General features: G+C 42.1%; 3 protein-coding genes across 13 annotated transcripts in view; 2 read left to right on the forward strand and 1 right to left on the reverse strand.

Annotated features, from left to right (window-relative positions):
• rgs12b (regulator of G protein signaling 12b) overlaps positions 1 to 12,236 on the forward strand; it is a 53,922-nt gene extending 41,686 nt beyond the window's left edge. For 2 of the 9 annotated variants that reach the window (XM_085759477.1, XM_085759554.1), the window contains exons 10-19: positions 808 to 990; positions 1,150 to 1,300; positions 1,562 to 1,656; positions 1,824 to 2,036; positions 3,212 to 3,285; positions 3,375 to 3,501; positions 4,148 to 4,244; positions 4,349 to 4,419; positions 5,918 to 6,089; positions 6,469 to 8,414. In XM_085759477.1, the coding sequence (XP_085615603.1) occupies positions 808 to 990; positions 1,150 to 1,300; positions 1,562 to 1,656; positions 1,824 to 2,036; positions 3,212 to 3,285; positions 3,375 to 3,501; positions 4,148 to 4,244; positions 4,349 to 4,419; positions 5,918 to 6,089; positions 6,469 to 7,079 (1,794 nt within the window). In that variant the 3' untranslated portion in view covers positions 7,080 to 8,414. Of the gene's footprint in view, positions 1 to 807; positions 991 to 1,149; positions 1,301 to 1,561; positions 1,657 to 1,823; positions 2,037 to 3,211; positions 3,286 to 3,374; positions 3,502 to 4,147; positions 4,245 to 4,348; positions 4,420 to 5,917; positions 6,090 to 6,468; positions 8,415 to 11,766 lie in introns of those variants that run through there. The other 7 variants (XM_085759633.1, XM_085759716.1, XM_085759885.1 and 4 more) reach the window with 5 other exon arrangements.
• Positions 12,237 to 14,244: 2,008 nt separating this feature from the next.
• On the forward strand, positions 14,245 to 48,372 carry LOC146991334 (protein Dok-7-like). Of its 3 annotated transcripts, XM_085760413.1 has the most exons (14): positions 14,245 to 14,400; positions 14,517 to 14,562; positions 15,449 to 15,537; positions 16,849 to 16,999; positions 19,717 to 19,917; positions 26,961 to 27,080; positions 32,451 to 32,561; positions 33,163 to 33,658; positions 33,734 to 34,118; positions 39,746 to 39,817; positions 40,915 to 40,963; positions 41,656 to 41,808; positions 44,798 to 45,022; positions 46,468 to 48,372. In XM_085760413.1, exons 1-14 carry the CDS (start codon positions 14,347 to 14,349, stop codon positions 46,602 to 46,604), a joined length of 2,289 nt encoding a protein of 762 aa, XP_085616539.1. In that variant the 5' UTR covers positions 14,245 to 14,346; the 3' UTR covers positions 46,605 to 48,372. The 3 variants fall into 3 exon arrangements, with proteins under 3 accessions (XP_085616539.1, XP_085616389.1, XP_085616469.1); XM_085760263.1 differs by having other exon boundaries at positions 33,163 to 34,118; XM_085760343.1 differs by having other exon boundaries at positions 14,246 to 14,400; positions 33,163 to 34,118; positions 44,798 to 44,995.
• lrpap1 (low density lipoprotein receptor-related protein associated protein 1) lies at positions 46,037 to 68,581 on the reverse strand. The gene is made up of 8 exons (XM_085760510.1): positions 68,289 to 68,581; positions 67,132 to 67,276; positions 56,651 to 56,781; positions 55,161 to 55,281; positions 52,396 to 52,551; positions 51,473 to 51,555; positions 50,243 to 50,419; positions 46,037 to 48,658 (listed from the first exon to the last, which is right to left on the reverse strand). The coding sequence occupies exons 1-8, from the start codon at positions 68,448 to 68,450 to the stop codon at positions 48,590 to 48,592; spliced, it is 1,044 nt and encodes a 347-aa protein (XP_085616636.1). The 5' UTR covers positions 68,451 to 68,581; the 3' UTR covers positions 46,037 to 48,589.
• Between the last annotated feature and the right edge of the window lie 75,598 nt (positions 68,582 to 144,179).

A 144,179-nucleotide genomic window follows, 5' to 3' on the forward strand; every position in this document is an offset into this window, starting at 1 on the left:
TGACAGACGGTTTTCTCCACCACAGTAAATCTGCCCAGTCAGGGACATGTGGAGGATGTACTGTAGTGGTGTCAGGAGTAGAGAGGAGTAGAGCCATGAGAGGTGGAGGAGCGTGAGAGAGAGTGAGGGCAGCTGGAGCGGCGTCAGCAGCAGGGCTGTAGGGAAGATGTAACACAGGTTCATAACCTACTCACACTCACAATAACTACTTCTTCATCCTCCCATGTTGGACTGAGGACAGACTGGACGCTGCAGTGACTCGCTATCGCCTCTTCAGGTACAAACTGGTATCATCATGACCCAGGATGGGCCAGGACCAGCTGGTTACTATGCTCACCATCTCTGCAACACAATACAGAGATTTTTTTTTTTTTTTTTTTTTGACATAGTGATGTAATCACCAGTAGGCCAGTAGACGCCCAAGAATACAAACAGCTTTAAGGAGCTGCTAGTGTGATTTTAGATCTGTAAAAGTCTTTTTGATCTTCACTATTTTTTAGTCCCCCCCCCCCCCACCCCTGTTGCTTTTTAGTTTTCTCTCTTAGTTTTTCTTCTTTTATTCGTCTATCCATCTGCTCTTTTCTTCGATCTTTTTGAACTCCCTACTTTTTAAATTTGTTGTTTGCCCTTCCTTTCTTTAATCCTTTTTCCAGTGGTTATATTTGCCTCCCCTCTACCAGTCTCAATCACTTTGTTTTTTTCTGTTTCCCCATTCAACCCTCTCTTTTTTTTGTTCCTGTGTGCATTCCTTCTTACATTCTCTGTTGCCCTCTGATCATTCCTTTTCCCTCTCTTTCACCCCTTTAGATCTTCAACCTGATGAAGTTTGACAGCTATACACGGTTCCTGAAGTCTCTGCTGTACCAGGAGTGCATGCTGGCGGAGGTGGAGGGCCGGCCCCTGCCAGACCCCTACCACATCCCCAGCAGCCCCACCTCCAAACACAGCACCACCGGCTCCGACCGCTCCAACCTGTCCACGCCCAAGAAGGTTAACATGGCACACGTGATATGTGATATTGAACAGTTTCTTAGGAAATTCATTTTTGGGATTGTCAGTGTGCACATGTGTGTGTGTGTGTGTGTGTGTGCCCTTAAACAGGTCTGTATAGTTGTCTGTACCCTAATTCATTTTGGTTGTGTGCTATAGGAGGACAAAAAGAGTAAATCTGGTCGATCTTTGAACGAGGACAGCAGGGATGACTCAGGAGACCGGAGGAAAGGCATGTTCTTCTCATGGTCCCGCAACAGGAGCTTTGGCAAAGGACCCAAGAAGCGAGAGCTGGCCGACTTCAACTACAGTCAGTAGCTTTTCCTGTTTCTTCTAGACACAGATCACAGAGAGAAGTGATTCTGCTTTAAGTGATTTTCCTTCAGAGTTCTCCTGGAAACTATTCTGGAATCCAACGTAAACAAGGAATATTTTTTTAAAAATTGTTTTTGAAAAGTACAGCATCAAACTGAATGGTTAGCCCTGCAGTTGGTATTTGATGAAGAGACATAGAATGAATTCCCTGGTTGTCTTTCTCCCAGACACCACTGATGAGTATATTGTCTTTCAGATTTCTCTGGTAGTAATGGTCGCCGGGAATCCCAGGGTTCACTGTCATCAGGAGCCAGTCTGGAGCTGGGGACGTCAGGGTCGGGAAGGAATGAGGTCAGACACTCTATGTACAGTACAGTACAGTTATGGGCATGGTAGTATTAATGCAGCCTTATCACCACCCTCTTTTGTTTTCATTCTGCTCTGCTTCCTTTGCCACAAACTGTTGTATTGTTGGTAACCCTCCTCTCTCTGGATCTGTCTCTGTTGTGTTGATCCAGGGTGATGTTTCCCGTGGGGCAGTATCAGTGTCTACAGAGCGTGGAGTGGGCAGTGCCCCCATGAGGCAGTGTAACATAAGCCTGCCGGACGGCTCATGTTGCCCTGTGCCACTAAGAGCCGGAGTGTCTATCAGGGACCTGCTGCTGGGCCTCTGTGAGAAGCTCTGCATCAACCTGGCAGCTATAGACCTCTTCCTGGTTGGAGGGGAGAAGGTATTCCAAATTATGATAATACAGGTGCATCTCAATAAATTAGAATATCAAGTAAAAGTTAGTTTATTTCAGTAGTAATTCAAGTAGTGAAACCCATATATTATATAGATTCATTACACACAGACTGGACTATTTCATGTCTTTATTTCTTTTAATTGTAACGATTATTGCTTACATTTAATGAAAACTCAAAATTCAGTAAATCAAAAACCTAATGAAGTCTCACTCTGATCAGCTAATGAACTCCAAACACCTGCTCCTGAGCCTTTAAATGGTCTCTTAGTCTGGTTCAGGAGCTACTCTATCATGGAGAAGACTGCTGACCTGACAGTTGTGTTCTAATTTATTCAGATGCACCTGTATATTACTGACTTTTAAAGCCGGAAATAGCTCTGGACTTATCAATACGGTATGTGCCCAATGGACACCTGAGATGTGTGGATGCAGGTCTGCTGGTCACCCAGAGGTCTAGGCCTGTGATAAAGGGTGACAGTTTGCTGTTAGAGGCCCAGTTCTCTGAAACTCTCTCCCATCCAGATCCGATCAGACACTGTAACTCACTGTCTGCTTTTATGTCTCTTTAAATTAGTTTCTTGGTCTCAGCCTTTGGAAATGTGTTTATTGGTGTTTTTATCGCTACGCTTTATCTTTTAGTTTCAGCCCCGTTATTATCTCTACATGTTCTCTTGTTGACCGAACCTTTTACTCAGTGCTGATTGAAATGTTTTTTTTTTTATGTCCTACACTTTCATGATACGGACAAGAATTTGAAGTTTTCTTTTCTCTTACCATTTCATTTTACTTACTGTAAATCTGTTTTAAAAAAGTGCTATATAAAAATTATTAATTTATTATTAATTATTATGAATGTATATCATTTATAAGTAGTTTTGTTTATCTAATCAGTATTTTTACATGGACAATGAATCAAGTTGAAAACCAGCATCTGTATCAACATCATGCTTATAAATAGTATCGGTATAAATGATTAATGTGGCTTTTAAATGATTATTACAGCAACCATCAGACACATTTCATCAGTCCAGGGGTCTGAGAGAATGAGTTATCAGTGTTTCATCTATTTCATCTTCTCCTGTTCCATTTAACTCAAAAGAAAAGAACACTTACAGGTAGTCAACTTGTTTCATGATCGGTTTGTTCTGTTTCTCTTTCAGCCACTTGTTTTGGACCAAGACTGTATGACGTTGTGCTCTCGGGACCTCCGACTAGAAAAACGCACTCTCTTCAGGTACAGGAACTTACTGTATTCTAATATAGAGATAAAATCACCATAAACTTAGTGGAAGAAAACTTAATTTTTCTTCTTCTCTTCTTTAGACTTGATTTAGTCCCTATCAACCGGTCGGTGGGCCTGAAAGCCAAACCCACCAAGCCAGTGACTGAAGTGCTCAGGCCTGTGGTGGCCAAATACGGCCTCCACCTCTCTGACTTGGTGGCACGCATTGTAAGTCCCTAAACCTGCTGTCTGTCTGTAGATAGACTGACCACTGTCTGTAATGACCTTAAAGGGATAGTTCAACATTTTGGCAAATTGGCCCATTGCCATAATCCCTATAGTTTTAGGAGTAGGTTTGTTACCTTTAATTGTCGGTTTTTGGATCACCGGAGCAGAGTCGCGAGCTGCCCAGAGCTACGCTACGGAGGCTCATGGAATTTCTTGGTTTCCCTCATCAAACTCATCAAATACACAATCCGACCAACGACTCCAAAACGCTCTGGTGGACAAGTTGTGACCTGCACATTCACCACGCTATGAGATAATAACGGAACGTTAGGATACAGAGTTGTTTTCGAGGCAAATGCAGAGACTATCCTCGAAAACAACTCTGTCTCGTAATGTTCCGTTATTCTAGTCGTTGGACTGTGTATTTGAGTTTGATGAGGGAAACCAAGAAATCCCATTAGCCTCTAGCATAGCTCTGAGCAGCCTGCGCCTCTGCTCCTCCGTTCTAAAAATAGCTTGCACCGACAATTAAAGGTAACAAACCTACTCCTAAAACTATAGGGATTATGGCAATGGGCCAGTTTGCCAAAATGTTTAACTGTCCCTTTAAGCTCATATCGTGTGTGTGTGTGTGTGTGTGATGCAGAGCGGAGAGTCAGAGCCTTTAGATCTGGGTCTTCCTATCTCCAACCTGGACGGGCTGCGGGTGGTGTTAGATATAGCAGAAAACACTCCTGACAAAGGTGAGAAACACATGCAGTTTCTCTAGAAGACGACATATAGCACATAGAAACTGTCTCACCTATCACCCTTGCATCAGAATCTTTAAATCCTGCCTTTGATCCAGCAGACAAACAGAAAGTAGCTCCCTCTAAGAGCCACGTACCGGCCTCTACCAGCAGAAACCCATCGGCAACAGTAAGACCTCCTCTAACTTTTTTATTTCCATTTTCTTCTTGCTCTGGAATGTTCCGTAACCCACAAAATGTCTCTACTTCCTGGTTGACGATGTCACGCTACTAAGTGTCTCTCTTTGCCGTCCTCAATCACCCATGTCTGTTTGCAACGTGTCCCAGATGTGCGCAGATGTACAATGTGTGTCTCTGGCAGTGTTGGGGGCTGTGTGTGACTGTTGTTATGTGCACTGTTGCCGTGGGGCAGAGACTCTCGTCACATCCTCAGGGTTCCTCGTGTCCCGTTAGTGTGGTTTGTCTGTGGCTGAATGCATCATCAACTTTGCTCTCTGGTTTCCTGGGTCTCTTTCTTCCATAACAAGCCCACTGGCCAGGTGGTTCACACCCGGCCTCGCAGAGCATTTTCTGGGGCTTCTAGCTCCTCAGAGCCCCCTCTGGGGAGGTGGCACTTTGGATTAGTGTTGAGATTTTCTTCCTCTCTGGGATTTTCCTGATTAATGACCGATCTGAATTGGTCATTTACTGGTTTCTTGGTTGATTCTAGATGAATCCCACCTCAGGGACAGTAGTGGCTTTTAGCAGTAGATAGTTGGTCCCTCTGGTGTTGTTGTGCGTGCTGTTAGCCTTCATGTTGGTGATGCTTTGTGCACACGGCGCATAGATTTTTGTGGTTGTCTGAATGAAACACGCCACCTGTCTTTTAGTTAGAGCTGATCAAATAGATAGCTTTGTTAGAATTAGTTAAAGGGGTAGTTCAACATTTTGCCAAATTAGCCCATTGCCATAATCCCTATAGTTTTAGGAGTAGGTTTGTTACCTTAAATTGTCGGTGCAAGCTGTTTTTAGAACGGCGGAGCAAAGCCGCGAGCTGCTCAGAGCTACGCTACGGAGGCTAATGGGATTTCTTGGTTTCCCTCATGAAACTCATCAAATACACAATCCAACAACTCCACAACGCTCTGGTGGACAAGTTGTGACCTGCACATTCACCACGCTATGAGATAATAATGGAACGTTATGAGACAGAGTTGTTTTCGAGGCAAATTTATGCAAAACCGTTGATGCGCGTTTCTGTCGGGGGGCAGTTTTTCAGCAAGCAGTCTCTGCATTTGCCTCAAAAACAACCCCGTCTCATAACATTCATTAATACCTCAGCTCGCGGCTCTGGTCCACCGTTATAAAAACAGCTTGCACCGACAATTAAAGGTAACCAACCAACTCCTAAAACTATAGGGATTGTGGCAATGGGCCAAAATGTTGAACTATCCCTTTAACATTTCACTTTTGTTATTATTTTCATACCATTTAATTTAATTGTCCCTCTCAAAAACAGTGTCCCCTCCCCCCCATCAAATTATTCGTATTTTAAAATTTGTATTTGTCCCCATCCTAACCACCAGTAGCACTAGTCGCCATCTGTTGTCATTACTTGTGCCCATACTTGCACCACCATGACTCATCAGGGCTCTAATGCCCCGCTCCGCTCTCCTTGTGGCATCCAGGGGGAGGACAGGCCGTCAGGGAAAGCCGGTTCAGCCCACCCCCATGGGGAAAATGGCAAGGCTGTGCACAGCCCTGACACAAGAGGCCAAGCCTTACCCAACCACTCTGTCTCTCTCCATAAGGCTCCGGAGAAAAGAAAGCAGAAAAAGATTAATATAGACGAAGCTGAAGGTAAAGACTGAACAACCTCTCTCTCTCTCTCTCTTGTTTCTGTAGCTGTGTTGCTGTGATCACACTAACCCTTTTGCCTGTCTGCAGTATTGCAGAAGCAGCACCAAATGCTTTCAAAGCTAGCTAGCTACATGTAGCACAGTCTCCTCTGCTCACACTTGAATGTAGCTTTGACTTGTCTAACTGATTAATACAAACCCTCTGCTGCATGTTTTCTGAATTACAGACGATGTGTTGTACATTTCTTCAAGATGTTGTTTTGGGCGATTATTCATTTGTGTTTGTGTGTGTGTGTGTGTGTGTGTGTGTTTTGCACATGCACAACCATGTGCATGTGGGTATGCACTCTCTCTTGTGTGTGCGTGCGTTGTGCCCGCAGAGTTCTTCGACCTCATATCCAAAGCTCAGAGCAACCGAGCAGACGACCAGCGAGGCCTGCTAAACAAAAGCGACCTGCAGCTCCCGGATTTTCTGCGCCTGTCGCCCGCGGCAACCAACCAAGCTGTGCCTCCTCCCTATGACCCTGAGCCCAGTTGCTCCACCCCTAATTCCCGTAACCCCAACAACGGCAGCTTCCCTAGCAGCGGTCGCCGGGGCAATAAGGCGAACGGCAACGACAGGGGAGGAGGAGGAGGTGGCAACCACTTGCTCAATGTGAGCCATCAGTCCCAGAGCTTGGACTCTGCACTGGGCACTGAGAGTGGAGGGGGGAGGAAGGCCAGACCCCCCCCTCCATTTCCTGGCACCATCTCCCCCATCCACCCGTCCCAGGGCGCCCAGCGCGGCCTCCTCCTTGACTCTGGCAGGGGAGAATCGGTCCAGATGCTGGAGGAGGACACCCTGTCCGATTTGACTCTAGTGGGAGAGGGGGACATCAACAGCCCCAGCCTCAACTACGTCACTCCCTCAGCCCTGCCATGCAAACCCCGACCCCGACCCCAACAACAAGCACAGGACGGTCGGCCTAGCTCAGGTACTTCCCCCGTGTGAACTCTTGAAAACTTCTGAACTTTCGCTGAGCTCGAACTGACCCACCACGGTCGGTTTGAAGCTCCTCCTATAAGCCACTTCTTTGGTCGGCCCCAGAATGCATCCAGATCTCCTCCCGTCCCTCCTTCACCTCACTGCTAGAACTTCTTTCAATCTGCATCACTTTCTACAGTCTACTGCTATTGACAGAAACATTTCGATGCAGATTTTTCAGTGTAAATATACAAGCAACTAATGTAAAAAGTACAATACATACAATAGAGATGAATGTCCCTGTAGTTAAACCATGGAGTGAGTCAGTGAGTTTATATAGTGATGTATGCACTACTTTCAGGCCAGCGTCTACTGTAAGTCAACAGCAGCCTTAAGATAAAACAGATGGGGCACATTAGGAGAGGAAAAATGGATGCATTAAGTTTGGACACAACCTGCCTTGTGATTTTCCTGTGTGATTTGTATCTGTGTGAACTTTGGAGTGGACTTGCTGTGCTGATTTTTCTTTGGAGACGTGAGCTCAAGGACGGGCTCAGGATGAATTGGTGGTGACCAGTGCCAAATTCCCTCCTCCGGCTCCCCGCTCCCTCCCTCCCTCCCTTCCCGTCCTCCCCTCCTCCCCCTCTCCCCAGTGTACAGAATCTTAACAATGCACTTTAACCGACTACAATCAAGACTTTACACATCTCTACACATTCTTAAGATCTAACCTTTCACCTTCCGTACCGATGCGGCGGGCCCTGAGCCCCATAAACACAAACATATTATTCTCCGGCACCGTGGACGTACTCATTTAGCTCAGCTGTTAAAGCGTCGTCTCGGAGACAGTGCTCTCTGTGTCTCCACCGCACTCGCTCACCTCAGGCATTTCTCGTGTCACCCATGAAAACCTAAAAGACTACAGCGTTCCATCCAGAACCTTCTGCAGCGACTCTACATGAGCAGTTTTCTGTTTTTCATCTCCTTTTTTTTTTTTTTTTTCTTGGCTACATCACACAGCAGCATGTGTTTCTTTTTCCTCTCTCCACAGTGATTTTAGCTCCATCTCTTCTGTAGGATTTAAGCTGGAAAACTTGGACTAACAAGTCGAACCGTTTCACTTTTTAAAGGTTTTACTGTTACTATATCCTCAACAAAATATTAATTTATCCCACGTCCTTTTCATTTTTACTATTAAGTATTAATTTGTACATAGTATCCTTTGTGAAACCACTGTATTGCTGTAGTCATGGTTAAATTGCAATGCAGCCATGCTGTTGTGTCACAATAGAAATAAATTCTCCTCTGTTCAGTTGACTGTACTGTCTGTAAATAGATCAAATAAATGTTTTAGAGGTTGAACTTGCTCTGCAGAGCCTCATGTGAGCGGCCTCCTTTCTCTTCTTAGACTCTCAGTATTTCCCAATATGTTGTCTTCTCCTCACTTTATACATCTGTTAGGAGTATGAATGTCAGATCTGTCCACATTTGTTCAGCAGGAGTGTTTATCTACATGCTCACAGCTTGATTCTTCATGTGAAACAAAACACCATCACCAAGCCCCTTACCATTACATTTGTTACACATCATTAAGCATCTGATTTTAGAAAAACTAATTTACCAGTCTTTACTAAGAAAAAAAACAACAAAACTCATCAATCTGGAGAAATGTCCTAAAAGACTCTAAGACAGATATGCTGCATGAAATCTAAGGTCCTTTTTCACAAATTAGACTTATTTTTCTTCAACTAGACGTAGATCATAACTGCAAATGTCAGATGAACCAAATATCACTGGAAGCTGTCTGGTTCTTATGTTTATTTCATCTCTGGCCTCCAGGATTAGTAAATATTTGAGCAGTGGCTTATCATTTTCTTCATCATGCAGTAGATTGGAATATTTATCTGTTGAAATGAGCCGTTAGTGACTGTCAGTAATGAGAAAATAATAATGTAATGAATAACACTGAGAGACATTTATCTATTGTGTACTGTTGCTGCTTTAATCAACTAATCGCTTCATCACTGGGAGGATCTACCCTAGCTATTATTGATATTAATTCATCTTATTAGACAGTTTTTTTTAATTCTTTATTTGACCACCCAGCTTGAAATGCTTTTTCAGCAGCAGCTAAGAGTTGTGTTTGGTTCCTCACTTTACTTTTTCTCTTGTTTTTGACCTTTGCCCACCTCATTCCATCTGTACAACCACTCTCCTATTTGTCTTACTTGATATTCCTCTCCTCTCTCTATTGCCTCTTCTCTGTGTGTGTTTGTGTGTGTGTGTTTGTCTGCAGGACAGGGCTTTTGTTTCGGGGCATAAAGGCTTTTTGGGGGACTGGGCTATTAGCAATGCATGGGTTCCCCTCTGCTCAATGCCTTATTAGGCAAGCTTTGTCATGCTGGGTTCTTTGGTAGCCCACGAACAAAACTAGGTTCTGTTTGGTCCACATCCACGCACACATGTGCACACGCACACACACAAACTCGCTCATACATGCTGAGGTTTATAGTCAAACACAGTGCGACTACATGCGTGTGTGTACTGTATGTGTGTTTTTTACATCACATGGTGATCTTGTGTGTCCTCCAGGACCGACATGTGACAAGAGCAGAAACAGATTTTTTTTTAACTGCTCTATATAATGAGACACAAGTAAATCTGTACAAAAACAGTCAGAGAAATGTAAAGTATCCTTCTCTCTTACATTCACAGACACCACAAAAATTCCCCAAATTTCCACTTTGACAAAAAAAAAAACAGAGATCTGTAATTAGGATTTCTCCTGTAAATGAATTAGATCAGGATCTTTATTTATTTGGTTCAACATAATCTTGTAAAATCCCGCTGAAAATGACAATTGAAATAAGAGAAATGCTAAGATTTCTTCACATGAATCCAGTCTGTCCAGGATCCACTGGGTTGTCTCCTGTCTGCTGTAACTGTACAGGACAACACTGCTCACAGAGGCTGCTCCACGACTACACTTCTCTGTGTTTCAGTTCACCAGCTCTTGATGGGACCGTTGCCCTCTTCTTCAGGCCAACATAATAATTCCCTCCTGCTGCTTCCGTCTAATGCTTGTCATCTCAGATGGCTCCATCTGCTGGTGAGAAGAGGAAGTAAAGACACGGTGCACCGAGGTTGACGGGGAGAGAGCATTGCTCTATTTCAGTTGAGGACTAACTAACATCATATTAAACTAACCACAAGTCCTTTAGTCACTGGTTTCACCTCTGGACTATTTCATGCACAAAAATCAGGAAATAAGTGAAAACACTGTGTAGATGAATCAAGGGGGTGGAAGGCCTTAACGGGGCAACTCTGATTGTCCTCATTAGTCTGTTTTGTTGGCCCAAAAATGACGCTAGTATACATAAATGGATGAATGAATAAATAATTACCTGGCAAACAAATCCAAATGAAATTCATCTTGAAAATGGAAAATGTTTTTTCTGTTTTCATTTATTTCTTCATTTCTGTGTCTGTATGCTGATGAGGTACAAACTCCGGGGGTGTGGAGTTGGACAGAAGTGATTTGACCACTCCTCTGTCCCCCACTCCCAGGCTCTGTGTGAGACTAGAGGCTAGAGGAGACATCAGCAACACACCTGACTCCCTCACCTGCAAATAATCACGGCTGAGGTGCATTGTGGGTAATGCAGGTGACAAAAAGAGAGGGCTCTCCAGAGGGCACTCCAAAAAAAAGACAACAACAACAGTTTCTAATGCCCCCAAATGTGATGGTTCCACTGTGATTGCCACTCTGTCTCTTTATAACTCTCATGAAGCTCAGAAAAATAGTGGTTGAGTTGGATTAGTCTCCAGCACTCAGCAGCTCAGTGGTCTGGACACACTGCAGTATGCATCCTGGCACTACACACCTTTTTATTGTGTGTTGTTGTCGTTTCAACACTCACAGTCACAACAGCAGAGGTTGTAGCTACTAAGGCACAAGGTACTCTGAGCTAACATTAGTTTAGGGGTGCTACTGTGCTTACTTGTTGGTTAATACACAATAATAGGTGCAGCTGATGGAAATGCCATTAGATTTACAGGCACTAAGTCATATTTTGACTTGATTTTAATGATTAGAAAAAAAATGTAATGGTGTTGATGTGATTGTTTGAGGTCATTTAGGAAGGAGAGCTAATCACCACACCAATCACTGACGTCTCTTTCCCTCTGAGCCAGTAGATGGCAGCAGTCTGTATCGAGATGAAGGCAGGAATCTCTTTCCACACACACACACACACACACACACATTTGAGCACTACCTAACCTTCTTTCCCATGATGTTACGGGAAAGAACCATGGGAATATCTGTCACATCCACTTAGTTCCTGCTGCCTCCAAGCTCTCTCTCTCTCTCTCTCTCTCTCTCTCTCTCTCTCTCTCTCTCTCTCTCTCTCTGTGCTGTTGGAACAATTGGCTGCATGGTGGTCTTGGCTGTCAGGGTGTGACATTTTACTGAATCTGACAGAATGTAAATATTCTGATGAATTTCTCACTCTCCTCTTCACACACTAAAACATAACCAGGAGTGAAGCTAGATGTTGTTTCTGCCTCTCGCTGCAGAACATTCCCTCTGTATATTGTGTTATCAGTGAGTCTCCCCTGCATGTGGACTGTTTGCTGTGCTGCTGAGTGGTGTTCCTTTTTTGTGTGTGTCTTCTCCATTTGTCTCTTTTTAAAGCGACCTCTTCTTCCTCAGGTAAAGACAGAGACAGATGGAGAGGGAGGGAAAGAGGAGGGGGAGGTTTTAAAACACCCAGCAGAACATCATCCAACCCCATCACTCCCTCTCTATCACCTCCTCCTCCTCCTCCTCCTCCTCCACGGCCTGTTCGCTCACGGCGCAAGTCCAAGTCACCCTCATCCCGCTCCAACCACACCACCACAAAACGTTTTCTGGATTTGGATAAAATCGGGACCAGCTCTGACGCAGAAGACGCCAGGCCAACCCGCAGAGGGTCCAGAGACCTGCGGGGGGCCCAGGGCACAGAGCTGGACAGGAAGTGGGAAGGCGTGGCCATGGAACTGCGTTACCGTGGCGGCAGGATGAGGTCGACGGTGTACCAGACTTCAGACTTGCCGTCTATGGTCAAAGCCAAGAGACAGTTGGAGCAGAGTGAGGGCAAAGGTCACGCAGACCGCAGCAAATTGAAGGCGACGTTTGTCTGACTCACAGAGCGACGTGCTGCTTCTCTGCTGCTCTCACCGATCCGGCTCTGCAGCAGCTGAAACACTGTGGAGGTTTTAAAGCCGAGGTAAATGGCTCTGTGTTGACAACAGTGCAGCTGCTCCCAGACTCCCCACTGAGGACTGCTATTTGAAGACTGCAGGCTGAGATTAATCAGATGCTGTGTCCCAATTTCACACTACAAGTTCATTCTTAGTACAATAACTACTACCTCACTCTACTGCACTTACTTCACACTTCTAATCAATCATCTATGTTTCAGTTGGACATACTTTTTACTCTACCTACTCGAGACTGTATCTGACATTTGTTTCCTGGTGATGCATTTTTAAATAAAACCTAAAATAAAGCACTGTTTTATACCAACTGCAGTGTAATACCTCAAATTTACAAATTAATGATCATATAATAGGAATACAGTATTGACCTGACCTCTTCGGGATAATGAGTACAGAGAGTATATTGTGCTGATTATACTTTTTTTAAGTAAATAAACTTATGCTGGAATAAATAGTAGTTTTGCTTCCGTTGCTTAGGTACATGGTCTGAGTAGCTCCTCCTCCCACTACTGTGTGTTCGTATTAAAAACAAAGCTTGACTTTTGATTGATGTACAAAATGCAGGTGATCACAAAGGATTTGGAAAAAGTGCTCATGTGTAACTTGTGGTTGGTGAGTGAGACACCTCAGAGAACACAACAAACAAACCTAAACAAATGTTATCAAGTCCATGTCTATCCATTTAATTAACAGTGGTTTTCCAAGACAAAAGCTTGTAGCAGCTCATGATGGAATCATCATGAAGTATTTTTGATTTCTTGTCCTCTAATCACAAAAACAGTATTCACAACAGTTTGCATGAACCAGCATCACAGGTGTCATACCTGTCAGTGTCATCCTACACTACTTACTGTAGGCTAATCATGCAGGACACCATGTGATGCAAATCTGATCTGAAAGATAAGATAAGATAAGATAATCATTTATTGGCCCCACAGTGGGGAAATCTACAGGGTTGCAGCAGCAGACAACAGCAAAGAAATGCATAGGACAGATCATAAATAGCAGATTAAAAAGAAAGCAGTATTTGTAATAGAGTAGAATTAAGATTATGATTAAGATCGATTAGCCTACCCCAAAAATAATAAATAAGAAGAAATATAAAACAACATAAAACTAATGACAACTGTAGAGGTTTTCTTGAGACAATGGTGATGCAAGAACTGTTTTTAACAACATTAAGTTTTGTTGTTTTTTCCCTGGCGCTAAATCGAATCATCTGGTTAATGAAATTCACCTGCACTTCCATGAACAGCCGGTCCTTGCCTCTGGATTTGTGGAGGCTGTGGAAGTAAATACCAGCCCCACTGCACCGAAACCACAGGTCAAGGAAACTGTCAGGAGGATTTAGTCTGTATTTCACTGGACTGTGTTGCTGTGAGACCACAATGCACCAGCACCAGTGTAAACCCCTGCATCCCTCCTCTGCCCTCAGGGTTGTAGGCCTGTTCAATGAACAAGTACATAAACACTTCATAGAAATAAAATAGTTTATTTGATAGCAATAATGTAGCCTATAATCATTAATGTTATTGTTGTGGATCTGAGGTTAATTAGCTCATTTGGCATCTGAACCTGGGATTACTGCTCAGACAGCGTTTCCAGATGAACTGGCTTTCCACAGACAGAACCGAGGCTCCGCTGATGAAGCATTAAGGCGACCTGAATCCCTGTCTAACACCCGGCCGGGTGCCACACTCACCAGTTAAGTGAAAGGTGCGCGAGTTATGCGCTTTTAATCGAATTAGCTCCATTGTAAACAATAAGCACTTGACACGGGATGACAACTGTACTAACTCGCTCCGCGGGGGGGGGGTCTGATGGCCGGGGGGAGAGACAGCAGTCTGCCGGGGGGCCTGCGCTGTGGAGGCTATTTTGAAAAGTGACCCCTCTCTCTCTCTCTCTCGTTGCGGGCTGGGGGAGGCGACACACACACACACACACACACACACACACACACACACACACACACACACACACACACACACACACACACACACACACACACAGCTGCTCGGAACCATGACAGAAGATGACGGATACAGTTGTCGCGGAGGGACAAGTCAAGTTCAGAGATGGAAAAAAGGTCAGTTCCAACTATTTTCTTCACATTTCAGGCCGTGTAAACGTGTCCACTCTGCCCGGCACGAGCGCAGGGATCCACGCGGTGACTTATTGACTCTTTGCTTCACTCCTCCACAGTGGAAGACTCGGTGGGTCGTGCTTCGGAAGCCCTCTCCGGTCGCAGGTAGGCTATGTGCGCCGTGGCTTCTATTTTTATGTCCTGCTCCTTATATTCGCTGTCCGGGGGTTTTAACGCATTTTCTCAGAGACCAGCACCGTTCAGCATTAATCCCATCCAATTTTCTGCTGTTTAACTAATCACAACTTGTCAATTAGACTGCTGGCCGCGCGCCAATGCCTTGGCCGCGCGCCACATTTACGCAATACATCAGCTGATCTGTTGGTTTCATATAAATGACCAAAATCACCTTAACGTTGCGCAGCCAAAACCCGAGTCCTGCCAGGATCCTTCAAATTAAGAGTCCGGATATCAACTCCTGAGGGGGTTTAAGTGCCGTTTGGATTTGAAGTTAATTATTTGAAAGCCTGACAGACATAGAGATCAAATGTGACACTGTCAGAGTCACAACAGAGGTTCCTCTTTGCAAGTTGGGCAGAATATCAAAGCTGCATGTGTTAAAGTCTCACTGGAGTTTCACTTAAGATGAAATCACAATACAACCATATGGATATGGAACTGGAATGCCTTTGTAGAAACTGGCAAGAGTGGTGGGAATAATGTAGGCTTACTCTCTCTCTCTCTCTCTCTGGCTGTGTGTGTGTGTGTGTGTGTGTGTGTGTGTGTGTGTGTGTGTGTGGAGTATATTTGTGGCTTCACTTTCATCATCAGCTGTGCTAGTGGATCAGTTCATTGTTTTAGGATGTGTTATGACAGCTGTGCCATAAACACAGGCTGGCACACAGAAGGATTACAGAAAACAAAGTGACACTGATGTTGTTTCACATTCTGCTATTAATCATAAAATGGAGTTTTAAGCCTGTCAGTTTTTTTTAATATATATATATAAAGCTCCGTGCTCTGTGCCTGTGTGTCCTGTTGTCTGTCTCAGACTGTCTGTCTCTGCTGGTGTATAAGGAGAGGAAGAAGGGGAAGGAGAGGAGCAGCGGCCACAAGGAGAGGCTCAATGTGACACTGGAGGTGCGTTCAGCTGCTGCATGGGTGGCAGGTTTTTTTCATTTATAGCTCTGTGGTTGTGTTGCATCATGTACTGTACTACACCTCAGGCTTTCTGCTGCTGTCATGAGACTGCTGGCCCCAGCACCTGGGCTTGACTAGATGATGTAAATACCGTATGGAGAATGACCTCAGCTGGGTCATATTGGGATGAGTGGCAAGTTGCCACAGTATAAATTAGGTTTTTGAAACCAGCAATTTCATTGATTTCAAATTGTTTTTTATTGAGTTTTCAAAAAAAACAGTAGTGAGAAAAACAAAGCAATTGAAAGAGCCAAAAGACACAATTGCATGAATAGAATGCCATACATGGATACAATCTCCTGTGTGCGTCGGAGATATACATACTTCATTTTTCTGCTTCAATTTGTTACATTTTCAATAGTCAACCCATGTACAGATAGATGCAAAACAAACAAACACAAAGTTGAAACCAAGGCAGATGTTGTCAAGCCTTCCACTGGAAAGAATAACTTACATACTGAAGGCTAAACAGCACATTTTTGAATGTAGGCCTGTATGGAGGCCCTTCATTGAATATGACAAGGACTCAGACTTAATAGACAATAAAATCAATGCTGTGGATATAGCAGTTTCCAAGATTGTGATTATTAATATCTTTTATTTGTATTATTGTCCTTTTTCTTTTCTGTTTTTTTTCCCAGACACCCATAGTTTTTCATTGTATCATTCGATAGGACTCCATTAAGTGGCATATATCATCTGTTTAAATAACAAGAGAAGCATGTTGTTTTGTGTTCTCTGTGTGATTTTTTGTTTATGTTGTGTTCTGATCATAATAAAGCAGCTAACATATGTTGTATGGCATGAATACCAAAGACTATTTCTTTTTGCTATGCTGCTTTAAATTCAAAGATATTGTGGGGAAAAAAAGTTGAAACCAGCACTTTCAGTGATGTGATGGTTCTGGGCTCATAAAGGGCTCATAAAGTGAAAATTATCAACAAGGATAAATTAGTAGTAAGTATCAAATGATCTAATGTAAAGTGCATCAGACCAAAGACACCAGTTGCAGGACCTGCTGAAACATCCATCAGTCCAGCTGTCATTGGACAGACAGCTCACTCTGTGATATTTGTGATACTGTTGTGTTTCAGTTTCAGTTTGCCACTTCCTGTGGCTGCAAAAGTATTCACACCTGATATCTGAATTTAATTGACTGAAATCCATGTGACCTCAATCAGTAGAGAAGGAGCTCTTTTGAGTCAGGCTGATGAGGTGTTTTTTTAATGAATTTTTCCCCTGCACCCTCAGGGCATCTGTGGTGTAGAGCCAGGTCCAGGGTATGATGGCGTATCCTACACCCTCACCATACTCTGCCTCGCGCACATGCTGGTCCTTGGCTTCAACAGCCGAGAGGCTCTGCTGGCCTGGGATGCCCGTGTCCGCTACAGCCTGGGAGAAGGTCAGTGGTTTGATCCTGTGTGTGGATGTGGCAGAGCCCAGCAGCTGCTCAAGGATGTGATCTATAAAGGGGTAATAATCTGAAGGGGAGAGCTGGTTGATGAAGCTGCAGCTGAATATGACACATCAAAAATTAGCTTTTGAAATTGGAATTTTAATTTAAGTGAATTTAATTCAATCAGTTCTTTGCAGTGTCAACAGAAATGTGTTGGTGGGGTCAGCAGTGCTCAGAAGGAACCATGTCATTGGTTGAATCAGATTGAATATTTGAAATATTGTCTAATCAAGTCTTTTCATCAAATATGACTTGATCTTCAACAGAAGCTTCAGCAACACCAGTCCCCTTATTTAAGATGGTCTGTAATTAGAGCGTTTCAATTCCAACCAGGCCTTATCAAGTTTGTTTACACCACTGAGCAGTTGTAGATGTGAATAGGAAACAGACTGTGATTGGACTCTTAGTGTCATACATACAGTTCATTGGTTCTGAATTAAAGTGAAAGCAGAGGATGAGTCTGGAGGGACACGGATCACAGCAGCTGCTGCAGGCCAGTTTGACCCCTGCTCCTTGGTTTTGTTATAGTAAAAATATGATTACCTGGCCTGTTATGTACATTCAAACCATAATTTTGTCAGTTCTTCATTGGCTGACAGTTAAATACCTAACAAGATCACCACATATAAATGACCCTGCCCTCTGATTGGCGGGATTTGCAGCAGTGAAGCTCAGCCCACAGTCACTGGTAAAGGTTGAGGAGAAGCCGGTGGAGGTCACCTACTGGTGAGGATCAGAGGAATGACAGGGGGAATTACACACACGGATACAATCTGTCTTTCATCTCTCTGCTGCCTCGACTTCACACACTTCTTTTCAGTGAAAAGTGGTTCTCTGAGGCAAAGGGGAGAGAGGGTTGGGTAAGACCCACGTGTGCCAGCAGAAACTCAATCCCACTTTATATTGTTGAATTGTAGAGTTGCTCCTACAATTAGAAGCTATGAGACTCTCTTACGTCCTGTGCCTAATTTACATTGATTTACCAACACAAGACCCAAACTGTCACGGGGAAGACTTATTTATGTCTCTTTTTAAACAGCATTTTCAAATAGATTTAAAAATTCTAGTATTTATTTATTTATGATTACATTCATGTATTTTTTAGATGGCGCACTCATTGCTGCTTTAATGAAACCATTTTTAGTTTGAATTATCTAGCCTATCATATTCTTATCATGATTGCACATTTTCTGGTGTGCAATCAGTTATAAATTAATTAAGTGCTCTTTTACATACTGTTTCAGTTAAGAATTGTATTGTTAAAAATGTGGCTATTACTCTTCAGTTAGAGGTTTGCAGCAGTTAAAAACTGAAACTTGTGAAATAACTTTTTACCTGTTCTGATTTCTTTTATCAGTCTTATTGATAAATGCCCTTTCAGCCTTCATGAATTTTAATAACATATTTAAATAAGCCCTGACTGATTTCTAACTGCACTTCACACCCGGGCTGTGAGTTACTGTGGGCAGACCCAGTACTGTCAGAACTCATATTTCAAAACAAGTAATTCTTCCTCTTGCTCTCAAAGTGTCACCTGCAGGACAGTTTGGTGGCTCCATCCCTTAATCACAGTATCCACAAATATTCCATCCCTTTGTCACTGTGAATCTCTCACAGTTTTATCTCAGCCCAGAAATAATGAGCTACACTGAGTTATGAAGTTTTCTATGGAGAGCTGATGTTGGAGAACATTTAATAACAATAGCTTTGTTGTTTTTGGTCCATTCCACTCCTCACGGGATACCTATATTCAGTTATATTTATTATGTAAAAAGCCACCAACTGTTAAGGATCCTATTCCCACTTTAAGTATTGAACCACAAGTTTTATAGTTATGGTTACTGAAGCAGAAAATAGTTTTAAATGATTGCTCTATCACTGTTAGCTAAATGAGAATCAGTCATTCAGACAGTTCTTTCCTCTTGCTGATCACTGCAGCTTTATTTACCAAACAAAAGTCTTCATTCCTCTGGTTTGGCTACAGCATTGCTGCATGGCCTCTTCACCCCAAATGTAAAAAACTGTTGCACGCCAATTACAGATAGCATATTCTGCATTTTCTCTTAACGTTTTTCAAAGCACCCATTTCCTGCCTGCAAGAGTTGGTTTTCTCATTATTCTATGACTTGACTTTCTTACTATATTTTTCATATTTTCTCCCTGCACTTCATGATAATCACATCATGTCGTGCATCTTAACTATAATGTCACTACATCTTACATCTTACATACTGTGTAGACACTGACTTACACCATATATGACACTGTACAGTGTGTGTGACTGTGAGAGAGTGAGGCAGACCTGGCACTGAGTAACCACCATCTGCACAAACTGAGTGATGACAAAGTGCAGCCAGCAGAGCTTAAAGAACTGCTTAATCATCATTATCACAGCCATCATTTACATTCTGCAGCCATGTGTGTGTGTGTGTGTGTGTGTGTTGCACCTCATCTGTTGTGTGATGAATGTGTTTTATGATAAATTAATCTTCAATTTTCTTGAAGGCATTCTGGTGAAGTCTGTGAAACTATCTATCTATCTATCTATCTATCTATCTATCTATCTATCTATCTATCTATCTATCTATCTATCTATCTATCTATCTATCTATCTATCTATCTATCTATCTATCTTCTCATCTATCTGTCTCTATGTGCTTCAGTTCATAGGTTCAGTGTCCATGTGGAACCGGGCACCAAGCTGGAAAGCGGCGCGGCGTCTCTCCACCTGTGCAACAACCTGTTGGTCCTCACTAGAGGTCTCCCCCCTGTCGTCATTGGCCACTGGAAGTTGTCGGCGTTGCGTCGATATGGTGCTGTGCCAAATGGCTTCGTGTTTGAGGGGGGGACTCGCTGTGGATACTGTAAGTAACTGATGGACTTTTTGGACAGATTCTTTTAGTCTTGCCCTGTGAAGTTACACAAACAGCCTGCAGACATGAACAACATCGATTTAGCATTACCAGTCGAAAAGCGGCTGTAGTTGATGAGCTACGCTCACATTCCTGACTGTGTTGTGTTGTTGTTTTGCGCTTGAAAATGATGCAAGATCAGAGAAACCGGGGACTTCAGTGATGCACCACTTTATATGTTCTCAGTATTCAACAAACAGGAAGAAATCTGTCACGGCTAACACTGTTGCTTTCTTCACATGTGTAAACATATGTTTTGCAAGTAAAGATGTCTGACAGAGGAATATACTGGTTTCAGAGTGGGGAAAAATATTTTCTCACTTAGTGAATGTCCAGATATTAGATGCCCGTTTTCCCGTATAAATTGGAGTCAGGGCTGAAGTTTAGGTTCAGTGTAGTGAGCAGCAGGTCTAGGTGCTGTTCTTCTGTCTTTGATCATATCACATGATATTCGAGAATCATGGTTCAAGATGTGATCTGATGAAAAGCTGCAGGTGACTAAATGGAGACTGTTTCCTGCCACATGATTACAAGTTGTATATAAATGCTGTGTATTTATGAAGTGATTTTAAAGGCATTAAGTACAGGACATTGGTAAAAGAAAAACATTAAAGGAATAGTTCAACATATTGGAAAATTGGCCCATTGCCATAATGGGCCAGTTTGTTACCTTTAATTGTCAGTGCAAGCTGTTTTTAGAACGGCGGAGCAGAGCCGCAAGCTGCTCAGAGCTACGCTACGGAGGCTAATGGGATTTCTTTGGTTTCCCTCATCAAACTCATCAAATACACAATCCAACAACTCCACAACGCTCTGGTGGACAAGTTGTGACCTGCACATTCACCACGCTATGAGATAATAATGGAACGTTACGAGAAAGAGTTGTTTTAGAGGTAAATTCATGCAAAAAAAAAAATCCCTTTAATTTAATTTTTGTCATGGGCATATGTGAGACCGATAACATTGTCCATACTGCACAGTCACTGTAGCTCACTAAAATGAAAATCTGTGATGTATTGCAGGTGTTTATAGAGTAACTCTATCCCTGATAGAAATGACTTTCTATGTATGAACCAACCACACTGTACAGTACGCCTGCCTACCAAATAATGCTGTGTGTGTGTGTGTGTGTGTGTGTGTGTGTGGCTGCCAGGGTTGAGGTATCCTCTGAATGTCCAGCTGATGTGGACATGAATGTGAAGAATGAGAGGAGTGAGTGTTTTAGGGTGGGGAGGTGTGTGTGGCACAGAGACACAGGGTAACACTTTACAATAAGGGTCCCTTAATTAACGTTAGTTAGTACATTATTAAGCATTAATATATAAACGAATATGTAGTGCTGAGTAATGCATACATAATGATAACTCATTACATTATTCAACTTTTAAATTTATTAACTAACTTTGAGTAGTAAACATTAATTAACTGCTTACTAATAGGCTACATTCATTCATGTGTTTCCTTATCCTAAGTACAGTAATAACATAATAATGATTGTATATATCTGTAAACAGTTCATTAATGCTTAATAATATACTAACGTTCATTAAGGGGCCCTTATTGTAAAATGTTACACAGAGACAGAGACACAGAGTCATTGACAGCAAAAAAAGTGTTGAATGGGACACTGTTGTAATTTACATTATGTCGGATTTAATGACTAACGTGCAAACAGCTGCTGTTTTCATGATTGTATGTATGTAAACGGCCGATGCGCTTTTTGTCAGTTCTGCTACATAGTGCAAACTCTGTTCACAGAGTTTTTTTGTTTTGAAGTTGGTGTTTTTGAGTTGCCATATGCAATTATGGTACATTTACCTTCGTGTGTGTGTGTGTGTGTGTGTGTGTGTGTGTGTGCAAACAGACTCATGGCCCCTACAGGAATAACCATGAGGTCCAGAGGCTCTGATTTCATGCTTCTCATGAGCCACATCTATAAATACCTGCCTTCCCTGACATGCTCACACACCAATCATAAAATTGCTGTTGCCTGTACAGCCAATCACAGACTTCTCTCTTACCTCATCTGCATATTATTACCCAGCAGCCACAGGGGCAGCAGAGAGAGGCCATCTTGGCATGGCTGCAGAAACAGAGTGTGACACAGAGAGAGATGTGAGAGTCCAATCGGCAAGTGACATTCCTGGCATGAGTGTGAGGTAAAACAGGGTGTTAGTTTACATTTTACTTGTTTATTTGTATTTGGTGACACATCACAGTGTTGTCTGGTTTCACTCAGCACAGAGTTTCTATTTGGCATTTACAAACCAATTTCTCTACTTAAAGTCACATTTCATCCATTACCATTACACCAAAAAGTACACTCCCAGTCACACACACTCTCTCTGATTTTCTTTTTTCTTCATCACAAACACAGCACCCTGTTTTCTCAATCACCAGCCGTCTGTCCCGGTGTTTACAGAAACTGTCAGAAAAAACCAACAACCAAAACATTTTCAGAGTCAAAATTATTCAGGCTTTTACCTCTCCACAGTTTTACTGCTTCTCGTCATGTCAGTCTATTTAAAATGTGACTTTTCTCACAGACCCGGCAGGAAGGCTCCTGTATTATGCATCTGGACTCGCTGTCCCACCTTAACTAAACTCAACAGGCTTGTTATTCATGTCATTAGATCCTCTGGTGCTTTTCCAGCCATCACCAGTCCACACGCCTGTTGTGCCCAGAGAGGTGCTGCTGATTAATTCCTGTTGTGGTCATGCCTACCTGTGTTAAATAATGCAGCACAACTTTTCTATTAACCACCTGCAGATAAATCAGCAAAACTGCACACAAAGCTAATAGATGCTAATTTATACAATACTTTAAATCCTGATTATATTAAGGGGCTGCAACAAGGAGCAGATGTCCAAAACCTAGAGATATTTGGATTACTGTGACAATGAACCTATGAAATGATTAATCAATTACCGTATGATTAACATGTTTCTGATTGTTATTTTTATTTCTTTAATTTCATTTAAAATCAGCTAATCAGTTCAACTCAATCATATATTTTTCGATATGTGATCACAAATCTGCATGTCTCCTAATGAAGCTGCTGCTGGCGTCTTGAAGCTGAGAGGGCCGAGATGATTAAAGGGACAACGAGGAGTTTCTATTTGGTTATAAAAAAGTCTCATATTAATGTGGATGAATCTACGTTACCACTTGTTAATGGCTCCATTTTCTATTAATATATCGTTTTGTCTCTATCGTTATTTTGTTATTTTAATTAATGGTGGAAATGCTGGGCGAGCCGACCAGCGTTCGCGGACGCTCATGAGAATAACGCCGCCGTATTGCCGTTTATGGTCGGGACTACGACGGTAACTGAACCTCTTCCAACCTCTGACTTTAATTCTTGATGAATGAAAACATGAGTCTGTCTTGCGCGGAGGCTCATAAATGTAGGCTAGTGTGAAAACGCTTCGCTTTTCCAAAACTCCTCGTTGTCCCTTTAATGCAAAAAGATGAGAATACATAGAACCACATACTGATGTGCTTCTACATGACAAACCCCTGCAAAGACACACTGTTGTTGACAGGACACATTCTTTAATTACACTCATGTTTTACATAGCCTACTTGAAAAGAAGGAAAGTGGCAGAGCATGTGTACAACGGACGGCCCGGCCATGACCACCGTTAAAGCTGAGATGTGTAAATGCACGGTGCAGAATAATTACAGAAGAAGTGCTTTGAACCAATGTTTTATAAAGTAACTCTTTTACCCTCTCAGCTCTGTAATTTCCCTGGAGGCCTTTTTGCTGGAGCAAATCGGTAAGTGGGCCTCTCGGTCATCTAATGCTGCTGTATAAAAATATTTTACCGTTGACTGCTGCAGTGCTCTCTGCTGCAGCTGCGCTTCAGACGATACAGTTTCTAGCTGCAGAGTTGAGGATGTTCACCACAGTGACACGACAAGCCTTTTAACTGCCATGGACACACACACACACACACACACACACACACACACACACACACACACACACACACACATTCCCTAACAGACAACCAGTTGGTCCTCTGGGACGGTGGTGGGTCGTCCTGTTGTGCAGACCCTTCTACCAGGCAGTGATCAGTTGAGCTGGAGGATACATGGATGTGTGTTAGAGCGGGTGCTGTTGGTTGTAGCATCACACACACACACACACACACACACACACACACACACACACACACACTTCACAGCAGTGAATCAGTATAAAGTCATATCAGTGCTCCGTGAGATCTGATAATGAGGTCACCATGTTCTGTAATGGATGATGTTTGGAGCAGAGCCTGTGTCTTAGCTGGACAGATATTTATTTTCTTGCTTATCATCCTCACGTGTTCATGGTAACCCTGCAGCAACGCACACACACACACACACACACACACACACACACACACACACACACACACACACACACACACACACATCTCAGGGTGTACATGCAGACACAGTAATAGATGATCCTCTGTGGGGTTTGGATGGCTGTCAGAGCTTGTGATCTAGATAAAAACAATTTTAAGCTGACAGGCTATGTCAGCGATCTTTCCATATCCCACAGTGGACATAAAGACATACACAGTCACACATTTCATGTCGTAGTGCAATAGTATGCAACTGCAGCACGTGTGGGGTTGTTTGTTCTTTGTGTTTTCTTTGACACTACCACACATTATGTCGTGCAGCGTTTTATTGGTCCTGATCCCTGAGTCTCTACAAGTGTAAAGTAAAAGACAAACTCAGCAACTTTGTGTGACATTTAGGTGTGAATAACACACAGAGGTTAAAGTGTCTCTGACTCTCCACCTGTTGTCAGACACACAGCATTGAATCGTCTTGGTTACGGGGTGTAACATCTTGAAGATCAAGATCCAGCTGCCTTCGATCTATTACAGATTGCCTGTGTGAAGCAGTTGGATGAATGTCAGTCCCCAACTGTCGGACGTTTTGTTTTTCGCGGTGTAATCTGACAGAAAAGCTGCTTCTTCTCCATACACTGCAAAAACTCTAAATCTTTCCAAGAATATTTGTCTTTTTTCTTGTCAAAATGTCTCATTTCTAGTCAAAACTAATGACTTTCCACTTAAAATAAGACTCTTCACCTAAAAATTAACTACATATTTTCACATGAAATAAGTAGAAAAATCTGCCAACTTTTTGTGCTTGTAATAAGGAAGAAAAACTTGCTCCACTATCAGATTTTTCTATTTCAAGTGAAAACATTTTTGAAATAAGTAAAAAGTGTCCAAAAACAAGTTACTTTTTCTTATTTTTAAGTATAATGAGATTTGTTTTGACTAGATATAAGACAAATATTCTTGGTAAGATTTGTTTTTGCGGTGTATTTAATACAATTCACCGCTACTTTGACAGTACAATAAGAAAATAGGATCTGTCTCCTTTAAGACACGCAGCCGAACCCTCCATATCTGTGAGGAATAAATGAGGTCCAGTTCCACCAGGCCCCTTGGTGTTCATAACAAATCAAAAATAAGGTATGACTGCCAAAAAGTGCCTTCTGAGAAAATTACAGCAAATTGAGAAATGCAGCTTATTTCATCCCAACAGATCCTCGCATTATTTTTATAATGCTGGAAGATGACATTGCCCCATAAAGGCTAAAAATGTTCCAAAATTGAAGGAAAAAGCCTCTCAAGGCCTCTGGTAATGTTTTTTTCTTCACACCAGATAAAAAGGAAAGAGCAGAACGAGCTGCAGTTCTCATTTCACTTCTCTGTGTACAAATGTTTCTACGTTCAATCTGTTAGCAGCAAATTGAACATAAGCATCTCTGTGCAAAGTGTAGGATACATTAGGGAGTTATACAGTCAATGTAATGAACCAATGGTCATTTGGAGGCTGAAGTGAGAGGCTGCTTACCATCAGTGTAGTGATGTAAATGGTGAGGATAAAATATAAGACCCCATTACACTCTCTGGTGTGAAATCCATAGAAATATCCACACAGCTAAATGTGAAGAAAATGGGAAATAAGCAGATCATTCAGGCCACAGTCGAGTAATCACCTCAGGCTATGGGATGTGCATTCATAGAAAATCATCTTTATTGAAGTGCTACTGTCAAAGACAACACTTTGTAAAGGATCTCTATTATTTTATCCAATCCCTGGAAATGTGTGACTGAGCTGAGTTCAGAGACTGGAAACCACTGATACTCTGTCCATGTCTTTGTCTCCGTCTCAAAAGTCTCTTAAGTCTTTTTGGTTCAGGCCAGTCGTCTTCTTTCAGTCATGTTTTATAGCGTTGGTGTAAAATATTCACTGTATAAACTCCTCGTTTTCAGTTAATGGCTTTGCACCATTATTATCTGTTATTTTCATACTTTGCTCAATGTGAAACTGACTGGGCTGATGAGTCAATAAGTAGTTCAAGCCTTTCCACCGACTCAAAAAAATACTATAAAATACATGAAGGCTAATGAGGCTAATAGGCCTCAATTAGATTTAATGTGCAGTGATGAATCAGGCCATAAAAAGAACAGTTTTTCAGCTTGAGGAGCTAAATAATGCTCCACTTTAAATGTAGTTGATGGGCACTTAATAAAATAAAGTAAAAATGTTAAGTTTAGTAGTGCAATGTTGTGCGAACAAAGATGATTTTTTTTGTTTTGAACTGAGTAAGAGCTGTCGTTGCAGTATCTCCACTATCTTTTGATGTTTCTTTCTTTCTTTTTTTTGTTAGCTTGTCTCATGTTTTTGCAGACTCCCACCTTTGTGTGGGCTTGATAGGAGAGAGGCGGATGAATTGATAGACCTTTTATGTAACCTTTAGAAGAAAAGGTTGTGGCTGGCTCAAAGAACAGCCGTGGCTCTACAGCAGCCTTCTCAACCTCGCCCAATATTGTTTGGCCTTCCTCAAAATGTAGTTTTTACTCAGTATTAGACATTTTATTTTGCCACTCGACTTACCGTTTTCTTAATTTTGCTACTTTACTGTATATCTGATGACATATGCTGTTTCCTTCTTCCCCATCTTTTCTTCCAGGGGCTGGTGTTTTCTTCCTGTCCTGCTCAGAAGGAGAGCAGATCAGTTTCCTGTTCGACTGCATCGTCAGGGGCATCAATCCCAGCAGGGCCCCACATGGCCTGCGACCTTCCCTGCCAGGTGAACACACTCACAAAACTTCAAACAGAATCAGGAGTTCACGAAAGAATCAAAGTGCAATGTATTCAGAAATTGTGGTATTCTACCTGGGATGTATCCACCGTAGTATTTGCGAAGGACATCCATTGTTGTGATCTGAAGTGATCAGCCGTGTTGGTATGTGGCTCTGTGACTTCCAAGAGAAAGGTTTACTGCCTGTTTAGTGTGCATGTTTAGCATTTGTGCCGGTGTCATGCTAACGGAAACAGCACATGCTTAAAACCCTGAGGGTCACCACGTGGATTTAGGGGTCACGCCTTTGTGTGTGACTTGTGTGCCGTTGTAACACACTGCTAATTTCACAGGCATTTCTAAGACCATGAATGTGGAGACAGACGGGTTCATGACAGTCAGAAAGAGTTGAACATGACACATGCAGAGGATGTGACAACTCTATGATACCTTTGAGGAGACATGGAGATAAACACTCTCCGCTGTGGGAATGTGCTCATACTGTGCACGCTCACATGCCTCAGGGTCTGTTTTTGGGTTTTGACATATGCACTTAAGTGAAACTGCTAAACATAAAGGTGGATGCCAACATGGAGGGAAACCTACACCTTCCCCCAGCTTGTATATGTTTTAATACTTCAACAGCTGACTATAGGAGAGAGACGTTTCAGCATCACTTACTGCCAGTGCTGAGTTACACCTCACACTTTCCCATAGTCTGTTATCTCTTGAATATAACAGTATCTGACGATTTTGACCTGCGCCTAGTTTTCCCCTCCATTAGATTTTGACTTTCCTGTCAAGTCAAATGTCTATAACATTATTTATTTATTGCTTCTCAGGGAGTTCTCTGGTGCAGAGGGACTCCAGAAACCCATCTCAAATGCCTGTCTTCTTAAACACACTGTGGGCTCGCTGCGTGTATCTAAACAGCGTGTGTGTAGTTGTGCAGTAGAACTCAAGCCCTTAACCTCAAGGTGACCTGTGGAGTTTTCCAAAGTCACATTAAAGCAGAAGTAAGCGATCCGGTCGTTTTGGCTAATGCTGCGTTCCAGGTAGGCTTTTGAAACCGTAAATTACAGCTTCAAGTCACGACTTACGACTTTGTAGCGTTCCAGACAACCCACTCGTGTTTTTCCGACCTGTTTTACCTGTGAAAGTCACTATAACGGCCACTCGTAACTTCTGACCGGTGAACTCGTACCAGATTGAACTGGTATGACTTCACAGGTCGGAAAAACACGAGTTACGAGTTTCCTTGAACGCACCATAACAGTCCTCGTCCCTACGTCACCACATTCACGGCGTCCCTTGGCTGCACACACAGCCCTGCATGCCGTTCTCTCTCCTCATTGGATAAAAACTGTAGGATACGATAAATGTTTTCTCCTCGGCTTACAGCAGAGCAGAGTGACTGACAGACCCGTGTTTCAGACCAAACACTCTATAGAAGTGATTGCTGTCGGAAGATACAACTATTTAAGACTTATATTAACACAAATATATCACTTACTTCTGCTTTAACTTTCACACTCGTGCACCTTGTGTAGATTGAAGAAAAGTGCTAAATGCTCTGGCAACATTGATTTATTTGAACATTTTTTGGTAACACTTTACTTGACGCCTATCTCTATAACACATTATAACCATACTTATAATGAGTTATAATGCAGTTATAGCACTGTATAACTATAGTTATTAGTCATAATGCTTCATAACAATAATCATAACACACTATAAAGAATTTTATCATGACTTATATGGTCAGGTATTATAATAGGTAATAATTGTTAGTAACTCGCTGACATTACCCACATCGATAATGCATTATAAATATAGTTATAATGTGATATAATTGGCTTATAAACGTGTATAACTATCATTATAAACACTCATAAATTATCATAAGGCTTTATAACAATAAGAATAACACATTATAGAGCATTATAACTCTATTATAATACTTGACCTTATAAGCCATTATAAAATGCTCTATGATGTGTTGATGCTTATTGTTATAAAGCCTTATGATCATTTTTGAGTGTTTATAACTACAGTGCTATACTGTAACTGCATTATTATTGTTATAGAGATAGGTGTCAAGTAAAGTGTTACCCATTTTTTATATTCCTTCTTTATCAACTCTTTTTCACATTTGTGTTTACCAGCCCGCTGGCTTCCCTGACATGTTGCTGTATTTCGTAGTGCATTACAGCCATACCATTGGCGGGAATGTATGTTGTGTCACCAGCATGCATCCTTGTACACCTGCAAACAAAATGGGCACCCAATCAGAAATAAAAAGCTCCACAGTGCCATTTCATGTCAAAAACTCCACAGGTGCACTGTGGGGTTTTCTTTTTTATGTGCTGTATATTTCACTGAAACACACTGTGTGTTTCCTTGACGTCCAACAAACATGCAACATTTCCTTCCATATAAAACATCTGAAATCCAATATTTTTCACATTTTGAAAAGTTGTTTTTCTGTTTTTGTGCCAGTGCTCTTCTCCTCCTTTGTGCTCCGTGCTGTTGCATGTAAAACCATTAAGAGGCATGTGTGTCTGTGCTTGCGTCCTTGTGCGATTGCACGAGACAAACACAACAGGTTTGACTCAGAGAAATGTCGCTCGCAGTAAGGTCAAAAAGTCCACAAGCGAACCTGAGCACTGAAGTTTTTCCTTTTTCCTGCTACATGTACAAAAAACATAATTGTGCTTTTTACTCCACCACACAGCTATAGGTTCTACTTTAAAGGGATAATTCAACATTTTGGCAAATTGGCCTATTGCCATAATCCCTATAGTCTTAAACCTAGTTTATGCTTCTGCGTAGCGTCGATGGCGTAGCTACTGTACGGCGTAGCTACTGTACAGCGTAGACCCTGTACGGCGTAGACCCTGTACGGCGTAGACCCAACGCTGTCGTTGAGCATTTGAAGTTCTGCGTCGAGGGAACGCGTTGCTTCCGGTCACAGTAAGCAATGGCAACTGAAAAACAAATGCTTTTATTCCAGATGTTGAAGCGCAGGCAACGAAGAAGACGTTTGCAGAGGTGATCCGTCCGACCAGTCGAGGCTGAACGGGTGAATTTACCACACTGACGTTCTGAGCGGACCAATCACAGTCCTTGCGGTTTGCGTCGTAGTCAGGATTTTTTGGAGGTGCGCGTCAGGCTACGGCTTAGGGTCTGCGTAGGGGTCCGCGGCTACGGCGTCGCCGCGACGCAGAAGCATAAACCAGGCTTTAGGAGTAGGTTTGTTACCTTTAATTGTCGGTGCAAGCTATTTTTAGAACGGCGGAGCAGAGCCGCGAGCTGCTCAGAGCTACACTACGGAGGCTAATGGGATTTCTTGGTTTCTCTCGTCAAACTCATCAAATACACAATCCAACAACTCCACAACGCTCTGGTGGACAAGTTGTGAGCTGCACATTCACCACGCTATGAGATAATAACGGAACGTTACAAGACTGAGTTATTTTCGAGGTAAATGCAGAGACTGCTTGCCGAAAAACTGCTCCCGATGGGAACACGCATCAGCGGTTTTGCATGAATTTCCCTCTAAAACAACTCTGTGTGGTAACGTTGTGTTATTATCTCATAGCGTGGTGAATGTGCAGCTCACAACTTGTCCACCAGAGCGTTTTGGAGTTGTTGGATTGTGTATTTGATGAGTTTGATGAGGGAAACCAAGAAATCCTATTAGCCTCCGTAGCGTAGCTCTGAGCAGCTCGCGGCTCTGCTCCGCCGTTCTAAAAATAGCTTACACCAACAATTAAAGGTAACGAACCTACTGCTATGACTATAGGGATTATGGCAATGGGCCAATTTTCCAAAATGTTGAACTATCCCTTTAATGTCATTAGTATTTACTATCAACCTATAGCTATGTATAGTGTTTAATTGACTTCATCTCAACCATCTTGTATAAAAATGCTTTGTATTTGTTCATACAATGCAATGGTTGAATATATGTTAAAATATAACAAAAACAACATAGCAGTGTATGGTTTATGTCTTGTATGTTGCAGCATTAATATGTAAAGGGGCCATTGGGCTGAATTAGACAGAGAACAACATGGCCAAACACTTGTGTGGGTGAGGAGAGTTGGTGGGAAAAAAAGCAGCATATGGGTTAAAAAATGATCAGAGTTGATTCCACTGTGAGCCAACTCATGTCAGCCCGCTCTGGGGCCCACTGTAACCCCGCGACATTCTGTGCTGTGAAGCACCTATAATTAGTGCAGACTAGCAACGTTAGCAAATGTTACCTGACACTTCACATAGCGTAGTGAAGAAACTTGGCATCTGCACATTAGCATTAGCTGCTGCAGTCCAGAGGCAGTGATCCAAGGGTTAGGTTGTTGACACCTATACACACAAACACCCTGACCCACTGCAGTGTGTGCACACCGGCAAATGCAAACCGTCAGACCTATACACTCAACCGCCTCTACAGCATGTATATATAGCAGGCATTAAGTGTGTAATTGGCAGGATTTTACAGTAAATTGATGTTTCAACAGACAGTGCAGGCGCCTATAACCTCCTTTGGGAGATGTTACATTTACAAGCTGCTCTGCCAGTTGGAAACACATATGTCAGACAGATGATGCATATAGTAGCACTGTTAAATCTTCTGCTTTGATGTTTGAACACAGACGCAGTTTCCTGGCTTGGTTTTGTGAGATGTGTATTTCTAAATGACATTGTAGTATACCAAAGTATGTGCTCTTTTCACCATATCTGCAGGGGATTCATTCAAATTTTAAAGACCATTTCAGATTATTGTAGTGCAATATTTTTTTATTTAGTTAATAACTTTAAAGTTTGTAGTGTATACAGTATTATTGATGATGGGATGGCCTGCTTTTCTTAGACTGCCTTCTACAGTAATCAATAGGTCAGGGGTTAATCCCCATCTCCTCCAGTCTGCATGTTAAGGCATCCCGTTCATGTGTGAGTGGGTAAATGTGGAAAGTATAGTGAAACTGAGAGGAGACTGGAAACGTGCTATTTAAGTGCAATCCAGTTCCCATAATTCCCCCATTTCATAGATTTTATAAACAACTTCCACAGAATTCAACAGCTGTGTTAAACAGCCCCCAGGAAAAACTATGTATTATCTCAAATGGGGATTTTGGTATTTGCTACTGTAATGCTTAAACTTATTACATCTATTCTTCAGCATATGAATCATGTATTAAACACATGTCCAGGGGACAGTGTGGTGTGAAATGTTGATATTAAACAGTAACAGTACGTACGTTAACCTTCAGAGCTTTTAGTATTAAACTCTGCCTACAGTGTAACAACTCAAGGAGGATCATTTCTACTGTGTGTGTAATGTCTCTGTATGTGTGTCATGTGTGTACACAGCGGATCCCAGCGCTGACCCCGTGTCAGCAGAGGAACGAATCAGTCAGGAGGCGTCAGAGCTGGAGAAAAGGCTGAGCATGTTGTCTCACTGCAGCCTGGCGAGCAGCACAGGTAGATGATTCTGTACACCTCACCTCTGGGTACACATGAGTATGTATGAGCAAGCAGCTCATGAGCACTCTGTAATGTATCTGAGCCAGGGAACGCTTTATCTCAGGGCCCCTCAGCACTTTGCTGTAAATGATGAATTTCTGACTCATCATTACGCTCATCTGTATGCTCGGCCTGGTGGACATTCTGTCCGCGTAAAGGCTTAATCACTGCTCTGTGTTTATGAAGACATTCAGGGCAAGTTTTTGTCACTTATTTTCTATTATGTGAATATATTATTCAGAGGTGTGAAACTCAGTGTAGTCAGAGGGTCATGATTCACTGTTAGCTGATTAACTCTAAAGCTCAGAGAGAGTGAGGGAAAGTAAAAAACTTAATTTCAGTCCTCACTTTATAGAAACACCTGTGGGCGACCAGAAATGAGAACAGTCGACTGGAAACTGGTTCCATAGGGTCATGGAGTTTTGTACCCAGAGCCAAATTAAAAACATGATTTATTCATAATAAATTAAACGTTCTGAAATGACAGTTGAACTTTCTGGTTGGTGTTAAAGGATGAATACATTTAAAATGTTTGAAGCTCTGTTTCTTTCTTCTTTAGCCTCCACTTACAGCTGCAGCACGTCTGTTGCTGGGGACGACCGCAGCAGCATCTCCAGCTCTTCCTCCAGCCAATCGGACACGAGCTACGGGAGCAGACTCACGTTTAGGATGGAGCCGCTAGCGAGACCGCACCTCTCCAACGAGACGGCGTCCAGCTCCTCCACGCTGAAGGCCCTGACCGGCTCGGATGACCGGCTCTACGCTGCCGTGATGGGAGGCCCCGGGCCCCGACCCTCCTCCGCCCAGCCCCATCACCGCGGTCTCCATGACAGCGGGCGGCAGAGCTCCTTAGACAGCGGGATCGGGATAGCGGCGGGCAGCCAGTCGTCTTACTCCGGGAGCTGCTCCTCGTGTACGGGAAGTCTGGACACGGCCAGCCAGGGAGGAGGAGAAGAGTTTGGCTCTGTGGCTAGCCTCCCTGCTCCTCCTCCTTCTTCACCTCCCTCTGCTCTCCCCCCCTCCTCTCCTCCTCCTCCTCCTCCTTCTTCACCTCCCTCTGCTCTTCTCCCCTCCTCTCCTCCTCCTCCTCCCCCTCCTGCTTCTCCTTCTCCTTCTCCTTTTCCGTCCACACCTACCCCAGAGTACACTTCTGCTGCCTCCTCTGGCTCGTGTGCCTCCAGGTCGAGCTCTAGTGCATCTCATCACGGGCACGGTGAGGAGTACCAGATGCCCAGCCTGCTCAGACTGTGGTACGACACCCCCAGAAGTCTCCTCCAGACCCTGTCTTTTAGGAGAACATCGGCCCAGGTAGCTCCCCCCGAGCCGGGCCGAGGCAGCAGGAGCAGCGTGGACGGGGGGAGCAGCAGCCCCACGCTGCCCCGGCCTCAGCGCCAGGCCATGATGCAGCGGGCGCATTCCTGGGGCAGTGAGAGGGCGCCCTCTGTGGACAGCGAGGGGAGGTCCACGCCCAGACCCCTGATGGTACCTGAAGGCCTGCTTTGTGAGGAAACACAGGTACTGACACTGCTCACACCATATTCTGTGAGAGCAAAAACCAAGACACATTCCTATCAACTTGATTCTACTTGTTGACATGGCAATAAACTTTTTTTGAATCTTGAATCTTTTGAATCCACCTTTTTCCGAACGTCAAAAAAGTAAGCCTTTAATTTTCTTCTTTAGACATTTCTTAAGATCTTTCTTAAGAACATATTGGTGAATCCGGCCCCAGGTTTGCTCTTCCGGTGGAGTTGAATGTTTACGTTTCCATGGTTTCAGTAGTTTTTTTTTTTTTCATTGAAAATCTGTGAAACGCATGGATCATCACGCCAGCTTTTAACAATGGGTATCACACAAATGGACATCCATTGTTAAAAGCCAGCATTAATAGATCCATGCGTTACCGCAACTACTGTATGACAGCTAGTGAAGCCATGGAAACGTAAACATACAATTCCACCAGAAGAGCAAAACCGACTTCCATTTTTGACGTTTGGAAACTTGCGGATAAGAAATCAATAAACTGGCCAACCAGCCAATGAGAGTGTAGCACATCAGAGAGACATTGTCATGTTTTCTGACTCACCTGGATCACAGAGGTTATACTTACGCTACTCACAAAAAGTTACAGTAGGGATGTTTGGATTTGGATTACATTTCAGAATGCACCTAAAATGCACTATAACCTTTACAGGTGAACTTAATTTAACCTTCTCTAAACTTTGGAATGCACATGTGCAATTGTTCAATGTTTCAGTACTAATTGAATAACACGCTGTTCTCTAACAAGGTGATTAAAGGTGTACAGAACTGGCCGTTTGTCCGGTTTGTTGCGCCGAGTTGTCACGAGCTGCAACACGAGTTTACCTGAGTAAGGAAAACGAATTTGATTGGTCGTTATCGAGCAGGCGGGATATTCAAAGCTTGGGGCGAGACCGAGCTCTCTGTGTGTGTGTGTGTGTGTGTCTCAGACGTTTGAATGACGGATGACGGATCCAATATCAGTGGCTGGTGAATCGTGTAGAGGCTGACGTATAATCTGTGTGCCTGCATTATCCAATGCGAAAAAAAATACCACACTTTCATCCCGGATTTACTCAAAAATAGAATTTTGCACAGAGTTTGGCCTACATCGTCTGATAGATGAGTTATTACACTAATTTTATGACCCAGAGTGGGCTCAAATTCAATTTTCTTTTCTGTACACCTTTAACCACAAAAATCACAAGCACCGTCTGATTTAGTGGTTCAGTTGTCATTGAACCACTAAGTGTTCTGGTTCAATGACAGTTTGTATAGAGTCCTCTTCTCTCTCAATCTCCTCTCCACCATGTTCACATTTTGACATCATGAGACCAAGACACAACACTTTGACCAAACTGATCAAGTTACTGAGACATTGAGATTTTTGTTGTGCTACAGCACTATGGTGTTAGCTTTTATTTGAGATAAAGACATGACCATTGCATCCTTCTACTTAAAAGGCTTTCATGATAGAATAACACTGTAACATGAACTTTTTATAGGGATATTCTTGTCAAATATCCCTAACTTTTTGTGAGCACTGTATTTCCCTTGGCCTCTATTAAAAGGAGCAGAGAAAATCTTCTTCTAGTATTTATAATTCTGCAGTCTAATTGCCCTGAGGAGACTTGGTTAATTACATTATATTACAGTAAAATCCAAGAAAATATAAACAGTGATTATGTCATCGAAGCTCAACACTATAGAGAAATCTTCAAGTTCTCTAGGACTTTTGTTTTCATACCAACATTTGCATTGAGTAATGAAATGAAACAAAATGTTTGCAGATGATTATGCTAATCACTTATTCAAACTCTTGGGTTTGCTCCCACAGATGCTAATCTCTCTTTAATGCGTCTGTTGGAATCTATTAAGCCCACGGTCGTATTTTTTTCATTCTTGTGCTAATAAAAAGGGGGATTTTATGTAACGATCCCTTGTGCTCATAACAAGGACGAACTCCTTGGTGGAGCTGTGGTTTGGTTATGAGGGATGAGAAAAAGAGCCAGAGCTGCTAGTGATATCGCTGATGTTACTGAGTTAGAGCCTGCTGTCACAGACGCTTTGCTGAATTAGAGTCAAGAGACCACAGTCAGACATTTACATTTACATTTGTCTGACGAGTCACAAATGAAGGACTTCAGTGAAATGTCAGCGCAGTCGGAATTCTAGTGTAACTGAGGACGACAAAAGCAAGGAGACTGTACAAGAAGTGTACCAAAAGTGCATTTAAGTGCAGTTTAGGCATGTTAGGGGTTTAGGAAAGGGGTTGCTCTTGGAAGAGTGGGGCTCCAGCTCTGATAGGACAAGGTAGTAAAGCACAGACCAGAACAACCTGGACTGAGATGGTCCTGTGTGCAGAGATGGGAACATGGCAGAACCATTAGCTCAGAGCTACGCTACGGAGGCTAATGGGATTTCTTGGTTTCCCTCATCAAACTCATCAAATACACAATCAACTCCAAAACGCTCTTGTGGATAAATTGTGACCTGCACATTCACCACGCTATGAGATAATAACGGAACGTTACGAGATGGAGTTGTTTTTGAGGTAAATTCATGCAAAACCGCTGATGCACGATGAGTTCGATGAGGGAAACCAAGAAATTCCATGAGCCTCCGTAGCGTAGCTTTGAGCAGCTCGCGGCTCTGCTTCGCTGTTCTAAAAACAGCTTGCACCGACAATTAAAGGTAACGAACCTACTCCTAAAACTATAGGGATTATGGGAATGGGTCAATTTGCCAAAATTTTGAACTATCCCTTTAAGTTTCTATGCAGTAAAGAACAAAGCAGCACGATGGAGAGACAGATGCACTGTTGTCGTCGGAGGAGAGCTGGTCATTAAACATGACACCCAGGTTCCTTTGACCTTTGTTGGGGTCAGAGATAAAGCAATGAAGACTGACTGACTGGGCTGGCAGGGAGTTCAGTCTGAGAGGTTGAGCTGAAGGTGGCGTTCTTTTATACATGTGGACATATCAGAGAGATCCACTCACACCCACTCACAGACAGTGGGGTCATCTGGTGAGAAACCATAGCTAGCGAGGTGTGTCTGCATCGCAGTGACATGAGATAAGTGGTGTTTATGGCAAAGAGCAGAAGTCCCAGAACTGATCCTTGAGGAGGACTTTGTTAGTTTTACACCATTTGACTTTTATCAAGGAAAATGTTTGATTAAAAGAAATCTCAACGTTTATAATGATACTGAATAGAGCACTCAGACAGCACTTCACATGCTCTTCACAGTAGTCACAAGGCCCACGTTCAAAGGGGGCAGAACATAGAAACAGGGGATGAGTGTATACTGAGCAGCTGAGAACCTGCTGCAGCTCAGTGTCTCAGTATAAACACAATGACAGGAACATAATCGCTCTGCAAATGTTGGTTCAGTGAAGCTTGTTTGTTTTTTGTCGCTAATGCCAGAGATGTGGGTTTACCTTGGTGGTAGTTTGTGTCTGTGGGCCAGAGTGTAAATTGTACTACATTTGCGTGGTGTGTTTAAAGTCATACTTTTCTAATGCACTTTTCTTCTGTTTGCCCTTTGAAGTCATTTTAACTTTTGCCCTCTTTGTACAATTCTGCAGTGTTTGCTACTGATGCACCAGTAGTTCAAGCAGCAATTATCTGCCCTTTTCACACACGCACACACACATACACACACTGCTACTTGCTATTCAGCCTAATGAGTCACTTGGGTGGCTAGCTTTGTAATTGTGATTTACAGTAGTCGATGCCTTAAAGGCTCATGTAAAGGATGATAACACTGCAAAATGCTGAGCAGGGCTCAGCACAGGGGCAGAACAGCAGCAATGTTATAATTTCTCTATAAAACAGACTGTGACTCAAACCAGCGATCATCAGCATTGTACATCATTACAAGTACACCATAATAGTTTCATGAGAAAAACCTTTTTTTTTTTTTTTTTGGCAATTTACTCAATTACACAGACACTAAACTTTTATATATTAAAACTTAACCAATCTGCTCATTTCCTAAACAATGGGCTTTATGCACAGCTCCACTACTTCCTGAAATAAAGGAGTTGGCTTATTTCAGGAAGTAGTGCATAAAGCCCATTGATAGATGATTATCACACATCATTCACAAATTGTATTTGAATGGAAGAATTTAAATGTTACAATTTGCCACAACCCCACTGGGACAGTTGCACCATATTAAAAATACATTAAATTTTACAAATCATCTTTGTCAGAGTTGGTGACAATTTATTACTGTACATGATCTAATTAGTCAAATGTCACAAATTATTGGAATTTTCTTTTTTTTAACCAAGAAATCTGGAAATTAGGGTCTGGAAAAAGTATGGAACAAAAGAAGAGATGTTGAAACACACTGTTGTGTGGTCTGTTGAGTTGTGTAGCTCTGTATGAGCCATGACAGAGCATCATGAAAGTAACTGAGCCTGTGCAGCGCGAGCCACTGCAGCATGTTTTGGATTTGTTGCAACTGTCCCCTACTGCGTTAGCATGGCATGATGTGATGATGGCATCACAGCATGCCTCCACAGTCAGACCGGTTTAGTCTCTGGTCCAAGTGACTTTGGACGTCTTTGGTTTGAAACCCAGAGGGCGTGGAGACACAGCAAGATAAGATTCAAACACACACGTTGAATCAAGGCCAGGTTTTTCTGAGTGTGAGGTGACAGAGCCCCCCGCTGAGTGCCCTTAACCACAAATATAGGAAAACAGCAATTGTAAAAAAAAAAAAAAATTAAATAAAAAAATAAAGCAGTTGTGGGTTTCCATCAGAAACCTGTCTGGAGCCGGTGTTGTTTTCCCTTTGATACTTTGGTCTGAAAAGCTCTCAGAGGAGACTGCTCCACATTGTGTCTAATTAATTTTCTGATGGGTTGTGAAAAGTGCTTCCCCCTTGTAGCGGGGAGAGTATCATCAGAGCTGGAGAGGGAGCAGCATGTCTTGTGATTTCTGACAGCTTGTGTAGGAGTGTGTGCGTGTGTGTGTGCGCATGTGCGAACTCATTATATGTGTGCGCTGGCAAGAGGGAGAGCAAAAGGGGACAGAGAAAGTTAACGAGTAGTGATGAAACCCACAGAAACCCTGCGAGGGGAGAATCCTGTGGTATGTAGCACAAATGAGATTCCTTTATTCATCATTCCTCAGCTGTGAAGTGTCAGCAGTTCACTGTGGCAAAGGAGACGTACCTTTCACGTTGGATAATGAGACGCCGTCCGATATCACACGTTGTATTATGTCCACTGAAACAGACAGCGTGACGGATAATGTTCCTGTCATGGTAATAGCTGCTGTGGGCAGGAGAAAATGTAAAACTGGGACACATCAGAGATTTGTCATGTCTGCGCCGGCCGCCCCTTTGTCTCCTGTCTGCCACCTCTTAAGACGCCAGCTCTGTCCTCTCGGCTCTTCATCACCCTGTTTTCTCTCTCTCATGCCCTCGCCCACTGCCCTTTCTTTCTCTTATCAGACCTCTCTGCCCACCGCTGCTCCGGATTTCTTCCTCTTCCACCAGTCTGAAAAGTTGCTGTTTTCACTCTTAACCTGTAATAATCCCTGAATGTTGCAGTGAAAACCAATTAACCCTACCCCGACAGTAACCTCTCCTGTCTCCCCACCCAAGCGCAATCATGGTTCAGACAACTACATCACACCAGAGCAGTGGCGGTCAGCGAGGAACAGATGCTTCACTCAGGTGAGATTTTTATCAGCCTGTTTTACGACCAGGGACACCAGAGAGGAGACAGAGCACACTCTTCCTCCTGCAAATGAAAACCTGAACTCATAAGAAATAGATCAAGTGATGTACAAACACACTGTTTAAAACTAAAAGTAAAAGAGTCCTGTACAAGACGCATTAAAGATGCAATAAACAGTCCATTCACCAACTAAATCACAACTTCCAAACCCTCCAAATACTACTTATTCATGGCAACCCACATTCCAAGATGCAGATCTAATACACCTGACTATGTGCAGTATGGGGATAAATGCTGTATAATCAAATTGAATTAAGACTGTCCATGCAAAATTGATGCCATGTTGTGCACATCAGGTATGTGTTAAAGGGATAGTTCCACATTTTGGCAAATGTGCCCATTGCCATAATCCCTATGGTTTTAGGAATAGGTTTGTTACCTTTATTGTCGGTGCAAGCTATTTTTAGAACGGCGGAGCAGAGCCGCAAGCTGCTCAGAGCTACGCTACGGAGGCTCATGGGATTTCTTGGCTTCCTTCATCAAACTCATCAAATACACAATCCAACAACTCCAAAACGCTCTGGTGGACAAGTTGTGACCTGCACATTCACCACGCTATGAGATAATAATGGAACGTTACAAGACGGAGTTGTTTTCGAGGTAAATTCATGCAAAACTGCTGATGCATCTTGTAACATACTATCTCATAGTGTGGTGAATGTGCAGGTCACAACTTGTCCACAAAAGCATTTTGGAGTCGTTGGATTGTGTATTTGATGAGTTTGATTAGGGAAACCAAGAAATTCCATTAGTCTCCATAGCGTAGCTCTGAGCAGCTCGCGGCTCTGCTCCGCCGTTCTAAAAATAGCTTGCACCGACAATTAAAGGTATGAACCTACTGCTAAAACTATAGGAATTATGGCAATGGGCCAATTTGCCGAAATGTTGAACTATCCCTTTAAAATATGAAGTGTTGCCATGTCAGCTACATTGCAGGTTTTGGAATAAAACACCTACATAATTTTAGTAAACTGTACTTAAGTGTTTCAATATAAAATCTTTGAAATAATGTAGCTGTGCTTCACTTCCCTAGGTTGTCAACTCACCACCAGCCGGCCTTTCACCTTCTGCTGATACACAAGGTGTGTTTGTGAATGCAACGTTGTGCTTATATGATTAGTCCAACTGTGACATACCCGGTACCTGAACATTTCTCCTTCATGCTACTTTATAGCATCCGCTGCATTTATTTGGCAGCTGTAGGTAATTTAAAAGTAGAATTGAATAAAATGATGCAGTGTTAAAGATGAAACCGTCAGATGACATAAAAGACAGTTGGATCTGTGCTGCGTACGTGTTTATGTATGAGTAACTGTCAAATAACGTCAAACACTGACAAGGGCCATTATGCTTCATGATGAGTCATTTATTTCTGAGATTCAAAATTTACATTTAGCTAATAATGAACCAGGAGAACTAAATGTCCCAGGCTTTGTTCTAGTCTCCAGTTTTCTTGGTTTTTCAATGGTCTTTTACTTAAACCCACTGTCGGCTTTCTGTGATGTAACCGTCGCTGTGGTTTGCTGATGACGGGTTTTAAGAAAAGCTGAAAGCTCGAGACTGGAACAAAGCCTCTAACCTCACTCCTCCTTGCTCTGAATATTTACATATTGTTTTGTTTTTTTAACTCAAGTGCAATTTATAATGAAGAACTTTCTTGCTTTGCAGTGTTCACACATTGTTGAGTCACTACTCTGAAGTCAAGCCGTTGCTGGTCTTTTGCTGTGCGACTGAGTTTGAAGTGAAACGTGTCTGAACCTCCTGTGCTTCTCAGATTCTCCTCTGAGCGTGAGGGAGGAACACGAGGACTGTGTGGACGGTGGCACCAAGCTGGCAGGTCTGAAGAAGTCCTCGCCCTCTCGGCCTCCATCTGCCCCTCCTCCTCCACCCACCACACTCAGCATGTACAGGCCAGCGTCAGCCGCTGGTACGATGATTAATAATTCACTTCTGATCAATTATTACCAATGGTTTACAGGTGTTTTTTTTTCTTTTTACAGTTATTCTAAATTGCTAAAACATTGAAATCGCATTCAAATACAAAGCCCCTGCTGACTGGAATAATCTCCCTGGTTCAATTAGGTCCATATCCTCTTTTCATCTTTTTAAAGCATCATTGCTTACCTACCTTCAGACACCTTGCTCCTGTCTGTGATGTAAGGTCCCTTTGACATGAAGTGTAACTAATCAAATCAACTACTGTATTTATTTTTATTTTTACTAGTGTTGTATGGGGGGAGTCAGGATCGATAGAGCATTGTAGTGTATGAGTGTGTGTGAATGGGCGTCTGTGTCTCTATATTGTATCATGTGTTTGTTCTTTTTTTGTTTGTTTGTTTGTTGTTTTTGTTTTTTTGTCTGTTTGTTTGTTCTGCTTACTTTCTTTGTATGTTACAATGTACTATGTATGTTTGTATTTCCGTTGATAATATGGACCCCCTCGAAAATGAGATGGCACATCTCAAGGGGCTATCCTGTAAAATAAAGTCAAAAGTCAAAAATAAAAAGTCAAAATCTATTGTCTGAACAAAATCCTCAGTGACCTGAACCTATTGAATGTATAAATCACTCTGACTAAAACAGTTTTCATTTCACAGAACTCATTTAGTTTAAACAAAATTGCACTGAAACACACTGAGCTCTGATACACTCCTGGTGCATAATGGTGATGAGCACATTGCAGAAGTTTGACGCAGTTGCAACTGTTCACTACTGCTAATGTGATGATGACACCAGGTTGATGAAGGCTGAAGTTTGAAAGAAACAATGGAGGAAAGATAATCTGAGAAATGGAAGAGGGGGAGGAACCAGAGGAGGAACTGTCATTTCAGACCAACTGTTTGAGACCATGTGTTTTTCTTGATGAAAAGACAGTGAGGGATGACAGCGCTGTGTGGTAACCAGAGAGCAGAACTGCTGTACATATGCATAGGCAGTGGCAGGCAAAGGTTTGGGAACCCCTGGTCAAATGTTCTGTTAATGTGAACAGTTCAGCAGGTGGAAGATGAAATGATCTCCAAAAGTTGCAGAAGACACATTCCCTTTACATTTTAAACATTTAATTATACTTTTTATTTTCATCTTTTACATTTTTAAAATGACAGAAAATGAAAAGGGCCCACAGCAAAGGTTTGGCCACCTTGCATAGTTAATACCTAGTAGTAGTCCAGTCATTTTATGAGAAAAGGTTAAACAAATTGCAACAGAAGCAAACTCATCTGATTTTGTATCCTCAGCATGTCCTGAGTGAGGGAAAAAAAGCCCCGAAGAATCCCATTAGGGGAAAGTTTAGAAAAACACCCAAACATATCCCATTCATACGTATATAAAAAAAAATGTTCACGTGAATAGGGTAAAATTTTTAACCTTTAGATATCTCCATGAAAATTACTGAGTTGATTACTTATATTAAGACAAACAAAAAATGTATTACAAGTTTTTTGAAATTCTTTGTTAACATGAGCAAATTTGCATAAATTTGCATAAATTCCACCGTTTTGACGGCACATGTATATATGAAGTTGCTGTGGTGGTACCGGCATGAAAATTGGAATGAGTTGACTCCATCGGTCAACCGACAAGTTGACCACTTTAAATTTCAAGATGACTGCAATTTTTCAAGACATCCCTTAACCCTTAGTAGAGCAGGTATGACATGCTCCGTCTCTATTAATGCTCATGGGTAGCCTAAATTGGTTCCATTCCTTTTTTAACTGTAATATCATATTACAGTTAAAAAATGTCTTGTTCAATCTTGTTAACATATTATATGTTAACAAGATTGAACAAGACATTTGAACAAGACATTTTCACCTGCTCTACTCAATGTTTAGATCAGGTGCTGTATGTGTGCAAATTAGCCATACGTAATTGGATTATGCACTGTTTGCTCATGTCATACCTGCTCTACTAAGGATGTGGCTGTCTGCAGTTATCTTGAAATTTAAAGTGGTCAACTTGTCGGTTGACCGATGGAGTCAACTCATTCCAATTTTCATGCCGGTACCACCACAGCAACTTCATATATATACATGTGCCGTCAAAACGTTGGAATTTATGCAAATTTATACACATTTATGCAAATTTGCTCATGTTAACAAAGAATTTCAAAAAACTTGTTATACATTTTTTGTTTGTCTTAATATAAGTAATCAACTCAGTAATTTTCATGGAGATATCTAAAGGTTAAAAATGTTACCCTATTCACGTGAAAACATTTTTTTATATGCGTATGAATGGGATATGTTTGGGTGTTTTTCTAAACTTTCCCCTAATGGGATTCTTCGGGGCTTTTTTTCCCTCACTCAGGACATGCTGAGGATACAAAATCAGTTGAGTTTGCTTCTGTTGCAATTTGTTTACCGTTGACCCCTTTTTTGGCCTAAAATTACTGGACTATAGTCCCCCCCCCCCCCCTTTGGAAACTGTAGTGTGTTAATAGTAAATATCTTGTCTGACAAAGTTATCTGAGAGCTCAACTCTCCTGGGTTTCCCATTCTTTTGCAGGCTGCTGCTTTGTTTCCCTTTTTCACTCTAAAATTGTAGAAAACAAACTTAATACACTGATATTGCTTAAACTATTGAAAAAGAGTAACTTTATGCCTATCAGCCTTATGGAGATCATTTGCTGAACTGTTCACATTAACAGACATTTTGACTAGGGGTGCCCAAACTTTTGCATTTTACATATATACCCGTATGTGAGTATATCGTCTATATACACCAGTAGGCCTACTGTTTTTAACTTTGATTGGCTGTATGTATGATCTGAAAACATTTTGAAAACATTTAGATTTTCAGGTGTGGTTGAGTATCTGTGAGAAACTGTGATCAGCGGTGACTTTCTGATGACATATTGACACTTCATTGCTCTGTGCAGCCTCTTTAATGCCTCTGCTTTTGGTTTTTCCCCTCAGGTGCGATCCAGTCTCCCCATGACGCCTCTCTGTCTGTGTTCCTGGAAGCTGGGCTCCACAGTGACAGCACTATTAATTATGTCAACATCCCCATTAGCCCCCTGCTGGCTAAAACCAACAAGGAGCTCCTGTACACGGAGCTGGAGCTGCAGGAGCCTGGCTCAGCCCCGGCCTCCAGTCCACACGGTGCTGTCAGAGGTAACACTTTGCAACTCTGCAGACTCAGTAAGAACACCAAGCTGTAAACGGCCATCTTGGATCTCTGTCTGTCTTTTTCCTGGCACTTTCTTCCATCTATGACCTCTCTGATAACTGCTTAATGTCAGCGTTCTCATCCCTTCTTTCTACCACACATAGGCTTAATGCATTATCAGCAGATTTAATGATTATCAGTATCTCTATGTGTGGTAGAAGTCAGGAGACACTGCACATTAATGGAAGTTATTAAACAGAGACACCTCAAAGTTAAAAGAATGTTTTCTGATGCTTTGCCAGCAAGGTATGTTTTAACATTTTGGCAAATTCGCCAATTGCCATAATCCCTACAATCATAGGGGTAGGTTCATTACCTTTAATTGTTGGTGCAAGCTGTTTTTACATCCGCAGGGCAGACGTGAGCTCTGCACGGCATGCGGTATTTCTTTGTTTCCCTCATCAAACTCATCAAATACACAATCCAACAACTACAAAACGCTCTGACCTGCACATTCACCACGCTATGAAAAAATAATGGAACATTACGAAACAGAGTTGTTTTCGAGATAAATACGTAACCGGCAGCTCGGCAGAGTGACTTCAGAAGCGAAAGTAGTTCCAAGTATTTGCTACATTATTATTTCGTAGCGTGGCGAATGTGCAGGTCACAACTTGTCCATGAGAGTGTTTTGGAGTTGTTGGATTGTGTGTATTTAGTTTGATGAAATACCATGATTCTCCATTGCGTTAGCTGAGCAGCTCACGTCTCTGCCCTGCTGATCTAAAAACAGCTTGCACCAACAATTAAAGGTAATGAACCTACTGCTAAGACTATAAGGATTATGGCAATAAGCGAATTTGCCAAAATGTTGAAATATCCCTTTAAACAGCATCTGTCTGCATCTGTTCTGCACTTGCTGCTCACTGGCAGGGTGTATTTATTCTACCAGTACTGATTCTTACCTGCATCTGTCTCTATCAACGTAAAAGGAAAAAAAAAGATGAAAATGTGTTTTTGCAGCAGCTAGGTTCCAGTACAGACAATTTATTCATGACAAACACACATGAATTTCATTTTTATGGCTACTCGAGAGCCTAATTTATGGGGCATAATCACATATTTCTGCATGGTGAAAATGAAGCAATTATACAGTGACACAAAGTAATTACAAACCGTTTAAATGTATTCAAATTATCAGGCTTGAATTGGCAAATTAAAAGGTAAAAGTAATTTCATGGGTTTTTAAATCACAGACAAAATGAGACGCTTTACAGATAAATCAACAGCCCCATCACTTAGTGTGTTATCCTTTAGAAAATGGTGTAAGGTTGAATTACTAAAGGGTCAAAGACACTGAATATTTCTTTACACAGCATGTTTCCTGTATGTGACAACTTAAAGTAAATGTGTCAAACTCTAGAAACATTAACGTTCTCCCTCTTCTTCCCCCTTTCCCACTGATTCCTTAAACCAGAAGAGGACTCCGTCAGGTACGCCCACCTCGACATCAGTGCCATGGAAACGGCTCACAGAGTGGGGGCGGAGCACGTTGAGGGCAGGGAGGACAGACTGAGTCAGCTGGAGAACAGGCGGCGAGAGCCACCGACCTGACTCTGCAACGCTCAACACCGATGACACTGTAGGATAGTTCTCACTCTCTCCATCTCTCTGAATAAGCTAAAATGCTCAGATGCAGTTGATCATCACACTTAAAAAACACACAAACACACACAGTTGTGCCAGTGTACAGAAATTCCCGCCAACAATCCATTCCACTGAGAAGAAGAAAACAGAAAATGTCTGGGAAGTCTCTTATGCAGCTGCCATCATGGATGTTTATGGATATTTTGTTTCTATGTTGTAATTTTGCATATACTTAGATGTAGTGTTGCGCTTTTACTCTAGAAATGTTGTTGTTTTTGTTGCATGGCACTTCAGTACGCAAAGCCAACTGTTGATGGAGGAACTTTTTTTCTATGTGCCTCTTCAGATTCTATTGAATATTGGTATTAAATGTCCTGAAATATGAAGGAACGGCACCAAAATGACTGATTTTTACAGATGAGAGACAGATAAACAGCAGCTGTCCCTTCAGACTGTTTGGGTATGGCTCTGTTTGTTGTTACCTCTGAGATTTCAACTGCCATTGTTTAAATTACTATTATTTATCACAGGTATGGTTCATAGTATGATCACATAATGAGATAAAGCTCTTCTCATCGCACTGTCACCTTACAATCAACTGCTAAGAGTCCCAGCTTGCTTGGCAATCATTCCACATAAGAGCTTAAAAGCATTCGACTGAAATAAGCAGCTTAGAGATATATCTCGGGTGCAAATTACATTAATCTAGGCCCATGTGGCCCAAGCAGGACATGACTGAGTAATCAGCCAGACTAACATTATTCATCACAGCAATCAATGTCTCTTGCTTCTGGTCCGTGAGAGGGCAAGAACTGATGAATGGAAAAGCGCAGTGTGTTCCAATGTCTCACCTCCCTCTTGATATCAGGACAAATCGTCCAATATTTGACGGTAATCTGTTTTTATGGTGGCGGTTCCCCACCGCTGTCTGAGGAGGAGATGAGGATTAAGACAGAACGTGAGGATGAGGCGTAAGAATTTATTTTTTTTCTTCTCCCAGAACAGCCTGCTGATGTCTCCACAGGGACAGACTGCTTTTGTCTACAGGATGTGTAAATAGTCACTGCTTTTATTTACGCCAGGACAACGTGAATGATATGAAACTATATTTTTAAAATACGACTGTTTGTACGTTCTTGGCATTTGTATCTCACTGAATAATAAAGATTGCTGTTACTACATTTTCAGGTTTCATGGTTTCAGTGCTTCTTACCCGAATCTGCAAAACGTTGTTCATTTTATATCGATCGCACTAAAGTGGTAACATTATAATACTGGAGCAGACTGAGGTTTGAGTCTCTACAGTAGTAACAGCCCGTGTGACGTAGCCTTTATTTTTCTCACAGCTAACGACAGAGGGCTGTGGACAAATGGTCTGAACGCCAACGAGCCAATATTCTGACGAGATGAAGTACAGTGTGCAGTTGGTTGGCGGCGCTCCATGATCCAAACCACCATCAGTCTTCAGCCGAGCTTCATCATCTGGTTATGGCTGAGTCAGCTGCTGCTGTCCCTCCGTCAACAACCTCCTCCACACGATTTGGCATTGTTGGAGTAAAGCTATACGCTTCCAGTTTTTGAACCATAACCAGACATTTCTCCCACACTGGTCTGTCATTAGCTGTATGAAGAAATGGAGCTACAGAGTACCAGACGAGTATGTAAACTATTCATTATTTTTTGATCTGTACCTAATAATCTGAGCAGGTCATTCTCTCAGTAAATCCATCTGATTTACATATAAAAAAAAAAATCTGTACAAACAACCTACAGTGCATTCACACAGCAATTTGGACAATCAGCAACTAGAAAAGTAGAAAAAGGTTCAATGGAAAGGGACTGATTCTTTTTACAGGAATGGACGGTGATGCAGCGTATGATGCGTGTGTGGAGAAGGAATTATTTCAGTTCATTCAACCTTCACTGACGAGACGACGGCGAGGCCGAACCTCTCACAGCTCGTTGTGCTCGAGTCCTTGACGAGAGATCTTGTTGGACAAATCCTGCATGTGTTTCTTCATCTGAAATCAAGACAAAGAAGTGTCAACACTTTTGCCCTTCTTTGTCTCTTTATGTCTAAATATAAGAGCTCACAATAAGAGTTTACAACCAAACTCGTTCTACCTCGGCAGAAGAATTTGAATGTTACAGTTAAATGTGTGAAACACACTCGACAGTGAGACATCAAGTATCAAAATAATAAATTCTGACTGGTACAGTAAAAAGTGAAACCTGTGCTACTGTAAGCAATACTGCAACTGACATTTCATCCCTGGCATTGTAGAACGTTTTTTTGTAATGCTTGTTGATTTGATGTCAGTCTGACATGCAGTAAAACACAAGTTCACAGAATACTATACTGAACTAATAAAGCTGTTTGTAAGTCTTGATATAAAAATGACTGATAGTGCTGATATTTATTCTGCACTGACTACTGGTCACATAAAAAAGCTGAAATATTAGCACACTCTACAAATGCAGTGATAACTACAGGAACATGAGTTGAACACCAACAAGGGAATATTACTGGAGATTTTGGCACATTTTTGAGGGGGTTCCCACACCTTTAGCTGTGTTGCTCATTCCACCAATGCACAATCCTTACAAGTTGTACCTCGTTGTACAGTAAAGGTGACTAATCAGGCTTTCCAACAATATAAAATACAACACCAATTGGCATTATTAAAGGGGACATATTATGGAAATGTAACTTTTCACTTTAACATATATTTGGGTGTTTGTCTTGCCTTTCGGCCTCCTAAATTTGAGAATTGACAAAAAAATCTGTAATGTTCCGGCTCCCTAGGTTGAAATCCATGTGTTTTTATGAGCTGTTGTCTAGCAATGATGTAACTACTTTTCAAATTTGCATAATACCACCCCACCTGGGAAGCAGTGGCTGATTTGCATTTAAAGGGACACGCACTGAAACGTGCCGTTCTGAACAGGGCTGTTTCGAGAAGATGAGAAGAGCTGTGATGTTTGATCCTTGAGGTATTTTGACCAAAACACGTCACAGACATGTCTTTAAGACACCTGGGAACTATTTTAATTTATGGAAAAGGGGCAGAATATGTCTCCTTTAAAGGGGAGAAATGATTGACTGAATAACGTTTTCAAACATTAGTCAATGCACCATTGGCAATGTACTGTAGGGCACATTTGAAATTCCAGCTTTGAAAACAAACGTGGACTCTTCACCGGCTACAGCCCCAATTTTGCTTAAGTACCTACTAATATGAACACACACCTACTTCATTTGTTTCTGTAGATAGCTGTAAACCTTACTACAGTGTTTTACAGCAGGGTAAAAACAGCTTTTCTTGGTATAAGGTTTGAACAAAGCTTTCCTTCCAGAGCTCTTCATCTTTCCTCATGTTGTAGTGTCACTCCAGAGGAACAATATGAGCTTTGTCCCCTATTTCTTTGGAACTGTGTTTTTTTCAGCACCGTAGCGGTTTTCATTCTGTCCCCATTTTGCAGCCATATTAGTGTGGACAGCTGGCAGGGAGTGAGCCTTTACACTACAGCTGTGTGGGGTTCACTGGCAGGGTGAGGGGGTGAGGAGCTGGGAGCTAATAGACGCCGTTGTCATCCTTCCTTACCTTGTAGCTCATCTCCCTCGTCTTCTCGGCGAGTGTGTTGTACTTCTCCTGGTTCCTTTTGATGTGCTCTTTGTCTCCCAGAGACTCCACGTGTTGCAGCTTCTGGTGGGACAGCTCCAGCTGCTCCTGGTAATGGGTGTGCTTCTCCACCTTGGTCTCAAAGTGACGTAGCTCCTCCTAAATATTTGAAGGGAAGGAGGGCACAGGTTCAGTTCGTTTACAATTACATGGCAGCGGCGCAGGGGAGCTGATAGGCATCTCAAAAGGTGACTGGAGCGGAAATGTCACAGAGAAAATAGGAGCTGAGCGTTTCCCTGTGATGTATGTGATCTCAGAGCCGGATGTGTTCAAAAATTTAAAATCTAAATTGAGTTGTTCGCTGCATTCGTCTGCTCCAGGGACAAAGGGTGACGGGAGCAGAGATAGAAGGGTAAAATTCCTGCACATTTCAAATGTGTCATGCATAAAATACAATCCTGTCTGTGCTTAATGATTCACCATGCACTTAGCTACCAGGTACACTACAAAAGTCACCTCATATAATGAGTGGGGGGTTGGGAGGGGAGGGGGAAATGAAGTTTATTTTTTATTTATTGACTTATTTTTTTCTCTTCTTTTCTTAATTTACTCCTAGCCCAAACTTTGTGCAAAATTCTATTTTCGAGTAAATCCGGGGTGAAAGTGGGGTAGTTTTTAGTTTTAGTTAGTTTTTTTGCATTGGATAATGCAGGCACACGAATTATGCATCATGTTGCTCATGATTCATCAGCCAATAATATTGGATCAGTCATCTGTCAATCAAACGTCTGAGAAAAACGGGTGGAGGAGACTCGTCCACCACCACCGACACAAACTCTCCTCCGTCCCTACTCCACTCTCCTCCTCCGGATCCCTGCGCTCCATCACTTAGCCTAGCTAGCTACGTAGGTTAGCAATAGCAATTAGTTTTCCTTACTGGGGTAAACTTGTGGAAACTCGTGGAAGGAGGCGCGACAAACGGGACAAACGGCCATTTCTGAACACCTTTAATGTTTGTCACTGGTATCGTACAATAAAAAAATAAAAAATAAATAAAAAGTACACTGCAAAAGGTAATACTGTTACCAAAAGGGAACTTGATTAGAAAGTTGCAGCAAAGTTGCAGTGCTCTGATAAAATAAAAAGCCGTTATCTACAAACAGCTGAGAGCAGAGGTGTCCAGGGAGCCGTCGTAAGAGATTTAAGAGTTACCTTGAGAGAGTCCAGCTCGTCTTCACTGAGGTTTGCTCTCTTGGCAGCCTCCCACAGTTCAATCACACGGGGTTCCCGAAACTCTACAGAGGAAGAACAAAAAGAGGGAAAGATGAAGAGATAAACAGTCCGAGGAGACAGTTTGGAGCCTCACCAATACCCGTACTCTCCAGAGGAAGGGGGGCTTTGAAGAGGAGCAGCCACAGCGGCCGTTTTTATAAGATAGATTTCACAACAGCGAGCCACCACGGCTGTGCAGTCATTTAGTATATACACGCAGTATGAAAGAGAGGGAAAAAAACTGCTTGTATTCACATCTCAGCCTGAGTTGCTGCCACTACATATGTACCGCAAAACTGCACGGATTACGAAGCCAGACGAAGCAAACACAAGGAGATTTGGAGCGTTTAGTAACTTTGTAAGACGTGGTTGAGTGAGAAACAACCCGCAGGGGGAATGAGTGGAGTATGGGAGTCAGGATGAATCAGCACTAAGAGCATCTTCGTCTAAACTCTTGACAAACTCCCTCTGAAACCTGCACCGCTGAGACCTCGCACGGCTCCCGAACCTGCAGCGCAACTCGACCGACGGCAGCGCAGCAACAAGAGATGAGAGAGCAGAAACTGCAGGGAAATTTGAATCATAACAAGAGTGATGACGACTTCTCAAGAGTTACACGGCGCAAGGACAAGCTGGAGGAGTGCAGCTTTAAATAACTCCTCTTTCAAACAGTCCTTTTCTCATCTTTCGTTCTAGAAACTCGATTTGAAACTAAAGAGCACAAAACATGCTGTGATCCGGCACAGTTATTATGAATACCAATCCCAGTCATTAAGCTGATGCGATAAATGCAGAGTGAGAATGAGATGCAGAAACACACGAGCGAGCCGTGTGTCTGTGTGTGTGTGTTGTGTCTCCCTCACCGCTGTCTTCAGTGAAGCCCTCGTGGCTGAGCTTACGGAGGCGCTCGAAGCCCTGGTTGAGGTCTCTCATTTTCACCTTCAGCTCCGTGTGTTTCTGGTGCAGCACGTGCTCCTTGGTGTCGCCGTCCAGGGGGGAGATCACGTTCTTGTGGATTTCTGTTGGGGGAAAAGGGGAGAAAAGGGGAGCAAGGGAGGAGGGTGACAAGTCAGGTATGGAGTCAAGAGCCAGCGGGGTTGAGTGGGTGGATGAAGAGGAGCGAGAAGAGCAGAGGAACGTCGAGCAATACAAGAGAGAAAGAGAAGCAGCGTTTTAAATATAGAGTTTAGCAGCAGCTGTAAAGTAATCTGTACATTTTACGTTCCACAGGGATGGTTTTTCTCCATGTATTCTTTCATAAGAGCTTTAAGCAGCTCGTGAAGCCTTGTGAGACTCCTGCCTGTCTCACCCCTGGAAAGGGTGAGAGGGCTAAATACTGAACAAGGGCCAAGCAGACAGTGACTCACTAATTCAATGATGACGGCTGACATTTGGATAAAAGGGAGAAAAAAAAAAGAAAAGACTTGGTAACTCTGAAAGGAAGGGGGTGGAGGTGGAGGTGGTGGTGGTGCTGCGGAGATGCATGAAAACTCCCCTCCAGACAACATGTGATTGGCTCAATGTTTAAATGCATCAGACAGGCAGAAAAACACCTCGGGCTTTGTGCGGCAAGCAACACAGCGGTGTGCAGCGCTAACGGAAGAGTTCTGGCACGAAACAGCTGCAGAGTGTCAGTCGGGTCCTGGAGAGACGTGGCGGTCGGCTCAGCTCAAAACTCACAGCTCTGATGGGGTTTGACAAGTGCTGATCAGTGGGTGGCAACCTGCGGTGTGATATCTGCACCCTATGTACATACAGAACCATTAGTCTGAACATAAATTTACATTTGTTTGTTTTGGAAGCTCCCCTGGTGGCTAGAAAATATAATTATGGTGCAAATTTTGTCTATGTAAATGTTAAATTATTCTGCTCAAAGAACCATAACTATGACAGTAAACAAAAACAGATAGAGGCAAAAAGAGCTGAGTCATTTCTATACAAATGCTGTTTAACAGTGACACAATGAATGGGTTTCAAACTCTTTCTGTAATGAAACATCTATGTAAAAGTCTTCGGTCTCAAGGTTTGAGCATCACTGGTTTACAGTAATTATAGTCTGCTCACAGAGTTCTTTTCATACAGGCAAACCTAACTTAAAGGGATATTTCAACATTGTGGTACTGTAAATACGTCTATTGACATAATCCCTATAGTTTTAGGAGTAGGTTCATTACCTTTAATTGTCGGTGCAAGCTGTTTTGAGATCGGCGGGGCAGAGATGTGAGCTGCTCAGCTAACGCAATGGAGGCTAATGGTATTTCTATGTTTCCCTCATCAAACTAAATACACAATCCAACAACTCTAAAACGCTCCCGTGGACAAGTTGTGACCTGCACATTCACCACGCTATGAAATAATTATGTAACATTACGACACATGAAGCAAATACTCTGAACTACTTTTGCTTTTGAAGTCACTCTGCCGAGCTGCCATGTTACGTATTTACCTCGAAAACAACTCTGTCTCAGCGTGGTGAATGTGCAGGTCACAACTTGTCCACCAGAGCGTTTTGGAGTTGTTGGATTGTGTATTTGATGAGTTTGATGAGGGAAAGCCCAGAAATACCGCACACATGCAGAGCTCGCGTCTCTGCCCCGCCATTCTAAAAACAGCTTGCACGACAATTAAAGGTAGTGAAACAACTACTAAAACTATAGGGATTATGGCAATAGGCGAATTTGCCAAAATGTTGAAATATCTGGTAGCAAGTGGCCGTGACTGTTCTCTTCACTGTGTGTGTGTGTGTGTGTGTGTGTGTGTGTGTGTGTGTAAGAGAGAGAGAGAGAGTGTGTATAAGCCATGTGATATCTTCACCTCTGTGGCCCAGTGACTTATTCTGCTCTCGTGTTCCTGCTGCGCTCACATTTTGGGACTCTAACAGTGTGTAATTATCATCCTTCCCTCTCACAGGAGCAGGTGTGTTACGTGAGTAGAGTGTAATGCTGCTGTTCAGACTGGATTTGCAGCAGCAGCCACAGCACTGTCTCCTATTTGATCTTTATTCCGTTTTTTTTTTTTTTTTTTTTTAAGTATATTTTTTGGGCTTTTTTGCCTTTTATTTGATAGTACATAGTGAGATAGACAGGAAAGGGGGAGGCAGAGAGAGGGGGAATGACACGCAGGAAAGGTCTGCCCGACGTGGGATCCGAACCGGGGACGCCTGCGTTGAGGACTGTAGCCTCTACATGGGGCGGCCGCCTTAACCACTGCGCCACGCACCGCCCCAGTTTTTTTTTTTTTTTTTAAATATGTGCCTTTGTGTGCATTTCTTGTGTTCAAGAAACTGCAAATCACCCAATTTGATATTATAGCCACAAGGTTATAAATGTACAGATTTACAATTACACACATTTTTTCTTTTCACTGTATCAAAAACATATCCAACTGTGATCTCAAAACGGAGTACGTTTCAGAATGTAAGAGTTGCTTAGCCACTGTTAAACCCCTAGTCATTTTCCTCCTCCTCACATTGCCACAAGAAATTTCATACCACTGAGACAAAACCCCAAAGAGGACAACAGGGCTTAAAGTAAACTTGGCCTCAGAAAATACCAACGTGAACTAAGCAGAGGTGGCATGACACATCAGCCTGGCATAGTGAGCAGAGGGAGTGATTCATGCAGCTCACCCTCAGTCCTGCTGACGGTGTCCATGAGGATGGTGTACTCATGGATCTTGTCTTTGTGGTGCTGGAACTCCCTCTTAAGGCTCAGCAACTCCTCGTTGGAGAATTTCCCTGAGCTCTGGGCCTGGTGGAGGTGGAGTCATGGGAGACAGAAGGAGTTAGTGTCCAAAGGAGCAGAGTGAGAGGTCTGGACAATAGGACAGTGGTGTGAAATACACTTCTGTTTGACTAAAATCTCTATCTCTTTATTTTCCCTTTGGGCGCCCACATTGTTTAAATAACAAACACACTTGGACTTCTCTGTGTGCCCATGGGGAGGTTGGTCTGAAAATGAGGTATGTTCAGGTGCACTGTTGACATCTTGATGAAATGGAAAGTGACAGCATCATCAAGTAAGTGGCACATCTTATTTTAAGGGTGTATTGTCAAGAGAATAAGGTGCAACACAGGCAGCTCCACAGTGTGTTGTCAGTGTTCGACTCTGGCGGAGGTCAGTTTAAAGGTCACAGCACAGTCTCAGAAGGTCGGAGCCTCTTTGTGACATGTTGTATAACCTCGTCATGTGTCACCATGTCTCTTGCACAGGAGAATCTTTCTCACAACCTGGTAAATCCAGAGTTGCTGTTCATCGCCTAGATTTGTCAAAAGAGTTTCAAACCACAGATTTATTCAAACTTCTCATCATATGACATCAAATATTTCAAACAGGCTTTGTCCTGTTGGTTACCCAGACCCTCTCAGCCTCTCAGATGGGTCAGGAGTCTGTGTCGGTGATTGACTTATTACAAATAGAATCCAATCCTGTCTGAAACACTGTGCCAGCAGCACAGCAACACATAACTACTGTGAGATGGCACTGCGATTGATTTATGGATGTACAACCCAAAACTCTCCTGTGAAAAAGCAAGAGATTAAATACCTCCTCTTTGAATTATATACCTGTCATAACAACCGTTTTTTCCCCCCTGAATAAAACAGCAAAAAAGACACCAAACACAAGACAACACTTCAGCTCCATCTGGAAGGTTTAAATGGAGCCCTTTGGACTGATACATGGAACTTGCAAATATGAAATTTTCCTAGGCATCCAAAAAATATCACAAAACACTTGTCACTTTTCTGCTCTAGGTGCAATGTGGGTAATTATAATGGAGGTGGAATAAAACTTCTCTCATAGGTACCAATGCGCACTCTTTTGAAAATAATTGGCTGTGCTGAAAAACAAGAGATAATATGTTTCTCTGCTGCATGTTACAGCTGCATTCTGACACAGAGGACGACCGCTTTTAACCCTTTGAATCAACTTAGAGCCGATGTTTTTTTATTTGAACTGAACTGGATTTGGCCAACTTAAGGTTTGTGGCTGTTATGGCAGATTTTCCTCCAGCAACAGTGTGCCTCACTAAACTGTGAAAAAGAGGGCATGAAATCACTCCCAAAATACTTTCTATTAATCTTCTTCCTCCCTCCTTTGCACACAAATTCAAACGCACCTTGTTCCAGAGTTTGTCCAGCCTGGGATCATCAAACAAGTCTCCCTCTTTGGTGTCGTGGTCCTTCAGGGAGTTGCTCTCCAGTGGCCGTGTGTCCCTTTTCCCATCCATCCCATACTTGGCCAGGATCACTGTGTAACAGAGCAGACGTTTAGCTATCACTGCCATAAACGATGCTGACATGAGTGAGTAAGGAGGAACCACTGACGCTGTTGTGAGAAGATGCTGTTTGATACCCAGGAGAATCTAAAGTGACATACATATTCATCACTTGAACAAAACTTTCACATCAAAAATAACCCAGAGGCGAACAACAACCACTGACAGCAACTCAGTGAGTCACCACATCTTTAAAAAAACTGTTAAGCAGGAGGGTTTTTGGAGGTGAGGTTCCTAGACAGACCTACCCTGAAATAAATGAAGAATAGCTCAACAATTATCAGGTTAATATGCATAATCTTGGTCTCAGTGATGACCTTTAGAGAATATAACTCCAGTGTTAGGGTTAGGGTTAGTAACATTGTGACTGTTCCTCTGTCTGAGCGAACTGTTATTATCCTCTCCTTTACACAGTGGAAAACACCATGATAGCAATGGCTCTGTATAGAGATGCCCCTGAATGCATCAGCAACTCCTTAAAGGGATAGTTCAACATTTTGGAAAATTGGCCCATTGCCATAATCCCCATATTCTAAGCAGTAGGTTCCTTACTTTTAATTGTCGGTGCAAGCTGTTTTTAGAACGGCGGAGCAGAGCCACGAGCTGCTCAGAGTTACGCTATGGAGGCTAATGGGATTTCTTGGTTTCCCTCATCAAACTCATCAAATACACAATCCAACAACTCCAAAACGCTCCGGTGGACAAGTTGTGCACATTCACCACGCTATGAGATAATAACGGAATGTTACAGGACAGAGTTGGAGGAGCTGCTGGCCGAAAAACTGCCCTAGACAGGAACGTGCATCAGCGGTTTTTCACGAATTTACCTTGAAAACATCTCTGTCTTGTAACGTTCCGTTATTATCTCATAGTGTGGTGAATGTGCAGCAGGGTTTCCCGCAGCGCTTTCCTGTTAAGGCGGCCGCCTTAACAAGAAAGAGCTGCCGCCTAAACTAACGTCTTAAAAAAAAAAAAAAATGTAGAAAACGATGGTTATCTAATTTGTTTATAAAATAGCCTAAGCTACTTGATTTATTTTCAGCATGTCTTTCAAAATGATTATTATTCCCTTTAGGAAAATAAATAATAAATAGCCTATTTATTATCAATATACCTCAAATAGGCAATGAAAACCAAATACTGTTTAAGGCTTTGTAGGTTTCATATTTTTGATAGAAGATTCAAACTATTGCCAGCCTCTATTTGTTTATTCCTTATCATGCAATTTGAGTGATTTTAAAGCAGAAGTAAGCGGAATATTTGTGTCAATATAAGTCTTAAATAGTTGTATCTTCCGACAGCAATCACTTATATAGAGTGTTTGGTCTGAAACACGGGTCTGTGTTTCTTGGTTTCCCTCATCAAACTCATCAAATACAAAATCCCAAAACTCCACAGCGCTTTTGTAGACAAGTTGTGAGCTGCACAACCACCACGCTATGAGATAATGACGGAACGATACGAAACGGAGACGTTTTAGAGGTAAATTCATACAAAACCGCTGATGCGCGTTGCGTTCAGGGACAGTTTTTCAGCAAGCAGTCTCCGTATTTACCCTGTATTTACCTCGAAAACGGCTCCGTTTCGTATCGTTCCGTCATTATCTCATAGCGTGGTGGTTGTGCAGCTCACAACTTGTCTACAAAAGCGCTGTGGAGTTTTGGGATGTTGAATTTGATGAGTTTAATGAGGGAAACCAAGAAATTCCGTTAGCCTCCGTAGCGTAGCTCTGAGCAGCCAGCTGCTGCGCTCCGCCGTACTGAAAATAGCTTACACCTACAATTAAAGGTAATGAACCTACTGCTATGACTATAGCGATTATGGCAATGGGCCATGTCACGGGGTCCTTAAACCAGGTTCAAATGACAGATTTAAATGATGGCGTAGTCGACAAGTATTTCCTTTGGTGGATTTATTTGCTTCACCCAGTGCAAAACATAAACCATACAGGACATACAGGGAGCTCTGCAACAGCTCAAAGCAGCAGCCCAACTCTAACTGACTGGGCCGGGCCAAAGCAGCCCTCTTTTAAAGGTAAGGCTCCTCCCACTGAGCCGGATATTCCTATGAAAACAATTATCAACACACATACTCATATCAGAGAAACCATTTCACCATTCAGGTATTCATTATTTTACCAAACATATTTCCATGATTTACCAGATGCAATGTCAACTCCACATGCCTTATATAAACATGAAAAATGAAACAAAAACAATAACGGCACAATCACCGCCAGTCACATGACCGCAAACCCCGCCCCAGTGACGTATATAACACCGGGAAATCCTTTGTCCCGGTTTGACTGAGGACACACCCACCCCGGTGAGTTACGATGCAGGTAAGTGTATGCATAATAGTTACAACAGAGACCAAGTGTGCACCCATGGTCTCACTACAGAGCTGGGAGGAAAAAGGGATCGTTAACATGATCATTTACTGAACTGAGATGAACAGAGGGAAGAAACGAGTGTGTGTGTGTGTGTGTGCGAGCATCAGCGTCTCTCAGCGCCATGCGCTGCTCCCCGTGCGCCATGCGGCATGCGCTGGGCACGGACCGTGACGGCGCTCCGTCACATCATCCCTCTCCTCCCAGAGGCTGAGAATGTGTCAGCCTGGAAAGGTAATCGGCAACCACGTTGGTCTTGCCCGACCGGTGTCGGATCATGAACCTAAATGGTTGGAGCGAGAGGTACCACCTGGTCAGGCGACTGTTGTGATCCCTCATGGAGTTGATCCATGTGAGAGCTCGATGATCAGTCTCGAGGTCGAACTCCCGCCCCAGCAAGTAATACCGCAGGCTCTCCAGAGCCCACTTAATGGCTAACCCCTCTTTCTCCACCGTCGAATACCTGGTTTCACGGAGCTGCAGCTTTCGGCTCAGGTACAGAATTGGTTGTTCCTCTCCAGGATTTCCTTGTGCCAGAACTGCTCCAAGGCCCACTCCAGAGGCATCCACCTGGACCAGAAACCTTTGGGTGAAGTCTGGGCTCCTAAGGACAGGGGAAGAGCACAGGCGAGCTTTCAGGGTGTTAAAAGCCTCCTCACATTCATCTGTCCAGGTGACTGGGTTCCTCTGGTCCTTGCAGGTCAAAGCTGTGAGAGGAGCGGCAATGGTGGCAAACTGGGGAACAAACCGTCGATACCAGCCAACCAATCCCAGGAAAGACCGTACCTCCTTCTTGGTACTGGGTCGAGCGCAGTTTCTGATGGCTTCCACTTTATCCACTTGTGGACGGACCATTCCTCTTCCCAGCTGGTATCCCAGGTACCGTGTCTCCTGCCGTGCCCACTCACACTTGCCAGGGTTTAGGGTCAATCCCGCCTCCTGGATCCTTCCGAGAACCATGGACAGCTGGTGAACGTGCTCCTCCCAGGTTCGGCTGTATATCACCACGTCGTCCAGGTAGGCTGCGCTGTAGCTTTCACAACCCAGGAGGACTTTGTCCATTAGCCTCTGGAAGGTAGCGGGGGCACCATGTAAGCCAAAGGGCATCACAGTGAACTGGAAAAGTCCAGCCGGTGTCCGGAACGCTGTGTAGGGGCGAGAAGACTTCTCCAGTGGTACCTGCCAGTACCCCTTACACAGATCCAGAGTACTGATGTACTTGGCAGCTCCAATCTTCTCCAGCAGATCGTCAATCCTCGGCATGGGATAAGCGTCAAACTCTGAGACCGAATTGAGCTTCCTGAAATCAATACATATCCGCAACGAGCCATCCTTCTTGAAGACGATAACCACTGGACTGCACCATTCTGAGTTGGAAGGCTCAATCACACCAAGTCTCAACATCTCCTCCACCTCCTGCTGCAACCTCCCCACCAACTGTTGTGGGATACGATAGGGTCGTTGACGGATGGGTTGTCTATCTTTGAGGCGGATGACATGCTCAATGAAGTCGGTTCTCCCTGGAGATGCACCGAATAAAGAAGGAACCCCCTGGAAGACTTTAAGGAGCTGTCTGGCTTGCTCTGGTGCTAGATGTGTCAGCACCGGAGTAGCAGCTTCGGTTAGCATCTCTGGCCCGGCCTCCATTTCCTCTTCCAGGTCCACCTGCCTCACCAACAGGACCTTTGGTGCACTGCTTCCAGGAACTTCAGGTGGACGCTCCTTCCATGCCTTCAGCAAGTTCACATGGTAAGTCTGTTTTGGTTTCTTCTTTTCAGGGTGATGGATCTCATAGGTGACGGGCCCCATTTTGCGAAGAACAAGGTAGGGTCCTTGCCATTTCGCTAGGAGTTTGCTGCTGGAGGAAGGAAGTAACAGCAGCACTTTCTGTCCGGGCAGAAACTCACGGTGCCGTGCCTGGTGGTCATACCAGGTCTTCTGTTTCCTCTGTGCCTCCCGCAGGTTGACTTCTGCTTCTTCCTGGTACCCCGCCAGCCGGTTCCTCATCTCCACCACATATTGTACCACACTTCTGTCACTCTGAGAGGTGGAAGGAACCTCCCAGCCCTTCCTCAGCAAATCCAATGGGCCCTGGACATCCCACCCATAGAGTAGCTCGAAGGGAGAGAAACCGGTGGAGGCCTGTGGAACCTCCCGGTAGGCGAAGAGCAGAAATGGCAGCCAACGGTCCCAGTCCTTTCCAGTGTCATCCACAAACTTTTGCAGCATCCTCTTCAACGTCTGGTTGAACCTTTCCACAAGACCGTCAGTCTGTGGATGGTACGGCGTGGTCTTGATTGCCGAGATGCCCAGTTGTTTCTGGAAGAGCTGCATCAGCCTAGATGTGAAGTTGGTTCCCTGGTCCGTGAGGATTTCATCAGGTATGCCAACTCGGGAAAACAGCTGCACCAGGGCCCGCAGAACAGCAGGAGCGGTAATGGTCCGGAGGGGGAACGCTTCTGGGAAACGGGTTGCATAGTCACACACAACCAGAATATACTGGTGACCACCACTGCTTTTCACCAGAGGGCCCACAATGTCCATGGCAATCCTGCGGAAAGGGATAGAAATAATAGGCAGTGGCTGCAGGAAAGCTCTGTCAGACTTCTGAGCAGTGCCGGTTTTCTGACAGGTTGGACATGTACTGCAATATTTCTGAATGTCTGTGTACATTGAGGGCCAATAAAACCTTGCACTGACCCGCAGATATGTTTTGTGACGGCCGAGGTGCCCAGCCCAGGGAAGTGTGTGTGCTAAATGCATTACAAGAGGTCTACAGCTAGCAGGTACCACAAGACGTCTGTTTTCCTCATCAACAGCATACAACACACTGTTATCTACCACAAACCTTTCCTTCCCCAGACATTTCCCCTCTGGTCCATCTAACACCTTGGCAAACAATGGTTTCAAAGTTTCATCCCCCCTTTGCAACACAGAAACATTTTCAGGAATTTTCCACATGTGGTTGGATAACACATTTTCATTTTCAGGTTCTGGTAGCCTAAGCTGCTTCTCAAAACGCCGCTGGCGTCTGGATTTTCTTGGCCCCTTTGTGCCACCCTCACACAGACTACTGTCAAGATCTGGGAGGGGTTGGACACCGGCTTTCACCTGGGCTCGGGTAATCACAGGACAAGCAACATTTACATTGACCTCCCCAGAGTCTATCCCCTCAGTCCGTTCAGCTTCGAGGAGCAGATCCAGGAGGATAGGTAAGTCCCAACCAAGCACAGCATCCACTGGTAAGCCCTCTACCACTCCCATAGTTAACAGGTAAGGTTGTTCATTGATAACGACAGTCAAATCAGCTTTTGGATAGGGCCGTTCATCCCCATGCACGCATAGAATGTTCTCTTGTCTGTTATAATCCACTGTGCTCACTGGTGCCAGATTGCCTTTAACCAGGGACATGAAGCTATCACTGTCCAACAGAGCAGTAACCTGCTGGCCATTTATGGTCACAGTCTTGTAGCGCTGCAATCTGGCGCCTCCAGTGGCAGCCCCCTCTGGCCGGGGTGCATAGCAGGCCCCAATGACCTTAGCTTTGCGTATGGGACACACAGAAGCTTTATGGCCCGGCTGCTGACAGTAGAAACAAACAAAGTCCTTACCCGATGCCCGATGGATTGGGACCATGTTGCTACCTGGAAGCTCCTGGCTACTCTCTCGCCTGGCAGGTCTGGGCTGGAATGGTGAAGGTGCCGGTCGTCGGTGCGGGTGCACTGGAGGGCCGTGCAGCAGGACCTCCTCTCCGGGCATTAAGGTACTGCAACGCCAGCTTGGACGCTGCGAGCCCTCCCGCTGGCTCGCGCTCCCTCACCCATGTTCTCACCTCCGGCGGAAGCACACGCAGTAGCTGCTCCAAGATGATGGCCTCCCCGATGTCGTCCTTGGTGTGCTGCTCCGGTCGGATCCAGCGTCGGTAGAGGCCCCTGAGTCGGTGATAGGTCTCCGTCGGATTCTCACCAGATGGAACTGTTGTGGATCTGAACTGCTGCCGGTAGGTTTCTGGTGAGATGTCAAACTTCGTCAGCAACGCAGCTTTCAGGTCAGCATAACAGTGCACGCTCTCCTCATCCATGGCTGTGTAGGCCTCCAACGCCTTCCCCGACAGCAGTGGAACCAGACGACATGCCCACTCAGGCTCAGGCCACCGCCACGTCTTGGCGATGCGCTCAAACCGCAGCAGATAGTTCTCAATGTCCTCCTCCGCTTGGTATAGCGGGATTTTTGGCTCACTCATATGCCTCCCTTCTGAGCTGGGCTGGCCAAACCGGGCCCCAGAGTCCTGCAGCTGGAGAGAAGCGGCCTCTGACGGAGCGTCACGGCGCACACGCTGAGCTGCTGGCGTTGGTAGTCCGAGCCGGGGACTGCTCGCTGTCAACGTGCTAGGGGTTGCCAGCGTGCTTAGCAGTCCAGACCCACGCCGAGTTGGAGCTTGGGTGACAGGAAGATGAGGGATGACCGGTCGGAGCACTGGGTCAGCCCGTGGAAGAGAGGCTCTCAAACCCTGGATCTCCGCCAACAGATTTTCCTCTCTTCGCTGCTGTGCTGCCAAAAAGTCTCTCATAATAGTCACCAGCTCTCCCCCTGATTCACCTGTGGCTGCTGCGCCCGCCATGACTCCTGGGTCCGGCCCGGGGTCGTCCTCCCTCTCATCCTCCTCTGAGGATGAACCGAGCGACTCCCAAACTGCATCTACATCTGCAGCTGCCATCACTGCCTCTGCCCGCTGCCGCTGGGACCGCAGTCCGGTGCGCAGTCCCGTGCGCTTTGGGAACATCTTCTTTCGACTAGCCATCCCACTTCTGACACCATATGTCACGGGGTCCTTAAACCAGGTTCAGATGACATATAAATGATGGCGTAGTCGACAACAGAAGTATTTCCTTTGGTGGATTTATTTGCTTCACCCAGTGCAAAACATAAACCATACAGGACATACAGGGAGCTCTGCAACAGCTCAAAGCAGCAGCCCAACACTAACTGACCGGGCCGGGCCAAAGCAGCCCTCTTTTAAAGGTAAGGCTCCTCCCACTGAGCCGGATATTCCTATGAAAACAATTATCAACACACATACTCATATCAGAGAAACCATTTCACCATTCAGGTATTCATTATTTTACCAAACATATTTCCATGATTTACCAGATGCAATGTCAACTCCACATGCCTTATATAAACATGAAAAATGAAACAAAACAATAACGGCACAATCACCGCCAGTCACATGACCGCAAACCCCGCCCAGTGACGTATATAACACCGGGAAATCCTTTGTCCCGGTTTGACTGAGGACACACCCACCCCGGTGAGTTACGATGCAGGTAAGTGTATGCATAATAGTTACAACAGAGACCAAGTGTGCACCCATGGTCTCCTTACAGAGCTGGGAGGAAAAAGGATCGTTAACATGATCATTTACTGAACTGAGATGAACAGAGGGAAGAAACGAGTGTGTGTGTGTGTGTGTGCGAGCATCAGCGTCTCTCAGCGCCACGCGCTGCTCCCCGTGCGCTGCTCCCCGTGCGCTGGGCACGGACCGTGACGGCGCTCCGTCACAGGCCAATTTGCCAAAATGTTGAACTATCCCTTTAACTAACACATTTTCCGGGGGAAACACTGTGCAGGTCACAATTTGTCCACCAGAGCGTTTTGGAGTCGTAGGATTGTGTATTTGATGAGTTTGATGAGGGAAACCGAGTAGCTCTGAGTAGCTTGTGGCTCTGCTCCGCCGTTCTAAAAACAGCTTGCACCGACAATTAAAGGTAACGAACCTACTCCTAAGATTATAGGGATTATGTAAATGGACCAATTTGCCAAAATGTTGAACTATCCCTTTAACTGTACCAAAGTAGACGAGAATATCACAGAGCATATAGATTTTATAAAGGTTTCAGTGAGGAAAGTACCAGGCGGACTCTCTATTTGGCCCCTTGGAACAATACTGTTTTGACAAAAAGTACTTGAAGTGTTGTTTTAGTGCGGTCAGGGCGTCTTATTTTAGAAACATTAGGAAAAAAATACCCCCACAGCATTTTATGAGCTTTTTCATACCGGCATCTGCTACGCTGTGCAGGCTCCAGTGGGCCAAACAGGTTAAAGAGAACAGATTTACATCCCTATACATCTCTAATGAATCTGCAGCTGAAAATAAGCCAGGCAGGCCAAAAAACAAAACAAAAACAAGTTTAGATTTGAGGATGCAGACAAGAACTCCTTAAAACAAACTAAGTGACATAAGTGGAACACAGTAGGTGATAGACATGTGCTCTTTGTCATGCTGTTTTCTGTCGTCCAAAACTTGATATTTAAAGGTGAGAGCAAGAGAGGAAAAAGAAAATGCTTATTCACACTTCCACTCAGTCCCCTAACAGAACACTTTCCATAACTCAGAACCTGGCAGCGTGCCGGCACTTACAGAAACAAAAGAAGCCCGAAGATTAAAAAGAAATGGATCCAAAAACTGTCTGGAACACATTTTCTGGGACAGATAACTGATAAAGTGACCCTGTATTTCACATTTCTGGAACTAATCTGTTCGCTGTTTGTCAGCTGTGTGCAAAAAAATATTGAGCAGCACAATATACAGCCTCATCAGTCCGGTGCTGTCCTAACAGTTTGGCCGTTGCTCTGAAGAGGATCTGCCCTCATTATTCTGCTCCAGTAAACGTTACTGCAGGAGCTGATTCAGCATCATCTCAACACCGTAGTAACCAATCACTGTCACTGATTAACTGCTGATACTTCATTAGGAGCCGGTCCACATGCAAGGGCCTAGTTAAAAAATCCTCATAAACAGGCTGGAAGAAGTTGAGGCAGCGCCGGGCTTGCACAATACACATTTTATGGTTTCGACTGAGACTCTTGACCCTTTTCATCTACAATGAGCGCTGACTGTAAAATAAGCTCGCACTCCCAGAACAACCAATTTACAACAAAGAAGGTGTCAGGATTTGTCTCACCTCAGACTGAGAGATACATGAAGAAATAAAAAAAAGGAGACAGACGACTGATTTTTCAACCCAATTAGAGTAACTCAGGCAGAAAGGCGTGGCACAGAGGACAGAAGGGGATTTGATTTATATTTAGCCTACAGAGGAGCAGGAAGTGACTCTTCTGCACGTGAGTGCGTGTATGTATGGGTATGTGTGCATAGATATATATTTTTTAAAATATATTTTCTTATTTATTCTTGTTCTTATTCTCTATCTATCTATCTATCTATCTATCTATCTATCTATCTATCTATCTATCTATCTATCTATCTATCTATCTATCTACTCTGGAGCTGGAAGGTCACTCCACCACTGGGGAGTTAAGAAAAAGAGGAGTCCGGGGGTGGGGGGGTGGACTGCTGCTTCCATGGGCCGTTGGTGGCAGAATACGAAGTGTGTGTCTGCAGCTGCTGAGGTGAAGATCCCTTCAGACAGACCCTCGTACACCAGCAGCTCCAGGGTGTAATCATGATTTGATTAAAGATTTGATTGTCTCAGTGTGCCTGTTCCTGACCTTTCTCCGTCTGAGGAAACTCCAGGGACAGGAGCTGCATCTCATTTGTCGATACATCCTTCACAGATCAGGTGTGTATCTGTGTTCAGTGTATGCCATTTAGCATCAGAAATGCAATATTCACGTCACGCTCCACATGTCTGTGAATAGGAGACTCTCTTTAAAATCGGAGGAATAATTCTGCTCACACTACACATAATTAAACTGCATGAATACGGAATCAGCTGCAGTCTTCATTTCAAATGGAGATTCTGACTTTAGCAGCAGTCCAACCTTGACAGAGATGAGAGATTTCTTCTGGGAATCAAATGGCTGCTTGGGAGAGTTTATGTATGTATATATGTATGTATACAAACTGACTCCATAGTGAGTTTAGATCCAAGAGAGGACACAAGACATTGCTGAGGAGAGACTGTCTCACCATTGAAGTTACGTCGGAGCTGGGCCTCTCTCTCCCCATTTTCATCCAGACCATCCACCTTCAACTTTTTCCACTGCATCTCGTCTTTTTCCTGGATCTTCAGGTCACTGTGCAGCTCAGCCTGCCGGACAGGGGACAGCTGCATCTGTCAGAACCGGAACAAGAGACAATGTAAGACAATGTAAGACCAGTAAGACCAGCAGAGAGGGAAAGTATGAGGACACAGCAGGGTAAGGAGTGATGAAACAACGGACTATAAAGGGAAGCTGAAACACTGACAAAGCAAAAACACTGTGACAGTTGCAAATGACTGGAAGGATCTTGATCAAGAGTATAAGACACACATTTTCCTACTTTGGTATCACAGGAGGAAATCCTGGCTTGTTTTACTTCAAGTTAGGAAACTGTTAATACTCAACCCAGCATCGCTTCTCAACTTTCATGTCAGTGTTTCTTCTCTCATCTAATCTCATTGGGGTTTTTTCTTTACTTCACTTTTATTTTCTCACGACCACAGCAGTATGGAGCACAGACAAACATTAGACAATACAAATAATCAGACATAGCAAGCAGGCAGTGGGGCGGTCCATACGTTGTACATACATCTCTGGCCAAAACAAAACAAAAAACATCACTTAAACCAACTGGATTTGTCATGGTCAACCACAGAAAATGAACTGAAACAACGATGGTTCTTAACTTTAAGACGGATGAGTTAAACGTGCTGTTGACATCTTGGGAAAAATTCAAACATGTTCTTTTAGGAAATTGACAAAAACAATGAAATAATTCTTCTCAGTGAATGACCTCTGCCTATTGACATTTTGTTTGTGTAAAACCAACAGTACAGCAGCCATATAATAGTGGACACATCTCCACCAGAGAGATGTCCTGCTGGACCATGTGGGTGACCTCCTCAAAGGCCTTCAGCCATAGATTATTATATCCATATGTATTCCCAATTAACTACAGTAGTAGTACCATGCTTCATGATGCAGGTTGCAGCTGTCAATGAACTGTGCATAGAGAGGGTATATTACATTGTATTTGGTTGGCTCCTGATTACCGACAGTCGTTACTTGTAGCAGTTACTAGCCTATTAGCAGTTGTTACAGTAGCCGCCGTTGCAGACTGCCTGGTGTGTGTAGGCTACGTACCCGCTTAGCCTTCTCCCACACCTGGTTCAGCTTGGCTATCCTGAACTCCACCGTCTGTCCATCACTGCCGCCCGCTTTGGGCTCGTTCACATCCCGGGAGTATTTCCCAGCTCTGGCAACCACACCGAGACACAGCGCGACGGCTACACACAGCAGCTTCATTGTAGGAACAACGCTACACAACCCACGACACAACGGAGACGGAAAAAACAGTGGTTAGGTAACAAAAGTAGCTTGAGAACAGTGTGGAGGCTGTATGTTATTGTGGCTCACCGGAGCACCACAAGTCATGTGCTCTAAAGGGGCGGGAACTTCCGTAAGACTTGCATTATGGGATATGTAGTTGTCTGTCCCAACGCTTTCGATAGTAGCGCAAACAGGGCTTGTCTTCTTTGAACTACAATTCTTGGAATGCAGTTCTGCGTCGTTACCTGGCAACGGGTGCTCCAAAAGCTCTGAACAAATAGAAACGCTCCACGCGTTTACGTGACTGGATGCTGCTCACATCCTCACGTACGGTAGGCTACAACCATGGATACATCCATGGGTACAACACCGGGATGGGCTGTGTGGCTGCAGGGGGACACATAGGGGTTTTCAGACTAGTATAGTCTACTACAGCTTATATTCTTGTCAGAGAAAAGAAGAAAACGATGGTTATCTAATTTGTTTATAAAATAGCCTAAGCTACTTGATTTATTTTTCAGCATGTCTTTCAAAATGATTAGCCTATTATTCCCTTTAGGAAAATAAATAATAAATAGCCTATTTATTATCAATATACCTCAAATAGGCAATGAAAACCAAATACTGTTTAAGGCTTTGTAGGTTTCATATTTTTGATAGAAGATTCAAACTATTGCCAGCCTCTATTTGTTTATTCCTTATCATGCAATTTGAGTGATTTTAAAGCAGAAGTAAGCAGAATATTTGTGTCAATATAAGTCTTAAATAGTTGTATCTTCCGACAGCAATCACTTAGTGTTTGGTCTGAAACACGGGTCTGTCAGTCACTCTGCTCTGCTGTAAGCCGAGGAGAAAATTTCTTGTATAGCCTACTTCCTTGTGTCCTACAAGCTTTATCCAATGAGGAGAGAGAACGGCATGAAGGGCTGTGTGTGCAGCCAAGGGATGCGTGTGAATGTGGTGACATAGGGACGAGGACCAATAGATCCATGACGAGGGCGGGGGCTGCTAACTCCATCAGCTGAAATAATAAAAGTATTGGTAATCACAGAAAAGTTTTATGCAAATTCCTCCTCTCAGGCTCTCAGCCTTATCAGACTATTGGATATTCAAGGTCTTCATGTTGCTGCTGGACATTTAGCCTACACGTTATTTGTTTGTAATGTGTGGCTCTCTTAGTCCATTACATGACCAAGGAGGAGTTTAAAAAAAGGAGATGCAATGTACATGTAGACACAAGCCTTTTTGGTCGACTGTGCAGATATTATGATAGTTATCCGTGTAATCCATGGAAGTGTATACACAACAAACGAGCACACAGACTCACATATACACACACACATGGCATTTTGAATTAACGATTTATATTATCCATCACATATTCATTGCAGCCAAGCTAATTGGGTTTAGTGGGAGACAGAATAGGAGCAAGCTTTTTATTATTGATCAGCTGAAGTGGTCGCCTTGAAAAAAAAATGTTTATACAGCATTCATGCCAATACAGCACAATCACTGGACTGAATTCAGTTAAACTATATTAAACTGGGAGAAAGAGAGGGGAACAGGAAGCGAGAAGGACCTTCAGACAGAAAGACATTAGTTTGTGCTCCCTCACTTTCATAATATTGTTTTAGAACTGTAATAAGTCAATAAATCTCATTCAAGTGAAAGTGAATTGCAGTGAATTGAAGTGAGAGACAGAAAGGGAGTGAATGAATGATGGGCTTGTGGGTGAGAGCCATGCAGCGCACAACAGCTGAACAAAAGACAGAACCACATCACAACAATTTTTCATAGTTTCAAATCTTCATTCGTCACAGAAATCCTTCATCGCTTACCTGGCAAATATAAATCTAATGAGAACTAGAACATGTCACAAAGCAAACAGTCTCTTCAAGGCAGAAGACAGTTTAATCATCTGATAAATGAATTTTGCTTGTCTGACATCTGGAGACACAATGGAACAGCTACAAATAAGCCTTAATGTTTTCATATTCAGTGAATGCAGCATTTTGTTATTTTACCAAGCAGTTCAATACATATCTATTTTACTTGTTGCAGTTATTTGTCACAGAAATAAAGGATTTAACAAGATGACTTAGCTGCATAATCTTTCTCACTTATTGGTCTACACTGTAAATCCAATATTGACAGATTAACAGATTTTATTTTGAGTATTGCCAAACATAGGGGACATTTTCGACAGTCAAACAACTTTAACATATCTGTATTACTTGTTTTCGCTTATACACGGAAAGTGACCTTCCTGACAAAGATGAATTTGTTCACTCATCCAGATTCGAGGCTTGTGGAGATCCGGTGCTTATCAACTGGCCACAGGACGTCCTTGGAGGAAGGGGGGACACATTGTTCAAAGGGGCTGAGAAGAGCTGTAGATGTCTGGCTGCTTGCCTCACTGATGCTTCCTCAGGGATCACTGAGCTCAGACACTGGCAACTTAACAAATATACACAAGTTGATCTCGAGGGTGATTCACTCAAGAAGCTAGTCCAAATGTCTTTGTTACACAATACATAATTGGCTTGATGGTCTTCATTGAGTAGTGATGTTGAAATAGTGAGAATATAATTTCGGGATTAATAAAGTAAATCTATCTATCTATCTATCTATCTATCTATCTATCTATCTATCTATCTATCTATCTATCTATCTATCTATCTATCTATCTATCTATCTATCTATCTATCTAATAAATAACAGATTTAACTTTTGCAAAACAAGTAGATGGTAAATGAATACAAGTAATACTCAAGTAATACTCTTAAGCAATTTCCTGCTAATTCACTGTACTTCAGATGCAAAGATTGTACTTATTATCCACTACATCTATTTCTTGAGTTAGTGACTAATTACTGTGGTTGCAATACAAAATATCACTTTACGTAATATAAAGAATTTGATAATTGTATTGATCAGCAGTAGGACAGTATGTGAATCATGTCTCTTCACCACATGAATCCAACACTCTGAAATGTAGTACTTTAAGAATTTTTTCAAATGCAGGTCTCTTACATTTAACAGAAACTATTTGTTTGAGTGTAAAGTCTGAGTACATGATTCAACCACTGCTGAAAAGTAAATTGCCTGTTTTTATTTCTGGTGTTATCTCACATGTCCTCTCATTTCAGATCGTTTGCTTCCTGCCATTGTGTCTCCTGCTGCTAACTGTCTGCCCCGCCCTTATCGGTTTCACCCACCTGTGCCTCTTTGTCTTCCCCTTCCTAGTATATTTAGGCCCCTTGTGTTTGACTTTGACTTCTTGATGCGATTTTTGCTGAGTTTACATCTGATCTGAGTGAAGTTGTTTGTCTTTGGGAAGACGGCTTGTGTCCTTGTTGAGTCCTATCATCTGTGGTTACCCCAGTGTAACATCTTCTAAATTTGAGAATTTTGAAGACATGCTCTGATAACTGTTTTCGTCGTTTTCCCAATTAACCTAGAATCTTTTGAAAGTCCAGCCCTGACTGCTGCACTTACTGGAAGAGACTCCTGCTCGTTTCCAGCTCTTAACTCCTCTTTTTCTCTCTGTGTTTGTTGTGTTTCTTCTTTAGTTACTGCACCTGCACACAACAGGTTTGTTCTTTAACAAGCAAAAATGTCCACAAGAGCTCTGCTGTTGACGGAGCTGCACTGAAAGGTCAGCACCACCTCGGCAAAAAAGTTCTGAGATGTTCTCTGTGTCTCATCGCATCTATCTCAGCTTCTGGCATGACTGCAGGATCCATGCACACATGCGTGCTATTGTGGGGATGGAGATGTCTGAGTGAGTTACCTGATGAGTAAATAAATAAAATATATTAATTATTCCTTGATACACTGATTAAAAAACAGTGTCATTATTAGGCTTTGTTTTGCTGCAAAGGATCATTGTGTACAATTAATATTCATATAAATAAAATAATGCAGAGTGACATTTAAATATGGATCTTTTGTCCATGTAATCAGTTGATTGATCATAATAAGTGTTATAAAATCATAATTTTCTATGAAGTTCCAGTCAGAAAACACACAAAATATACTGTACAGATGATGAATACTTTATCAAACTTATTGTGCTACTCTGAAATGCAGGATATTATTGTGGCTTCATAGATCGCAGTGCTCATGTGTGGCCGTTGGTTTGCTGGGTGTGTGAGCCTGCACAAATACGTGTCTGCCAGCGAGTCTCTGGAGTGGGAAGTCAAGACAGACAGAGGGATATTAGGCCAGAGGGAGGCTAAAGCACAGCAAACAGCCCACAGCACCGTGTCTGTTATATAAACCATGTTTGATGACAGGATCATTTTGTCTCCCTTTGACTTCCATTAGGTGGATAGAGAGAAACCGGCAGCAGTGGAGTGTGAGAGCAGTGAGACACAGGAGAGAGACAGAGTGAGAGAGAGAGAGCAGGAAAGTGAAAAAAAAACAAAGGGAGAAAGAAAGAAAGAAAGAAAGAGATTGAGAGAGCAGGTGCTTTCTCAGCAGGTTGTGTTAGGTAGAGTGGTAATGAAATAAAGCTTGCATTCAATCACTGACCATGAACAAACACAGTCATTATGACCAAGTGATTGCAATAAACAGGCTTCGATCATCTTATTACTTGTGCTAATTTAACTGCAGGGGAAGAACAGGAGCAGACATCACATTAACTTAACGTCTGGGCTTGAATTAGATCCTGTCTAACAGAAGTTTCACTGTTTTCAAAATCCTGTAACAGCCACTTCATGGTATTTCAGCAGAGCTGGGAATACTTTCAGCAGGATATAAAAAAATAGCAGACTGCCTACATTTTGCAGGAGCACCGTGGTGGTGCAGAAAATGTTTTTGAAAAATTTGAATGCATATTTAATGACTGCTCATGCATCAACCATGTCAGCTGATAAAGAAAAAGAAGAGAATTTATTTTCACAGGTCCTTTTTAATATGTATTTTAATTGTCACTCTGAACTGAGTTACCACAAGAGCATCATATTCACTTCACTTTTCAGAGAGAAAATTAATATACTGAATATTTTGGTTTAATATGGGACCAGACTATAGACTGAGAAAGATAGATGCAAAAGAAACAGAGCTTAAACAAGACAAATAATAAAGTCAATGAATGGCTGGATGTTGTGTGTTGATGTCTGATGTCTGGCAGAGTTCAGAGAGTGTGTTGGACCTGCTGTCACTTAGAATGATTAGAAACACTGTTGATGTAGATTTGTTGTATAATTTCCCGAGCCTCTGCCCTGCCTCTTTCATCCAATTCTGTCTGTACTAGTCCAACCTGGGCCTTTGATAAAGATGAGGAAGATATACCAGACATCTCAAGAGAATGAAAGGGAGAGAGAGAGAGAGAGAGAGAGAGAGAGAGAGAGAGAGAGGGAAATGCTGCAGCTAGTCTCTTCATTGCTACATTCTGTCCAAATGTGCCAGATACCCAGGTACAGGACAGGACGGACCCAGGTCTGACAACCCCTGCTTCATCAGTGTGGCTCAGTAGGAGACAGAGCTGCTACTGATTTGATGGAGTGTCAGTGCCAAGAACATGATATAACACTATATATTTTGTCGATCAATTATTTGTCAATCTTTAACTTTTGTTTATCACATATTTGTCAGTGTTTCATTCGTCACCTTCTCTTCCTCCCTCTTTTGCCTGAATGTATCAAGTAGTTTGCCATTAGCTGTGCATCTTCTGTTCAGAGCCTTTTTTTTGCCAATATAATGAACTTCCTAACAATTCTGTATGTTTATGTTGATGCATAAAAGCATAACAAATGTATGCAAGAGCTGCATAAAGAAACATCCAGTAATTAATATGTGTGTGCTAATTTTAGAGCATGGCTGTAGAATAAAGGAGCATCTATTTTCGGTTACCTGCAGCCTGGAGTTTTTCTTGATCCCCACAGTGTGCAGGTTCACTTGTCCTCGTTTTGAGCATTATAAATCTTTTTTTTCAGTCTTTCAGCAGTGGGGACTTTGATGTGTTTTCCAGCCTGACATGTGAAACGAGCTATTTTATTATATATTATCCAAGAGACAAACAACATCATCTTGATGATATTGACAAACCTCAGCAATTAAAATATCTTACATGAAATTAGTCAAATTAGTGCCATATAGCCTATCAATTCACTGGCATGTTAATGTTATATGATATAACTCCAAACCTTTTTATGTTAAAATGGAAGTGGTCCTGTTCTTTAAAGTTGGTGACCCTGACTCCCTTTCAGCTAGAGATCTCCATTTTAAAACTTTTGGCATGAAAAGTCAATGCATTGCATTTTTAAGAAACAGACATGGTTGATGTACACCCAGTAGCCTGTTAAATATCACGTACTGTGTTGCCAGCAGTGTAACCTGTGCTGTATAGTCAGCTTCACTGGAGGTGAATAGAATCTGTACTTTAAAGCCCTCTAACAGATTTGGCTGCAAATTCTGTCTTTTAGTTAAATCTTTTACATTGTGGGCACTGTAACTTCTTAAAAGAAAGTTTTTCCTACCATCCAGAGGCTCATTGGTTCCATTTCCTTTTTAGTGCAGTAATCAGAATCAACCCCCGGGCTGTGATAATAGACCTGTCCTGTAAAGGCAAAGACTAGAAAGTTAAAATAAAACTTATTCCAAAAAAATAACAGGGCTGCATATGTTCAGGCACTCACAGATGGTGTAACTGGTTGTTATTTAACTTAAAGGTATCACTGCACTGCGGTCCTTTAAAACCCCGGTGTCCATAAAGGACATCTTGCTTCTATTTAATCAGAATTAATTAATAAGAGAGAGCCGCCCCCAACTCCCTAAACTGTGCTTAAGCTGTTATATACTGGCCCTTGTTTGCAATAAACCTGGAGGGTGCAGCGTGCATGCAGGCTGGAGATAAATGCACCTTGTGCTTATTCACTATATAAACAATATCTTTCTGTCATTTATATCCTTTGTCTGGAACACCAGATGTTTTTTTTTTTCAGCACTTCATTTCTACATATTTCTGTTACCAGTGTCTGTGAGTGCTACACACTATATGCAATACAATTATGGATTCATTAAAATTAAATGTGAAACTAATCATAGAAATGGGAGAAGTAAAGACATGGAAGGAAGGTTTATTAAGATTTGCTGGCATTTACTCACCACAATCAAATCTATGTGGCCAGAGATAATGTGACAATTATTTTCTCACGAATGGATTTCATGACTGTAACACATCAGTTGTTTGGAAAACTTAGCAGTCAGAGTTTGCTGTTGAAGAGGGAGATTTAAGCAAGGACAACTTGAACAGTGGATAAATATCATTTAGTAAAGGTCATAGCGTTTTCATCAAGGTAAATAGGTAAAATATTTGAAATGAAATGGACATGGATGGCTGACATCTAAAGGGTCAACCTGCCTTATGTTTCATTGGGCTATTTAAATGTCAGCGTGGCCTGCGTCTATGCGTCTAGTCTTCCTCCTTCCTCTCCCTCTTGAGGCTAATGTGGTCAGAGACTTTTGTAATATTTTGTACACTGACTGTCTTCAAAGTGAACAGACCACTCATTGACATTTATGGACTCTATGATAATTTCATTACATTTTATGAGGACATAGAAAGTCTGGTTACCCTCGAAAAGGTGAGTAGCCATTAAACAGAGTTAAATGGAGCCACTGGTTTCAGAGATACTCAATGTTTTTCTTGAGGAGAAAGCAAAGGAAGTCACAGTGGTGCTGAGATTGGAAAATGTATGTGCTTAAAACAAAACTTTTGTCATATTTTCATCATAATTATTATTATCAACAATACTCTCACTATGTTCTTATACTGGGCTAATTGTCTTTCTCTGAGAATCCATATTGTATCCCCTAATATATTTTTGACCTAATGAAAATGAAAATAAAAATTTGATCGTAAGGTGAAGGTGAAGAGCAGGTAGACACACAAGGTAGGTAGTGAAATAACTTACACAAAGCTCAAGACTATACAGATTCAACCAAAATGTGTTTAAACGCTCTGCAGAGGTGAGAGATACTATAATTAGGCTACCTATGGTTTTGTCCCTATGAGCGAAACACTGATACACTGCTACCATAATAAAAAAAAAAAATTAAACAGTGTTAAGATGTGAGACAAAATAATATCAAAGCAGGTTCATAACCCTCCTGATCTGTCACATCTATCTCAGAGTCTGGTCACGGCCTGGGAAAATTATTTTCTTGGAATGGACATAAACAAAATCACTTGCAGATTTGCATTCAGCTCAGAGGGATTGCAGCCCTGAGCAGAAAATAAAAACAGCAATTACTCTCTTTATGGTCTCCACTTTCAGTTGGAAAAGACAGTTGGAGTAAGTAAATATTTCACTTTTAGGATTTGCAGGCTCTCAGGTACATCATTTGATATCATTATTGCTTTTGTGTATTTCTACAGAAACACATAAGAAATTCTTCTGATTGATATATCTCCTGTCTCACATGTGTATGTGTGTGTGTGTGTGAAAGAAAGGGAGAGGTGGTAGTGGGGAATTCAATATTCATTAAATGTTCTCAGTCTGTTGACCTTTTCTTTCCTCCCTCCCTGAGTCCATGCTTCATTTGATTCAATAAGAGACTTTAATTTTCAAAGCAAACCTTCACTTACAGATTTATTCCCTGGAGGTATTGCTTTGTGTACACAGAGGAGAGGAAAGGACAATATAGATCAGCTGGGAGGAGACAGATGACAGAGGAATGGGGAGAAAAGACAAAAGGGGTGGGTAAATAGCCAGTACTCTGAAGTTGGACTCTTAAGCCTGTAATTTTGAGAGTGGGTGAAAGAAAAATATCTATATTTTATTCTCTGACATGATCTTTTACTCTATGATTCTTGATTGCCTGGTTTAATTTTCCAATGCACTGAAACAGATTTTTACCAAGCAGGGCGGAAAAGAAGCAAAGGTGTAAAGAATGTCTTCAAATATTGATGAAGGTTATTATACAGCTATTTGACTGAGACCTCATAATTTTAAAGGTCCCATATTGTATAAAATGAAATTTCCATGTCTTTTTCTTTTATTACAAAGCAGGTCCCAGTTCTTTATTAATACTGTTAAATGTCAATGTGCTCACTCCTCAGCCTACTTTAAGGCTCAGTATTCAGAAACTGAGCCTTAAATCAAGCTGTCTGGACTTCTGTAACAACCTCAGAGGATTCGGTTTCTCAGAGTGTGAACTTGAAATCTGCAATGTCTTTATCAGATAACTCAAACAACTGTCACTGGTCTCATTGTCCTGCCATGTAAATCGCAAAAATCACTGCTCATATATATATCAAAACTAAAAAGAAAACACTGGAAAACTGTGTGATATATGACTGGAATTCACAGAGATTACAAAATAAATGAGTAACAACAGCTGTCAGACTGGATTTTACTGTTGACAGTGATTTGTATGCTGTGTTGACAGCTTAATGTCAAAGTAGATGTTTCCAGTGTTTGTCCATGTGTCCATGGAGACTTCAGTTCATTCATGCATCAAACAATTTGTCATAAAATGCCTCAAGAAGAAAATTGCAAGTTGAGGCATTCAAACATTCCTGTGCCTGGGACACCTTTAAGGGTAAAACTGTACAAACTGAGTAGGACAGGGTTTTTTTGAGCATTTAGCTTTTGTGTCCTGTGTGAGTTTTAAAGTCAGAGGGAGAATACTGGCCTTTGGGTTGTGTGTGTGTGTGTGTGTGTGTGTGTACTTGTGTAGAAAGGCCGAGAACCGACCGGAGCCAAATGTCTTGACCACTGTGGGTAAAGGGCTGTATTCAGAGCTGACACAACAAAGGAAGCAGGATCAGACAAACACAGCGTGACCGTTCCTCCAAAAGAGCATCTTCATCCACGGAAATCTATTTCTCAAAGGCCAGCTGAAGCCCGGGGCTGGCTTCACAGACGCAGCAGAGAAAATCTGGTTTCTCTTGTTACCTCGCAGAACCCGCTGCTTGTGTTGACCTGAAATCAGTATGGGTACGCATGATGCTAGGATTTGCTTTTGCTGATGTGCTGCTGCAGATGGACTTCTGTGTGAAACCACTAGAACCATAGTTTTTAAGAATTATTAGTTTAAGTTAAGAGTTCAGTCATGGTGGACACCAGTGGTACCTACTTAAGTTCCAAAATGTCTTGGAATAACAAACACCTGAACACCTTCTTTCAACACCATTTATGTGTCTACAGTGTTTATAGTTTTTGGCAAAATACACTGTACATCCTTTCACTGCTTCAAAATAGAGCTCCTACATTCAATGCTTACAATACATAGAGACAGTAACGGGAAATGATTGGTTTGCATTTGCAGTAAATCAGCTCTGAGCAAACCGTAGAGGATTGTCGATGTTATCTGTAAGACAATATTGCAGATAGTACAACTGGATTACATGTCCTTACACTGAATACTAGTGCACACTGAGTCAAAGATGTACGTACATTCACTGAATGGCTATTGATAATAAAAGAAATTGGTGATCGTGCTGTCAACAGTGAGACTTAATCTAATGGAAAACATTAAAAATGTTCAGGCAAAAACGGAAAACGTATAATTAAATGTCAGCTGGGTCAACTGCATCTACTGATAAGAGTCTGTAGAGAGAGACAAAGAACGTGTTTAAGCAAATCTGAGTGAATTCTTGTATTTTTTGTTGTCTAGTCTTACTTGCTTTAGAAGTTCACGAGAGGTCAAACGACTGAGCCATGTTTAGCTGCACCTTTTTCACGCTGGCCTTGCTGTCTGTATTTGGAGGTTCATTCATAAACCTGGCCTTTTCATCACTATCTGTCCTGCAGAACCCACCTACACCTCAACTCCACCTTTCACCTGTGGGCTTAAGGCTCAGATGGTCCCTCCACCACCACAGCCGTGTGCTCTATCGTCCAACACACTCCTCTCAACTCAGTTAAACACCTTTAGAAAATACTGTAAAACTGTAAAGGATTGCATTAAATTAGAGAGGTATTACTGAATTCTGTCCTCCCTCTGTACTTAAACCTTATATCATTGGGTTTTGTTAAGATTACTGTGCTCACTGCTGCAGGCGTGAATCTCCCCTCATCACAGATATAACTATTTTAAATATTAATTTGTTAATTTTGCCAAAATTAAGTCTTGAGGGTAGGTATAGCAGCACAAGGTAATAAAAAAGGCTGCCACTTGCATCATGATTTTCAATTAAAAATGGGTCCTTCTGAGATTTACCTGATACTTTATTTCTTTTTCGTTTCTTCTTTTTTTTTTATATTTGAATAATTCATATTACTTGTAGCCTGGAGGCAACAATTTGCACAATTGCCCTACAATATCTTCCAGTTATCAACTGTAGCTGGCTAAATGTTTACTTTCATAAACTAAATAAGAAGTGCCATTGGAAACAAAAAAAAAAAATAGGTCAAGCCAAGTGTGTAATGATAATAATGAATGAATAATGGAACAAGCTCCTCTAAAGCCGCTTTCCAAGAGATATTAACACCAGAGTTATCTTTGGAATTTTAATGTGCTTTGGCAGATAAACGACGAGGCTTATGGATCAAATACATGTAGTGGCCCTGTTTGAATCCCTGTTGTGATCTGACCCCAGCATGGGGCCGGTACCTGTACAGTACTTTTTACATTCTTCTGACATTAAAAGCCAAGGGTATCATGATAAACCACAGATCTCATGTATGGACGCATTAGACTCTATTTACCCAAGTAATGCATATGAATAAATTCAGCCCTACCATGCACCTGCCCTTGGAATTTAAAAGGGGAAGAAGATGGAGTGAAAGCCCCTGGGTCCTGGTGCCAGAAAAAACAAAGGAGTGATGCTGTGAAGTGTTTCTCTGGGGAATCTGGGACTGAGAACCAAAGGATGAAGGATTCATGGAAGACCTGGGACTGGAAAGAAAATGAAAAACACAAGGTTTATACCACCACTCAAAACATACCAGCTATTCCATACAGCGACAGAATCACAGTTATTAATATAAGAATAGCACTTTATTTCATTTGAAGCAAAAAATCTGGATGGATGATGAAGGGCAGACAGCTCTCTTCCTTCTCTACATTAATCATATATTGGTGGTGAATTGTAATCTCCATGTGAATAAGATGAATGTCCCAGGATAAGGCATGGACGGTGAGAACAAAGGCAAAGTTGAAAGAGAGAGGGAGAGACAGGGTGAAACCAAGATAGAGATGTTGTCTCTCTGGCAGGAGTCCAAGACATTTTAATGGACTGCAGATCTCATTGAAAAACTTATCACACCATACAATTTTGAACTTGAGCTGGGGAGTATTCATCTACCTGATTCATCTGCTCAGCTGTGCTGCTATGCATGCTGCCATTTGAGAAAACAGCTTTTTCAGAACCTCACACTATCCAATTTCCGAGTTTATTACCTGTCGATGTCATTCAGTGAACATCACAAGCAATTTCGGTTACCTATCTAATGTCAGCAGTGGAGGAAATGATCATTTAGATGCAAAAGGCATCGAGAGTATTGCATTTTCTATTGACGAGTGTGAGAATGTGCGAGAGAGAGTTTTCCTCAAAGTTTGTGGAGTTGTCAAAGAGCGAGCGGACTAGAGCTGCAGTGAAACTGAGAAAACGTTATCTTTAATTCATGGGGAGCAGGGCCATCACTGAACATAATGTTTCAAAGAGACAGAGACGGAAGGAGACAAACAACAAGAGCAAAGGGAAATAAAGGACGGGAGAAAATGAAAACAGCTCAGTAGTGGGTGACCTTGCTCCAAGAGAGGAAGGCAGACCTGTGGGTAAATGGAGTTCTCCAGGGTGCAGGCTGTGCTGTGTTCCCACTTTCCTTCTTTTACATCAGATAATTTGGCTTCACGGCTTAAAGGAGCATCTTACACACAGAGATCAATTTAATGATCAAACCCAGTTGTATTCAGCCTGTGAAAACTGTTGTGAAGATAACCACAACCATGTCTTCAGGGTTATCTCTTTTTACAGATATGACACATTTATAATAGAAAACCAGTGCAGGGGGATGGACTGTCAAAAAAAATGTTGAAGTGAATTGTCTTTTAAGCACTTTGACGATTTGTTTCAGTTATGTTAGCTGCATAGTGACTAAAAACTGTCAGATTGTGTTCAGAGATCTAAAGTCAGTGTGAGCTCTAAGTTCACTAAGCTGTAGTTGTCAGGGTTTGAGTCAGTCATGTTGTTTTGTTTTGTTTTGTCTAGTTTAGTTAATTTCCTGTTTTATAGTCTTGTCCTCCCGCGTGTTGTCTTCATATTTACTTCCACATATTTAAGCCGTTCATCCCCTCGTTGCCGGTCCATCTCTTTGTGAGCAGTGTTCCAGTATTCCTTGTCTGATAATTTCCCAAATGTATGACCTTTGTATCTAGTTGGTATTGCCTAGTGAATATGTACGATCTGCCTTGAGTTCTGTCTGCCTGGTTTGACTCCTGGACTGTATCAAAGAGCCTGAGACTGTCTAATCCCTGTGTGCTGCTGCATCATTGTGCTCGACTGCCTGTGAGTTCTTGACAGTTGTTATAACAAATACTGCAGTTTTGGACCTGGATGTGTTGTGTGTGTGTGTGTGTGTGTGTGTGTGTGGCAGCTGAATGTCTTGTGTCTTGGTTTCCATTTTGACACATGTTGACAGGTGCGAGAGGACACACAGTTGCAGTGCATGATCCAGAGATTTGGCACCTTGCACATGTTTTACATGTCTCCCAAAAGACCTGTTGATGTCATATCACAATACAATAAACTAAGATCCTCCACTATAGTTGTGCTGTAGGCTGAAACGTAGTGTGATACTAGCATATGTTGTAGTACTACTAGTAGATACTCTCAGCCACTTTCTGATCTGAGTGCTACTGAACATTTTATTGTTCAGTATCAATACACAGTGTCTGTCTGTGGTCAGATCAGTCCAAACCCTGAATGAACTGACACGAAATACACTAATTAAATCATGGTCCTTAGAAGATGAACCCTAAAAAACTCCTGGTGATCCCTTGTTTCGCCATTATGTTCACATTTGTGGTTGTGAAATCAACTTTTGGATGGATTACCATGATTTACATTCCAGATATTCACCCCTCCATCAGGATGAATTGTATCAGCCTTCCTTGGTGGTTTTCTGACTTTTTATACAGTGCTGGCATCAAAATAAAATTTCACTTTGTCCAATGGAGTTCACTAACACTATGACACATGTCACAAGGCTGTTTTTTAAATATATTTTTTTAACAATCAAATATAATTTATTCATTATTTCTGTTTTTAGTTGCCGTTACCAAAATCCATTTCCTCTGAGCCTGTGACTGCGCTGACAACAGGAGGACTGGTGTCATTAGACAGAGATTACTAGAACTTGAAAGGTGGAAAAAATAAATCATTGCAGCGATTAGTATCAGAGATATTAATATATTAAATATGGACATACTGTATGGACTGAACCATTAATATTACACAATTACCTGCACTACAGCGCTTGTACTCTTTGGGAGACATTTTTCTTTGCTCATAATGCAGGTTAATGTTTAATTAACTTTGTTAAGATCAATATGGTGTGGGGGTGTTAGGTTAGGGTCACTGACACTGTATTGTGACATACATAACTATGTCTGCACATTAACACATGTACTTTCATTTAATATTCCCCAGTGACAAGGGTGTTGTGACATATTTCTCTTCATTATATCTGCCAGCAGCTTCACTGACCGCTGACTGGAATTAAACTGTGTTGCCATCTGTTGACACAACATCGTGTGTCTCCCTCCCTCTGTTTGTGTTAACAGAATGAGGAGAGAGAGTAGTAGTAGCAGTAGTAGAGAATAGTTAATGCATCTTTGACAAAGCATGCTGGTCCACCAGCTCACTCACAGTCACACTCATCTCTTCTGAGACCATGGCCTCTGTGGTATGTGTGCATCAGACCCTATTCCATCTGACCTGTTTATGGAGGTTTTTCTTATCCTTAATGGCCCTTCACACACTATCTTTAACACTTTCTTCTCTGTGGGGTCTGTCCCCTTTGCCTATAAATCTGCAATCATTAAACAGCTCTTAAGAAAATCTAATAGTGATCCACTGGTTCTTGCCAACTATCGACCTGTTTCAACTCGTCCTTTTTTAATTTAAGATACTAAGAGAGAATTGTCACTGATCAACTGACTGCCCATGTTTCTGCTAATAGTCTCATCTTCAAATTTCAGTTTGGCATCCGATCGTGTCATTCTACTGGAGCTGTCCTGACTAGAGTTGTCAATGATCTGCTGATCAATGCAGACTGTAGATCAGCATCCTTACTTTTAATTCTCAATTCAAGTGTCGCTTTCGATATTGTAGAATGTTAAAGCACAGTGTGCTTTAACATTGGTTACAGTATTGCGTTGGCATCCATAGGTTGGCACTCTCATGGTTTCATTCTTGTCTAGCAGAACCCAACGTGTTAGTTTTAATAATTCTCAGTGTGAGTGGTCTAATGTTATCTCTGGTGTGCCCCAGGGTTCTGTCCTTGGCCCGTGTTGTTTTGTATTCACATGCTCCCTCTCGGCAGGATTATTATGATAATGATGATGATACGTAGCTAGACATGCTGTTGCAGCCAAATGACCCCTCCCAAATCTAAAATCTGGAGGCATGTGTCTGTCAAATCAAACATTTTGTGTGTCATGACTTTCTTATGCTAAATGCTGCAGAGACCGACTTGTTAGTGATGAAACCGACTAACTACAAGCACTTGCCTGAGGATCTATGTCTAAATATTGATGGATGTATGATTAGTATGATTTTTGGAAGAAAAATGATACATGGTGTTCAAGATCTTTTACAAATACAAATCTGAATCTGAAGTGTGGCGTGTATATGAATTCAGCCCCCTTTACTCTGATATCTCTGAATAAAACCCAGGACAACCAACTGCCTTCAGAAGTCATCTAATTGGTAAATACATACCACCCGTCTGTCCACAGGACAACTAGTTGTGCACTCCACATATCTGGCAATTATGGAAGAGTGGAAAGAAGAAAGTCATTGTTGAAAGAAAGCAATAAGAAGTCCCGTTTGCAATTTGCCACAAGCCATGTAGGGGACACACAGCAAACATGTGGAAGAAGGTGTTCTGGTCAGATAAGACCAAAATTGAACTTTTAAAACGCTATGTGTGGTGGAAACCTAACACTGCACATGAACCTGAACGCACCATCCCCACTGTGAAACATGGTGGTGGCAGCATCATGCTGTGGGGAGGCTTTTCTTCAGGGTTGATGGGAAGATGGATGGAGCTAAATACAGGGCAATCCTAGAGGAAAAGCTGTTAGAGGCAGAAAAAGACTTGAGACTGGGACGGAGGTTCACCTTCCTGCAATGGACTATGTTTAGGGTGGTTGCTTTGATGGTTTACATCAAAGCACCCAGACCAGACCTCAATCCTTTTGAGAATCTGAGGGAGGACTTGCAAAAGAAGAATGGGCAAAAATAGTGTGTGTGCAGAAAGTTGGTGGAGACAAACCCCAAAAGACTTGCAGCTGTATCTGCAGCGAAAGGTGGTTCAACAAAGCAGTGACTCAGGGGGGCTGAATGCATATGCACCCATGGTCTGTGTGTGGTAAACCCTGCCTATCCTTCTGAGGGTTTTACCTCATAGAATTGGTATGAGGTTGCATTGAGTTACAGGAGTTAGTGAAACAGTAGCGAGCCAGAAGCTATCCTGCATGACTTTGGCTCTCTACTTAGCATCAGTATATCAGCACACTGAAGTTAAAGCCTCACACAAACACTAGCATAAATACAATGTATCTCACTGAGCTGCATCATTTACTGGAGAGCCCCTTTAAGTTTCCTGGTAATACATTACTAATACAAATATTATGCAGTATGTTTTCAAGAGCAAGTTTGATCTCCATCATGTCCAAATGTTGTGTGTCGACTGATTCGTGACGAGATGCCAAGTACAAACAAATGTTCAGCCAGAAATGTTTGTCTGCGTAGCCGTCTATTTATTCACTGTGGTGTAGTGACAACAGGACAATGTTGCTCTCACAGCCTGTAGTCTGTAGTCATTTGCATTCTTCCCTGTTAAATCAGTGAGTGTGCATGCTGAGTAGAACTATCACGGCACTGCGACTCTGTCACCGATGTTCTGTAATGTAGCCATGTGTTAGCCCTAAAGCTATGAACAGCCTTCTGCAAATTACACACAGTTGGGTTCTGCCTCATTCCATAGCAGAAGTGATATGTTCTGAAATAAAATCAGACAAATAAATCCCTGAAGTGTAGACCTCCATTTTTGTCCTCTCAGAATATCCCCACTAATGTCTTATTATTGTTCACTTTTTCTGTAACTTTGATCTTGGGAGGTGACTGGATTCACAGCAAATTCCCTCAACTCTAGACCCTTGGCAAAACACACACACACACACACACACCACTGTGGCCAGTGTACTGTATGCACTACATACTACACACAATATTTTATGCTGCCAGCAATAAGTCACTGTAGTGAGTAAATCACTGTGGACATCCTGTGTCCTTGGTTCATTTGATCAATATGATAACAAGTGGTTCTGCAAACGTTCACTGTGGAGCAACTCGTTAACATGACATCAAGTCACGAACAGATTTATATCTGCATCTGTGCTTAACAGGTGGCAGACACTCAGCCTCTAATGCTACTCATTTATGAGCAACAAGGGGACATATTATGGAAACATCACTTTTTGAAGGCTCTTTAACATGTGTTTGGGTGTTTGTCTTGCCGTCCAGCCCCCAAAATGTGAGAATTGACAAAAAATTCTCAAATGTTCAAGCGCCATAGGTTGAAATCTGCATTGTTTTACGAGCTGTTCCCTCAGTTGTCTTCCAGTGATGTAACTAGGATTCAAATTTGCATAATGCCACCCCTACCTGGGACCGGTAGAAGGGGTGGGGCGGGGCAAGCAGTGATGTTTGATCCTTGGGGTATTTTGACCAAAGCATGTCACAGACCTGGGAACTATTTTAATTTGTGGAAAGGGGGCAGAATATGTCTCCTTTAAAATCAGCTAAAGATAGATGTCTTGCTATCAAAACATTATAACTGCATGAATGTTTAGTGTAAGCAGGACACCCCCCATTAAATGTATTATCATCACATATAAAACAAAACTGCTGGGTGGTTAATGAGGAGAAAACTTCCTTTTAAAGAGACTATATGAGTAATTGAGTTGAAAAGCTTTAAACCTGCAGTGCTGGACTTACGTCTCCCCTGGGTATTCATACACAGACAAATCCTGGTGAACTGCGACATCAGTCGGCCATCAAAAAATACATTTCTAATGTTTATTTGGTCCTCATTGAGGGTGCATGTATAAAACTGCCAATTCTCAACCCTCAATGACAAGACCAGTGAAGGTTGAAATCGACTCCCCGAGCTGGCCTGTGGTGATTCTCCTGTGATTGAAGTTTTCAATATCCGGTGATTAGAGCATAAAAACTGTCTGGGTTTTGGCGTCATGGTGGTTAAAATGGTTACTTCAGTTCAGTTAAGGTCGCAGGAGCAGGTGTTGCTCATTGTTGCTTGATGAGCTTCAGCAAGCACTGCATTTACAAGACAAGATTTTATAATCCGCCCTCTGAGCAGCACTGTGTCCTCATGGACACATTGGAGGTTACACTGAGCTGCTATTGGAAGTGAAGGGGCAGTGGGAGTGGGAAACAGCTATGGGAAAGACAAAGTGTGAAGTTTCAGACTGAATGCAATATTTCCTCTGGTAAGTTAACAACTGTTAAAGGACAATTCCAGGCGAATTCAACTCGGGGGTGTATTTTCCTATCATTTTAGGTCTAAAAGAAGGAATCTGAAGATTTTCAGTTTAATTGCTCCTGTTTTGCGGTAGTTGTGTCTGTCCCCGCATCGCCACGGCAGCAATGAATGGGAGTGGATGCAAGTTCCGCTGCTTAGGCTGTTTACATCCCTCAAAGCCGTAATTTTTTCCACAGACAGCGTCAGATGGCGACTCAAACATGCACCGAGAAGTTTATTTACTTCAAGCAAGCCAACATGTTTGTAAAACTAGATCTAATTCAAAGTCTCCCAGAGTCTCACACGAGCTCTAAGTTGCAGTGCTGGTGTATTCAGGTGCAGTTGGAGCTACCGTTTGTGTCATAAACACAGGAAAATAAACTCTTTACTTGCTTCAAGTGTACATTTTTTTCCACAGACAGCGTCAGGTGGCTACTCAAACATGCGCCGAGAAGTTTTTTTTACTTGAAGCAAGTCAAGAGTTGATATTCCTGTGTTTATGACACAAACGGTAGCTTTCCCACTGCACCTGAACACACCGCGCGAGACTCCGGGAGACTTTGAATTAGATCTAGTTTTACAAACATGTTGGCTTGCTTGAAGTAAATAAACTTCTCGGTGCATGTTTGAGTCGCCATCTGACGCTGTCTGTGGAAAAAAAATGCGGCTTTGAGCGGAACTTACATCCACTCCCATTCATTGCTGCCGTGGCGATGCGGGGACAGACACAACTACCGCAAAACAGGAGCAATTAAACTGAAAATCTTCAGATTCATTCTTTTAGACCTAAAATGTTAGGAAAATACACCCCCGAGTTGAATTCGCCTGGAATTGTCCTTTAATGCTAACATTGGTTGCTAAGTTGTGTTACGTAGAAAAACATAAAACTGGCTCCTTTAAAGAGGAACTAAGCAGGATTTCCCCCGTGGCTATGCTACATTTTTACCTTAATTAAAAAGCTCTGGAGTAATTGTGATGGTAAACTATGACTTGTGACTTGTTACGAGCGAGAACAGACGCTCTCTGTCTTTCACCTGGCGTCTCATGGCTGAAAACCAACATTGCAACATCACTACAGCACCTGGCCGCCGCCCCGGTGTCCCAGCTCTCGTCTCTGCTGCACCAACACAGTCTCACCCCTTTGCGTCAAACGGTTGACGCTTGGTCAAGGCCCCTTACGTCAATATAGTGACGTGGAGGGGGTACCCTCGAGGTCGTTTCTCGACGAATAGGGCCACTCATAGACTTGAATGCAAATCCCTCATCGTCGGATTTTGACGAAGGGGGGCGGGACCGTTTCTCCCTCACTCCCAGTGCGTCAACAGCCTGACGAACGGTCACTGTCCCTCCTCGTCACATGCCTGACTCATTAGGTGCCCGTTTTTCGTCAGGTTTTGACGCGCTCGGCTTTCAGTTGATTCCAATGCAGTTCCCTTCGCGGCGATATGTGACGCTCAGAGCAAGTGATCCAGCCGACCCGGCTGCGGCACTGACAGACGCTGTGAGCAGAGAATAACTTTTTTTTTTTTTTTAACTTTTCCTTAAATCTTTATTGAACCTGATGCTGCTGTGTCTGACATAACTTTCGGCAAGGACGTCCTTTCGGTTATTTATTTATTTATTTATTTATTTAGTGATCATGGTGTTTGGTGCAGAATAATCAATAAATAAATAAATAAATAAATTACGTCCTTGTCGGAAGCTGCGTCAGACCAGGAGGGGGGGGGGGGGGGGTTGTGGATTCTACAGGTGAAGACCACTTCCGCGTTCAAAAAGCTGCTCTGTTTAATCAATATTCTGAAGAAAGATCTGATTATTAGCCATAACGCTGTAACCATCCAAGGAAGACTGTGTAACAATATTATGTGCTTCTGCTGAGTCCAAAAGCCCTTTGTAATATCAACTTTATTTTAAGAAAACACGCTTTGTTTCCAATGTCATATCACGGAGAAGCACTACATTACCCATAATCCTCATATTTATCAGCGACGTGTCTGATTGGTTGAGCTTGCTGTTGCCAGCAAATGAAAAAATAAAACAAATTGAGCTTATATTATTTTCTTAGTAACTAAAAGGTCTTAACATCTTTTTTGTTTTCAACATTGAATAAAAAAAGGGTGCTATATTGTTAAAATTCAACAATAAAGTGCATAAAAGTTGGCTTGACTTCTTTCTTTTTTTCTTTTTTTTCATAATTTTCACCAGCATCTTTCTGGTCCACATCACATCACATTTATTGTAATTTTTAATTCAATGAGTGACATTTTATTTTTTATCTGAAAAACATTATTATGAATTCAAGGGTCAGAGGTCACTGATTAGTGTTAAATTTAACCTTTTTGACCCTGTTTCCTTGAATAAATCACTAAGACTTTGATGCGGGAAGCTGAGATTTTGATTTGATTTTGTTCAGAGCACTAGGGACAAAGTTTCTGTAGAATTTCAGACCTGTCGGACGTCCAGAAGGGTCACAGCTGACTGTCCAGGCTCGTTTCTCGGCCTTCAAAGCCTGGATTTAGAAGCCTTTTGTCTAATAACGTCTACATCCTTGGGGTTATAAGGCTGAAAGTTTCATGTATTTGTCCGGGGGCCTAAGGCCATCCACCATGTGCAATTTCAAACCCGTGCGACCTTCACAAGTGTCAAAGGTCACTGATTTGTGACCTTTTTGACCCTGTTTCCTTGAATAAAACACCAAGACTTTGATGCGGGAAGCTGAGATTTTGATAGGTTGTCCAGAATGTCTAGTAGATTGTGTGTGCAAAAGATTCAGAGCTCTGTGACATTCAGAAGGGTCACAAATAGCCAAAAAGCAATGCTCCTTTCTCTGCCTCATATTAAAGGAGAAATGCAATTCTTTAATAGCTTCCAGATGCTTTGGCCTATCAGGCTGAATTTTTAGCTAAAGGAGCTGGTGTACGATCAGGAAGTAGGGGAGCTGTGCATAAAGCCAATTGGTAAGTGTCAAAGGTCACAGGGGTCAAACATCAAAGTGAATCCAGCCATTCCTGCTTTTTCTCAACAAAACATACACGCTTTAAGTTATCATCATGAAATATTAATAGGTTGTATATCAGAGAGTCCTCTATCAGAATATTTTGGTCCCGTTGCTCTAGGGGCCCCAGGGGGCCCCGGGGGGCCACTTGGCTTTCCCATGCTCCCACAGAGTTGGGTCTCGGGGTGATGGATAAGGGCCTCACCATGAGTCCACAGGCCAAGTTTCAAGTGATTTGGTCGGTTTCTATGGAAACGGCGGCCTCAAGGATACAGAGGAATGCGACTGTTTGAAGCCCCGCCTCTCGAAAAGTAATGGCTCGATCAGGACCAAACACACATCTACGCGTTCGTCTTGGGCCCCCGAACCATATATTACGAAATCAGAACTGTACGACTTTTGGAAATGTGTTTTGTCTATTTCGGCTTTTCTGACTAAGAGGGTCTCTCAAGCTTTAAGTCTGACAGACTCTGAGTCAGAAAAGCCGAAATAGACAAAACACATTTCCAAAAGTCTCCGTATGCACACAGATTTCCTCCCGAGAACGCTCGTGTAGACGCGAAATAAAAAGTGAAGATGCGACGCCACTTTTGCGTCTTCTGTTCACACCGTCTTCGTGTAAACCTAGCCTTAAAGCGTGTATGTTTTGTTGAGAAAAAGCAGGAATGACTGGATTCACTTTGATGTTTGACCCCTGTGACCTTTGACACTTACCAATTGGCTTTATGCACAGCTCCCCTACTTCCTGATCGTACACCAGCTCCTTTAGCTAAAAATTCAGCCTGATAGGCCAAAGCATCTGGAAGCTATTAAAGAATTGCATTTCTCCTTTAATATGAGGTCAGAGAAAGGAGCATTGCTTTTTGGCTATTTGTGACCCTTCTGAATGTCACAGAGCTCTGAATCTTTTGCACACACAATCTACTAGACATTCTGGACAACCTATCAAAATCTCAGCTTCCCGCATCAAAGTCTTGGTGTTTTATTCAAGGAAACAGGGTCAAAAAGGTCACAAATCAGTGACCTTTGACACTTGTGAAGGTCGCACGGGTTTGAAATTGCACATGGTGGATGGCCTTAGGCCCCGGACAAATACATGAAACTTTCAGCCTTATAACCCCAAGGATGTAGACGTTATTAGACAAAAGGCTTCTAAATCTAGGCTTTGAAGGCCGAGAAACGAGCCTGGACAGTCAGCTGTGACCCTTCTGGACGTCCGACAGGTCTGAAATTCTACAGAAACTTTGTCCCTAGTGCTCTGAACAAAATCAAATCAAAATCTCAGCTTCCCGCATCAAAGTCTTAGTGATTTATTCAAGGAAACAGGGTCAAAAAGGTTAAATTTAACACTAATCAGTGACCTCTGACCCTTGAATTCATAATAATGTTTTTCAGATAAAAAATAAAATGTCACTCATTGAATTAAAAATTACAATAAATGTGATGTGATGTGGACCAGAAAGATGCTGGTGAAAATTATGAAAAAAAAGAAAAAAAGAAAGAAGTCAAGCCAACTTTTATGCACTTTATTGTTGAATTTTAACAATATAGCACCCTTTTTTTATTCAATGTTGAAAACAAAAAAGATGTTAAGACCTTTTAGTTACTAAGAAAATAATATAAGCTCAATTTGTTTTATTTTTTCATTTGCTGGCAACAGCAAGCTCAACCAATCAGACACGTCGCTGATAAATATGAGGATTATGGGTAATGTAGTGCTTCTCCGTGATATGACATTGGAAACAAAGCGTGTTTTCTTAAAATAAAGTTGATATTACAAAGGGCTTTTGGACTCAGCAGAAGCACATAATATTGTTACACAGTCTTCCTTGGATGGTTACAGCGTTGTGGCTAATAATCAGATCTTTCTTCAGAATATTGATTAAACAGAGCAGCTTTTTGAACGCGGAAGTGGTCTTCACCTGTAGAATCCACAACCCCCCCCCCCCCCTCCTGGTCTGACGCAGCTTCCGACAAGGACGTAATTTATTTATTTATTTATTTATTGATTATTCTGCACCAAACACCATGATCACTAAATAAATAAATAAATAAATAAATAAATAAATAACCGAAAGGACGTCCTTGCCGAAAGTTACGTCAGACACAGCAGCATCAGGTTCAATAAAGATTTAAGGAAAAGTTAAAAAAAAAAAAAAAAAAAAAAAGTTATTCTCTGCTCACAGCGTCTTTCAGTGCCGCAGCCGGTCGGCTGGATCACTTGCTCTGAGCGTCACATATCGCCGCGAAGGGAACTGCATTGGAATCAACTGAAAGCCGAGCGCGTCAAAACCTGACGAAAAACGGGCACCTAATGAGTCAGGCATGTGACGAGGAGGGACAGTGACCGTTCGTCAGGCTGTTGACGCACTGGGAGTGAGGGAGAAACGGTCCCGCCCCCCTTCGTCAAAATCCGACGATGAGGGATTTGCATTCAAGTCTATGAGTGGCCCTATTCGTCGAGAAACGACCTCGAGGGTACCCCCTCCACGTCACTATATTGACGTAAGGGGCCTTGACCAAGCGTCAACCGTTTGACGCAAAGGGGTGAGACTGTGTTGGCTGCACCACAACACAAACGCACTCTGTAACCCGTAATCTTTTGTTTATGACGGTTAAGACTACACAAACACACACGTCATAACATCGTATGTGTTATTTAACGTTATCCACCGCTCCATTTATTGATTTTTAAACAAATGCACATGGGCGAAAGGAGTGTAACCAAAACAGCGTAAACCGGTGTTGCATATGACCTGATTGTTGAAGGAGTGTACTGTATGAGCTATAGGAAGAAGATCTGGTGAAAGCTCTCTCTTTCTGTGTGTGTGTGTGTTGTGTGTGTGCTGTGCAGCCAACAGAAGGGTAACAGTTGGACTTTGGGGAGAGAAGGTACAGTACATCTGCCATCTCTCCCTAGCCCCCCTACATCTGTGATTGTGTACTGTATGTATATGATCCATATTTATAGCCTGCAGATCATTTCTATTCTTTGTAGTCCATGTGTATTATACACCCTGTGTATCTTAGACAACCTAATATTTTCTTCTACCACAGCAGTCAGAACATATGAACAGCCCTGGTGTTGCTACATGTAGTTTTCATACAGTGTAATTAGACTATATTATACAGTGATCATATCTGTCAGGTTAAATTCCAGCCATATTCACTTCATTTTTCATTTTTAATGAGCCTAGAATCCTCTCACAATATGATTAATAGTGTTTACATTTCTTTATATTTTGCATGTGTGCTGGTATGAGTGCATCCATTCACAGTTTACTGTCTTGCATCTGTGTGTGTTTGCGTGTGCATCCCTATGGAAAGGGAAAGAGAAATGTGAGGACAGAGTAAAACACATAGGGAAAATGCACTTGCCTGCGCTGATGTGAGACAGTATGTGAGGTATGAGGTTATTTCATATTTATTTGAATTAAAATTTTCACTGCAGCACCGGCACCTTTAAATCTGCCATTTGGTGTTGTGCTCATAAATACGAGACAGTCTGTTACTCTGTAAAAAAGAGTGAATACTCTGTCAAAGGTCAGAGTACAGAACTGTCTGGATAACAGATTGAGCAATAAATAAATAAATAAATAAATAAGAGATGGTGTAAATGACTGAATACTCCAGATCTTTACTTTTGTCCATTTCTCTTTAAGAGTTTCAAATTCATATAGACTGATATGAAGAATTTGGTAACTACAGTGTGTTCTGAATCATTTTATTTTAACACCACTCTGCTATTCACCTTGTGTATACTGTAAATAAAAGCCCAGGACACAGATTCCTGCTCAACTGCTGCACCTGCTGCCGACACTGATTCACATTCTCTCTCAGTGCTCAAACCAAAGCAGATTAATGCCGCCTGATCTTTGGATCAGACAAATAGAGACCTCATTAACATCTTATCAAGGATTAATAATACAACAGAATCAAATGGGAGCTCGCATTGCAAAAACAACCATGTCAAATTAGCACACACGCACACACAAAATGACACCCATGAGAGATTCATTCAGTGCTGGGCCATGCTTTGATTAAACAGCTTAATGGTCACATTGGGAAATAATTGATAATTATGGTAATTAAATCAGGGTGTTTTCACAATGCACGTTTCAGCCTATTCTACACTATGAGCTGGCAAAGACTCCTCAGCCTCAGACCAGCTAAAGCACTGGTTCTCAAAGTGGGGTCTGGGGACCCCCAGGGGTCCTTGAGTGGATTCAAGGGGGTCCCCAACTTTTTCCTCAAAATTTTACCACATTTTTTCCCCCCAGAAATATAACTTTCTTTTCAAAAATTTAACTTTCTTTTCAAGAAATTTCATCAATTGTTTTCCAAAAATTCATGCCACTGGCAGTAATTTGAACGTACACTGACTAAAAAAAGTAACATTATTCAGTCTCAGAACAAATATTTGTGTATTTCTGGTTTGTTTCAAAATTTTGTCCAATAAGGGGTCTGTGGTCTAATTTGTGTCAGTTTAGGGGTCCTCAATCTAAAAACCACAGAGCTATAGAATTAAAGGGCTTTGGTTTTTGAGGTGGGTCGACAGGATGGGCAAATTGAGCTTTTTTTTTTTTTTTTTTTTGGCAGAGACAGGTTTAAGTTTGTCTCTCTCTCAGACCAACGTTCACAGCATCACTCTTTTGTTTTCTTCCTTTTGGTAATAAAACATCCCATAGGAAACATCCACAATTGTTAACAAACAGACATACAAATAAACAGACAAGCAAACAAAACAAACAAATAAACAAACAAAAAGAAAGAAAAACAAACACATCATTCTAAATTGAGCAAATTGAGCTTTTAACCACAAAATTACCCAAGAAACAACGTGAACATAGGCTGTCAATCTGATAATCTTACATCAGTGTTGCACTTCTTTAGGTTGTTTAGTGTTTACAGGAGTCACTGAGATATGTTTATGTGGCCGTTTCTTTCCCAATTGCATTTAGTAGGCTATTTGTGTCTGTATTACACTGTGTCATGACAGGGGTTTTGCATGTATGTTTGCAGATAACCAGGGTGATGTGTTGATGTTTTACAACAGAAAATAGCAAGCTAAACTTCACATATGAACACCACTTTTCTGATTTGTGAAGTATGAATACAAAACTACTGTTACGTTATAAATGAACAAACAGAATGAAGCCACCAGTAAGACTGACCACTAAACTTTAAGTTTGGTATGCTTACCTTTTCTGCAAGGGCCTTCCCTCTTACAAAGCTACTAGGCCCTAATATTAAGAGTGCAAGGTTGTCAGAGGGGAGGGAAAGGTATATCATTTTTGTGTTTGTGGCATTTAACATCCCCGACAACCTCTGTAGTCTCATTCAGCCGATTTTTAGCAGTGAATTTCCTAAGAAAGGTTGAAAGAAAAATCAGGATGGGCCGCTTTGTGGAATAAATCGTGAAAATCTCTTGAGCTTGTCAACCATAGACCTCAATTTAGAGCAATTACTTAAGGCAGTTTATCAGACTCCCCACAGCTCTCTCTGGAGCCACAAAAGGCTTTCTACAAGGTGGTGCACACACTATACTACGTGACACTTGTAAACAGACTCAAATGTGGAAAATAGGTTGAAATCACAAACCTTATATAGAAGCTGGACATAGCCTGCTCCACCATCGCCGGGGTCTGACTGTGTGGAGCTCCTATTAAACCAAAAATGGACAGAGAGTTGGACATGCCCAATAGCCTATGGACTCAAGACATCACTGCACACGTGTAATAGCTGCGACAAGCATACACTCCTGTTTGCATCAGTAGTAGCACAGCTGGGCATTTTGCTCAGAGGAGGCTAACCTATATGCTGGCTAATATGCTAGCTAAAAAGCCAGGAATGGTGAGTATGCCTGCAAACATATGTAGCTGCTAATAGTGCTAATACATTTCAGGCACATGTGGCGACACCTAAAGACAGCTAGCAAAAGCCAACTGTGAAGGCAGCCATACTAGAAATTGACAACCAGTACAGTTGTCATTAAAGGGGAGATGAACTCTAAAACTTAAAAGACTAAAGCTGTTCTGTGTACCAGGCTGAACGTGTTTATTTCCATGCAAAGTTAACAGGAGAGCCTATGGCTTTAACATGAGAGCCTATGGGGATTGAGTTTGTCGATTAGTAAAAGCCCCTTTAAAGAACCATTGTTTTCTCTTTAGTTAATGTCTGGAAAGCTCCCCAAATGATGACATCCCTGCTCAGTCGATGTTTTGCAAGTCTTCTATTCTCTCCCCGACATTAATTTTCACACCCATCCCCACAAGAGCCTGGATCCATTGCAGCTCCCTCCATTTACATGATTTCTTGGCACTGTGTGTGGTTTGATGCCACCTCTCTGATGATTCCTTAAAAATTCACCAGTCTTGAGTGAGACAGAGAGGAAATGTTCATGCAATGTTAAAGATACTTTAAGTAGTATATTTGATTTACCTTTTTTTTCCCTTAATAGCCTATGCGTCTTTTCCAATCACTCAGGGTGTGTAAAGAAACTTCAGTAACAATCTGTGCTTTATATTGAAAGGTGAACATACCATGATTTACATATTTATTAGCTCTCGCTCCACATATCCCTGTGTGTAAAGTAATAATAAAGCTGGGATTTGAGGATTAATAAGGAAAGAAAGAAAAGAAAAAGAAAAAGACTACGTGGAGCTTAATGTCTGAGTCTGCCCTTATGTGTGCATGATTACATGTGTGTGTATTTGCAGCTTGGTGCCATGTACTCCCACTGGCCATCTGTACCTGCTGTTCAGTTTCTCTGGTCCTTACAGGTAGTAGAACATGGCAACCAAACGTGTGCTTGCCAACTAAACAAGGCTGAGTGGTGCACAAAGACACACATGCACTTTAGTCCACTATTGACCAATGACAAATGCTGTTTTCTAAATGGACCTCAATGACCCTGACTTTGTCTCAGTGTCCTCACACAGCCAGCTCACATTCTTTACTTTGTTCACTCTGGGCTGCCATAGCTCAGCTGTTATTCACTTGAGGCAGGTGTCATGACAGGTAGTTAAAAAAGTGGCTGACCGCTGCTCTCTTTCTCTGAGACATTGTGATGGATGTTTCCTTCCCTGGCAGGATAAATGCACCACTCACTTAGTCTGTCATGGCAGTGAATTATGCATTGAGCTTACTTTATTCATTGAAAGCCGCAAAACACACACAAAACTCATGCAAAGGTCTACAGATTACTCTTAAGTACATGATCTGCAGCAATACAATTTAAATATATTCATTCACACTATGAATCAAAACTCAACCGATTCAAAGGACCAACTGTACTGTACACATTTGAGAGAACACATGAAAGCAGAACAGTCTGACCAGTGTGATCAGCTATGCAATCAGTTGGACACAGAAACGAAGGACCTCCCGTGGTGTTCAGTAGAGCATTGAGTCATTCGTGTCTGGCAGATTGTGCTCCTCCGACCAATCACAACACTGTACAGTGTTCATTTTAGATTCTTTGTCATTTCTACTAGGTAGAGTTCCAAAACTGCATTTAAATGGGACATATTATGGAAATATCACTTTTTGAAGGCTCTTTAACATATATTCGGGTGTTTGTCTTGCCTTCCGGCCCCCTACATGTGAGAATTGACAAAAAAATCAACAGTGTTCAGGCTCTGTACTGTAGGTTAAAATCCATGTGGTTTTACGAGCTGTTCCCTCAGTTGTCTTCCAGTGATGTAACTAGGATTCGAATTTGCATAATACCACCCCTATCTGGTGGGTGGGGCGGGGCAAGCAGTGGTTCAGATCTGTCCTGCTGTACGTCTGTCCGGTCTGGTTCTGTGGTCTGTCTGTCCAGAGACTTCTGAGAATCTGCTCTAAGCTGGTGGGTGTATCTGTGGAGAGTGGTTTTCTCCACAGTTGGACTGAGCACTCCCTGAGGCTGGCCAGGAAAATCACCCTGGACCCTTCACATGTGTTACATGAAGAGTACCAGCTCCTGCCCTCTGGGAGACGCGTAACTGTGCGTTCACACCAAAAGCGTCGGGAGCGTTTTGGCGGCCAGAAGTCATTCATTTTCAATGGAGACGGCATCGAGGGGCGTCGGGAGCGTCGAGAGCGTCAAATTAGAAGTTAAGAGAAGTTCAACTTCATGCAAATGAGGAGCGTCGCCACGGCAGCCAGTTGCAGACTGGGAGTCTCACAGCGGGAGAAATTGAGAGCACCTGAGTGGACACATCTTCCGCGCTGCTTGGAAGTCCCGCCCCTTTGGCCCGCTGGAGCTGGCAGGCTGTGTTCCACGCTGCAGGAAAAACAAATATAAGTTTTCCTTCGTCCCTCACTCCACGGCTCTACTAAACAACTCGCACTGATCCCCCCCCCCGCCCCCCCATAATCATGCACACACATTCACACATTACAGGATCCCTGGACTCTTGCATACACCTTGACTTTTAATCCTATCTATATGTATGATGTTTTAATGTACAATTTGTTTTGACTGGAATGGGAGGAGAGTTTTTAAAGTATGACATGTGTTGAGTGGAAATGTGGGGATTGTTGACCGCACAGCACAAATTTCCGTAAGGAAAAAAAATAAAGGTCTTTTTAAGTTTTTTTTTTTAAGTTGATTTGCAAAGGACAGGCACTGAAACCAGCCATTCTTAACAGGGCTGTTTTGAGAGTATAAAAAGCTGTGATGTTTGATCCTTGGGTTATTTTGACCAAAGCATATCACAAATATGTCTTTAAGACACCTGGGAACTATTTTGTTTTTGAAATAACTTGTGGAAAGGGGGCATAACATGTCTCCTTTAAACTCACTGCCTTGGTTTTTCAGTCCTAAACTCACTCCCATCACTCTCATGGCATCCTTGAATTAAGTGCAGAACGCAATGCTGCTTGCTCAACTAATGTTGCTCTATGTCTTCTGGATGTGTGGGCTCATCCTCTCCACTTAAGATGTTAGTTGTACCACAGCCTGTCTGTGCTACAGACTCAAAGCACTTTTCATAATTGTAAATGCAGGTAACAGACCAACTATTGCTCATGGCTTATCAGAAACTGAGAAATCCTTAGTACAATATTAATGAAGTATTGACATTTGTATTCTACAGACTTGATGTCTTACTTAATGAAATACACATCACCACTTTTGGAATTACCAGCAGACACTAAAAATGATGCCATGAGAGTGGTAAATGTGAATATCACTAATCAATAGGTGTCGTCCAGACAGAAATCTTACTATGCAACCTGATGTAGACTTTGTTTTGTGAGCCTTTAGACTGCACTGATTAATATAACAACCACCATAAGATGGAAAATGATAGCTCTACAATATATTTTGGACATGACACAAGTTCAAATGAGTCTGTGCATTTTAATATTAATCAAAGTGTGTCCCACTGTGCCCATCTTTCATTTCTCAGATCTGAGTCTTCTTCTTCCGCTTTCCCTCATCTTCACTGAACTTAACTTGTGCTGAGCACACGGAAACTATATGCTGATCCACTACAGTTTGTGTGTGTGGGTGCCTGTGTAAGAGGTGGGTGAATGGATCTCTGACACCGAGATCAAGGAGCGTGAAAATAGAAATAACTGCAAAATTGGATGAATTTTTGAGATGGATGGAGCGACAGAGGAATGAAAGAATGGATTCAGAGGAGAAAGAGAGCGAGAGAAACAAAGGAGCAGAGTGGCAGCAGGAGACGTGATTGCTGCAGCTTTCCTTTTCTAACCAAATTTCTCTGCTGTTACTCAGTTTCTCATTCAATTCCCTTGACTGTAGATGCAAAATTAATTTAACGCTTTTCATTCTCAGCTCATGTACAGCAATCAACCCAGTCTTGTTTTGTCAACTCTCTGCTGAATTCAACAGTAATTCATTATGTATGCACATTTGTGTGTCTGTATGTGTCTTCCCCGTGAGACACCTTGCATTCAAGTCACATTCCTTCTACTGTCTTTTGTCCTTTTGTTATTTCACGTAATACCCGCACGTCCTTTGTGGGTATCTGCCTGTGTAACTGGAAATACATTTGCAAGAGCAGCATATAAAACAGCTTCTGTGTGTATTCTACATTGCATGTTCCCACCCTCGCTATTCCCTGACCAAATGATGTAATCATATGCATCATAGACTTCCAATGAAGGCATCTTAACAAGGAAAATCACAGGACTGAGCATGAGACTTCAACTAGAGACACCAGGAAGAAGAATCTACCAACCCTGATGTTGGAACTTGAGGGTTTTTCTTTAGACTGATAAACAATCAAATAACACAAGGAACTTTTCTGTTTCCCTCTGTATTACACTTACATAATTTGGTTCAGGAGGAGTAATGCAAGTTTAGTCCCTCTGTGGGTTCCTCATTGCAAACCCCTATATCTTTATTTACTCCCCCACCCCCCCACGATCCAGTTTTATCAGCAGCTGTGAAATGCAGGAGCTACATAGAGAGAAAAAATGAGAGAACTGGTTTGCAGCACTGTTCTTTTCAAAAGCTCCATGGTGTAAAATATTCATCCTTAAAACAGTAAGACTCCTGCTTTGAATGTGCCTTCTGCAAAAAAAAAAGAATGAATGAAAAAAGAAGAAAGAAAGAAAGAAAAAGAAGGAAAGGGAAAAGTAGGAGGAAGCAGCTTGAGTTCTGATTGAGTGAAAAGGTCAATACTGAGCTCTGAAATAGGGAGTCACTGATGGGTGACTGTATCTGCCATACACTGATTGTGAAAACTGAAAACACTGATGCACTTAGTGGATTTGTGGCCATTTACAGTAGATTTCAGTGGGTTTATCCCTCCGCTGCCTCTGATTTCGCCTCCTAAATGTTCTCTCTGAGCTGTGCTGAGGAGCCCATTAATGTGCGCTGGAGGTTAAAGTGTTGGACAGAGCTGTTTTGTGGCCAAGCCCACCATGCAATGTGATTGAAATCTGCATTATACTGCCAGACGGTGATGACTGTTTGAAGCCACGAGCTACAGTAACTGCTGACTGTCACTTTCCCAAAAGATCACAGGTAACACTCTCACTACAACACATCCACTCTGTACTAATGCAGATGCTGCCTATACATGTAGCCTCGCCTGTAATGTGTTGTACGCACATTATTGTACATGTACATGGTGTAGGCCTACATTATTAATTTGTGCCTTGGTTGTTTAACAAGCTATAGTTTAAATGTTACTGTTACTTTTTCAACCTTTTCAGTGTGTGGTGCTGAATCTAAAATGCTTATTAGAGTTTTGAATGTGTCGCCCTAATAGCACAGAAGCAAGTGAGGTTAAAGGAATAGTTAAACAAATACTCACATTTACTCTGATTGCTCTCTTGCTGAGAGTTATGCGAGAAGACTTTTATGTCTGGATGGTAAATGATGATGCCGCAGCCAGAGGCCAGGAAGACACAGCAACTTCCTGCAACTGCAGACCCGAGGAATTTACTGTCACAACACTCCCATAAAACCTGGACGTGATCATTCAAGATACATTTAGGGAGAGAAAAGAGATCAAAACGATGGGGGCTGCTACATGACTGTGTGGCTACAGAGATTTATTATGCATCACTGAGGTTGTGTGTTAAATTTGAACCTGGCATATTGCAGAATCTACTATGGAAAATGATCTCAACAGACCTGAAAATAAGTAGAAATTAATTTGAGGAATATCTGCACAGTTCACAGAGAGAGCGAGAGATCTAAGGTCCAGATATTGACCAAATAATGTAAGTAATGTTTTCTGCTGCAGGGCAGAGTTTTATTTGGGAATCTCATAGGTGAGATTAAAGCCTATCACACAAACAAAATTTGCAAGCAATTGCATCAGCTGTCCACTGGGTTACAGCTGAGTAAAAGAGCCTCAAGGAGATGTGATTCTAAAATAAGTAGGATTATCAAAGTAGAAGATCAGAGAGAAAGGGTCTGAAAGTTAACAGCAAAACACTGGTAGCAGCTGCCAGCTGGTGTGGTCCAATATTGCCACTGCCTGAATGTGTTGTGGCCTCACAACTGACAAAAACACATCACAGCAAAAATGTTGAGGACTTGAAAAGGAAGGTGACCAAGGACCTCATGTTCTCTAATTTAAAGAGACCCTGAGAAGGTTCCTTTTGGTTATAAAAGAGTCTCATATTAATGTGGATGAATCTACCTTACCCACACTTGCTAGTGGGTCCATTTTTTGATAAATAAATCGTTTTGTCTTTATAGTTATTTTGATATTACTATTTAGTGGTCGACTTGCCCAGCATTTAGTTAGTTAGCATCATTTATGATCGGAACTACAACAGTATCTGATCGTCTTTGAACCTCTGACTTTCATTCTTGATTAATGAAAACATTCTTGGCAAATGTTTTTGCTTTCGTCTGTATTGCGCCGGTCCAAGAATTTCACCGTGCACGCAGAGGCTCATGGGAAATGTAGCGTGAAAACACTTCTGCTTTCCGAAAGTCCTCGTAGTCCCTTTAATGTCAGCATATTAGCTTGGTTTCTGTCTCTTGAGAGAAACCTTGGTGACATTAACATTTTTGGAGAAGGTCTTGTTGCCATGGAGGCAAAATCTGAATGATGTTCCTCGCGTTAACAGAGATGTAAGGTTTGTAAGATTTTGAGAAGGTTAATTTGTTCCTACTTTAAGCTTTTGGTCACCCATGTGTTAAGCACCTCTTAAAGGAAGAGGATTATTAAAAAGAGCTTGTTACAGATCTGCTGGTAAGATTCTTGACATGATGATTTGGATTTTTCCTTCACTTAGACAACTTCAGTGTTTCTAAATATTTTTGTATATACTTACAGTAGTATGAATGTGAGATATAATACAACCATACAGTACCTGTGTCAGTTTTAAATCGAGGTAAGGAAAAGCAGTTTTACATCTGCTTGCCCCCTCATTCTGCCACCTATTAGGAGAGAGATGAATGTTTGATCTACCATGATGCTGGCCCATAATTCATAGTAATAACATCTCATGGAGAGGCAGGGCCATTGTTGTGAATTCTTTATCTCCACAAAACATCTCGCTCACATGAAAACTGCACCCATACATCACTGTCTGTCTGTGTTACAAACACATTCTCTCTCTCTCTCTCTCTCTCTCTCTCTCTCTCTCTCACACTCTCACACACACACACACACACACACACACACACACACACACACACACACACACACACACATGTTATACATTCTTTGCTTGATCTTCAGGACATACCATTTATCTTGTTCACACAAACATACAACTGTAATCATTAATAAGGCAACCTTGTGTGCATCTGTACATGGATATACTGGAAAGCCCATGTGTGTGTGTGCACTCACGTGTGTGTGTGGTATTTGCCTTGGTAATGCATTACTCCTGTCTAAACCCAGAGGACACGCAGCACAGTGCAGTGTTTTTAGCTTTACAGTAAACAAGCCGACGGAGGTTGGATGGGGAGTTACTTGTCTTGGTTGGATTTTCATCTCAGCAGGACATTCTACACTGCAGCTCCTTCAACACATCCAATTAACACTCAAACAGGTGTCAACGGCTGACGTCTTCATCATGTTCGCAGTGTGTGATAACAGACAATCAGCCAGTGAGTCAGTGTTTATTTCTAAAAATCACATTCGGTCCTGAAGGAGACAAATAATACTGAAGAGAGAGAGGTTCAAAGAAACATTTAAACCTCTGGAAAGCACCAGGTGAATACTCAGAGCTCCTCTCTTAATTGTCATAATGATTGATTTTTTCCAATTATTTCCTCCTGTGGCCATTAAACACATTAATCAAATGGTGGCCCAGTAAATTTACTTAATGAATTTCTCAGGGCTCAGGTCTGATGCTCACTTGACGTTGCTGCTTTTGCAATGACAGGCGAAGATACAAAAACAACGGGGGCTGAACAGTGGAGGAGGAGATGAAATGAAAAAGAGTGGACAGAGGGATAAGTCATGACACTTTCATGAGACTGAGGGGAGCTGGAGGTCCGTGCCCTTGAGGTGCTCTTTACCTTGTGTCCCTGGAGGTTTGAGTCGGCGTACTGCAGGTTGGAACAGAGCACATCAGTTGTGACTGAAAAGGCCATCGGTTCACTTCCCCTGAGGAATCGAACCGTAATGCTTTATTAATAAATGTTAAAGGGTAACAGAGAGCACCAAAGCAACAGTGGCAGACAGTAGCACTGCTATGTTTTTCAAGTTAGTATATACAGTCCCTACAATGACATGCAAAATGTCACTGTCCATGTTGCTGTGGTGTCTTATTACGCTTTAAAGATCCCCTCTGATGAAAATCAATTTTTTCTTGTTGTTCACATGTTCCTGTGTCATTTGTCTTGTATTTGATTGTACAGGACATATCAGCAGAAAAGTAAGTGCACGATTGCATTTGAGTATTTCTGCCTTCAAATTGCTGTGCACCAACGGCAGACATTAACTGGCACTTTCAGGGCGGGGCACTAGTGCTTACAAGCTCCCGACCCGCTCTGCATCTGGCTCAAAATTAAAAAAGCAGCCCGCCACAATCTTGTTTGGGTCCACTATAGTCTCTTTTTTTTTTAACAGCGTTTCACCATCTTTCATCCCTGTCAGGTGCGAACAGGGTGGGTGCAGAGCGGCACCGTCTCCGCCCACCACTCAGAGGCGCATTTCTAATGAGCTGCTGGTGCTGTGCAGAAGGAGAGCCCTGGGAAATGGCACGGGTTTTTTGATTTTGGCTAAAAACTTCATAATCACAATTCGAAGACCACTGAGAATGCTTTAAAATAACTAAAAAGGATGGTTGGAGGGGGTCTTTAATGTTGGGAAGTTTCAGCAGAGAACTGGAAAAAACTACACAAGTGGAGATAAACACTAAACCGAATGGAATTTGTTTAAATTTACTTTGGTAAGCGGGTGCAAAAAAAAAAAGAAAACTGTTCAAATTAATGTTTATTTTATGAGATGTTGCTTTCCAATATAATTTAACTGAATAGCTTAAGTAGCTACTGGGTGCATTCACAAGAAAAACAATGTAAGAAAAGCTTAAGTATAGAAACTGTAAATTCAGGTGTCTTTTTTTGTTGCAGGTTTCTGTAGCTTAAACAGAAAGACCTCTGCGATTTGGCAAGAGCATTTTCCCATCCCGACGTGTCAAAGCAAGAGAAGCAAAAATGTAATTAAAAATGTTAATGATGGCTGCAGGGCTCAAGCTCAATCTCCTTTCAACTGGCTCACTGAAATAGACTTGGAGACTTAAGAGGAGCAGAGCCATCACTGATGGTGTCCACCTGTGATTTCCCTGCTATGACAAAACCTAATGTCTACTCTGAGAAAGGCCTGAGAAAAAATATGACACCAGTGAGTCATTATTTAGAGTGAAAGCAATAAATTCCTCTCATAATACACATCCGTACTACTGCTCTCTGTGAGTCAACCTTAAGTTCCATATGTGTGTGAGGAAGGCGAGTGGTCTTCATCATCACAGCTCTCCTCAGCACCGTGGCCTGAGCAGATTTGTTTTGTCACTCTGTGTGTGTGTGTGAGGGGGATCGTATCATGTGAGAATGTGACATGAGTAGCTGCAATACTGATATTGATGTACATTAATCTGTGGTATTTATGCAGTGCGTTAGTCAGTGACAGGACTGACATTTATTTTAAACCATGAAAATAGTGCGGGCATCAGTGCAATCATATAAAAGTGGCAGTGCTTAGAGAATGACCTGGCACAAACGTGGTCTACCACAGCAGAGTGACATCTTTAGAGCAAACTACATTAGTAAAATAAACTGAAAGCAACACAATTGCTCAGATTCCTTCTAATGGTATTTATGATGAGTATAACCTTATTCTTTCAGCTACAGCCCTGGATGTGTCACACAGACTCGGGAGCAAATAGAAATGAATACAGAAGCATAATTCAAAGCACTGAGTGGGCTCAGTTTCATAAGTACACACATACAACAGGTACTGTATTAGGCTGAAGTGATTCGATGTGCTGTGTGATGATATCAAGATGCAAATTTTTCACAGTGAAATAGCTTTGACAGCCACCAGGAAAAAAGAAAAAAAGACTGAACTAGAGAAGACAGGCTCTACTACACCGGGGCAGACCCCTGCTGTGGAGCTGGCCTCTGCAGTAATGAGCGTCACCCTGGAACGGATGGAAGGGGGGGGGGGGGTTCTGATCAGACCCTGGTGGATGTAGCAGCTTCTAACTGGCCACAACTGTACATGGTGTGTGTCAGTGAGTAGCTGTTTAAAGGGATATTTCAACATTTTGGCAGATTCACCTATTGCCATATAATCCCTTTTAGGAGTAGGTTCATTACCTTTAATTGTCAGTGCAAGCTATTTTTAGAACGGTGGAGCAGAGGCATGAGCTGCTCAGCTAACGCAACTGAGGTGCATGGTATTTCCACGTTTTCCCTCATCAAACAAAATACACAATCCAACAACTCCAAAACGCTCTCATGGACAAGTTGTGACCTGCACATTCACCACGCTAATGTATGATTATGTAACATTACGACACATGAAGCAAATACTCTGAACTACTTGTGGTTTTGAAGTCACTCTGCCGAGCAGCCGTGTCTGGAATGTAGTTCCGGCTATGCATTTACCTCTAAAACAACTCCGTCTAGTAACGTTCCATTATTATCTCATAGCGTGGTGAATGTGCAGGTCACAACTTGTCCATGAGAGTGTTTTGTAGTTGTTGGATTGTGTATTTGATGAGTTTGAAGGGGGGAACGTGGAAATACGGCGCACCATGCAGAGCTCACATCTCTGCCTCGCCCATCTAAAACCAGCTTGGACCAACAATTAAAGGTAACGAACCTACTCCTAAAACTATAGGGATTATGGCAATGGGCCAATTTGCCAAGATGTTAAAATATATCCTTTAAACATCTGGGTAGCTAACACAGTTCTGTAAGCAGTTATTGCAGAAACATGTATTTATTTATTTTCTCGTCTGTCACAGCAGCCCAAGAGTAATTCTCTCACTGAGAGTCTATATGTCACATCATCATCAGATAGAGTCCCTTATACAGTATGATACACACACTGAGCTCCAGGGGCCCTTCTACCGCTGAATTGATTTCAGTAAACAGCGCTTTACAGTATATTTCTCTCCTTCACTGCTGCGTTGCCCTTCTAGTGGACCTCATTTCATACACAGTGAAACCGCAGATGGCCCAGAATGCAGCAGCCACATCACACCAATACTCATTGATCTGATTGCTGCCTGAATCAAGTCCCTAAAGCTGCCTTCAGAGTGACTTCTGCGTCTGCACCCATTTACTTGGCTTGTGCTCTTTCTTGGCAACCGTGTCCCTCCGAGGATTGTCACCTGACAGCATCATTCCTGCACACAAGACAATCTCAGTCCGCACATTTCTTTTTCATTTTCTATCTGTGGAACCAGTTACAGAACTATACTAAGTACTAATAATGCTCAGGGGCGTCCCACTCTATCTTCAATTTCTTGAAGGCTCCTCTTCTAACACCTCTAACACCCTAACATGTCTAATTAGCACTTTACACTCTGTACTTTCTGTTCACTTCTTTACTTGATCTCCTTGGACTTACTGGATACATGTAATACTTTGTACCAGAGTCTCCTACTGCAAACGTCTGTTGAATGAATAAATGTAAATGTAACCATGCCAAAAACCTGATGTCATCCTGCTACCGCAAATCTCTACACTGAGCTATTACAATTGCTCTACAATGAGACTATTAAAACATAATCTTTTTTCTCTTTTTTTAAAAAAAATGTTGCTGCATACAGTAACCTGGTTTTTATACCTCTGCTGCCACGAAGTCTTAAACTTGAAATGCCTTTTTAAAGGGTTGTTCTTAAAGTAGATATTGTTTTTTTTTTGTCAAATTGTCAATTTTTCTTTTCTTGAATGTACAATTCTGCACTTTTCTGTGGATCCTTTTTGGCACCACTGCCAGCAAGAATTAAAGCAGAAGTAAGCGATCCGGTCGTTTTGGCTAATGCTGAACAAATACCACAAATACCACAAATACCAAAAACTCCAAAACACTCCAGTGGACAAGTTGTGTCCTGAACATTCACCACGCTATGAGATAATAACGGAATGTTATGATATTGAGTTGTTTCCGAGGTAAATTCATGTAAAACCGCTGACGCGCGTTCCTGTCGGAGGCAGTTTTTCGGCAAGCAGTCTCTGCATTTACCTTGAACATAACTCTCTTTCTCTCTCTCTCTCTCTCTCTCTCTCTCTGTCTCTCTCTCGTAACGTTCTATTATTATCTCATAGCGTGGTGAATGTGCAGGTCACAACCAAGAAATTCCATTAGCCTCCGTAGCGTAGCTCTAAGCAGCTCGCACCTCGGCTCTGCCGTTCTAAAAGTAGCTTGCACCAACAATGGCTAATGCTGCGTTCCAGGCAGGCTTTTGAAACCGTAAGTTACAGCTTCAAGTCACGACTTACGACTGTAGCTTTCCAGGCAACCCATAACTCGTGTTTTTCCGACCTGTTTTACCTGTGAAAGTCACTATAACGGCCACTCGTAACTTCTGACCCGTGAACTCGTACCAGATCGAACTGGTACGACTTCACAGGTCGGAAAAACAGGAGTTACGGGTTGCCTTGAACGCACCATAACTTCTTGTCAGCCGATGGAGTTAGCAGCCCCCGCCCTCGTCATGGATCTATTGGTCCTCGTCCCTACGTCACCACATTCAGGCGCATCCCTTGGCTGCACACACAGGCCCTCATTTATCAAACTTGCGCAGGATCTGGTGTAGATTCTGGTGTAAATATCAGTGTACGGCAAGTGTCACGTGTGATTTACTAAAAGTGTGTACGCTGCTGATTTCGGCGTAGAACCGGCGTGGTGGTGATAAATCCGGCGGCTGAAAACGAGCGTCATTTAAATGTCACGCCCCGATATATTCCTGCTTTAGAGGCATCGCCCTGCCCCTTTTACGACATGGAGACACGGAAGACGGCCAAGAAGAGACTTTACTGACGTTACCGCGTTGAACAGGGAGAGGGCGGCAACATTAAATATCTGGACATTGATAGATTGATAGATTTTGTGATTGATAAGCGTCATCCCGGTGGATGGAGGCTGCAGACGCACGTGTCACCGACCACGTCAGGAAACCCAGCGACCTCATGAAATGCTCCTGCAATTTACTAAACACAAGTGACTGAGGAGAAATCATAGGCATATTACTGCTGCGAACGCTACTTTATGACCATCAGCACCGCTGGCATGGTTCGGCTGATGGAGGGATGTGAAACACCGGCCCGATGTCCCGCTGACAGGTCCCGGTGGTGGGGAAAAAAAAAAAACACTCCGCCGCGGAGATGAGCTGTATCTGGACAGGTAGCGGAGCCTCCTCCCCCCCCCCCCTCCCCCGCCGGCTCCGGTGTCCGGCAGAGAGAGAGACTGAGGAGCCGTCCGGTCATGCTCTGGTGCTGCAGATGTTGGACGTTTGTGTGTGTGATCTAACAATAACAGGTCTGTCTGTCATTGACTGTTTCTGTTTACACAGCTGATTAACGAACATCTGTCACATCGTGGTTTTTAATTCATCTCAGTTGCTCAAAATAAAAGTCGAGTTAAATTTTCAACACGGACTTAGTTGTAGCGTTTCTCTTTTTTTTGGCTACTTTTTATCTTTTTATCAATATAAACAACAACAACATGTGATCCACATCGCTGCGTTATTAGACTATGGTTTAATAATCGTTCTGACACAGCAGCACTCCTTCCTGCATGCTTTACGCTGGTTCCAAATGTGCGTACACCTGGTCAGAGCTGGCGTGAGATTTGTGCGTACCGTACGCTCACGCTCAGATTAATAAATGCCGATCCTTGCGGTGAATTTGGTGTACACCCATTTTTTTGGTGTACGCAAGTTTCATAAATGAGGGCCACAGAGAGGACTGCCCCTTTATGCCGTTCTCTCTCCTCATTGGATAAAATTTGTAGGATACAAGAAAAGTTTTCTCCTCGGCTCAGAGCAGAGCAGAGTGACGCGTGTTTCAGACCAAACACTCTATATAAGTGATTGCCGTCGGAAGATACAACTATTTAACACAAAAATTCCGCTTACTTCTGTTTTAAATAAATCAAATCAAATGTAGAGCAGGCCTCCTATTTAAAGTTACCAGTGAAACTGTCTCTAATTCAGAGTTTATTCTGTTTTTCACTTCCAAACCTCCTCTGTCACTATCAAAATGTATACATTCATGTAATACTTCATCTAATCTGTTCTGTCACTATTTTATTTCCCGTTGTCACAGTTATAATACTTTGTTTGCCCACTCTGGAAAGGATTTGTATAAATCTGATTTAAAAGGGAGAGAGACGTCAACCGCTCAAACGGAGCGAGTGGCGAAGCGGAGGAGCTCCACAGACTGACTCTCTCAGCCTGCCTGCTTTTCATGGTTGTCAACAGAGGTTTTGGCCTCAATTCCATTTCCCCCCCGTTGCAGTAAATCCACAGACAGAGGTGAAACGACAGGGAAGTGAGGGGACAGTCACTGGGAGAGAGAGCTGCAGGCCATAAATAAACAGCTGTCTCTGCCCCTGCTGATCTCAAGTGATTATTGTGAATGCTCTGATGATCAAAAACAACAACAATGATGACATCAACAGCTCTTTCAAAAAAAAAAAAAAAAAAATCTGAAAAAAGCAAACTGCAAAATAAGCTGCTTTTCTTGTCTTATACCTGAAAATACATTACATGCACAGCAATTCTATTTTGCATAATAAAGCCTGATAGTGTGTATTGCCGTTGCTTAGATGTATATGTACTCTGGCCCGGTGTTGTGGAGCATATCATTGTTTAATCAAATGTGAAGAAAAGTGATGCTGTAGACAAATGAGCATGCATACATGATCAAAAACACTCTAGACATGGGATCTGATGCATAATGCACACACACACACTCACACACACAGACACACAGACAGACATCCCATCTTGTCCCAGTGGCAGTTGTTGTCTTATCCGTCTCCATCCCCCTTGTTTATTTAGTCATTACGGTTCCCCTGTGGGTGACTTTCAGTCGTCTGTGTTGCTGTTTTCTTATTGTTCACGCTAACGTCACGCTAATGCTTGTTATTGCTGATTTTGTCAAACAGACAAGGGCAACGCTGCCACATCTGCTGCTGTGTTTGTAGTGTTTTCTCATTCTGTTAAGTGTAGTGCTGAAGTGGAGAGCGCACTCGCACTAATGACCCACTGAACCGAGACTCAGATAAAGTTATGGTTTGATTTTCTTGCTGGGTCTGTTCAGTACGGACGTTCTCTGATACATCTGTTTATTGTTTGTTTGTATTGCGGAGCAGGATGAGCGCATGCAGCTGTTTCAGCTCCTGACATCAGATCCCAGTTTAACCCCTGCCCTGCTGGGAGATAAATGTTGAATAAGTCTGTCTGTCGCTGTGATAAAACAGAGGAGATAAAACTGGGAGCTCATTGGGTTGAGCAGGCGCTCCAAGTGCAGAGGTTTTAGTCCTGGCTGCAGCCGGCCCCGGTTTGAATCCTGAATCGGGTGGCCCTTTGCTACATGTCATCCCCCCTCTCTCTGCCTCCCCATTTCCTGTCTCTCTCAACTATCTTGTCAATTAAAGGCAAAAAGCCTGTTAGATCCCTGGTATTTAGCCCCTTTTACTAACGCTTATTACTGGACTAGCTCTCCGTTTAAAGGGTCACTTCTCAAGTTCGAACAGGTACCGACCTGAGTAGAAATTCTAGAGAACGTTTAACCCATAAGGACCCACGGTGACACGGGTGTCACACTGCCTTCAAGTGTCCTGGAAAGCCCCTTACACATATTTATGTTGAACTTTTAATTCATAAAGTCCCTAAGTGACATCTACTCAACATCCTGGTGCAGTCACATGACTCTCTGTGAATCTCTCTATCCATGACAACATTTCCAAGATGGTGGCCAGCAGAGTTGGCACATTTCACAGAGGCCGCTACTTTTAAAAAGCTTGCTTTCTGTCAATAAAATAAGCCACCACCCATTTCACAATGCAAATCCTTTTATAACATGTCCCTTGTTGTATTTAACCTGTTCTGACCTCATTTTTTGAAGAAACTCATATAAAACAACTTAAGAAAATATTGCTGTGACATATACGTCACATCGGGCTAAGGCCTTAAAAAAGTCAGGAAAAATACCATGTGACGCCTATGTCACAATGAGGAAAATGGGAAAGAACTGCTCAATTAAATTAGGTGATTCAGGTATTTTGAATTAATATACTCTATGTTGTTCAATTTAAAACATAATTTTAAAATGTTAACATAAAAATAATGTCAAATTCAATCAATATTTAATAAAATGATATATCAGTCCGGAAATTGAACCACAGATTTAGCAGAGACACTCTTCTCAGTAAATGAACAAGATTTTAGTATCCCATGCTGGTCCCATATTAATATAATTATGCTTTTTTGCTGTATTTTCTGTAACAAAATAGGATACAGTGTTCAGGATGTACTGACAATCATCAGACGTGCAATAGATGTTGTATACAGAACAACAAATACAGCAAAGAAGAATGAGAGTTTACATAAGAAAATATTAGGAAACAAATAAGAAAAGTTAACTCAGTCAAACAGTCATGAACCAGGTTTGAGACAAGGGTTCTGGACTGCTGTACTGATGGGAGAGAGGGTCCCATGTGGTGCATTGTGAGAGAAGGACGTTTTACCCAGCTCAGTTCTGACGAATGGAATATGACCCAACAATCAGTTCTGTGAGTGTGTACCAATGTTTTGTGATTTCATAGTTAACAGAGATGATAAATAAGGAGACAATAACTGTGACAGGGCTTTAAAAATGGATAAAAACCAATGCTGTTTTCCCCTTACTGTCAGAAATGACCAGCCGACATTTTGATAAAGAGTGCCGTGATGAGTATTATATGAATCATTGGAAATGAAATGTAAGGCTGAGTGGTAAACAGCATCCAGTGGAATCAAAGTGGAACTAGCAGCTCTTCCATAGATGGCATATCCATAGTCTAAAACAGAGAAAAAATTGTGTCTCCAATTTTTTTCCTGTGGTGAGTAGGAAAACGGTGCTTATTTCTGTATAGAAAGCCAAGTATTGTTCTTAGTTTAGCAATGAGGGTGGTGATATGGTGCTTAAAATTAAGACAACTGTCCATCCAGATGCCAAGGTATTTGTAGTTGGAAAGAAAATTGTGGTTGCACAGCTTTTAAGGCTTCAGTAACTGGTTAAAGCCTTCAATATGAGGCAATATTCGCATTTCTATAGTGTTTGCCCTTTTTTGTTGTGAAACTTGTCTTAAAAAGGTGTTAATAGTAACCAGCAAATTTGTAATTTTGATATATGTTATGGAAATGCAAATAAAAGGTCAAATTTGTGTTACAGAGCAAAAGAAAATGTTAAGCCCATTTATTTTCAAGTGAAAATTTAAGATACCAAAAACGCCCGATGTGACATATATGCAACATTCCAGATCTCTGACAATAGGTGGCGCTATTTCAAAAAAAACTTCAAAAATGTGTTCCATGCATTCAACTTGGTCTGTGTTTCACCCCACTTAATTTTCCTTCAAGGATAAATGGGTCTGGGTTCTTATGGGTTAAGCTGGTGACGAGGAAACTCGCCTAGCTTCTGCCTTCATCTAGACGTCTATCCCGCTTCTCCAAGCCACTACCCCTGGAAGAGTAGCCCACCCACCTGGAATAGTCACCTGACACGCCCATTAACAGCAGCTTTCCTCTTATGATCTTGGCACTTGTTATTGGCTAGGTTAAATTTAAGGGTTTGGAAAAACAACCCTAGAGACCTGTTTAAAGCAGAAGTAAGCGGAATATTTGTGTTAATATAAGTCTTAAATAGTTATATGTTCCGACAGCAATCACTTAGAGTATTTGGTCCGAAATATGGGTCTGTCAGTCACTCTGCTCTGCTGTAAGCCGAGGAGAAACATTGTCTTGTATATTTCCTTGTATCCTACAAGCTTTATCCAATGAGGAGAGAGAATGGCATGAAGGGCTGTGTGTGCAGCCAAGGGATGCGCGTGAATGTGGTGACGTAGGGAAGAGGACCAATAGATCCATGACGAGGGCGGGGACTGCTAACTAACGAAGTTAGCCAAAACGACCGGATCGCTTACTTCTGCTTTAACTTTTCTCAAGTGGACACAAAACTAAATTACCCCCATCTAATAAACTTTTGGTTATAATATCATCAGATAGCAAAAATCACTGGATACTCTTTAGCATTTATCAAACCACACTTTTGGTTATAATATCATTAAGATAGCATAATAACATAATAACATTTCTTCTGAAGGCTGAGCCCGAGAACCTCAACCTTCCTTGACAAGCCCCAAAAATATATACTCTAAGAGGAGATAAAGCTTTGTTGCAACCATTAGGATTTTAATCTTTTACAATATGAAAATGTTAAATGTTATTATTCTACTAGAAGTGATTCAGTTAGTAATTCATATTGAATGTATGAAGGGTATTTATCGATTTTGAATGATTTTTTGCAGGTTTGAATTTTACACAGGCAGTGCAGCAAGTGGGTTCTGTAAAGTTTGCTTTATTGTGGCTCATACCCATGAGTCACACACAAACCCTGTAAATAAAGATGAACAATAACCATGTTGATGTCACCCACAGGTTTTCTGAAGAGCGGTGGCGAGGCTCAGAGGGAGCTGCTGCAGTGGCTGAAATCACTCCCTAATCCCTATATAGTCCATTCTATAGTCAGTTTCCTATGTTGTTGTGCTGTCCAGATGTAACATGAGAATGATAACACCCATAGTATCCCACAATGTATTACGAAAAGCAGTGCATAACCGATCTTCAGTAGAGTTTCTCATTTTTGCCAATGAGCTCACTATGCAGTCCTCAGTGTATGGTGAGTGGGGAGGAGTGATTGAATGAGTCATTCCAGGCACAAACTGAGCCTCACTTAGCCACCCAGCTAATCCAGAGATGGCCAAACAGGTTAAGTGTGTGTGGAGCTGAGACTTAATATGTGCTAATGACTGAGACAAGCATATGCCTCTGATAGCACAGCTGGGCACGCTGCTATGGTGAGACACCAATATCTGCTCATTGTGCTGATACATAAATAACTTTTTTTGTAAAAAGATGTATAGTCACATAACTGCACAGCATGCAGCATGCAATCTGTCTGATTATTTGCATGAAAAATCCTGCAAGAGCACCAACACCACAAACTACATAAGCTGAAAGGTCACATTCACCAACCTGTGGTGATCAGATATCCATGGTTCGCCTGCTGGAGTTCCATTTACCTGTAGATAATGAAATATATCATATCATATGAGATTCGGTATGGCTAAAAAAAAAGTATATTGGACTGAGTAAATGAAGGAACAATAATGAATTCAGCAGCAGCATATGGGTTCAAAGTGACTGTTTGAAACATACACTTGCACGTTATCAGCTCCATCTGGTGAAACAGTGTAGCTGGGGTAGAGGTGTAGCAGTCACGGGTCTCAGTGGCTCCAGGTGGTTTTAAAGGGATAGTTCAACATTTTGGCAAATTGGCCCGTTGCCATAATCCCTATAGTTTTAGGAGTAGGTTTGTTACCTTTAATTGTCGGTGCAAGATGTTTTTAGAACGACAGAGTTGTTTTAGAGGTAAATGCAGAGACTGCTTGCCGAAAAACTGCCCCCGATGGAAACACACATCAGTGGTTTTGCATGAATTTCCCTACAAAACAACTCTGTCTCGTAACATTCCGTTATTATCTCATAGCATGGTGAATGTGCAGGTCACAACTTGTCCACCAGAGCGTTTTGGAGTTGTTGGATTGTGTATTTGATGAGTTTGATGAGGGAAACCAAGAAATTCCATGAGCCTCCGTAGCGTAGCTCTGAGCAGCTCATGGCTCTGCTCCACCGATCTAAAAATAGCTTGCACTGACAGTTAAAGGGGAATTGCCGTTTTTTTATGATTTTTACAATCATTTACTCACCCAGATAACTTTGGTGTCAAGTCGTTCCGATGAAATTGGATCCAGCCGAGAGCCGCGTATATCTTGGCAATGGGCCAATTTGCCAAAATGTTGAACTATCCCTTTAAAGCAGGAAATGAGAAAGACTGCAGAAAAGTCAAACAAAGACAATAGCAGGGGGTATTTGGAGACATAATGTACAGCTGTGGCGTGTCATGTTTAAAGGAAACAGTGTTGGTTTGGTACCAGCAGGCGCAGACGTGTGTTTGACTTCATCACCATCCCTGGTGTTAAAGTCTGTTAAAGTCTATGTTTGTGTCTGCAGGCTGTGTCGGTACATGCTATAATGGTATACAGCCGTGACCATGGGGGTGTGTGGAGAGCACCCACATTACACCACCCTCACTGTGAACACGTAATAACTCTTAATTAGTCGCTCTATAGTTCAATCCAACTTTGAGAAAAGTTAACTACATGGTGTGTGATCTGGACTCAACATACAGTACGCCTGTAATAATCTTGCGAAGCATCCAACCATAGTTTAATTAACATCCATACACACACACACACCTCCTCTGAGCACAGACTTTTACTTTTATCCATGTGAGCCTGATAATGGTTGTGTTGGACAGTGTGTAAAAGAGCAGTGATTTCATGCTCTTCTGTTCTACAGTAGTATCCACTTAAATAAGCCATATGCAAGAAACGCAAATGCACAACAGCACCACAGGCAGTGTGTGCCTTGTTGACATTTCTTACAGCTGAGATTGCATTTTGCACCACGGAGTATAATCAGTATGATGCTCCCACAGCGTTCCACCGACTCTCCATGAGTTGTGTTGCCATTTTCGTAACATTTAGTCGAGAGGCTAAAAATGTTTATCACGGAGACGTCTGCTCTGACAAGCTGCCCTCAATAAGATCTATTATTGGCTCTGAGTTTGCAACGCATCTCTAAATCTGGAGGAGTGCATTACATTTGACCATAGATCCCCTCCTGATCACAGCACATCCATCACAGACAGACTCAGTGGAGAGTAACACACAAGTTGTCCTGGCAGATCTTTTGGATGATGTTAGCACTCTGCCTTCATTTGATGTCACTACCTCTCCATTAAATGCCATCAGTCGTCTCCAGACAAACCTGCTATGGGAACTTACTCACAGTGTAGTGATTATTTGATACTTTCATCATTTGGGCTGTGTCAGTGTGTGTGAAGTGTTTGTACTGCTCTGTGCTCCGACAAAAAGATAAGACAGATTAGTCGTTGTTACCTTCACTGTAAAAACAACCAGCTGAAGCCACTTTCTGTCTGAAACCATTTTAATTAAAAATATGTTTTTTCTTTTGTCAATGCCTTTTAGAACAGTTTTCAATTTCTGAAATAAAAATGACTTATGATTGGAAGGAGAACTTCTTGGTTAAGGTGAGGGAACAGGGTCATTCCACCATTCCGACATCCCACCAGTCCGACATAGGCTTCTAATTGTCTAAATGGCAACATTTAATTTTCTATCAAACGACCCATCATTCCGACAATTTTTGCCTCCTATGGCCGGAATGACGGTATTTTTTCTTTTTTAAAACATCCTGCCTTTAATAGTGTATTTTTTTGCCCCCAAAAGATTTTGCACTGGTTGGGCTTAGGCAATGAAGAAAGGAGTTGGTTAAGTTTAGTAAAAAGACACAGGCAGACTAGTCTGTTCCTGTCTGGACTCTGCTGCGTAATTACGCACACAGGGCCGCCACAGGAAAAAAAAAAGAAAATTTTTTAATTAAAATTAAATTTTAAAATAGTCTCTGATAACTCCCAGCCTCCCAAGAAGAAATAAAAAATAAAAATAGTAGTCCATAATTAAGTAATAGTATGAGTTGCAACCTTTGACCTCTTGCCCACTTTTCCACGTTTGCGACGTTACGTTTCAGACGTTACTTGAGAGTGAATCAGCAAAGCCGAAAAAAAATGACGAGAGAACGAGACAGAGGGAGAAAGTTTGCATCGGGGAATGAGAAGAGGAAAAAAACATCATTTCAATGAAGCATTGTTCATAAGGAAACTACCAAATGGTGAAAAGATGGAGAGAAAATGGCTTGTTTATTCGGAAAAGGCAGATTCAGTGTTTTGTTTTTGTTGTAAACTGTTTGCTGTTAATACACGGACACAGCTTGCTGACAAAGGTAGCAAGAACTGGCACAATTTAAGTGAAAGGTTGAAGTCACACGAGACATCCTCAGATCATCTTGCCAATTCTTGGAAATGGAAAGAGGCAGCCAGAAGACTCCAAACAAACACAGGCATAGATGCACAACAGCAGAAAGAAATGGAAAGAGAGAAGGCACATTGGCAGGATGTGTTGACCCGTGTTGTTGCAGCCGTGCAGTACCTGGCAGAACATAATTTGGCATTCAGCGGAACAAATTCTAAATTACATGATGAAAACAACGGAACTTTTTTAGGTCTCATTGAAATGTTAGCTAAATTTGACGTGAAAATGCAAGAGCATCTTAGAAGAATTAAAAATAAAGAAACCCATCAACATTATATGGGGTCGGACATTCTGAATTAAATCATAAATATTTTGGCTACAAATGTGAAAAATTCCATCATCAATGACACTAAAGCTGCAAAATATTTTTCTCTCATTCTGGACTGCACTCCTGACATGAGCCATCTAGAGCAGATGTCTCTGGTACTTCGTTTTGTGAACATGGCCTCCCAAGAGGTAAGCCTGGAGGTACATTTTGTTGATTTCATTGTGACAAGTGAGCAAACAGGAGAAGGTCTGACACAGGCCGTCCTGGTGGAACTGGAGCAACTTGGTCTTGACATAAGCAACTGCAGAGGACAAGGCTATGATAACGGTGCAAATATGAAAGGGCAGCAACAAGGCATTCAGGCTCGTATTCTCCGTCTCAATCCCCGTGCCTACTTCATGCCATGTGGTTGCCATGCCACAACCTGAATTTGGTATTAGGAGACATGGCAAAATGTTGCCCCAAAGCAATGACATTTTTTGGTGTTGTGCAGCGTATATTCACCCTGTTCAGTGCTTCAATCAAACGTTGGGAGATTCTGAAAGCAAATGCCCCATCTCTCACTGTAAAGCCGCTATCCAAGACGAGGTGGGAATGCAGGGTCGACAGTGTCAAATCAATCCGTTACCAAACAAATGGTATAATGAATGCTCTTCTAGAGGTGGTGGAGGGCACTAATGACCCCAAAGTCAAAAGTGAGGCTCTGTCCCTGGCCAACTACGAACTAAAAGACTTTGAATTTATTGTTGCCATGGTCATATGGTATGATATTTTGTTTGCTGTTAACACTGTGAGTAAGACTCTTCAGTCTAAGGATATGCAGTTGGATGTGGCCTTGTCTCAGATTAATGGACTAATTCAATTCATGAAAAGATACAGAGAGACTGGGTTTGCATCTGCAAAAGTAACTGCAACAGAGATTTTTTCAGAGATGCATCCTGATGCAGCACCAGTATTCAGGAAATCCCGTGTGACACAGAGAAGAAGAGATGCTCAAAATGAAACAGAGTATTTTTTGGTTATAATGGACCGGGCGCTAGCAGCACTAAACTCTAGATTTACACAACTACAACAATTTGACCAGACATTTGGATTTCTTTTTGACCTCTCAAACCTTTGCCAAATGGAGGACAGTGAACTGAGATGGAAATGCATGGCCCTCTGTGCATCATTGAGAGATGGATCATCGGAGGACATCAATGCAGAGGACTTACACTCTGAGCTACGCATTTTGAGTGAAATGGTGCCCAAGGAAGCCAAGACTGCACTGGAAACACTGCGCTACCTTAAAAAGGTTGATGGAACCTTCCCCAACTGTGAAGTTGCACAATGGGCGCACTCACACTAGGCAATCGTACCGTGCCCAAGCACGTTTGCCCCCTAAAGTCCGGATTCTATTGCTGGTGTGAGTGCAAGTGTTGGCTCGGCACGGCTGAGAGAGGTGTGCTTGGGCACGGTACGCTTGGCCAGGAATGTTCACAAGCAGGGTTACTACGCGTCGGTGGAACGTAACCATTACGTATTTATAAAGGGACTTTCACATCACATAATATCACATCCAGCACAACAACATCAAAAACAATGGCAGCGGCTAAGGGATCGCGTTGGTCAGAGGAGGAGGTGGACTGTCTGATAGAAATCTGGGCAGAGGACGGCATCCAGCAGCAGCTCGACAGGACTCACAAAAATTCAGACGTCTTCAGCAAAATCCGCGACTATCTGGTTAGTCGCGGATATCAACGGTCTGTGGAACAATGCCGGGACAAACTTAAAAAACTGAGGGTGCAGTACTTAAAGATACGTGATGCCCTGAGAAAGTCCGGCTCTTCCTCCGACGAGAAGGACAAGTGTCGGTGGTATGACGCTATAGATCAGATAATCGGCCGAAAACCTTTTAATTCGTGCAGCACGATTAACTGCGAATCGCCGCCTTGCAAAGTCAATGAATCCAGACGCTGGTGAGGGCTGACTATTTTGAAGATGGTTCAAAAAGAAAAGCAATGCCATTGCAGCCGTGTTGTCGGGTTCGCTCTCCATCTCGCTGCTTAACCGCAGATAAACAACAGTCACTTTATGATGACGTAGCGCAATGCGTATGACGTATATCAACGTGATGACGTACATGTACGTGTCGGAGGCAACCGTGCTTGAGCACGCTTGGGTTCAAGGTAGTGTGAGTGTGGGCCAGCGGGGGACAGAGGAGGGGGGGCATTCGGGCTTCAGCACGGTACGGAACAACTGGCCCTAGTGTGAGTGCGCCCTAAGAATCCTACTTACCATCCCTGTCATCGTCGCATCAGGGGAGCGCAGTTTCTCGAAGTTAAAGCTCATAAAAAACTACTTAAGGACAACAATGTCACAGGAAAGACTATGTGGACTTGCAATCTTGTCCATAGAGAAGGATGTTGTGTCCAAGCTGGACTACAAGGACACCATTGCAGAGTTTGCTGGAAGGAAAGCAAGGAGGAATGTGATGACCCCATGTGATGGTCTGATTCTATACGGTGAGAACATATTTTATTAGTGGGTATCTGCATTTCTAGGTTTGAAGTTCTGAATAATATATCATGAATCTGTCATTTTCTTTGCAGATGCTGGGACACCCCTCCCCTGCTGCTGATGATGTCCAGTGATCATACCAAGCTTCCACAGTGCCCCTACTCCAACATCAGCTCATACTAGACCAGCTTTCAGTGACCACACCCAGCTCTCCTAGTGACCAGCTGCTAACCAGCCTGAGTCTGACCTTTGCCTTCTGAAGTCCTTCGCTCCTCTGTGGTGACTGGTGAGACTGTGTGTCTCTGTGTGTGTGTGTCTGACATGGAGTGCATGAGCTGAGCAGCATTGATACTGAACTCAGTTGTGTTAATATTTCTCTCCTACTGTTTTTCAGTGCTCTGCTACCAGTCCAACATCAACCTGCTCTCGACGTCAGTGAGTCCAGCTCTCCTAGTGACCAGCTGCTAACCAAGTTAGTCTGACCTTCTTATTATTACCTTATATTGCTTATTTTTAGTATTTTGTTTCATTTTGTTATTTTTGTTGTTTTTCATTTATTTAATTCTGGAATTTAAGAATAGTCCTCCTTACCAAGGTAAAAACTAATGGGGATCCATAATAAAATTAAACTAAACAACCAGTCTGAGTCTGACCTTCTCCTTCTGAAATCCTTCACTAGTGTCTTGGTGTACTCTGAGTGATTAGATGTGACGGGCCATGGAGCACTCCTGACTTCGCCTTAGGCCTCACCTTAGACTTCGCCTCGGGCCTCACAAATCTCCCAGTCCTCCCTGTACGCACAACCATGTGGGTATTCCTCTATCAGCATGTCTTAAAGAAGGGAATCACCCGTTGAGTTACGCACATTTCCTCATATTGAAAGCCTTGTCGGAATGGTGGCACGTTCGCATGTCTGAATAGCAGTATGTCGGAATGGTGGGATGTCGGAGTGGTGGGATGTTGGAATGACAGCATGTAACCATCCCTATGTTCCCCGGGTCCTATGTTCCCTGCTTTGTATGCTTTTCAAATTCTTGTCTATTTTTGAGTAATGTATCTGCACCAACCCAGGTAGTGTGCCCAAGGTTTTAAAGAGGTAAAGAGGTTTTTTATGATTATAAACATAAAAAAAACTAGAGATGATCTGTCTGAACATGTTGTGTCACATCCACAGTCAAATGTAAAACATAAAACACAATGACTCAAATTAACATGTCTAATTACAAGACTTTAGCAAAGGCAAATTGGCACAAACTAACCCCACACAGATTACCTGCAGCAGCTCATATGCATTCTGTCCATTCTGTACCTTGAATAATTCACACAACAATATTTATCGACGATTGTTGTTGAGCAGTCCATGAAAAAAAGTTTTCTTTGTGTCACCTTTAATCATAGTTCTTGATCTGCCAAAACCTGAATCAGGATTTTAAGATTGCACATCTGTAAAACAAACAATCACAGCAGAGTAGATGCAGCCAAATCCTGAGAGCAGCTCTTGACAGCTCAGTGTTCGATGAAGTGTACACACTGCTGCACTTTTTAAACCAAGAAAAGTATGTTTCTAGTTGATTTGTGGCTTTCAGTGATGTGTGAGCCCAGCTATAGACAATGGAAGGTCTCTGAACAGCTGCACTGCTCTGCTGTCTCTTGGAGTTCTAAAAAAAACAAAAAGAAAACAAGCTCCTTTGTTTTGCTGACATTTAAGGGCAGGTGGTTGACTGAACACCTTATTACAAGTTGTTCTACAGTACCTTCTCCCTCTAACATGACTCATCTCTCGCACACATCAGTCTGGCTTCTCTAGGGGGGGTGAGGTTGGTGGTGCAGCTCTTCAGTCTTGACAGCCTGTGATTGATTGGTGAGTTAGGTATCCACTTATAGAGTGTTGTGTTATGAAGTGTGTTGCAGTCTGTGTGACGGTGCTGAGATCAATAAGCGTCCTGACACACAATAGGCGTCATTGTTGAGCATGAGACATTGTCAATTGTTCTGTTACATTACAACAACAAATACAGAGCTGAAGCAAGGCGGTCGTGTTGGACTCTACTGTGAATCCCTAACAAACATTTTGGTTCAATAGTTCTGAGATGTTACAGAGCAGGTGGCTGAGGTCATAAGGTGGGACATCTGATGGTCATCAGTGAAGACATCTGGACATATAATATATATAATATATATATAATATATGTCACACGTGCTACATCAAAACATGCCTGTGCTAAGAATTAATCTGCCCTGTAGCATGGGTGCTATGGGCAGATTTAGCCGCAAAAAAAAAAAAAAAAATCTTGTTTGGAATCTTGTTCCAAACAAACTGGGATAAACCACGATTAACACAGGGCCGGTAATGGATAAACGATGTCTCTGCAGAACAGGAACAATCTCAAAGGCCAGGCAGGTTGTAAGAGTTGTTTTCCTTGAATGAAATGGGGTGAGAGGAGCTAGTTTAGGTCACATGGTCTTGCAAGCTCACCAGTTCCCCCGGGAGTTCATTATAATACGCTCAGCTTTCACGTCAGCTGCTCATTGCTCATAGCCATTATATCTGACCCACGCTTTAATGATCATCATGAATCTCAGACCTGGGAGGTATCTGCTAATTTGCTATTATGTAACCATTTGGAGGTCCGCTGAGATAATTATTTGAACTGCAGCTCTTTAAACTCCAGGTGACAGTTTGATTTGTATCTGATTTTAAATTAATATAGAAAGAAGTCACGGCCTCACTCCCCTTTGACCAGATGCTGTGGAAAATACATTAGTTCCACTAAGTTCACTCACCGAAAATCTTTCACAAAGTTTTGTACAAATTGATTCAACTTGTAAACATTTCTCATTAAAAGTAAACAGAGAAAGAACAAAGTGCCACAAAGCCCACAGCCAGCTCTGCTGCTGGAAGTCATAATGACACAGTAACCTGGCCTCACCCCTTCAGCTAAACAGGAGGGAAATTGGACCTCGATTGAATGAACTGACCAAAACCAAGAAAGCAGCAGATCCTGTGTCACAGGACCTAAACCAGCACACAACTGTGAGTTTTCTGAAAATATTCTTTACAGCTAACTTTCATTTATGAGCTGACGGTGAGCAGATGTTTTCATCTCCATATGTGCTCTTGTTTATTTGCTCTGTGTTTTCTACTTGTATTGTTCTCTATGGTTCAAGAAAAAGAAGAAGGAAATATGTTTCTTTCCATCTTCTTTTTCTTATATTCATTATTTTTCATTATACTCTCTCCAACAGTAAATTAAGTAAATATTTGGCATTTGTGACAAAATCTACATTAGAATTCTCTCCATCAACTAATTTATTATTCAACCACTTATTTCGACACTGACTGATGTCAATAGACTCTTATTCTGTATGTCCATTGACATGAGAGAGGTATTTTAACCTCTCTCTCCTGTTTGCCTCTGCCTCCTCTCTCCACTCTTGACCAGCGTGAACTCTGGGAGCTGTGCTTACTGTGGGGAAATTCTGCTGCGTTGGCAAACAAGCCGCAGGTTCCTCTGAATCCCCTCTGAGCTCATTTACACTGAACACACGGGCTGTATGGGACACACGGTGATAAACCTTGATGACAGGTGATCCCTCACTACGGAGGAGAGGGTGTTTTTCCTTGAATGGACAGATCCATCATGGACTGGAAAGTGAAGCGAAGTGTCAGAAAGAAGGGGCTGGCTGGGAACAGATGCAGGTTTGAGAAGTTTGCCGTAAATGTAATCAAGGGAGCAGTCGTGGGCGGAGAGGTTGCCTGAACCCCCGAGCTCGAAATTATCATCGCTCACAACATTTAATGGTATTCTTTTCCAAAGCCGGTGTTGTGGTGATTCAGTGTAATCACTCTGCATGGCTTTAGTTTTGTGTGTGCTTCCACAGTGTCAGCATAATCTTAAATTACCTAAAAGTCTTTTGTGTTAAGTTATTGGCCCGTTGCTTATCTGAGTTCACAAAGGCGGCGCTTGAAGTGCAGTGTTATCGGCCAAGTGAACTAATTAAGAGTGAAATCAAAGAGTTTTGACTCGATGTGTGTGTGTGTGTGTGTGTGGTCAGTGAGTCGGAACTAATTATTGCCATTCTTTTCTTTTACACTGTACTGTATAAGGGATGGAGCTCAGCATCCGTCCTGCTGAATTAGATGCATATGCATTTAGGAGGCAGAGCTGCTCTCTAATGATGAACGGGGAACCAGGCACGGACTGTGTACTTGAATAAGCTTAGTTGATGCTGCAGCTATCAATAAACCATACAGCCTCCAAGATGATTTATAACTGAAGCCCACACACACACACAATCTACAAGATGTACCGCTGCTCATTTGTGTGCACAGTGTGTCGCAGAGGGGAACGTCAGCAAATGTCTCCCCATCCTGCACGACCATTGGGAACATGACATAAATGTGTGTGTGTGTGTCACAATGAGCGACTCTTGAATGCTCCGTATCCACTTACTGTATGAAAACCTGATCCGCACTCGCGCTCGTCGCGTTCACCAGCTGAAATGTCAGTGTCATTTTCAGCTGCCAGCATCACTGCAGCGTTACTTGAAGCAGTCGCTGTCTTGTGCCCGTGCTGCAAGTTAAAGGATAAGTGTAATTAATATTCTTTGCAGGGTTGAGTGGGGATATAAAGTCAAGCGTGGATCTAATTTAGCTCACACATGCACACAGGAGCAAGACCATGATTTTGTGATGTTAAGTGTAATTAAGGCGTAATAGCCTCTGCCCCGTCCTCCTGACGGTCTAACATGGAGCCAGGCTTCATCCATCAACCTCTGTCATCTGAATGGAGCCACGGTTCAGACTGTAGGTGGGACTTCTCTGCAGCAGCAACAACACTAGTATTATTATGCAAAGAAGTACAAGTTTGTATTTATTGGTAAGTGACGTGTGCAGCAGTGGAACCTACGGTGCAAACCAAAATTACAAAATATGAAACTCTTTTACAAAGCTTGACACAAATTTCCTTTTTTTTTTTAAAGTATATTTTTTACCTTTAATTGATAGCATGTAGCAGAGAGAGACAGGAAATAGGGAGGCAGGGGGGGGGAGGGGGGGGGGGGGGTGGGATTCGATACGGTGCCGGCTGCAGCGAGGACTATAGCCTCTGCATGCGGCGCCTACTCTACCAACTGAGCTAAACAACACCCCCTAATTTACTTTTAGGAAAACATTTTTACATAACAAAATTACATTACCATAACACATTAACAAGTCTGGAAACACATTAACATTTGGGAAAACAAATTAACAAGACGTGAAACACTTTTACAAGCGCAGAGACAAATTTACAAGTGGCAAAACAAATTTATAAATAAGACCTACCGGAGTGGAACGTACCAAATCTGTGGTTGACCCGGAAGTGATAAGTTGTTGTGAGTTGTTGTTGTTGCCAATTGAGTTCATGGTGACCCGATGGACAGCGATTGATGTGATCTGATCTGGTGGCCCTAATTATGATGTTTGTAGAGGACTAATCCTAAAACCGGTAAAACTTTTTTCGTTTACTTTCCGGTTGATGTCATTTGTAAATTTGTTTCGGGACTTGTTCATGTGTTATGGCAATGTAATTTTGTCTTATGATATGTAAAAATGTTTTCAAAAATGTAAATTTGTCTCAAGCTTTGAGGAAGTGTTACACATTTTGCGATGGGTTAAAGGTTGGGTTGAAGATCTTTTTTTTTTTTTTTACTAATCTGCTAGAAATCCTCTTAACACCTGATTGCACCTGAGTAAATAAAGGCATTTTCACAAAAATGAAAAAAATCGAACAAGCCTCAAAAAACACCATCCAATAACGTACAATGTCACGTTGTAGTCAATTGGATCGTGATGTGTCAATCAAGCTGCCGTCTCTCTCCCTCTCTCCCTCCTCTCGCGTGCACGATCAGAGTCTTCACCGACGTCCAACGGAAAGCTGAAGGCGTGGCTTCAGACAGAAGTCTGAGGGAAGGTGCTGGGACTTTTGACTTGTGTATTTTCAAAATGCTGCCTGATAGAACCGATTTTCCAGGACCTCCAGCGCTACCTTTAAGGAACCCCATAGTAGAACCTCATGTGATCAGGTTCACCTCTCCCATCTGAACAAACAGACTCTGACCTGCTGCTGGTCCTTACCAGACGGGGGTGTGGAGAAACCCACATGACGTAGGCTGTTTACTGGAAATGATGGTGAGTGCCATCTCCTTCCTCTGGAGCATCTGTCTGTCCTGTGCTGAACTCAGCCTCCAGACACACTTACAGACAACACAACAGCTCTGCTAAACTCACTGCTTGATGTTAAACATCATTCCTATCAGTGCACAGTGACAGATGCTGCAAATACCAGATTTACAACTCAGATTCATGGTGCTGATGGACTCAATCATTATGGAGCGCACTCATTAGAATGTAAGAGATGAATTTGTATTTATATTTGATGCAGGCTAGCTATAAAAACACATTTATGAACAGACAGAAAATCAGGTGGTCTCCTTGTCTGTGCTGTGTAATGATGTCTGACTTTGTTTAGAATCACAACTGCGATGACAGTTTGTATTTACACTTAAAAGATGTGACTGTACAAATGTTGCAGTTTGGGCCAATTGGCAAAGAGCTGTGGTCAGCTTTGATTACTGGCTACAGAAGAGGTAGGAGTGAGCACATGTCCTAGTCTGTCAGTAAAGCCGTCAGACCTGAGCTCTTCTTGCCACCGTGGCTGAAAATCTGACGTATCTGTGTGTAACAGGGTTTTTGAAGTTTGCACGAAAAGTTTACTCTACTAACTACTCCTCTGTCGTAGTTATACAGAACATTAGATCGTCCATGAAGCATTAAAGCATTAAACACATCGCAGTGACTCATCCTTCCTCCGTGACACCCGCCCATGCTCTCTTCTGATCATGTTCTTCCCTCTTTTTAGCTGTAATCTCCGCAGTCAAGAAGTCTTAATGCAGCTTGCCCCTCCTCTCCTCTCCTCTCCTCTCCTCTCCTCTCCTCTCCTCTCCTCTCCTCTCCTCTCCTCTCCTCTCCTCTCTCTCTGTCCTGTCACATCACCACTCCACCGGCCTCCTGCTGTCAAACTGGAGACGTTTAAACCCTGATAGTCTTGGGATTATTGGAAATGTTGTTACAGGCTTACAACAGAAATATCAAAAAACAATGAGATACACATTTTAGTCTTAAAAAAATGTATCACCTCTACATGTGGGGTAAATTACATGACAATTCATGTTATTTTTAGTTTCATTATTGCAAATAAAGAGTGGGGACTCTAGGTTCTCGTTCTTCTGCAGTAAAGACTAAATGTAACGCTACAGTACAGGATTCAAACAGGCGAGCTGCTGTGTTTTCAGAATCAAATATCTGTCTATATTCAGCCCTGCGTGTGTTATTGCTATACAACTCGATTTCCTCTGTGTTTATTTAGCCTGTTCGTCTGTGCCTCCTTCAGTGTCTGCTCTCATTATTTATGGAAGACACAAATTGCAATGTGTAATTGTTTGTTTAGTTATAGATCACCATTCAGCTTTAGACACAGTGCAGTGAGAAGGACGTACTCAGGTTTATAAAATTGTAATTGGGCTTCTTTTTTATTATTATTCAAGATGCAGTCTGTGAATGATAATCACTGGCTGCAACTGTCTGAGAGAGATGAGAAATAAATATTCACTTTAGATAAGACATGATGCATCACTTTCTCACAACCCCTTTTCAGACCTTTTCAAACTTTTCAGATTCTTTCTTCAGTTACTCTCAGTTTTCAGTGAAGGAAGTGGAGAATTCATTTCTTAATGATGAGGGTGCTGGTGACACCGTCCTGACCCAACACACACACAAAGACCTCTGTCTGTCTGTCTGTCTGTCCGTCTCTCTCTCTCTCTTTCACACACACACACACACACACACACACACACACACACATACACACACATATACGTGTGACAAATTGTCACAACAGGATGATGCAACGGTCTTCGTCTCACGGTGGAGACGGTGCATTTCAGGCAGGTCAGGGGTCAGAGTGGAGGAAGGAGAGGAGACTAAGAATGATTTAACTGAGCTCCCTCTCTGAATGATAAACAGCCACCATGACTCTGCAGGGTGAGAAGTGGAGGAGGAGGGAACAAATAACTTCACCAAGGTTTATGAAAAGCAGGACAGTTTGCAAACTCAGGACCATGTAACTGAGAGTTGGTGCCTCATTTAACAAGTGTAATCTCTGCTAAGACAGATGACATCAGCTGCATTGCAATAGCAATACTGCCTGGCCAGCCCAATAAATACAAATATCTGTGATTGACTGACTGATGATGATAAAACCATATGAGACTGAACTGAGATGGAGTTTACTCATTGGTTGTTGCTATTCCAAAATGAACTAATACAAACATTTCCTGCCAATTTTGTGTACTTTTTAAAAGCACAAAGCAAAAAAGCGTGTGTCTTTTTGGGGTTGGAAGAAAAGAGTGTCCCTTTAATCTGCATCCGTTAATTCATTTTAGTGAGTAACAGAGAGGCGGAGCTGCTGCTCCAGTTTGTTAGCCAGACGGAGACTGTGAGCTGTGTGAGAGAAAAAATAAGAGCGATATTCTGTCACTACTAATGTTCTCACTGATTAATCATTTTGCAAGTAAAAGCATGTGGAATAAGAGCACGGTCTTTGTTTTTAATGAATGTGAATGGTGATTTTGATATACTGGGTTGCAGCAGAGCAGCAGCTTTGAAAATATCTGGGAATTCAACAGTCGTCTTAATGGGCCACGCTTCAGTCACTATTCAAACTTGTTCCACTGTCTGATAACAGAACAGGAAAACAAGAAAATGAGAAGAGCTTTATTGGGAGTGTGGCTGCTTTAAAGTGGAGTATATGAGAGCACAGAGAGGAGGAGAAGAGCAACCAGATGAAAGGCTGAAAACAGCTGACACCAGGCAGAATGCAAATAGTACACAATGATCTCAGCTGTTTTAAAGCTGTTCCACAACACTTTGTTATAGTCGCCCTCAGTGTCCACGGTCCAACCAAACAGAAGGCTGTGCTATCCCTTTAATCACTACAATGAGATCTTGTAGTGTCAGAGGGAGATGGAGCAGGTACTGCTACAACAGTATACATATTATATAAAATTGTGTATTATGTTGTGCATAATGTGTAGTATTACCATTTATAAACAGACCTTGTTAACTTATACCAATGCCTCTATCAACAATGTCTGTCATTTGCATGATAATCATGCAGACAAGTTATTCAAATTGACGTTTTTAATTTTAAACATAAATGTGGAAATAAAAAAAATATAGAAAATAGTCTAATCAAGTTTGCGACCCCCCTGCAGTACCTCAGCGGTCATGGACCCTCTGCTATATAAAGTAACATCATATCCTTGTTATGTTCATGGAACATGCATTGACATTTACACCTGCTTATTTGCCAGACGCTGTTGTCCAAAGTAACTTTCCTAGTGAAGAATATTACTGAAGCTTCTGTACAGTTGGAGACTGAGACCTTGGTGTGAGTAAATAACCACCACATCTGTTCAGTCGGCGCAAGAGGTAAAACAGCCCACGCAAATGTGTGAAGTAAGAGCCAGTTAGGAATGTCAAGGTGATAGAGGTGTTAGAGATTGAAGAGGTTCTTGAAGACAGAGTTCTGATGGTATTGTTGTAGAGTTATGTACTAAGTATTAAATCATGATTGTTGGGAGACTGACGGTTGAAAGGAAGCTGCAGGTGATAATTCCCTGTGTGTTTGTTGCTATGAGCGACCGCTTCCAAGTACAGTAGTCAGGTGATCCATTGTGAATATTTAAAAGTTAAAAACTACCTTAAAGCCTCTACAAGGAACTTTTAACTGGATATGGAAAAGTCTCTCATTTCTGCTGATGTCTCTGTGTCACCTACAACAGCAAATGAGGCCATCGATGCAAAGATTAGCTATTTCTGTTAGCTGGGAGGCAGCGGTCGGGTCGGTCCACGGACAAAACGATTTACGGCACTCAGACCTGGAGACCGCACTCACGACAGGGCTCAAGACCTTCCCCTCCTCCTGGGGACGTAATTGTAAAAATATGTATTTAGGATGATAATCAATAACCCCCGGGGCACAGTCAGGACGAAGATTTATTTATTCATTTATTTCAGAAAAATGCGCATATAACTGTTTACTTCTGGCAGCAGAAGACTCCTGCAGACGACCATGGTGTGCCACGGCTGCAGCCTACGGAGTGTAAAGCCTCCACCGGAGACCGCCGAGGCCACCTGAAGAGCAGACCAGCCTACTGAGCATCGTTTCTCCGCCCCGATGTTGCAAACACCCATACTTGAGCACCTGTCCTCGGCTATAAAGTCAGCCCGCTCCAGTGCTGTCCTGCTAGAGGCAGTTCTAAAGTATTTTAAATTCTTTTCCAAAGAAATTTGCCTAAAAAAGTTAGTCTGGAGCCCTGACGCGCGAGCCAGATAAGCGCCTTTACGACAATACGCGACACGCTAGAGCTCATGGGAGATGCAGTCTTCATTCCGGCAAAACACCACCGCTTTGGTCCACAGGGGCCGCCAAAATCAACACAAAATTAAAGTTCCTTGTAGGGGCTTTAACTGCTGAATCAGGATTCAAAAACAGTTTTATTCCTCACTTGAAGAATAAACATTATCCAGCAGAAGTGGCGAGGTATTGATTTTTCAAACAGGTCAAGAGGACTCAGCCGAGTGAGAGGAGGATAAAGAGATTGAAAGGACAAGAGAAGGGGAGGATAAAATACATTCTGTAATTGCTTTGTAATAAGAAATACTCCTGGCTCTGCAGGAGAGATGGTGTGAATAAAAGAGGGTTTTGGTATAGTGAGAGGAGTTATAACTAACAGGGAAGCAGAAAAGGGGCCGGTTGAAAGAATGAGTGATGAAAAAGTGATGACAAGAGAAAGACGATCATGATGGAGGAGAAGGGATGTGGAGATGAGAAAAGGTGTGAGCTGAGGAGAGAGGAGACAGAGGAAGGGTGACGGGGTGAGAGAGGGGAGGGGGCACGGTTGCAGCAGTAGAAGCTTATTTATTATGCTTCACTGGGCACTTTGGCTTCTCGCAGAGTAAAAACTTGCAGAAAGTTTTCCATATACCCTTGGTCCCAGGCAGTGTCTGAATTTAGAGGACTCAGCCTGAGAATGTTGTGCAGCGCTGATGGCTGGACTCTGACAGAGAGGGCACAGAATTTAATATCCGTGTTCACTGTTGCAATATAATCAAAACAAGAAGAGAATATGGATTGAAATCATTCAAAAAATAGGTAGCCTGTCTAATTTCTATAGTTTTCTGTCTCTGTTGTCAGACAAAGGAGCCAGTATGAAATCATGACATGTTGCATTATTAAGCCTTCAAGAATGAGAGTCATAGAGAGGTGTTCCTGCAGAGAAGCCCAACCTCATGCTTCCTTGGTGACTCTTACTTGGGAGCTACATGTTCAGAAAGTTGCTACATGAGTTTTGTGACGCTTAAGAGAGAGAGAAAAAAATCTTTAAAGGTATTCAGAAAAGAAAATTGATTTTGAGCCCACTATGGGTCTAAAAATTAGTGTAATCGCTCATCTATCAGACAATGTAGCCCAAACTTTGTGTAAAATTCTATTTTCGAGTAATTTTTTTCACACTTTTAAGTTGAAAAAAATTAAGTTAAGACTACTTTTAAGTTAAGACTGAAAGCTTACCTGTTAAATCAAAGTTCCTAATAGTTTCTTTTCGAGTATATTTGTCATTGGATCATTATCTCTTTACATGCTTATACACTCAGTTAAATACAATTATTTTATATTTATACATACCCATGTTTTTATTTCTGACTTCTTTGAGTGTGTGCTATAAAATGGCACTTGTATTGCTTCCTTTTTTGTTGTTATTTGTTGTTGCTTTCTCATATTGCTGTTGTTGATTTATCCTCTGAATGTGTATATTTCTTGGGGAGGTGCTTCTTATAAGCCCATGTAGGGTTTTTTAACCTCTCCTGCACTTACTATTCTTCTTTCATTTCTGTTTTTTGTAATTGTCGTTTTTTATGGTGCAAATAAATAAATACAAATACAAATACAATTGGATAATGCAGATGCACGAATTATGCGTCACGTTGCTCATGATTCATCAGCAGTGTTGTGCTAGTTACTGAAAAATAGTAACTAGTTACAGTTACTAGTTACTCCATTAAAAAAGTAACTCAGTTAGTAACTCAGTTACTTAAACCAAAAAGTAATGCGTTACTAAGAAAGTAACTTTTTTCGTTACTTTAAAACGTTTTTTTCCAATGCTCCCATTAAATAAAGGTTGATTGAATTCCCCTCTAACCTCATTTCAGTTCTGTACTGATGCTGATGAAAAAACATCTGTTTTTATCTGTAAAATGTTACCATCATCATCATGCTGCATGATGAGCAAATACAGCAGCTTTGACCTAACAGAAGTGCAAAAAAATCTTGAGGATACGTCTTGACCGAGTTACATTCAAGAACCTGTTTTCTGTGACGGAAAGTAAATTCACTCAAGCGGTAATTTTTTCCGATCGATCAGCTGTGTTTACCGTTTCAGGTGTCATAATTGGAGTCCGTCTGTCGGACTCTAACCGCTGCTGCTCGGTGGAGTGGCTGCTTAGTGTCTCGCTGTGACTCTGGAGCTGTGTCCCAGTTGAGGGGCTGCAGCCTGAACTGACACACAGCTTTGGTCTCGATTGCTGCGTTAGCTAAGTTACCTTCGCTCGCCGTCATGCCCTGCCCTGTCCAGTCCTCTTCATGGAGCGTGTTTGATTACGTGTGGGACGCTAGAGGCACCGAGTGCTTTGTTTTTCACAGTCACACAGTGTCAGTGTGCTCTGTCTTTCAATTCAATGAAACTTTATTGATCGCAAAAATGTTATGGGAACTGTGTGCCGCTGTAAAACCTCACCAAAAGGAACGGAGTAACGCAGCGTCTGGTAACGGTAACGGAGTTACTGATTTTAAAAAAACAACGCGTTACATTATTAGTTACTGAAAAAAGTAACGGCGTTACGTAACGGCGTTACTAATAACGCGTTACTACCCAACACTGTTCATCAGCCACTGATATTGGATCCGTCAAACGTCAATCAAACGTCTGAGAAAAGTGATGTGATTCGTCCACCACCACAGAAACTCTCCTCCGGATCGCTGCGGTCCATCACTTAGCCTCGCTAGCTAAGTTAGCAAGCTATAACGTAGCAAGCCTACCAGCTAACAGTTAGCTATGTTAGCTAAACACACTCACACTCACACACACACACACACACACACACACACACACACACACACACACACACACACACACACACCGAGCTCGGTCCATCCCCAGACATTGAATATCCCACCTGCTTGATAACGACCAATCAAATTTGTTTTCCTTACTTGGGTAAACTCGTGGAAGGAGGCGCGACCAACAGGACAAACGGCCTGAACACCTTTAAAGGGTCGACTCTAAACAATCAGTTGGCACATAGCTGCTTTCCTGATGATGTCATAGAAACTGTTCATGTTGAAAAAGAAATCTTCAAAGATGAACCTCCAACACTTGTTTGGGTGACCATCAGCACTTTGGCAAAACCTTAACAGTCATTCAGTCATGGACATTTGTGATCCCAGCACTGGTGTTTGGCTGGAGTCCAGCCAAAAGCAAAGACAGAGCACCCAAAACAATGATAGTCAGACTTGGCTTTTTGAAGAGCTCTTACATTAATTATTCTTTTGTTAATTGAGTTAATTCATAATTTTAGTGAGATCTGTCTTCCATTTACAGAATAGAGTAATCAATTTTAATCCATTTCAATGCCTGAATCATTAATCAAAAATTAATTTTTGTAAACATAAAACTAAGTGAATGGGAACTGACTGAGTATTATACAAATGACAATAAGAGACGATGACAATAGAGACAGAGACACACAGGAAAGTATTGTTGCATCTTTCTGAATCCTGAAATAAATCCACTTTTCTATTGCAGGGAATTCATGTATGAGGATGGAAGTTCTGCTTTTTCTACTCATTGCTCTTCTGTTTTTGCCAATGAGCCTTGTAGAGGTTTTATCATTCCTGTCTCAGCTCAAAATGTGACCCAAATAAGATATACAAAATTCATGAATAAGACATCTGTGGAAAATAAGTTCTTTTACAAAGTCGAGCTCGGACAGTCCAGGAACATTCAGAAAGATTTGCTTCAGAGCTGCAGCAGTGTGGAGCTGATGCTGGATAACCTTTTCTCAAAAAAGTGGATCACATTTTCCCACTTGTGTCTCAAACTTAAAGAGCCTGGACACACAGAGGAAATGTACTAAAACCTTTTCTCAACCCTCTCCTGGAAATCCCATGCCCTGCTTTACACCACTTATCTTCACATGTTAGATGTGTTATTACTTTTTTAGAAGCTATTACATTTTAAGTCTAGAGAAAGTCTTGATTCATTAAACTCAAGGAAGATTTTCAGAAAATATGAGTTCAGTTTAAGGAGAGCACACACAAATCTCACACACGCACACACAGACAGCTCAATAACACACAAAATAAAATGATAAAATTCCCAAAGGCCTGTTGGTGAAATGTTGTGGTAAAAAGGGTCAGCCTCGTTACTGTCCATGACTGAGTGGATGTCAGAGTGAGTGATGAAGTCACAGCATCGGCCCTCTGGTCGACTGACCAAGTGTTAAGATCCAATAAACATGCAGTGTGCAGACACCGGTGTACAGAACTGTTGTTGCCATGGAGTCAATTATAGAAACAGTAATGGTGAGGATGGGTTTAATATGCACATAGTGGGGGGGTGGGCGGTGAAGGGGTCCATGAAGGACAAGGCACATGTACATACACTAACTGTATATGGATGGATGAATACTTTGTCTATCCCCTATGGGAAATTTACCCACATGTGTGTGTGTGTGTGTGTGGGAGGGAGGTGTGTGTGTGTCTGTGTGGTGATAGTGATGGCGAGGGGGTGTGACAGTGACATCATCATTCCTTTCTGCTGCTCTGTCTTTGTAAGTCAGATGCACAGAAAATACAGTGAATGTTAAAATCCTAAAAAGTTATTATTATTATTTTTGGTAACACTTTATTTGACGCCTATCTCTATAACGCATTATAACCATACTTATAATGAGTTATAATGCAGTTATAACACTGTATAACTATAGTTATAAACACTCATAAATTATGCTCATCATAAATCGTAATGTTTTATAACAATAATCACAACACACTATAAAACATTTTATCATGACTTACAGTATAAGGTCAGGTATTATAATAGGTTATAATTGTTAGTAACTCGCTGACAATACCCAGATAATGCATAGGTATAATGTGTTATAATTGGCTTATAAACGTGTATAACGATCATTATAAACACTCATAAATTATCATAAGGCTTTATAACAATAAGCATCATAGACACATCATAGAGCATTATAACTCTATTATAATACTTGACTTTATAAGCCATTATAAAATGCTCTATGATGTGTTATGCTTATTGTTATAAAGCCTTATGATAATTTATGAGTGTTTATAATGATAGTTATACACGTTTATAAGACAATTATAACACATCATACCTATGCATTATCGATGGGCATTGTCATTATAATATCTGACCTTAAAAGTTATGATAAAATGCTTTATAGTGTGTTATGATTATTCTTATAAAGCTCAATGATCATAAAGTATAAGTGAATAAAGAATAAAGTGTTACTTTTTGCCTTTGCTGTATCCCTTCTGTGTTATAAATTAAACTGGATTCAAGCATCATTTCTGGAGATTATTATGAGGGTTGTCCAAGATATCATCTGCAAACAAAAGCAGTGCCTGTTCTACCCCAGTGACTTTAATATCTTTAATAGCATTGTGTTATTGTTTGAATTAAAGCACTGCAGAGAGAAGTGGTGAGATTGGGGCGCTGCTGCCTTGTTCCTCTCTCTAAGATTAATAAATAGAACAGATCTTCATTAATTTTAATTCTTGTGCTTGCTCATTTTTCCATGCATGGATTTTTCTCATAAAGCAGCATGAAAACCAGATTCCATCGGCTTTTTTATCAGAAAGACCATGTAACTGAATGTAATACCTTCTCTGAATCTATCCTGACATTTTTTGCCTCCATGTGCAGCCTCATTACAGTATATGTGGGGTATGTCTGCTCTAAATGAATAAAACCATGCAGGGACATTTCCTTTATGATTCCTCTGTATTCTGCTGCCATCTTAAAACAATATCAGAGTTTCATTTGCAGTGCAGACATCTTTTGAAAATTTTATTTGAAAGCTGTCACCTGTGGGCGCTTTGAGAAAAGAGAGTCATCTGTTTAAGCACGGTTTGCAGGTGAACTCCACCTTTAAAGTGCAGCTGTTTAACCTGCATTTGAACTTTGGTATTTTCTTCATGATAAAAGAGAAGAGGAGCTGGTAAAATAGTATCCAAAGATTTCTGCCTACTACCTCTCCACAGACACTACCCACTTGTGTACATCTTACATCTGTATTATGTTGCTTAGGTTATATTTTCATAATGTGGTGGTAACAAAACATGTTGATTTGTTTTACTTGTGTAGCAGAAGCAGAAATTGCAGCGCGGCATTACTTATTATTAGAATTCTTCAAGTGAAAGTACAAATGTATAACCATCAAGTTTTATTATCCTACCAATGTAATCTCATTTTAGAATAATATACATTATATTATTGAGTTACTGTTGTTGTTACTGGTATTATTGAATTACACATCAATATGAACACCACTTCACTTGGCATGTTGTGAATTAGCGCTTGTGGATCGATAAGGTCTGAACTCATAAGACATTTGAAATATATATTAGAACAATATACTGCATATGTATATATTGGATTGTATATAAAAAATTTATTAATCTAGCAACTAAAGTTGTTTAGCACATCTGGCTGAAACGCATTTTCTTTCGAGATGCTCCAAGCCCAACTGTAAACTTTATAATCATGGAATGATTTATTGATTTTTTCCACATCAGTACATTCTTGTATTCTCTGATAAGTCTGATTATCTGTGGCAGAGTACCCAGTGGTCACATTATAGTTGTACATCCTCTAAGAGAATTTCAGGGACTCCTTCAAGCAGGATCTGCACAAAGCTGCGTACTCACAGACTGCCGCCTTCGTTCTTTTAATGTAAGTAGACGCTACTTCAGAGCGTTCCCTTCACAGAGTGGGAGTCAACCTTTTTTATGTAGCTGTAGCTGTGTGTCAGTTGGTGACAGGTTTAACAGCTTAACTGGAAAATGCCCAATGACTCATTCTCAGTTCCGAATAAGTCAACAAACCCTGTTATTTCACCATAATTACAACATCTTCCACTGCACTGTGATGATGGAAAGGAACAAAAAAGAGCAAATCTGTTACAGCAGCAGACTGGTTGTAAATTCTAAGGTGTTTTTATTTATTGATCTATTTATTTCGGACATGTTAATTGAATCAGACGTCATCACACGCAATTCCAGTTACACAATACAAGCAACATGACCGAAAGGGAAACGGGAGAAGCATAAAGCTCATCAGGTCCTGCCCCCATTACCATTCAGAATACATGAATTTCATCACAATTTCTTTTTCTTAACATAGCCTACGTGATACAACAGCAGAGCTGCGATCTGGACTCCAGACAGCAGAGGTGGGAGAAAGTCCCTATGTTGCAAGTCCAAGTAGAGTCTCAAGTCTTTGCCCTCAAGTCTCGAGTAGAGTCTCAAGTCTTTGCTCTCAAGTCCCAAGTCAAGTCCAAGTCCTAAGATTTTTGTTTCGAGTCCCAACCAAGTCCTAAGATTATTTTTCAAGTCCCAACCAAGTCCAAAGATTTTTGTTTCGAGTCCCAAACAAATCGATTATAATTAATGATACATAAAGATCATGACCACGCCTCAATTGTAAGTTGTTTATATTTTATTGTTAATGTTCTGCCACTTAGTCATCTGTTTATTTTTATTAATATTCTATTGTGATATGCTTTGCCAATATAAGCACTGCCTTCTCATGCCAATAAAGCTATTTAAAACTGACGTACAGTAACACGCCAGAAATCTTGTGTGATCAAACGTGATCTGACGTAGCTACTCTGTTGGTGGTAGCCATCAAAGATACTCTATTAAACCGTCTTTGGTAGCCATGGAGCCGTTAGCCACACTGGTTTGTTATGCTACATGTGCTGCAGTCAGCTGCTTCTTTATTGGTTACATTCAATTTCACCTCACATTCTGCGGAGACGGTGACTCAGGATTGTCGTGTTCCCCCACACACAAGCCGACTTTTGATCCAAACGGTCACAATTGTTGGGGCCAACAATCGTAAATATTGAACATGTTTAATATTTACGATTGTCAGCGCCGACCGTTTTACGAGCCGATTGTCAGGAGAATTTAAATCTTAAAACACCACACACTACAGGAGAATCTCATAAGATAATCTCAAGAGCCTAAGATAATCGGGCGATTTTTGTCTTTGGTCGGAAGGGGGAAAATCGGGGCAAAATCAGCCAGATTATCTGTGTGGTAGGCTTTAGTGTGTTGGCATTAATTATACAGCCAAGACTGATAACAGGAGTGGGTTCTATATAGAACGTCTCTGGCTGGCTGCTACAGTAGAACATTGATGTGACACTTTTAAAAATATTTTAATATTTGTGCTTGCTGCATGTGACTTGACTTGAATTCAAGTCTTTGCTTTCAAGTCCAAGTAGAGTCTCAAGTCTTTGGCATCAAGTCCCAAGCGAGTCCAAGTCTTTTTTTGATTTGATCAAGCAAGTCTTAAGTCATCAAAATCGGGACTCGAGTCCAAGTCAAGTCTCAAGTCTCGAGTCCAAGTCCCCACCTCTCCCAGACAGCCAGTCCAGAATAACGTTAAAGCAGAAGTAAGTGGTCCGGTCGTTTTCGCTAATGCTGCGTTCCAGGCAGGCTTTTGAAATCGTAAATTACAGCTTCAAGTCACTACTTACGACTTTGTAGCGTTTCAGGCAACCCACTCGTGTTTTTCCGACCTGTTTTACCAGTGAAAGTCACTATAACGGCCACTCGTAACTTCCGACCGGTGAACTCGTACCAGATCGAACTGGTACCACTTCACGGTCGGAAAAATACGAGTTTCCTTGAACGCACCATAACAGTCCTCGTCGCTACGTCACCACATTCACGGCGTTCCTTGGCTGCACACACAGCCCTGCATGCCGTTCTCTCTCCTCATTGGATAAAAACTGTAGGATACGATAAATGTTTTCTCTTCGGCTCAGAGCAGAGCAGAGGGACTGACAGACCCGTGTTTCAGTCCAAACACTCTATGTAAGTGATTGCTGTCGGAAGATATAACTATTTAAGACTTATATTAACACAAATATATCACTTACTTCTGCTTTAAACCTCTTTCTCTGGGTTTAAATTTATTTATAATTGTCTAGAATAGAGTTTTGTATTTCTTTTTTAAAAGCCCACAAGTTTCTTGATTTTTTAACCTCATCATCTGGTTTGTTCCACTGTTTGACACCAGTGACTGAGATAGAAAAGGATTTTAGCGTAGTTCTCACTCTCCTCTGCCTAAATAACATATTTCCTCTCAGATTGTGTGTCTCTTCTCTGTCTATGAAAAGACCTTGTTATGCGGAAGGTCTCTGTTGCAGAGTTCTGTAGTTGACGTGTAGTTTGAGGATTTTTGCATTGATGAACAACTGGTTTGTGTGTGCTTGGACTGGGCATAGTGTAGAATTCTTACGGCTCTTTTTTGAAGTGTGAACAGGGGGTGCATGACACTTTTGTACGTGTTTCCCCACACTTCTGCACAGTATTGCAAATATGGTGATACTAATGCTGAATATATTACATAATAATAATAATAATAATAATAATAATAATAATTTTTGAGCTTTCCCTAGCTCAAAAGTAAAGTCGTACAGTATGTGGAGGAGACAACATGTCCTCCAATGGGTCAGATCAGGACAAACATGGATTGTTCACTGGTTAGACAAGGTATTCTGGGATAGTCATAAAGTCATGTGGTGTCAGGTCTTAGTAAATCTTGTCTCTGGCAGCTGATGAGTGTCCATGTGTGTGGCAGTGACATACAGCTGCATGGACATACAGTAAATTATGAGGCTTATAGAAGTGAAGTGATAGCCGAATGCTGAATGCTTTTACTGTTATAAACCTCTTCATTTTCACAAACACATGCACTCACACACAGACTTAGACGCTACCTGTTTGTAGTAGTCATGCCAGATAATCAATGTTTGGTAATTGAAGGAGTGTAGGCTGGATTGATGTAATTAGGTGAGAGGACAGAGGAAGGCACTAATGAGGTAGAGAGCATCAATAATCCACTGCATGAGCTATGTGTACAGTGTATTGTATGTGTAGACCTGCCATACGTTACATTGTTCAGTAAAACTGTAAAATAATATACAACATTACAAGTTAGCCAACTCTGATTACGTACATTCTCTGGTTCGATAACACGTTATCAAGTGTAAGCACAGTCTGCAGTGCTGACAACAGCTGCTTTGTCAATAAGGATGTCTTATAGCAGAAACACCCCAGGGGCATTCTATAATGTCAGTGTGGCAACATGGGTGTTGTGCTGCAGTAAAGAAATCTACAGTAAAGATCTGTTGTCTGCAGCATTTCAGGACTTAATGATCCTTATCTTACTGTATAAAGGTGACGTAACCAGTAACTGTGGCAGTAATAAAACTCGCTCTGCTGCTTGTATATTGTTACCTGGTTATTTTTTATTAGTCATCTGGATATAAGACAACCTAACTGCCCTGAAGATGCTACTGTTGTTGATGACCAGAAATTTCTTTCAGAACCACAGACATTCCCTGTGAGTAGAAAATGTTCCTGTGGTAGGGACTGGTCTTAATTTTCGAAGAAACATGTACTAAAGGTGGTTGGTGGTGTTTATGTTGCTGAAGTTGTTAAGTTTGTACCTAACCATCGACAATGTATCTGCCAAGTTTAGCCTGCAGGGGATTCTCCTTGTTCATTTATTTAGCTGCCACGAAGGAAATAAATTCATATTGAGCCGAGAGGAACGATCGAGTTTCCTTAAGTCTTAGATACAGACCAAATCAAATGAAATTAAAAATCTTCAAAACTGTACCAAAGAATCACAGCGAGAGAGAGAGAGAGAAAGAGAGAGAGAGAGAGAGAGAGAGCAGAAGACACCACAAGCTGTAGAGAGGGAGGAAAGAAAATACCACAAGACTGCAGAGAGAATGGTTCTTTGAAGAGATGAAGGAAGAGAAGAAGCACAGAGAGACTGCTGCAAGGGAGAATCACCTCCTGGAAGTCTCGGAGAACATTAAGTTATCATTAGGTCTGTAGAGGAAATGTGTGAACAAAATGATGATAATTTAAAAAAACAATCATCATTTTTAATCCCTGTTATTCCTGTTACTTGAGATCTTTAAGATGAAAGAGGATAACACATATGAACTTCGCTAATGCCAATAAAGGAGATCTGCATCTTACATTGCTTATTAGGTGTGACACTGTTCATTATTTAAATGAATTTAGTCAATAAAAAAAGAAATATTTATGTTCATGTTGTATTTTTGATTCTCCTACATTTATTCAACAACCTGCTCAGTTCTGGTATGAAGCTTTTACATAGTGAACACTGGAAATGTAACGCATTAGACCAGTGGTATCCTCCTGACACCTTATGAAAAGCAACGTACTGTCGGCGCCACATTAGTGTGAGTTGTGAGAGAAAGATTTGTCCATCACAAATCAGATCTTTCTTTCTTCTCATTAATCACTCGACGACCTCTCTGATCTATTTGCTGTCCTTGTTTGTAAAACTAAATATAAAGTAGTTCAAACAGCTCCACCTGCAGCCGCCACTTTTTGCTTTTGCTGTATCTACTGATGTGATGTATAATCATATGCAGTGGTGGAGTGGAAGACAGGTTCAGAACTTTATTTACCTACCAATATGGCCGTCCTGTCCATGCTGATCTGCTTCTGGATGGTCCATTGTTACACAGCCAATGAACAGGGGCATACAGGACCTCCAAGGACCTTCCAGGACCTCCACCTGGTCTTTAGCCTGCCAGACACTCTGTCCATAACACATCTTGCTTTGAATAGATGACTGACCCATGGAGCTTGCTGTGTAGAGGCGGCCTGTGAGGGGTGATAAGGCCGCAGAAGCTGGTGGAGGGTATTCTTTAACATCCTTCATCATCTGCTGGTTCTTGGAAACCAATGAAGACATCAATGAACTTGGCTGTGGGGTGAGAGACAGCCTGAAAGAGAACAGAAAGGATCAGTTCTTCTATTCAGGTAACAGGCTGCATCCTCTGTGGGTGACTTCACACATATGTAGCAGCCATCACTGCTGCCAACAACTCTGTCAGAAGCTGCAGACCTGGCCAACATGCAAACGTTGCGCCCAGGTGAGGCGGAGCCTCCTCATTGGACGCTCAATGACCTGGCGGAGGGGAGAGGACAGTCTTGCTGGTTTTGTCCTTTACCCTGAGCATGGTGGCTTGGAACATATTTAACGCTCTGGCCACAACACTCCATGAAGACCAGAGCCACGATGACAGGTCCTCATCTATGATCACACTTTGTACTGAGGAGTCATCAAGAGCATCAAAGGATGCCCTGCAGAGATGGAAGTCCACTCTGAGTCAGACATTCAGCTGGCAGGAGGCCAGAGAAAGCATGTGTTACAACATCAATTTGCACATTGCATATCTGTAGCAGGCTATATAACATACAGCAGTAGGCTACAGTACATACTTGTACGTACATGAATAGACATGATTTTCTTTTTATGTCTAATCTGCTGCATCTGCTCCTATTCTTATAATGTCAGCGTGTGATGGTGGGAAGACCAATTAAACACAGTTGATAATGAGGTCATTCTGTATTTTAGAAGCCTGCAGGTTATCAACATCTGTTTTGTACGTCCAATTTGCAGGACATGAGCAACACACCATCCACCAGTAGTGCGTAAATGTTGGCTTGTTTGGTGTAGAGGTACAGCTGCACAAAACAGTCCGGTCTATGG

The sequence above is a fragment of the Trachurus japonicus genome, chromosome 1 (assembly GCF_045865225.1).
Source record: "Trachurus japonicus isolate A0001 chromosome 1, Traja_1.0".
NCBI classification, from domain to species: domain Eukaryota; kingdom Metazoa; phylum Chordata; class Actinopteri; order Carangiformes; family Carangidae; genus Trachurus; species Trachurus japonicus.

What these genes read in the sequence shown, in the direction of transcription:
- LOC146991334 (XM_085760263.1), top strand. Translation starts at nt 14,347, where the DNA reads ATGACGGATACAGTTGTCGCGGAGGGACAAGTCAAGTTCAGAGATGGA. An exon ending in AGTTCAGAGATGGAAAAAAG is followed by an intron (nt 14,401 to 14,516) that starts GTCAGTTCCAAC and finishes ACTCCTCCACAG; the next exon opens with TGGAAGACTCGGTGGGTCGT. An exon ending in CAGGCCAGCGTCAGCCGCTG is followed by an intron (nt 41,809 to 44,797) that starts GTACGATGATTA and finishes TTTTCCCCTCAG; the next exon opens with GTGCGATCCAGTCTCCCCAT.
- lrpap1 (XM_085760510.1), bottom strand. Translation starts at nt 68,450, where the DNA reads ATGAAGCTGCTGTGTGTAGCCGTCGCGCTGTGTCTCGGTGTGGTTGCC. An exon ending in GGGCTTCACTGAAGACAGCG is followed by an intron (nt 51,556 to 52,395) that starts GTGAGGGAGACA and finishes CTTCCTCTGTAG; the next exon opens with AGTTTCGGGAACCCCGTGTG. An exon ending in ACGAGCTGGACTCTCTCAAG is followed by an intron (nt 50,420 to 51,472) that starts GTAACTCTTAAA and finishes TCAAATATTTAG; the next exon opens with GAGGAGCTACGTCACTTTGA.